Source organism: Nicotiana sylvestris, chromosome 6, assembly GCF_000393655.2.
Source record: "Nicotiana sylvestris chromosome 6, ASM39365v2, whole genome shotgun sequence".
Classification (NCBI taxonomy): domain Eukaryota; kingdom Viridiplantae; phylum Streptophyta; class Magnoliopsida; order Solanales; family Solanaceae; genus Nicotiana; species Nicotiana sylvestris.
This window is the reverse complement of record NC_091062.1, coordinates 251,293-395,471: the sequence shown is the minus strand read 5'-3', so window position 1 is coordinate 395,471 and position 144,179 is coordinate 251,293.

Genomic DNA, 144,179 nt, shown 5'->3' with positions numbered 1-144,179 from the left:
ATGGTTTATTAGGCCTTATTTGATGTCCGGGACAAATATTAGGCGATTCCAGGATGGATCCATCCGTGCCCAAGACGGAAGGCATGGGCTATAGCACACAAAAATTTGGGACTCGCGCGGATTTGCAATTTTATGGCTATAAAATGCCAAAAAATATAATTTGGTCATTTCGAGGCGGTGGAAATGGTTTCTTAGGCCGTATTTGATGTCCGGGACAAATATTAGGTGATTCCAGGATGGATCCATCCGGGCCAAAGCGGAAGGCATGGACTATAGCACACGAAAATATGGGACTCGCGCGGATTTGCAGTTTTATGGCTATAAAATGCCAAAAAATATAATTTGGTCATTTCAGGGCGGTGGCAATGGTTTCTTAGGCCGTATTTGATGTCCTGGACAAATATTAGGCGATTCCAGGACGGATCCATCCGGGCCAAAGCGGAAGGCATGGACTATAGCACACGAAAATATGGGACTCGCGCGGATTTGCAGTTTTATGGCTATAAAATGCCAAAAAATATAATTTGGTTATTTCGAGGCGGTGGAAATGGTTTATTAGGCCGTATTTGATGTCCGGGACAAATATTAGGCGATTCCAGGACGGATCCATCCGGGCCCAAGACGGAAGGCATGGGCTATAGCACACAAAAATTTGGGACTCGCGCGGATTTGCAATTTTATGGCTATAAAATGCCAAAAAATATAATTTGGTCATTTCGGGGCAGTGGCAATGGTTTCTTAGGCCGTATTTGATGTCCGGGATAAATATTAGATGATTCTAGGACGGATCCATCCGGGCGCAAGGCGGAAGGCATGGGCTATAGCACACAAAAATTTGGGACTCGCGCGGATTTGCAGTTTTATGGCTGTAAAATGCCAAAAAATATAATTTGGTCATTTTCGGGCAGTGGCAATGGTTTCTTAGGTCGTATTTGATGTCCGAGATAAATATTAGGAGATTCCAAGACGGATCCATCCGGGCCCAAGGCGGAAGGCATGGCCTATAACAAACAAAAATTTGGGACTCGCGCGGATTTGCAGTTTTATGGCTATAAAATGCCAAAAAATATAATTTGGTCATTTCAGGGCGGTGGCAATGGTTTCTTAGGCCGTATTTGATGTCCGGGACAAATATTAGGCGATTCCAGGACGGATCCATCCGGGCCAAAGCGGAAGGCATGGACTATAGCACACGAAAATATGGGACTCGCGCGGATTTGCAGTTTTATGGCTATAAAATGCCAAAAAAATATAATTTGGTTATTTCGAGGCGGTGGAAATGGTTTCTTAGGCCGTATTTGATGTCCGGGACAAATATTAGGTGATTCCAGGATGGATCCATCCGGGTCCAAGGCGGAAGGCATGGGCTATAGCACACAAACATTTGGGACTTGCGCGGATTTGCAGTTTTATGGCTGTAAAATGCCAAAAAATATAATTTGGTCATATTGGGGCAGTGGCAATGGTTTCTTAGGTTGTATTTGATGTCCGGGATAAATATTAGATGATTCCAGGACGGATCCATCCGGGCCCAAGGCGGAAGGCATGGGCTATAGCACACAAAAATTTGGGACTCGCGCGGATTTGTAGTTTTATGGCTATAAAATGCCAAAAAATATAATTTGGTCATTTCGAGGCGGTGGAAATTGTTTCTTAGGCCGTATTTGATGTCCGAGATAAATATTAGGCAATTCCAAGACGGATCCATCCGGGCCCAAGGCGCAAGGCATGGGCTATAATACACAAAAATTTGGGACTCGCGCGGATTTGTAGTTTTATGGCTATAAAATGCCAAAAAATATAATTTGGTCATTTCGAGGCGGTGGAAATTGTTTCTTAGGCCTTATTTGATGTCCGGGACAAATATTAGGCGATTCAAGGACGGATCCATCCGGGCCCAAGGCGGAAGGCATGGGCTATAGCATACAAAAATTTGGGACTTGCGCGGATTTGCAGTTTTATGGCTGTAAAATGCCAAAAATTTAATTTGGTCATTTTGGGGCAGTGGCAATGGTTTCTGAGGTCGTATTTGATGTCCGGGATAAATATTAGATGATTCCAGGACGGATCCATCCGGGCCCAAGGCGGAAGGAATGGACTATAGCACACAAAAATTTGGGACTCGCGCGGATTTGCAGTTTTATGGCTATAAAATGCCAAAAAATATAATTTGGTCATTTCGAGGCGGTGGAAATTATTTTTTAGGCCGTATTTGATATTTGAGATAAATATTAGGCGATTCCAAGACGGATCCATCCGGGCCCAAGGCGCAAGGCATGGCCTATAGCACACAAATATTTGGGACTCGCGCGGATTTGCAGTTTTATGGCAATAAAATGCCAAAAAATATAATTTGGTCATTTCTAGGCGGTGGAAATTGTTACTTAGGTCGTATTTGATGTCCGGGACAAATATTAGATGATTCCAGGACGGATCCATCCGGGCCCAAGGCGGAAGGCATGGGCTACAAGCACACAAAAATTTGGGACTCGCGCGGATTTGCAGTTTTATGGCTATAAATTGCCAAAAAATATAATTTGGTCATTTCGATGCGGTGGAAGTTATTTCTTAGGCCGTATTTGATGTCCGGGACAAATATTAGGAGATTCCAGGATAGATCAATCCGGGCCCAAGGCGGAAGACATGGGCTATAGCACACAAATATTTGGGACTTGCGCGGATTTGCAGTTTTATGGCTGTAAAATGCCAAAAAATATAATTTGGTCATTTTGGGGTAGTGGCAATGGTTTCTTAGGTCGTATTTGATGTCCGGGATAAATATTAGATGATTCCAGGACGGATCCATCCGGGCCCAAGGCGGAATGCATGGGCTATAGCACACAAATATTTGGGACTCGCGCGGATTTGTAGTTTTATGGCTGTAAAATGCCAAAAAATATAATTTGGTCATTTTCGGGCAGTGGCAATGGTTTCTTAGGTCGTATTTGATGTCCGGGATAAATATTAGATGATTCAAGGACGGATCTATCCGGGCCCAAGGCGGAAGGCATGGGCTATAGCACCTAAAAATTTGGGACTCGCGCGGATTTGCAGTTTTATGGCAATAAAATGCCAAAAAATATAATTTGGTCATTTCTAGGCGGTGGAAATTGTTACTTAGGTCGTATTTGATGTCCGGGACAAATATTAGATGATTCCAGGATGGATCCATCCGGGCCCAAGGCGGAAGGCATGGGCTACAAGCACACAAAAATTTGGGACTCGCGCGGATTTGCAGTTTTATGGCTATAAATTGCCAAAAAATATAATTTGGTCATTTCGATGCGGTGGAAGTTATTTCTTAGGCCGTATTTGATGTCCGGGACAAATATTAGGAGATTCCAAGATAGATCAATCTGGGCCCAAGGCGGAAGGCATGGGCTGCACACAAAAATTTGGGACTTGCGCGGATTTGCAGTTTTATGGCTGTAAAATGCCAAAAAATATAATTTGGTCATTTTGGGGTAGTGGCAATGGTTTCTTAGGTCGTATTTGATGTCCGGGATAATTTATTAGATGATTCCAGGACGGATCCATCCGGGCCCAAGGCGGAATGCATGGGCTATAGCACACAAATATTTGGGACTCGCGCGGATTTGCAGTTTTATGGCTATAAAATGCCAAAAAATATAATTTGGTCATTTTCGGGCAGTGGCAATGGTTTCTTAGGTCGTATTTGATGTCCGGGATAAATATTAGATGATTCAAGGACGGATCTATCCGGGCCCAAGGCGGAAGGCATGGGCTATAGCACCCAAAAATTTGGGACTCGCTCGGATTTGCAGTTTTATGGCTATAAAATGCCAAAAAATATAATTTGGTCATTTCGAGGTGGTGGAAATTGTTTCTTAGGCCGTATTTGATGTCCGAGATAAATATTAGGCGATTCCAAGACGGATCCATCCGGGCCCAAGGCTGAAGGCATGGCCTATAGCACACAAAAATTTGGGACTCGCGCGGATTTGCAGTTTTATGGCTATAAAATGCCAAAAAATATAATTTGGTCATTTCAGGGCGGTGACAATGGTTTCTTAGGCCGTATTTGATGTCCGGGACAAATATTAGGCGATTCCAGGACGGATCCATCCGGGCCAAAGCGGAAGGCATGGACTATAGCACACGAAAATATGGGACTCGCGCGGATTTGCAGTTTTATGGCTATAAAATGCCAAAAAATATAATTTGGTTATTTCGAGGCGGTGGAAATGGTTTATTAGTTCGTATTTGATGTCCGGGACAAATATTAGGCGATTCCAGGACGGATCCATCCGGGCCCAAGACGTAAGGCATGGGCTATAGCACACAAAAATTTGGGACTCGCGCGGATTTGCAATTTTATGGCTATAAAATGCCAAAAAATATAATTTGGTCATTTCGGGGCAGTGGCAATGGTTTCTTAGGCCGTATTTGTCCCGGGATAAATATTAGATGATTCCAGGACGGATCCATCCGGGCGCAAGGCGGAAGGCATGGGCTATAGCACACAAAAATTTGGGACTCGCGCGGATTTGCAGTTTTATGGCTGTAAAATGCCAAAAAATATAATTTGGTCATTTTCGGGCAGTGGCAATGGTTTCTTAGGTCGTATTTGATGTCCGGGATAAATATTAGATGATTCCAGGACGGATCTATCCGGGCCCAAGGCGGAAGGCATGGGCTATAGCACACAAAAATTTGAGACTCGCGCGGATTTGTAGTTTTATGGCTATAAAATGCCAAAAAATATAGTTTTTTTCATTTCAGGGCGGTGGCAATTGTTTCTTAGGCCGTATTTGATGTCCGGGACAAATATTAGGTGATTCCAGGATGGATCCATCCGGGCCCAAGGCGGAAGGCATGGGCTATAGCACACAAACATTTGGGACTCGTGCGGATTTGCAGTTTTATGGCTATAAAATGCCAATAAATATAATTTGGTCATTTCGAGGCGGTGGAAATGCTTTCTTAGGCCGTATTTGATGTCCGGGACAAATATTAGGTGATTCCAGGATGGATCCATCCGGGCCCAAGTCGGAAGGCATGGGCTATAGCACACAAACATTTGGGACTTGCGCGGATTTGCAGTTTTATGGCTGTAAAATGCCAAAAAATATAATTTGGTCATTTTGGGGCAGTGGCAATGGTTTCTTAGGTTGTATTTGATGTCCGAGATAAATATTAGATGATTCCAGGACGGATCCATCCGGGCCCAAGGCGGAAGGCATGGGCTATAGCACACAAAAATTTGGGACTCGCGCGGATTTGTAGTTTTATGGCTATTAAATGCCAAAAAATATAATTTGGTCATTTCGAGGCGGTGGAAATTGTTTCTTAGGCCGTATTTGATGTCCGAGATAAATATTAGGCAATTCCAAGACGGATCCATCCGGGCCCAAGGCGCAAGACATGGGCTATAATACACAAAAATTTGGGACTCGCGCGGATTTGTAGTTTTATGGCTATAAAATGCCAAAAAATATAATTTGGTCATTTCGAGGCGGTGGAAATTGTTTCTTAGGCCTTATTTGATGTCCGGGACAAATATTAGGCGATTCTAGGACGGATCCATCCGGGCCCAAGGCGGAAGGCATGGGCTATAGCACACAAAAATTTGGGACTTGTGCGGATTTGCAGTTTTATGGCTGTAAAATGCCAAAAATTTAATTTGGTCATTTTGGGGCAGTGGCAATGGTTTCTGAGGTCGTATTTGATGTCCGGGATAAATATTAGATGATTCCAGGACGGATCCATCCGGGCCCAAGGCGGAAGGCATGGACTATAGCACACAAAATTTTGGGACTCACGCGGATTTGCAGTTTTATGGCTATAAAATGCCAAAAAATATAATTTGGTCATTTCGAGGTGGTGGAAATTATTTTTTAGGCCGTATTTGATATTTGAGATAAATATTAGGCGATTCCAAGACGGATCCATCCGGGCCCAAGGCGCAAGGCATGGCCTATAGCACACAAATATTTGGGACTCGCGCGGATTTGCAGTTTTATGGCGATAAAATGCCAAAAAATATAATTTGGTCATTTCTAGGCGGTGGAAATTGTTACTTAGGTCGTATTTGATGTCCGGGACAAATATTAGATGATTCCAGGACGGATCCATCCGGGCCCAAGGCGGAAGGCATGGGCTACAGCACATAAAAATTTGGGACTCGCGCGGATTTGCAGTTTTATGGCTATAAATTGCCAAAAAATATAATTTGGTCATTTCGATGCGGTGGAAGTTATTTCTTAGGCCGTATTTGATGTCCGGGACAAATATTAGGAGATTCCAGGATAGATCAATCCGGGCCCAAGGCGGAAGGCATGGGCTATAGCACACAAAAATTTGGGACTTGCGCGGATTTGCAGTTTTATGGCTGTAAAATGCCAAAAAATATAATTTGGTCATTTTGGGGTAGTGGCAATGGTTTCTTAGGTCGTATTTGATGTCCGGGATAAATATTAGATGATTCAAGGACGGATCCATCCGGGCCCAAGGCGGAATGCATGGGCTATAGCACACAAATATTTGGGACTCGCGCGGATTTGGAGTTTTATGGCTGTAAAATGCCAAAAAAATATAATTTAGTCATTTTCGGGCAATGGAAATGGTTTCTTAGGTCGTATTTGATGTCCGGGATAAATATTAGATGATTCAAGGACGGATCTATCCGGGCCCAAGGCGGAAGGCATGGGCTATAGCACCCAAAAATTTGGGACTCGCTCGGATTTGCAGTTTTATGGCTATAAAATGCCAAAAAATATAATTTGGTCATTTCGAGGCGGTGGAAATTAGGCCATATTTGATGTCCGAGATAAATATTAGGCGATTCCAAGACGGATCCATCCGGGCCCAAGGCGGAAGGCATGGCCTATAGCACACAAAAATTTGGGACTCGCGCGGATTTGCAGTTTTATGGCTATAAAATGCCAAAAAATATAATTTGGTCATTTCAGGGCGGTGGCAATGGTTTCTTAGGCCGTATTTGATGTCCGGGACAAATATTAGGCGATTCCAGGATGGATCCATCCGGGCCAAAGCGGAAGGCATGGACTATAGCACACGAAAATATGGGACTCGCGCGGATTTGCAGTTTTATGGCTATAAAATGCCAAAAAATATAATTTGGTTATTTCGAGGCGGTGGAAATGGTTTATTAGGCCGTATTTGATGTCCGGGACAAATATTAGGCGATTCCAGGACGGATCCATCCGGGCCCAAGACGGAAGGCATGGGCTATAGCACACAAAAATTTGGGACTCGCGCGGATTTGCAATTTTATGGCTATAAAATGCCAAAAAATATAATTTGGTCATTTCGGGGCAGTGGCAATGGTTTCTTAGGCCGTATTTGATGTCCGGGATAAATATTAGATGATTTCAGGACGGATCCATCCGGGCGCAAGGCGGAAGGCATGGGCTATAGCACACAAAAATTTGGGACTCGCGCGGATTTGCAGTTTTATGGCTGGAAAATGCCAAAAAATATAATTTGGTCATTTTCGGGAAGTGGCAATGGTTTCTTAGGTCGTATTTGATGTCCGGGATAAATATTAGATGATTCCAGGACGGATCTATCCGGGCCCAAGGCGGAAGGCATGGGCTATAGCACACAAAAATTTGAGACTCGCGCGGATTTGTAGTTTTATGGCTATAAAATGCCAAAAAATATAATTTTTTTCATTTCAGGGAGGTGGCAATTGTTTCTTAGGCCGTATTTGATGTCCGGGACAAATATTAGGTGATTCCAGTATGGATCCATCCGGGCCCAAGGCGGAAGGCATGGGCTATAGCACACAAACATTTGGGACTTGCGCGGATTTGCAATTTTATGGCTATAAAATGCCAAAAAATATAATTTGTTCATTTCGGGGCAGTGGCAATGGTTTCTTAGGCCGTATTTGATGTCCGGGATAAATATTAGATGATTTCAGGACGGATCCATCCGGGCGCAAGGCGGAAGGCATGGGCTATAGCACACAAAAATTTGGGACTCGCGCGGATTTGCAGTTTTATGGCTGTAAAATGCCAAAAAATATAATTTGGTCATTTTCGGGCAGTGGCAATGGTTTCTTAGGTCGTATTTGATGTCCGGGATAAATATTAGATGATTCCAGGACGGATCTATCCGGGCCCAAGGCGGAAGGCATGGGCTATAGCACACCAAAATTTGAGACTCGCGCGGATTTGTAGTTTTATGGCTATAAAATGCCAAAAAATATAATTTTTTTCATTTCAGGGCGGTGGCAATTGTTTCTTAGGCCGTATTTGATGTCCGGGACAAATATTAGGCGATTGCAGGACGGATCCATCCGGGCCCAAGCCGGAAGGCATGGACTATAGCACACAACAATTTGGGACTCGTGCGGATTTGCAGTTTTATGGCTATAAAATGCCAAAAAATATAATTTGGTCATTTCGAGGCGGTGGAAATGGTTTCTTAGGCCGTATTTGATGTCCGGGACAAATATTAGGTGATTCCAGGATGGATCCATCCGGGCCCAAGGCGGAAGGCATGGGCTATAGCACACAAACATTTGGGACTTGCGCGGATTTGCAGTTTTATGGCTGTAAAATGCCAAAAAATATAATTTGGTCATTTTGGGGCAGTGGCAATGGTTTCTTAGGTTGTATTTGATGTCCGGGATAAATATTAGATGATTACAGGACGGATCCATCCAGGCCCAAGGCGGAAGGCATGGGCTATAGCACACAAAAATTTGGGACTCGCGCGGATTTGTAGTTTTATGGCTATAAAATGCCAAAAATATAATTTGGTCATTTCGAGGCGGTGGAAATTGTTTCTTAGGCCGTATTTGATGTCCGAGATAAATATTAGGCAATTCCAAGACGGATCCATCCGGGCCCAAGGCGGAAGGCATGGGCTATAGCACACAAAAATTTGGGACTTGCGCGGATTTGCAGTTTTATGGCTGTAAAATGCCAAAAAATATAATTTGGTCATTTTCGGGCAGTGGCAATGGTTTCTTAGGTCATATTTGATGTCCGGGATAAATATTAGATGATTCCAGGACGGATCTATCCTGGCCCAAGGCGGAAGGCATGGGCTATAGCACACAAAAATTTGAGACTCGCGCGGATTTGTAGTTTTATGGCTATAAATGCCAAAAAATATAATTTTTTTCATTTCAGGGCGGTGGCAATAGTTTCTTAGGCCGTATTTGATGTCCGGGACAAATATTAGGCGATTGCAGGACGGATCCATCCGGGCCCAAGCCGGAAGGCATGGACTATAGCACACAACAATTTGGGACTCGTGCGGATTTGCAGTTTTATGGCTATAAAATGCCAATAAATATAATTTGGTCATTTCGAGGTGGTGGAAATGGTTTCTTAGGCCGTATTTGATGTCCGGGACAAATATTAGGTGATTCCAGGATGGATCCATCCGGGCCCAAGGCGGAAGGCATGGGCTATAGCACACAAACATTTGGGACTTGCGCGGATTTGCAGTTTTATGGCTGTAAAATGCCAAAAAATATAATTTGGTCATTTTGGGGCAGTGGCAATGGTTTCTTAGGTTGTATTTGATGTCCGGGATAAATATTAGATGATTCCAGGACGGATCCATCCGGGCCCAAGGCGGAAGGCATGGGCTATAGCACACAAAAATTTGGGACTCGCGCGGATTTGTAGTTTTATGGCTATAAAATGCCAAAAATATAATTTGGTCATTTCGAGGCGGTGGAAATTGTTTCTTAGGCCGTATTTGATGTCCGAGATAAATATTAGGCAATTCCAAGACGGATCCATCCGGGCCCAAGGCGGAAGGCATGGGCTATAGCACACAAAAATTTGGGACTTTCGCGGATTTGCAGTTTTATGGCTGTAAAATGCCAAAAAATATAATTTGGTCATTTTGGGGTAGTGGCAATGGTTTCTTAGGTCGTATTTGATGTCCGGGATAATTTATTAGATGATTCCAGGACGGATCCATCCGGGCCCAAGGCGGAATGCATGGGCTATAGCACACAAATATTTGGGACTCGTGCGAATTTGCAGTTTTATGGCTGTAAAATGCCAAAAAATATAATTTGGTCATTTTCGGGCAGTGGCAATGGTTTCTTAGGTCGTATTTGATGTCCGGGATAAATATTAGATGATTCAAGGACGGATCTATCCGGGCCCAAGGCGGAAGGCATGGGCTATAGCACACAAAAATTTGGGACTCGCGCGGATTTGAAGTTTTATGGCTATAAAATGCCAAAAAATATAATTTTTTTCATTTCAGGGCGGTGGCAATTGTTTCTTAGGCCGTATTTGATGTCCGGGACAAATATTAGGCGATTCCAGGATGGATCCATCCGGGCCCAAGCCGGAAGGCATGGCCTATAGCACACAACAATTTGGGACTCGCGCGGATTTCCAGTTTTATGGCTATAAAATGCCAAAAATTATAATTTTGTCATTTCGAGGCGGTGGAAATGGTTTCTTAGGCCGTATTTGTTGTCCGGGACAAATATTAGGTGATTCCAGGATGGATCCATCCGGGCCCAAGGCGGAATGCATGGGCTATAGCACACAAAAATTTGGGACTCGCGCGGATTTGCAGTTTTATGGCTGTAAAATGCCAAAAAATATAATTTGGTCATTTCGGGGCAGTGGCAATGGTTTCTTAGGCCGTATTTGATGCCCGGGATAAATATTAGATGATTCCAGGACGGATCCATCCGGGCCCAAGGCGGAAGGCATGGGCTATAGCACACAAAAATTTGGGACTCGCGCGGATTTGCAGTTTTATGGCTATAAAATGCCAAAAAATATAATTTGGTCATTTCGGGGCAGTGGCAATGGTTTCTTAGGCCGTATTTGATGCCCGGGATAAATATTAGATGATTCCAGGACGGATCCATCTGGGCCCAAGGCGGAAGGCATGGGCTATAACACACAAATATTTGGGACTCGCGCGGATTTGCAGTTTTATGGCTGTAAAATGCCAAAAAATATAATTTCGTCATTTTCGGGCAGTGGCGATGGTTTCTTAGGTCGTATTTGATGTCCGGGATAAATATTAGATGATTCCAGGACGGATCTATCCGGGCCCAAGGCGGAAGGCATGGGCTATGGCACACAAACATTTGGGACTTGTGCGGATTAGCAGTTTTATGGCTGTAAAATGCCAAAAAATATAATTTGGTCATTTCGGGGCAGTGGCAATGGTTTCTTAGGCCGTATTTGATGCCCGGGATAAATATTAGATGATTCCAGGACGGATCCATCCGGGCCCAAGGCGGAAGGCATGGGCTATAGCACACAAATATTTGGGACTCGCGCGGATTTGCAGTTTTATGGCTGTAAAATGCCAAAAAATATAATTTGGTCATTTTCGGGCAGTGGCAATGGTTTCTTAGGTCGTATTTGATGTCCGGGATAAATATTAGATGATTCCAGGACGGATCTATCCGGGCCCAAGGCGGAAGGCATGGGCTATAGCACACAAAAATTTGAGACTCGCGCGGATTTGTAGTTTTATGGCTATAAAATGCCAAAAAATATAATTTTTTTCATTTCAGGGCAGTGGCAATTGTTTCTTAGGCCGTATTTGATGTCCGGGACAAATATTAGGTGATTCCAGGATGGATCCATCCGGGCCCAAGGCGGAAGGCATGGGCTATAGCACACAAACATTTGGGACTTGCGCGGATTTGCAGTTTTATGGCTGTAAAATGCCAAAAAATATAATTTGGTCATTTTGGGGAAGTGGCAATGGTTTCTTAGGTTGTATTTGATGTCCGAGATAAATATTAGATGATTCCAGGACGGATCCATCCGGGCCCAAGGCGGAAGGCATGGGCTATAGCACACAAAAATTTGGGACTCGCGCGGATTTGTAGTTTTATGGCTATTAAATGCCAAAAAATATAATTTGGTCATTTCGAGGCGGTGGAAATTGTTTCTTAGGTCGTATTTGATGTCCGAGATAAATATTAGGTAATTCCAAGACGGATCCATCCGGGCCCAAGGCGCAAGACATGGGCTATAATACACAAAAATTTGGGACTCGCGCGGATTTGTAGTTTTATGGCTATAAAATGCCAAAAAATATAATTTGGTCATTTCGAGGCGGTGGAAATTGTTTCTTAGGCCTTATTTGATGTCCGGGACAAATATTAGGCGATTCTAGGATGGATCCATCCGGGCCCAAGGCGGAAGGCATGGGCTATAGCACACAAAAATTTGGGACTTGTGCGGATTTGCAGTTTTATGGCTGTAAAATGCCAAAAATTTAATTTGGTCATTTTGGGGCAGTGGCAATGGTTTCTGAGGTCGTATTTGATGTCCGGGATAAATATTAGATGATTCCAGGACGGATCCATCCGGGCCCAAGGCGGAAGGCATGGACTATAGCACACAAAATTTTGGGACTCACGCGGATTTGCAGTTTTATGGCTATAAAATGCCAAAAAATATAATTTGGTCATTTCGAGGCGGTGGAAATTATTTTTTAGGCCGTATTTGATATTTGAGATAAATATTAGGCGATTCCAAGACGGATCCATCCGGGCCCAAGGCGCAAGGCATGGCCTATAGCACACAAATATTTGGGACTCGCGCGGATTTGCAGTTTTATGGCAATAAAATGCCAAAAAATATAATTTGGTCATTTCTAGGCGGTGGAAATTGTTACTTAGGTCGTATTTGATGTCCGGGACAAATATTAGGCGATTGCAGGACGGATCCATCCGGGCCCAAGCCGGAAGGCATGGACTATAACACACAACAATTTGGGACTCGTGCGGATTTGCAGTTTTATGGCTATAAAATGCCAATAAATATAATTTGGTCATTTCGAGGCGGTGGAAATGGTTTCTTAGGCCGTATTTGATGTCCGGGACAAATATTAGGTGATTCCAGGATGGATCCATCCGGGCCCAAGGCGGAAGGCATGGGCTATAGCACACAAACATTTGGGACTTGCGCGGATTTGCAGTTTTATGGCTGTAAAATGACAAAAAATATAATTTGGTCATTTTGGGGCAGTGGAAATGGTTTCTTAGGTTGTATTTGATGTCCGGGATAAATATTAGATGATTCCAGGACGGATCCATCCGGGCCCAAGGCGGAAGGCATGGGCTATAGCACACAAAAATTTGGGACTCGCGCGGATTTGTAGTTTTATGGCTATAAAATGCCAAAAATATAATTTGGTCATTTCGAGGCGGTGGAAATTGTTTCTTAGGCCGTATTTGATGTCCGAGATAAATATTAGGCAATTCCAAGACGGATCCATCCGGGCCCAAGGCGGAAGGCATGGGCTATAGCACACAAAAATTTGGGACTTGCGCGGATTTGCAGTTTTATGGTTGTAAAATGCCAAAAAATATAATTTGGTCATTTTGGGGTAGTGGCAATGGTTTCTTAGGTCGTATTTGATGTCCGGGATAAATATTAGATGATTCCAGGACGGATCCATCCGGGCCCAAGGCGGAATGCATGGGCTATAGCACACAACAATTTGGGACTCGTGCGGATTTGCAGTTTTATGGCTGTAAAATGCCAATAAATATAATTTGGTCATTTCGAGGTGGTGGAAATGGTTTCTTAGGCCGTATTTGATGTCCGGGACAAATATTAGGTGATTCCAGGATGGATCCATCCGGGCCCAAGGCGGAAGGCATGGGCTATAGCACACAAACATTTGGGACTTGCGCGGATTTGCAGTTTTATGGCTGTAAAATGACAAAAAATATAATTTGGTCATTTTGGGGCAGTGGAAATGGTTTCTTAGGTTGTATTTGATGTCCGGGATAAATATTAGATGATTCCAGGACGGATCCATCCGGGCCCAAGGCGGAAGGCATGGGCTATAGCACACAAAAATTTGGGACTCGCGCGGATTTGTAGTTTTATGGCTATAAAATGCCAAAAATATAATTTGGTCATTTCGAGGCGGTGGAAATTGTTTCTTAGGCCGTATTTGATGTCCGAGATAAATATTAGGCAATTCCAAGACGGATCCATCCGGGCCCAAGGCGGAAGGCATGGGCTATAGCACACAAAAATTTGGGACTTGCGCGGATTTGCAGTTTTATGGTTGTAAAATGCCAAAAAATATAATTTGGTCATTTTGGGGTAGTGGCAATGGTTTCTTAGGTCGTATTTGATGTCCGGGATAAATATTAGATGATTCCAGGACGGATCCATCCGGGCCCAAGGCGGAATGCATGGGCTATAGCACACAACAATTTGGGACTCGTGCGGATTTGCAGTTTTATGGCTATAAAATGCCAATAAATATAATTTGGTCATTTCGAGGCGGTGGAAATGGTTTCTTAGGCCGTATTTGATGTCCGGGACAAATATTAGGTGATTCCAGGATGGATCCATCCGGGCCCAAGGCGGAAGGCATGGGCTATAGCACGCAAACATTTGGGACTTGCGCGGATTTGCAGTTTTATGGCTGTAAAATGACAAAAAATATAATTTGGTCATTTTGGGGCAGTGGAAATGGTTTCTTAGGTTGTATTTGATGTCCGGGATAAATATTAGATGATTCCAGGACGGATCCATCCGGGCCCAAGGCGGAAGGCATGGGCTATAGCACACAAAAATTTGGGACTCGCGCGGATTTGTAGTTTTATGGCTATAAAATGCCAAAAATATAATTTGGTCATTTCGAGGCGGTGGAAATTGTTTCTTAGGCCGTATTTGATGTCCGAGATAAATATTAGGCAATTCCAAGACGGATCCATCCGGGCCCAAGGCGGAAGGCATGGGCTATAGCACACAAAAATTTGGGACTTGCGCGGATTTGCAGTTTTATGGTTGTAAAATGCCAAAAAATATAATTTGGTCATTTTGGGGTAGTGGCAATGGTTTCTTAGGTCGTATTTGATGTCCGGGATAAATATTAGATGATTCCAGGACGGATCCATCCGGGCCCAAGGCGGAATGCATGGGCTATAGCACACAACAATTTGGGACTCGTGCGGATTTGCAGTTTTATGGCTGTAAAATGCCAATAAATATAATTTGGTCATTTCGAGGTGGTGGAAATGGTTTCTTAGGCCGTATTTGATGTCCGGGACAAATATTAGGTGATTCCAGGATGGATCCATCCGGGCCCAAGGCGGAAGGCATGGGCTATAGCACACAAACATTTGGGACTTGCGCGGATTTGCAGTTTTATGGCTGTAAAATGACAAAAAATATAATTTGGTCATTTTGGGGCAGTGGAAATGGTTTCTTAGGTTGTATTTGATGTCCGGGATAAATATTAGATGATTCCAGGACGGATCCATCCGGGCCCAAGGCGGAAGGCATGGGCTATAGCACACAAAAATTTGGGACTCGCGCGGATTTGTAGTTTTATGGCTATAAAATGCCAAAAATATAATTTGGTCATTTCGAGGCGGTGGAAATTGTTTCTTAGGCCGTATTTGATGTCCGAGATAAATATTAGGCAATTCCAAGACGGATCCATCCGGGCCCAAGGCGGAAGGCATGGGCTATAGCACACAAAAATTTGGGACTTGCGCGGATTTGCAGTTTTATGGTTGTAAAATGCCAAAAAATATAATTTGGTCATTTTGGGGTAGTGGCAATGGTTTCTTAGGTCGTATTTGATGTCCGGGATAAATATTAGATGATTCCAGGACGGATCCATCCGGGCCCAAGGCGGAATGCATGGGCTATAGCACACAACAATTTGGGACTCGTGCGGATTTGCAGTTTTATGGCTATAAAATGCCAATAAATATAATTTGGTCATTTCGAGGCGGTGGAAATGGTTTCTTAGGCCGTATTTGATGTCCGGGACAAATATTAGGTGATTCCAGGATGGATCCATCCGGGCCCAAGGCGGAAGGCATGGGCTATAGCACGCAAACATTTGGGACTTGCGCGGATTTGCAGTTTTATGGCTGTAAAATGACAAAAAATATAATTTGGTCATTTTGGGGCAGTGGAAATGGTTTCTTAGGTTGTATTTGATGTCCGGGATAAATATTAGATGATTCCAGGACGGATCCATCCGGGCCCAAGGCGGAAGGCATGGGCTATAGCACACAAAAATTTGGGACTCGCGCGGATTTGTAGTTTTATGGCTATAAAATGCCAAAAATATAATTTGGTCATTTCGAGGCGGTGGAAATTGTTTCTTAGGCCGTATTTGATGTCCGAGATAAATATTAGGCAATTCCAAGACGGATCCATCCGGGCCCAAGGCGGAAGGCATGGGCTATAGCACACAAAAATTTGGGACTTGCGCGGATTTGCAGTTTTATGGTTGTAAAATGCCAAAAAATATAATTTGGTCATTTTGGGGTAGTGGCAATGGTTTCTTAGGTCGTATTTGATGTCCGGGATAAATATTAGATGATTCCAGGACGGATCCATCCGGGCCCAAGGCGGAATGCATGGGCTATAGCACACAACAATTTGGGACTCGTGCGGATTTGCAGTTTTATGGCTGTAAAATGCCAATAAATATAATTTGGTCATTTCGAGGTGGTGGAAATGGTTTCTTAGGCCGTATTTGATGTCCGGGACAAATATTAGGTGATTCCAGGATGGATCCATCCGGGCCCAAGGCGGAAGGCATGGGCTATAGCACACAAACATTTGGGACTTGCGCGGATTTGCAGTTTTATGGCTGTAAAATGACAAAAAATATAATTTGGTCATTTTGGGGCAGTGGAAATGGTTTCTTAGGTTGTATTTGATGTCCGGGATAAATATTAGATGATTCCAGGACGGATCCATCCGGGCCCAAGGCGGAAGGCATGGGCTATAGCACACAAAAATTTGGGACTCGCGCGGATTTGTAGTTTTATGGCTATAAAATGCCAAAAATATAATTTGGTCATTTCGAGGCGGTGGAAATTGTTTCTTAGGCCGTATTTGATGTCCGAGATAAATATTAGGCAATTCCAAGACGGATCCATCCGGGCCCAAGGCGGAAGGCATGGGCTATAGCACACAAAAATTTGGGACTTGCGCGGATTTGCAGTTTTATGGTTGTAAAATGCCAAAAAATATAATTTGGTCATTTTGGGGTAGTGGCAATGGTTTCTTAGGTCGTATTTGATGTCCGGGATAAATATTAGATGATTCCAGGACGGATCCATCCGGGCCCAAGGCGGAATGCATGGGCTATAGCACACAACAATTTGGGACTCGTGCGGATTTGCAGTTTTATGGCTATAAAATGCCAATAAATATAATTTGGTCATTTCGAGGCGGTGGAAATGGTTTCTTAGGCCGTATTTGATGTCCGGGACAAATATTAGGTGATTCCAGGATGGATCCATCCGGGCCCAAGGCGGAAGGCATGGGCTATAGCACGCAAACATTTGGGACTTGCGCGGATTTGCAGTTTTATGGCTGTAAAATGACAAAAAATATAATTTGGTCATTTTGGGGCAGTGGAAATGGTTTCTTAGGTTGTATTTGATGTCCGGGATAAATATTAGATGATTCCAGGACGGATCCATCCGGGCCCAAGGCGGAAGGCATGGGCTATAGCACACAAAAATTTGGGACTCGCGCGGATTTGTAGTTTTATGGCTATAAAATGCCAAAAATATAATTTGGTCATTTCGAGGCGGTGGAAATTGTTTCTTAGGCCGTATTTGATGTCCGAGATAAATATTAGGCAATTCCAAGACGGATCCATCCGGGCCCAAGGCGGAAGGCATGGGCTATAGCACACAAAAATTTGGGACTTGCGCGGATTTGCAGTTTTATGGTTGTAAAATGCCAAAAAATATAATTTGGTCATTTTGGGGTAGTGGCAATGGTTTCTTAGGTCGTATTTGATGTCCGGGATAAATATTAGATGATTCCAGGACGGATCCATCCGGGCCCAAGGCGGAATGCATGGGCTATAGCACACAACAATTTGGGACTCGTGCGGATTTGCAGTTTTATGGCTGTAAAATGCCAATAAATATAATTTGGTCATTTCGAGGTGGTGGAAATGGTTTCTTAGGCCGTATTTGATGTCCGGGACAAATATTAGGTGATTCCAGGATGGATCCATCCGGGCCCAAGGCGGAAGGCATGGGCTATAGCACACAAACATTTGGGACTTGCGCGGATTTGCAGTTTTATGGCTGTAAAATGACAAAAAATATAATTTGGTCATTTTGGGGCAGTGGAAATGGTTTCTTAGGTTGTATTTGATGTCCGGGATAAATATTAGATGATTCCAGGACGGATCCATCCGGGCCCAAGGCGGAAGGCATGGGCTATAGCACACAAAAATTTGGGACTCGCGCGGATTTGTAGTTTTATGGCTATAAAATGCCAAAAATATAATTTGGTCATTTCGAGGCGGTGGAAATTGTTTCTTAGGCCGTATTTGATGTCCGAGATAAATATTAGGCAATTCCAAGACGGATCCATCCGGGCCCAAGGCGGAAGGCATGGGCTATAGCACACAAAAATTTGGGACTTGCGCGGATTTGCAGTTTTATGGTTGTAAAATGCCAAAAAATATAATTTGGTCATTTTGGGGTAGTGGCAATGGTTTCTTAGGTCGTATTTGATGTCCGGGATAAATATTAGATGATTCCAGGACGGATCCATCCGGGCCCAAGGCGGAATGCATGGGCTATAGCACACAACAATTTGGGACTCGTGCGGATTTGCAGTTTTATGGCTGTAAAATGCCAATAAATATAATTTGGTCATTTCGAGGTGGTGGAAATGGTTTCTTAGGCCGTATTTGATGTCCGGGACAAATATTAGGTGATTCCAGGATGGATCCATCCGGGCCCAAGGCGGAAGGCATGGGCTATAGCACACAAACATTTGGGACTTGCGCGGATTTGCAGTTTTATGGCTGTAAAATGACAAAAAATATAATTTGGTCATTTTGGGGCAGTGGAAATGGTTTCTTAGGTTGTATTTGATGTCCGGGATAAATATTAGATGATTCCAGGACGGATCCATCCGGGCCCAAGGCGGAAGGCATGGGCTATAGCACACAAAAATTTGGGACTCGCGCGGATTTGTAGTTTTATGGCTATAAAATGCCAAAAATATAATTTGGTCATTTCGAGGCGGTGGAAATTGTTTCTTAGGCCGTATTTGATGTCCGAGATAAATATTAGGCAATTCCAAGACGGATCCATCCGGGCCCAAGGCGGAAGGCATGGGCTATAGCACACAAAAATTTGGGACTTGCGCGGATTTGCAGTTTTATGGTTGTAAAATGCCAAAAAATATAATTTGGTCATTTTGGGGTAGTGGCAATGGTTTCTTAGGTCGTATTTGATGTCCGGGATAAATATTAGATGATTCCAGGACGGATCCATCCGGGCCCAAGGCGGAATGCATGGGCTATAGCACACAAAAATTTGGGACTCGCGCGGATTTGCATTTGTATGGCTGTAAAATGCCAAAAAATATAATTTGGTCATTTTCGGGCAGTGGAAATGGTTTCTAAGGTCGTATTTGATGTCCGGGACAAATATTAGATGATTCCAGGACGGATCCATCCGGGCCCAAGGCGGAAGGCATGGGCTACAACACACAAAAATTTGGGACTCGCGCGGATTTGCAGTTTTATGGCTGTAAAATGCCAAAAAATATAATTTGGTCATTTCGAGGCGGTGGAAATGGTTTCTTAGGCCGTATTTGTTGTCCGGGACAAATATTAGGTGATTCCAGGATGGATCCATCCGGGCCCAAGGCGGAAGGCATGGGCTATAGCACACAAAAATTTGGGACTTGCGCGGATTTGCAGTTTTATGGCTGTAAAATGCCAAAAAATATAATTTGGTCATTTCGGGGCAGTGGCAATGGTTTCTTAGGCCGTATTTGATGCCCGGGATAAATATTAGATGATTCCAGGACGGATCCATCCGGGCCCAAGGCGGAAGGCTTGGGCTATAGCACACAAAAATTTGGGACTCGCGCGGATTTGCAGTTTTATGGCAATAAAATGCCAAAAAATATAATTTGGTCATTTTGAGGCGGTGGAAATTGTTTCTTAGGCCATATTTGATGTCCGAGATAAATATTAGGCGATTCCAGGACGGATCCATCCTGGCCCAAGCCGGAAGGCATGGACTATAGCACACAACAATTTGGGACTCGCGCGGATTTGCAGTTTTATGGCTATAAAATGCCAAAAAATATAATTTGGTCATTTTGAGGCGGTGGAAATTGTTTCTTAGGCCATATTTGATGTCCGAGATAAATATTAGGCGATTCCAGGACGGATCCATCCGGGCCCAAGGCGCAAGGCATGGGCTATAGCACACAAAAATTTGGGACTCGCGCGGATTTGTAGTTTTATGGCTATAAAATGCCAAAAAATATAATTTTATTCATTTCAGGGCGGTGGCAATTGTTTCTTAGGCCGTATTTGATGTCCGGGACAAATATTAGGCGATTCCAGGTCGGATCCATCCTGGCCCAAGCCGGAAGGCATGGACTATAGCACACAACAATTTGGGACTTGCGCGGATTTGCAGTTTTATGGCTGTAAAATGCCAAAAAATATAATTTGGTCATTTCGGGGCAGTGGCAATGGTTTCTTAGGCCGTATTTGATGCCCGGGATAAATATTAGATGATTCCAGGACGGATCCATCCGGGCCCAAGGCGGAAGGCATGGGCTATAGCACACAAAAATTTGGGACTCGCGCGGATTTGTAGTTTTATGGCTATAAAATGCCAAAAATATAATTTGGTCATTTCGAGGCAGTGGAAATGGTTTCTTAGGTTGTATTTGATGTCCGGGATAAATATTAGATGATTCCAGGACGGATCCATCCGGGCCCAAGGCGGAAGGCATGGGCTATAGCACACAAAAATTTGGGACTCGCGCGGATTTGCAGTTTTATGGCTATAAAATGCCAAAAAATATAATTTGGTCATTTTGAGGCGGTGGAAATTGTTTCTTAGGCCATATTTGATGTCCGAGATAAATATTAGGCGATTCCAGGACGGATCCATCCGGGCCCAAGGCGCAAGGCATGGGCTATAGCACACAAAAATTTGGGACTCGCGCGGATTTGTAGTTTTATGGCTATAAAATGCCAAAAAATATAATTTTATTCATTTCAGGGCGGTGGCAATTGTTTCTTAGGCCGTATTTGATGTCCGGGACAAATATTAGGCGATTCCAGGTCGGATCCATCCTGGCCCAAGCCGGAAGGCATGGACTATAGCACACAACAATTTGGGACTTGCGCGGATTTGCAGTTTTATGGCTGTAAAATGCCAAAAAATATAATTTGGTCATTTCGGGGCAGTGGCAATGGTTTCTTAGGCCGTATTTGATGTCCCGGGATAAATATTAGATGATTCCAGGACGGATCCATCCGGGCCCAAGGCGGAAGGCATGGGCTATAGCACACAAAAATTTGGGACTCGCGCGGATTTGTAGTTTTATGGCTATAAAATGCCAAAAAATATAATTTTATTCATTTCAGGGCGGTGGCAATTGTTTCTTAGGCCGTATTTGATGTCCGGGACAAATATTAGGCGATTCCAGGTCGGATCCATCCTGGCCCAAGCCGGAAGGCATGGACTATAGCACACAACAATTTGGGACTTGCGCGGATTTGCAGTTTTATGGCTGTAAAATGCCAAAAAATATAATTTGTACATTTCGGGGCAGTGGCAATGGTTTCTTAGGCCGTATTTGATGCCCGGGATAAATATTAGATGATTCCAGGACGGATCCATCCGGGCCCAAGGCGGAAGGCATGGGCTATAGCACACAAAAATTTGGGACTCGCGCGGATTTGTAGTTTTATGGCTATAAAATGCCAAAAATATAATTTGGTCATTTCGAGGCAGTGGAAATGGTTTCTTAGGTTGTATTTGATGTCCGGGATAAATATTAGATGATTCCAGGACGGATCCATCCGGGCCCAAGGCGGAAGGCATGGGCTATAGCACACAAAAATTTGGGACTCGCGCGGATTTGCAGTTTTATGGCTATAAAATGCCAAAAAATATAATTTGGTCATTTTGAGGCGGTGGAAATTGTTTCTTAGGCCATATTTGATGTCCGAGATAAATATTAGGCGATTCCAGGACGGATCCATCCGGGCCCAAGGCGCAAGGCATGGGCTATAGCACACAAAAATTTGGGACTCGCGCGGATTTGTAGTTTTATGGCTATAAAATGCCAAAAAATATAATTTTATTCATTTCAGGGCGGTGGCAATTGTTTCTTAGGCCGTATTTGATGTCCGGGACAAATATTAGGCGATTCCAGGTCGGATCCATCCTGGCCCAAGCCGGAAGGCATGGACTATAGCACACAACAATTTGGGACTTGCGCGGATTTGCAGTTTTATGGCTGTAAAATGCCAAAAAATATAATTTGGTCATTTCGGGGCAGTGGCAATGGTTTCTTAGGCCGTATTTGATGTCCCGGGATAAATATTAGATGATTCCAGGACGGATCCATCCGGGCCCAAGGCGGAAGGCATGGGCTATAGCACACAAAAATTTGGGACTCGCGCGGATTTGTAGTTTTATGGCTATAAAATGCCAAAAATATAATTTGGTCATTTCGAGGCGGTGGAAATTGTTTCTTAGGCCGTATTTGATGTCCGAGATAAATATTAGGCAATTCCAAGACGGATCCATCCGGGCCCAAGGCGGAAGGCATGGGCTATAGCACACAAAAATTTGGGACTTGCGCGGATTTGCAGTTTTATGGTTGTAAAATGCCAAAAAATATAATTTGGTCATTTTGGGGTAGTGGCAATGGTTTCTTAGGTCGTATTTGATGTCCGGGATAAATATTAGATGATTCCAGGACGGATCCATCCGGGCCCAAGGCGGAATGCATGGGCTATAGCACACAAATATTTGGGACTCGCGCGGATTTGCATTTGTATGGCTGTAAAATGCCAAAAAATATAATTTGGTCATTTTCGGGCAGTGGAAATGGTTTCTAAGGTCGTATTTGATGTCCGGGACAAATATTAGATGATTCCAGGACGGATCCATCCGGGCCCAAGGCGGAAGGCATGGGCTACAACACACAAAAATTTGGGACTCGCGCGGATTTGCAGTTTTATGGCTGTAAAATGCCAAAAAATATAATTTGGTCATTTCGAGGCGGTGGAAATGGTTTCTTAGGCCGTATTTGTTGTCCGGGACAAATATTAGGTGATTCCAGGATGGATCCATCCGGGCCCAAGGCGGAAGGCATGGGCTATAGCACACAAAAATTTGGGACTTGCGCGGATTTGCAGTTTTATGGCTGTAAAATGCCAAAAAATATAATTTGGTCATTTCGGGGCAGTGGCAATGGTTTCTTAGGCCGTATTTGATGCCCGGGATAAATATTAGATGATTCCAGGACAGATCCATCCGGGCCCAAGGCGGAAGGCATGGGCTATAGCACACAAATATTTGGGACTCGCGCGGATTTGCATTTGTATGGCTGTAAAATGCCAAAAAATATAATTTGGTCATTTTCGGGCAGTGGAAATGGTTTCTAAGGTCGTATTTGATGTCCGGGACAAATATTAGATGATTCCAGGACGGATCCATCCGGGCCCAAGGCGGAAGGCATGGGCTACAACACACAAAAATTTGGGACTCGCGCGGATTTGCAGTTTTATGGCTATAAATTGCCAAAAAATATAATTTGGTCATTTCGAGGCGGTGGAAGTTGTTTCTTAGGCCGTATTTGATGTCCGGAACAAATATTAGGAGATTCCAGGATAGATCAATCCGGGCCCAAGGCGGAAGGCATGGGCTATAGCACACAAAAATTTGGGACTTGCGCGGATTTGCAGTTTTATGGCTGTAAAATGCCAAAAAATATAATTTGGTCATTTCGGGGCAGTGGCAATGGTTTCTTAGGCCGTATTTGATATCCAAGATAAATATTAGACGATTCTGGGACGGATCCATCCGGGCCCAAGGCGGAAGGCATGGGCTATAGCACACAAAAATTTGGGACTTGCGCGGATTTGCAGTTTTATGGCTGTAAAATGCCAAAAAATATAATTTGGTCATTTCGGGGCAGTGGCAATGGTTTCTTAGGCCGTATTTGATGTCCGGGACAAATATTAGGTGAATCCAGGACGGATCCATCCGGGCCCAAGGCGGAAGGCATGGGCTATAAGCACACAAAAATTTGGGACTTGCGCGGATTTGCAGTTTTATGGCTGTAAAATGCCAAAAAATATAATTTGGTCATTTCGGGGCAGTGGCAATGGTTTCTTAGGCCGTATTTGATGTCCGGGATAAATATTAGATGAATCCAGGATGGATCCATCCGGACCCAAGGCGGAAGGCATGGGCTATAGCACACAAAAATTTGGGACTTGCGCGGATTTGCAGTTTTATGGCTGTAAAATGCCAAAAAATATAATTTGGTCATTTCGGGGCAGTGGCAATGGTTTCTTAGGCCGTATTTGATGTCCGGGATAAATATTAGATGATTCCAGGACAGATCCATCCGGGCCCAAGGCGGAAGGCATGGGCTACAACACACAAAAATTTGGGACTCGCGCGGATTTGCAGTTTTATGGCTATATAATGCCAAAATATAATTTGGTCATTTCGAGGCGGTGGAAATTGTTTCTTAGGCCGTATTTGATGTCCGAGATAAATATTAGGCAATTCCAGGACGTATCCATCCGGGCCAAAGGCGGAAGGCATGGGCTATAGCACACAAAAATTTGGGACTCGCGCGAATTTGCAGTTTTATGGCTATAAAATGCCAAAAAATATAATTTGGTCATTTCAGGGCGGTGGAAATTGTTTTTAGGCCGTATTTGATATCCGAGATAAATATTAGGCGATTCTAGGACGGATCCATCCGGGCCCAAGGCAGAAGGCATGGGCTATAGCACACAAAAATTTGGGACTTGCGCGGATTTGCAGTTTTATGGCTGTAAAATGCCAAAAAATATAATTTGGTCATTTCGGGGCAGTGGCAATGGTTTCTTAGGCCGTATTTGATGTCTGGGATAAATATTAGATGAATCCAGGACGGATCCATCCGGACCCAAGGTGGAAGGCATGGGCTATAGCACACAAAAATTTGGGACTGCGCGGATTTGCAGTTTTATGGCTGTAAAATGCCAAAAAATATAATTTGGTCATTTTGAGGCGGTGGAAATTGTTTTTTAGGCCGTATTTGATATCCGAGATAAATATTAGGCGATTCTAGGACGGATCCATCCGGGCCCAAGGCGGAAGGCATGGGCTATAGCACACAAAAATTGGGGACTTGCGCGGATTTGCAGTTTTATGGCTGTAAAATGTCAAAAAATATAATTTGGTCATTTCAGGGTAGTGGCAATGGTTTCTTAGGCCGTATTTGATGTCTTAGATAAATACTAGATGAATCCAGGACGGATTCATCCGGGCCCAAGGCGGAAAGCATGGGCTATAGCACACAAAAATTTGGGACTTGCACGGATTTGCAGTTTTATGGCTGTAAAATGCCAAAAAATATAATTTGGTCATTTCGGGGCAGTGGCAATGGTTTCTTAGGCCGTATTTGATGTCCGGGATAAATATTAGATGATTCCAGGACTGATCCATCCGGGCCCAAGGCGGAAGGCATAGGTTATAGCACACAAAAATTTTGGACTCGCGCGGATTTGCAGTTTGATGGCTATAAAATGCCAAAAAATATAATTTGGTCATTTCGAGGCGGTGGAAATATTTTCTTAGGCCGTATTTGATGTCCGAGATAAATATTAGGTGATTCTAGGACGGTTCCATCCGGGCTCAAGGCGGAAGGCATGGGTTATAGCACACAAAAATTTGGGACTTGCGCGGATTTGCAGTTTTATGGCTGTAAAATGCCAAAAAATATAATTTGGTCATTTCGGGGCAGTGGCAATGGTTTCTTAGGCCGTATTTAATGTCCGGGATAAATATTAGATGAATCCAGGACGGATCCATCCGGGCCCAAGGCGGAAGGCATGGGCTATAGCACACAAAAATTTGGGACTTGACCGGATTTGCAGTTTTATGGCTGTAAAATGCCAAAAAATATAATTTGGTCATTTCGGGGCAGTGGCAATGGTTTTTTAGGCCGTATTTGATGTCCGGGATAAATATTAGATGAATCCAGGACGGATCCATCCGGGCCCAAGGCGGAAGGCTTGGGCTATAGCACACAAAAATTTGGGACTCGCGCGGATTTGCAGTTTTATGGCAATAAAATGCCAAAAAATATAATTTGGTCATTTTGAGGCGGTGGAAATTGTTTCTTAGGCCATATTTGATGTCCGAGATAAATATTAGGCGATTCCAGGACGGATCCATCCTGGCCCAAGGTGCAAGGCATGGGCTATAGCACACAAAAATTTGGGACTCGCGCGGATTTGTAGTTTTATGGCTATAAAATGCCAAAAAATATAATTTTATTCATTTCAGGGCGGTGGCAATTGTTTCTTAGGCCGTATTTGATGTCCGGGACAAATATTAGGCGATTCCAGGACGGATCCATCCTGGCCCAAGCCGGAAGGCATGGACTATAGCACACAACAATTTGGGACTTGCGCGGATTTGCAGTTTTATGGCTATAAAATGCCAAAAAATATAATTTGGTCATTTCGAGGCGGTGGAAATTGTTTCTTAGGCCGTATTTGATGTCCGAGATAAATATTATGCAATTCCAGGACGGATCCATCCGGGCCCAAGGCGCAAGGCATGGGCTATAGCACACAAAAATTTGGGACTTGCGCGGATTTGCAGTTTTATGGCTGTAAAATGCCAAAAAATATAATTTGGTCATTTCGGGGCAGTGGCAATGGTTTCTTAGGCCGTATTTGATGTCCGGGATAAATATTAGATGAATCCAGGACGGATCCATCCGGGCCCAAGGCGGAAGGCATGGGCTATAGCACACAAAAATTTGGGACTCGCGCGAATTTGTAGTTTTATGGCTATAAAATGCCAAAAAATATAATTTGGTCATTTCGAGGCGGTGGAAATGGTTTCTTAGGCCGTATTTGATGTCCGGGACAAATATTAGGTGATTCCAGGATGGATCCATCCGGGCCCAAGGCGGAAGGCATGGGCTATAGCACACAAAAATTTGGGACTCGCGCGGATTTGCAGTTTTATGGTTGTAAAATGCCAAAAAATATAATTTGGTCATTTCGGGGCAGTGGCAATGGTTTCTTAGGCCGTATTTGATGTCCGGGATAAATATTAGATGAATCCAGGACGGATCCATCCGGGCCCAAGGCGGAAGGCATGGGCTATAGCACACAAATATTTGGGACTTGCACGGATTTGCAGTTTTATGGCTGTAAAATGCCAAAAAATATAATTTGGTCATTTCGGGGCAGTGGCAATGGTTTTTTAGGCCGTATTTGATGTCCGGGATAAATATTAGATGAATCTAGGACGGATCCATCTGGGCCCAAGGCGGAAGGCATGGGCTATTGCACACAACAATTTGGGACTCGCGCGGATTTGCAGTTTTATGGCTATAAAATGCCAAAAAATATAATTTGGTCATTTCGACGCGGTGGAAATTGTTTCTTAGGCCGTATTTGATGTCCGGGATAAATATTAGGCAATTCCAGGACGTATCCATCCGGGCCAAAGGCGGAAGGCATGGGCTATAGCACACAAAAATTTGGGACTCGCGCGGATTTGCAGTTTTATGGCTATAAAATGCCAAAAAATATAATTTGGTCATTTCGGGGCAGTGGCAATGGTTTCTTAGGCCGTATTTGATGTCCAAGATAAATATTAGGCGATTCTAGGACGGATCCATCCGGGCCCAAGGCGGAAGGCATGGGCTATAGCACACAAAAATTTGGGACTTGCGCGGATTTGCAGTTTTATGGCTATAAAATGCCAAAAAATATAATTTGGTCATTTCGAGGCGGTGGAAATGGTTTCTTAGGCCGTATTTAATGTCCGGGACAAATATTAGGTGAATCCAGGACGGATCCATCCGGGCCCAAGGCGGAAGGCATGGGCTATAGCACACAAAAATTTGGGACTCGCGCGGATTTGTAGTTTTATGGCTATAAAATGCCAAAAAATATAATTTTATTCATTTCAGGGCGGTGGCAATTGTTTCTTAGGCCGTATTTGATGTCCGGGACAAATATTAGGCGATTTCAGGACGGATCCATCCTGGCCCAAGCCGGAAGGCATGGACTATAGCACACAACAATTTGGGACTCGCGCGGATTTGCAGTTTTATGGCTATAAAATGCCAAAAAATATAATTTGGTCATTTTGAGGCGGTGGAAATTGTTTCTTAGGCCATATTTGATGTCCGAGATAAATATTAGGCGATTCCAGGACGGATCCATCCGGGCCCAAGGCGCAAGGCATGGGCTATAGCACACAAAAATTTGGGACTCGCGCGGATTTGTAGTTTTATGGCTATAAAATGCCAAAAAATATAATTTTATTCATTTCAGGGCGGTGGCAATTGTTTCTTAGGCCGTATTTGATGTCCGGGACAAATATTAGGCGATTCCAGGTCGGATCCATCCTGGCCCAAGCCGGAAGGCATGGACTATAGCACACAACAATTTGGGACTCGCGCGGATTTGCAGTTTTATGGCTATAAAATGCCAAAAAATATAATTTGGTCATTTCGAGGCGGTGGAAATTGTTTCTTAGGCCGTATTTGATGTCCGAGATAAATATTATGCAATTCTAGGACGGATCCATCCGGGCCCAAGGCGCAAGGCATGGGCTATAGCACACAAAAATTTGGGACTTGCAAGGATTTGCAGTTTTATGGCTGTAAAATGCCAAAAAGTATAATTTGGTCATTTCGGGGCAGTGGCAATGGTTTCTTAGGCCGTATTTGATGTCCGAGATAAATATTAGATGAATCCAGGACGGATCCATCCGGGCCCAAGGCGGAAGGCATGGGCTATAACACACAAAAATTTGGGACTCGCGCGAATTTGTAGTTTTATGGCTGTAAAATGCAAAAAAATATAATTTGGTCATTTCGAGGCGGTGGAAATGGTTTCTTAGGCCGTATTTGATGTCCGGGACAAATATTAGGTGATTCCAGGATGGATCCATCCGGGCCCAAGGCGGAAGGCATGGGCTATAGCACACAAAAATTTGGGACTCGCGCGGATTTGCAGTTTTATGGCTGTAAAATGCCAAAAAATATAATTTGGTCATTTCGGGGCGGTGGAAATTGTTTCTTAGGCCGTATTTGATGTCCGGGACAAATATTAGGTGATTCCAGGATGGATCCATCCGGGCCCAAGGCGGAAGGCATGGGCTATAGCACACAAAAATTTGGGACTTGCGCGGATTTGCAGTTTTATGGCTGTAAAATGCCAAAAAATATAATTTGGTCATTTCGGGGCAGTGGCAATGGTTTCTTAGGCCGTATTTGATGTCCGGGATAAATATTAGATGAATCCAGGATGGATCCATCCGGGCCCAAGGCGGAAGGCATGGGCTATAGCACACAAATATTTGGGACTTGCGCGGATTTGCAGTTTTATGGCTGTAAAATGCCAAAAAATATAATTTGGTCATTTCGGGGCAGTGGCAATGGTTTTTTAGGCCGTATTTGATGTCCGGGATAAATATTAGATGAATCTAGGATGGATCCATCTGGGCCCAAGGCGGAAGGCATGGGCTATTGCACACAACAATTTGGGACTCGCGCGGATTTGCAGTTTTATGGCTATAAAATGCCAAAAAATATAATTTGGTCATTTCGACGCGGTGGAAATTGTTTCTTAGGCCGTATTTGATGTCTGGGATAAATATTAGGCAATTCCAGGACGTATCCATCCGGGCCAAAGGCGGAAGGCATGGGCTATAGCACACAAACATTTGGGACTCGCGCGGATTTGCAGTTTTATGGCTATAAAATGCCAAAAAATATAATTTGGTCATTTCGGGGCAGTGGCAATGGTTTCTTAGGCCGTATTTGATGTCCAAGATAAATATTAGGCGATTCTAGGACGGATCCATCCGGGCCCAAGGCGGAAGGCATGGGCTATAGCACACAAAAATTTGGGACTTGCGCGGATTTGCAGTTTTATGGCTATAAAATGCCAAAAAATATAATTTGGTCATTTCGAGGCGGTGGAAATGGTTTCTTAGGCCGTATTTGATGTCCGGGACAAATATTAGGTGAATCCAGGACGGATCCATCCGGGCCCAAGGCGGAAGGCATGGGCTATAGCACACAAAAATTTGGGACTCGCGCGGATTTGCAGTTTTATGGCTATAAAATGCCAAAAAATATAATTTGGTCATTTCGAGGCGGTGGAAATGGTTTCTTAGGCCGTATTTGATGTCCGGGACAAATATTAGGTTATTCCAGGATGGATCCATCCGGGCCCAAGGCGCAAGGTATGGGCTATTGCACACAAAAATTTGGGACTTGCGCGGATTTGCAGTTTTATGGCTGTAAAATGCCAAAAAATATAATTTGGTCATTTTAGGGCAGTGGCAATGGTTTCTTAGGCCGTATTTGATGTCCGGGACAAATATTAGGTGAATCTAGGACGGATCCATCCGGGCCCAAGGCGGAAGGCATGGGCTATAGCACACAACAATTTGGGACTCGCGTGGATTTGCAGTTTTATGGCTATAAAATGCCAAAAAATATAATTTGGTCATTTCGAGGCGGTGGAAATGGTTTCTTAAGCCGTATTTGATGTCCGGGACAAATATTAGGTGATTCCAGGATAGATCCATCCGGGCCCAAGGCGGAAGGCATGGGCTATAGCACACAAAAATTTGGGACTTGCGCGGATTTGCAGTTTTATGGCTGTAAAATGCCAATAAATATAATTTGGTCATTTTAGGGCAGTGGCAATGGTTTCTTAGGTCGTATTTGATGTCCGGGATAAATATTAGATGAATCTAGGACGGATCCATCCGGGCCCAAGGCGGAAGGCATGGGCTATAGCACACAACAATTTGGGACTCGCGCGGATTTGCATTTTGTATGGCTATAAAATGCCAAAAAATATAATTTGGTCATTTCGATGCGGTGGAAATTATTTCTTAGGCCGTATTTGATGTCCGAGATAAATATTAGGCAATTCCAGGACGGATCCATCCGGGCCCAAGGCGCAAGGCATGGGCTATAGCACACAAAAATTTGGGACTTGCGCAGTTTTGCAGTTTTATGGCTGTAAACTGCCAAAAAATATAATTTGGTCATTTCGGGGTAGTGGCAATGGTTTCTTAGGCCGTATTTGATGTCCGAGATAAATATTAGATGAATTCAGGACGGATCCATCCGGGCCCAAGGCGGAAGGCATGGGCTATAGCACACAAAAATTTGGGACTTGCGCGGATTTGCAGTTTTATGGCTGTAAATGCCAAAAAATATAATTTGGTCATTTCGGGGCAGTGGCAATGGTTTTTTAGGCCGTATTTGATGTCCGGGATAAATATTAGATGAATCTAGGACGGATCCATCTGGGCCCAAGGCGGAAGGCATGGGCTATAGCACACAACAATTTGGGACTCGCGCGGATTTGCAGTTTTATGGCTATCAAATGCTAAAAAATATAATTTGGTCATTTCGACGCGGTGGAAATTGTTTCTTAGGCCGTATTTGATGTCCGGGATAAATATTAGGCAATTCCAGGACGTATCCATCCGGGCCAAAGGAGGAAGGCATGGGCTATAGCACACAAAAATTTGGGACTCGTGCGGATTTGCAGTTTTATGGCTATAAAATGCCAAAATATATAATTTGGTCATTTCAGGGCGGTGGAAATTGTTTTTAGGCCGTATTTGATATCCAAGATAAATATTAGACGATTCTGGGACGGATCCATCCGGGCCCAAGGCGGAAGGCATGGGCTATAGCACACAAAAATTTGGGACTTGCGCGGATTTGCAGTTTTATGGCTGTAAAATGCCAAAAAATATAATTTGGTCATTTCGGGGCAGTGGCAATGATTTCTTAGGCCGTATTTGATGTCCGGGAAAAATATTAGGTGAATCTAGGACGGATCCATCCGGGCCCAAGGCGGAAGGCATGGGCTATAGCACACAAAAATTTGGGACTTGCGCGGATTTGCAGTTTTATGGCTGTAAAATGCCAAAAAATATAATTTGGTCATTTCGGGGCAGTGGAAATGGTTTCTTAGGCCGTATTTGATGTCCGGGACAAATATTAGGTGAATCCAGGACGGATCCATCCGGGCCCAAGGCGGAAGGCATGGGCTATAGCACACAAAAATTTGGGACTCGCGCGGATTTGCAGTTTTATGGCTATAAAATGCCAAAATACATAATTTGGTCATTTCAGGGCGGTGGAAATTGTTTTTAGGCCGTATTTGATATCCAAGATAAATATTAGACGATTCTGGGACGGATCCATCCGGGCCCAAGGCGGAAGGCATGGGCTATAGCACACAAAAATTTGGGACTTGCGCGGATTTGCAGTTTTATGGCTGTAAAATGCCAAAAAATATAATTTGGTCATTTCGGGGCAGTGGCAATGATTTCTTAGGCCGTATTTGATGTCCGGGACAAATATTAGGTGAATCTAGGACGGATCCATCCGGGCCCAAGGCGGAAGGCATGGGCTATAGCACACAAAAATTTGGGACTTGCGCGGATTTGCAGTTTTATGGCTGTAAAATGCCAAAAAATATAATTTGGTCATTTCGGGGCAGTGGAAATGGTTTCTTAGGCCGTATTTGATGTCCGGGACAAATATTAGGTGAATCCAGGACGGATCCATCCGGGCCCAAGGCGGAAGGCATGGGCTATAGCACACAAAAATTTGGGACTCGCGCGGATTTGCAGTTTTATGGCTATAAAATGCCAAAATATATAATTTGGTCATTTCAGGGCGGTGGAAATTGTTTTTAGGCCGTATTTGATATCCAAGATAAATATTAGACGATTCTGGGACGGATCCATCCGGGCCCAAGGCGGAAGGCATGGGCTATAGCACACAAAAATTTGGGACTTGCGCGGATTTGCAGTTTTATGGCTGTAAAATGCCAAAAAATATAATTTGGTCATTTCGGGACAGTGGCAATGATTTCTTAGGCCGTATTTGATGTCCGGGAAAAATATTAGGTGAATCTAGGACGGATCCATCCGGGCCCAAGGCGGAAGGCATGGGCTATAGCACACAAAAATTTGGGACTTGCGCGGATTTGCAGTTTTATGGCTGTAAAATGCCAAAAAATATAATTTGGTCATTTCGGGGCAGTGGAAATGGTTTCTTAGGCCGTATTTGATGTCCGGGACAAATATTAGGTGAATCCAGGACGGATCCATCCGGGCCCAAGGCGGAAGGCATGGGCTATAGCACACAAAAATTTGGGACTCGCGCGGATTTGCAGTTTTATGGCTATAAAATGCCAAAATATATAATTTGGTCATTTCAGGGCGGTGGAAATTGTTTTTAGGCCGTATTTGATATCCAAGATAAATATTAGACGATTCTGGGACGGATCCATCCGGGCCCAAGGCGGAAGGCATGGGCTATAGCACACAAAAATTTGGGACTTGCGCGGATTTGCAGTTTTATGGCTGTAAAATGCCAAAAAATATAATTTGGTCATTTCGGGGCAGTGGCAATGATTTCTTAGGCCGTATTTGATGTCCGGGAAAAATATTAGGTGAATCCAGGACGGATCCATCCGGGCCCAAGGCGGAAGGCATGGGCTATAGCACACAAAAATTTGGGACTTGCGCGGATTTGCAGTTTTATGGCTGTAAAATGCCAAAAAATATAATTTGGTCATTTCGGGGCAGTGGCAATGGTTTCTTAGGCCGTATTTGATGTCCGGGACAAATATTAGGTGAATCTAGGACGGATCCATCCGGGCCCAAGGCGGAAGGCATGGGCTATAGCACACAAAAATTTGGGACTTGCGCGGATTTGCAGTTTTATGGCTGTAAAATGCCAAAAAATATAATTTGGTCATTTCGGGGCAGTGGAAATGGTTTCTTAGGCCGTATTTGATGTCCGGGACAAATATTAGGTGAATCCAGGACGGATCCATCCGGGCCCAAGGCGGAAGGCATGGGCTATAGCACACAAAAATTTGGGACTCGCGCGGATTTGCAGTTTTATGGCTATAAAATGCCAAAATATATAATTTGGTCATTTCAGGGCGGTGGAAATTGTTTTTAGGCCGTATTTGATATCCAAGATAAATATTAGACGATTCTGGGACGGATCCATCCGGGCCCAAGGCGGAAGGCATGGGCTATAGCACACAAAAATTTGGGACTTGCGCGGATTTGCAGTTTTATGGCTGTAAAATGCCAAAAAATATAATTTGGTCATTTCGGGGCAGTGGCAATGATTTCTTAGGCCGTATTTGATGTCCGGGAAAAATATTAGGTGAATCCAGGACGGATCCATCCGGGCCCAAGGCGGAAGGCATGGGCTATAGCACACAAAAATTCGGGACTTGCGCTGATTTGCAGTTTTATGGCTGTAAAATGCCAAAAAATATAATTTGGTCATTTCGAGGCGGTGGAAATGGTTTCTTAGGCCGTATTTGATGTCCGGGACAAATATTAGGTGATTCCAGGATGGATCCATCCGGGCTCAAGGCGGAAGGCATGGGCTATAGCACACAAAAATTTGGGACTTGCGCGGATTTGCAGTTTTATGGCTGTAAAATGCCAAAAAATATAATTTGGTCATTTCGGGGCAGTGGTAATAATTTCTTAGGCCGTATTTGATGTCCGGGATAAATATTAGATGAATCCAGGACGGATCCATCCGGGCCCAAGGCGGAAGGCATGGGCTATAGCACACAAAAATTTGGGACTCGCGCGGATTTGCAGTTTTATGGCTGTAAAATGCCAAAAGATATAATGTGGTCATTTCGAGTGGGTGGAAATTGTTTCTTAGGCCGTATTTGATGTCCGGGGCAAATATTAGGCGATTCCACGACGGATCCATCCGGGCCCAAGGCGGAAGGCATGGGCTATAGCACACAAAAATTTGGGACTTGCGCGGATTTGCAGTTTTATGGCTGTAAAATGCCAAAAAATATAATTTGGTCATTTCGGGGCAGTGGAAATGGTTTCTTAGGCCGTATTTGATTTCCGGGACAAATATTAGGTGAATCCAGGATAGATCCATCCGGGCCCAAGGCGGAAGGCATGGGCTATAGCACACAAAAATTTGGGACTCGCGCGGATTTGCAGTTTTATGGCTATAAAATTCCAAAAAATATGATTTGGTCATTTTGAGGCGGTGGAAATGGTTTCTTAGGCCGTATTTGATGTCCGGGACAAATATTAGGTTATTCCAGGATGGATCCATCCGGGCCCAAGGCGGAAGGCATGGGCTATATCACACAAAAATTTGGGACTTGCGCGGATTTGCAGTTTTATGGCTGTAAAATGCCAAAAAATATAATTTGGTCATTTTAGGGCAGTGGCAATGGTTTCTGAGGTCGTATTTGATGTCCGGGATAAATATTAGATGAATCTAGGACGGATCCATCCGGGCCCAAGGCGGAAGGCATGGGCTATAGCACACAACAATTTGGGACTCGCGCGGATTTGCAGTTTTATGGCTATAAAATGCCAAAAAATATAATTTGGTCATTTCGAGGCGGTGGAAATGGTTTCTTAGGCCATATTTGATGTCCGGGACAAATATTAGGTGATTCCAGGATGGATCCATCCGGGCCCAAGGCGGAAGGCATGGGCTATAGCACACAAAAATTTGGGACTTGCGCGGATTTGCAGTTTTATGGCTGTAAAATGCCAAAAAATATAATTTGGTCATTTTGGGGCAGTGGCAATGGTTTCTTAGGTCGTATTTGATGTCCGGGATAAATATTAGATGGATCTAGGATGGATCCATCCGGGCCCAAGGCGGAAGGCATGGGCTATAGCACACAACAATTTGGGACTCGCGCGGATTTGCATTTTTATGGCTATAAAATGCCAAAAAATATAATTTGATCATTTCGACGCGGTGGAAATTATTTCTTAGGCCGTATTTGATGTCCCAGATAAATATTAGGCAATTCCAGGACGTATCCATTCGGGCCCAAAGCGCAGGGCATGGGCTATAGCACACAAAAATTTGGGACTTGCGCGGATTTGCAGTTTTATGGCTGTAAAATGCCAAAAAATATAATTTGGTCATTTCGGGGCAGTGGCAATGGTTTCTTAGGCTGTATTTGATGTCCGGGATAAATATTAGATGAATCCAGGACGGATCCATCCGGGCCCAAGGCGGAAGGCATGAGCTATAGCACACAAAAATTTGGGACTTGCGCGGATTTGCAGTTTTATGGCTGTAAAATGCCAAAAAATATAATTTGGTCATTTCGGGGCAGTGGAAATGGTTTTTTAGGCCGTATTTGATGTCCGGGATAAATATTAGATGAATCTAGGACGGATCCATCTGGGCCCAAGGCGGAAGGCATGGGCTATAGCACACAACAATTTGGGACTCGCGCGGATTTGCAGTTTTATGGCTATCAAATGCCAAAAAATATAATTTGGTCATTTCGACGCGGTGGAAATTGTTTCTTAGGCCGTATTTGATGTCCGGGATAAATATTAGGCAATTCCAGGACGTATCCATCCGGGCCCAAGGCGGAAGGCATGGGCTATAGCACACAAAAATTTGGGACTTGCGCGCATTTGCAGTTTTATGGCTATAAAATGCCAAAAAATATAATTTGTTCATTTTGGGGCAGTGGCAATGGTTTCTTAGGTCGTATTTGATGTCCGGGATAAATATTAGATGAATCTAGGACGGATCCATCCGGGCCCAAGGCGGAAGGCATGGGCTATAGCACACAACAATTTGGGACTCGCGCGGATTTGCAGTTTTATGGCTATAAAATGCCAAAATACATAATTTGGTCATTTCAGGGCGGTGGAAATTGTTTTTAGGCCGTATTTGATATCCAAGATAAATATTAGACGATTCTGGGACGGATCCATCCGGGCCCAAGGCGGAAGGCATGGGCTATAGCACACAACAATTTGGGACTCGCGCGGATTTGCAGTATTATGCCTATAAAATGCCAAAAAATATAATTTGGTCATTTCGAGGCGGTGGAAATGGTTTCTTAGGCCGTATTTGATGTCCGGGACAAATATTAGGTGATTCCAGGATGGATCCATCCGGGCTCAAGGCGGAAGGCATGGGCTATAGCACACAAAAATTTGGGACTTGCGCGGATTTGCAGTTTTATGGCTGTAAAATGCCAAAAAATATAATTTGGTCATTTCGGGGCAGTGGTAATGTTTTCTTAGGCCGTATTTGATGTCCGGGATAAATATTAGATGAATCCAGGATGGATCCATCCGGGCCCAAGGCGGAAGGCATGGGCTATAGCACACAAAAATTCGGGACTTGCGCTGATTTGCAGTTTTATGGCTGTAAAATGCCAAAAAATATAATTTGGTCATTTCGGGGCAGTGGCAATGGTTTTTTAGGCCGTATTTGATGTCCGGGATAAATATTAGATGAATCTAGGACGGATCCATCTGGGCCCAAGGCGGAAGGCATGGGCTATTGCACACAACAATTTGGGACTCGCGCGGATTTGCAGTTTTATGGCTATCAAATGCCAAAAAATATAATTTGGTCATTTCAACGCGGTGGAAATTGTTTCTTAGGCCGTATTTGATGTCCGGGATAAATATTAGGCAATTCCAGGACGTATCCATCCAGGCCAAAGGAGGAAGGCATGGGCTATAGCACACAAAAATTTGGGACTCGCGCGGATTTGCAGTTTTATGGCTATAAAATGCAAAATATATAATTTGGTCATTTCAGGGCGGTGGAAATTGTTTTTAGGCCGTATTTGATATCCAAGATAAATATTAGACGATTCTGGGACGGATCCATCCGGGCCCAAGGCGGAAGGCATGGGCTATAGCACACAAAAATTTGGGACTTGCGCGGATTTGCAGTTTTATGGCTGTAAAATGCCAAAAAATATAATTTGGTCATTTCGGGGCAGTGGCAATGGTTTCTTAGGCCGTATTTGATGTCCGGGATAAATATTAGATGATTCCAGGACGGATCCATCCGGGCCCAAGTCGGAAGGCATGGGCTATAGCACACAACAATTTGGGACTCGCGCGGATTTGCAGTTTTATGGCTATAAAATGCCAAAAAATATAATTTGGTCATTTCGAGGCGGTGGAAATGGTTTCTTAGGCCGTATTTGATGTCCGGGACAAATATTAGGTGATTCCAGGATGGATCCATCCGGGCCCAAGGCGGAAGGCATGGGCTATAGCACACAAAAATTTGGGACTTGCGCGGATTTGCAGTTTTATGGCTGTAAAATGCCAAAAAATATAATTTGGTCATTTTGGGGCAGTGGCAATGGTTTCTTAGGTCGTATTTGATGTCCGGGATAAATATTAGATGAATCTAGGACGGATCCATCCGGGCCCAAGGCGGAAGGCATGGGCTATAGCACACAACAATTTGGGACTCGCGCGGATTTGCAGTTTTATGGCTATAAAATGCCAAAAAATATAATTTGGTCATTTCGAGGCGGTGGAAATGGTTTCTTAGGCCGTATTTGATGTCCGGGACAAATATTAGGTGATTCCAGGATGGATCCATCCGGGCCCAAGGCGGAAGGCATGGGCTATAGCACACAAAAATTTGGGACTCGCGCGGATTTGCAGTTTTATGGCTGTAAAATGCCAAAAAATATAATTTGGTCATTTCGGGGTGGTGGCAATGGTTTCTTAGGTCGTATTTGATGTCCGGGACAAATATTAGGCAATTCCAGGACGGATCCATCCGGGCCCAAGGCGGAAGGCATGGGCTATAGCACACAAATATTTGGGACTCGCGCGGATTTGCAGTTTTATGGCTATAAAATGCCAAAAAATATAATTTGGTCATTTCGACGTGGTGGAAATTGTTTCTTAGGCCGTATTTGATTTTCGGGACAAATATTAGGCGATTCCACGACGGATCCATCCGGGCCCAAGGCGGAAGGCATGGGCTATAGCACACAAAAATTTGGGACTCGCGAGGATTTGCAGTTTTATGGCTGTAAAATGCCAAAAGATATAATGTGGTCATTTCGAGTGGGTGGAAATTGTTTCTTAGGCCGTATTTGATGTCCGGGGCAAATATTAGGCGATTCCACGACGGATCCATCCGGGCCCAAGGCGGAAGGCATGGGCTATAGCACACAAAAATTTGGGACTTGCGCGGATTTGCAGTTTTATGGCTGTAAAATGCCAAAAAATATAATTTGGTCATTTCGGGGCAGTGGAAATGGTTTCTTAGGCCGTATTTGATGTCTGGGACAAATATTAGGTGAATCCAGGATAGATCCATCCGGGCCCAAGGCGGAAGGCATGGGCTATAGCACACAAAAATTTGGGACTCGCGCGGATTTGCAGTTTTATGGCTATAAAATTCCAAAAAATATGATTTGGTCATTTTGAGGCGGTGGAAATGGTTTCTTAGGCCGTATTTGATGTCCGGGACAAATATTAGGTTATTCCAGGATGGATCCATCCGGGCCCAAGGCGGAAGGCATGGGCTATAGCACACAAAAATTTGGGACTTGCGCGGATTTGCAGTTTTATGGCTGTAAAATGCCAAAAAATATAATTTGGTCATTTCGGGGCAGTGGCAATGGTTTCTGAGGTCGTATTTGATGTCCGGGATAAATATTAGATGAATCTAGGACGGATCCATCCGGGCCCAAGGCGGAAGGCATGGGCTATAGCACACAACAATTTGGGACTCGCGCGGATTTGCAGTTTTATGGCTATAAAATGCCAAAAAATATAATTTGGTCATTTCGAGGCGGTGGAAATGGTTTCTTAGGCCATATTTGATGTCCGGGACAAATATTAGGTGATTCCAGGATGGATCCATCCGGGCCCAAGGCGGAAGGCATGGGCTATAGCACACAAAAATTTGGGACTTGCGCGGATTTGCAGTTTTATGGCTGTAAAATGCCAAAAAATATAATTTGGTCATTTTGGGGCAGTGGCAATGGTTTCTTAGGTCGTATTTGATGTCCGGGATAAATATTAGATGGATCTAGGATGGATCCATCCGGGCCCAAGGCGGAAGGCATGGGCTATAGCACACAACAATTTGGGACTCGCGCGGATTTGCATTTTTATGGCTATAAAATGCCAAAAAATATAATTTGATCATTTCGACGCGGTGGAAATTATTTCTTAGGCCGTATTTGATGTCCCAGATAAATATTAGGCAATTCCAGGACGTATCCATTCGGGCCCAAAGCGCAGGGCATGGGCTATAGCACACAAAAATTTGGGACTTGCGCGGATTTGCAGTTTTATGGCTGTAAAATGCCAAAAAATATAATTTGGTCATTTCGGGGCAGTGGCAATGGTTTCTTAGGCTGTATTTGATGTCCGGGATAAATATTAGATGAATCCAGGACGGATCCATCCGGGCCCAAGGCGGAAGGCATGAGCTATAGCACACAAAAATTTGGGACTTGCGCGGATTTGCAGTTTTATGGCTGTAAAATGCCAAAAAATATAATTTGGTCATTTCGGGGCAGTGGAAATGGTTTTTTAGGCCGTATTTGATGTCCGGGATAAATATTAGATGAATCTAGGACGGATCCATCTGGGCCCAAGGCGGAAGGCATGGGCTATAGCACACAACAATTTGGGACTCGCGCGGATTTGCAGTTTTATGGCTATCAAATGCCAAAAAATATAATTTGGTCATTTCGACGCGGTGGAAATTGTTTCTTAGGCCGTATTTGATGTCCGGGATAAATATTAGGCAATTCCAGGACGTATCCATCCGGGCCAAAGGAGGAAGGCATGGGCTATAGCACACAAAAATTTGGGACTCGCGCGGATTTGCAGTTTTATGGCTATAAAATGCTAAAATATATAATTTGGTCATTTCAGGGCGGTGGAAATTGTTTTTAGGCCGTATTTGATATCCAAGATAAATATTAGACAATTCTGGGACGGATCCATCCGGGCCCAAGGCGGAAGGCATGGGCTATAGCACACAAAAATTTGGGACTTGCGCGGATTTGCAGTTTTATGGCTGTAAAATGCCAAAAAATATAATTTGGTCATTTCGGGGCAGTGGCAATGGTTTCTTAGGCCGTATTTGATGTCCGGGACAAATATTAGGTGAATCCAGGACGGATCCATCCGGGCCCAAGGCGGAAGGCATTGGCTATAGCACACAACATTTTGGGACTCGCGCGGATTTGCAGTTTTATGGCTGTAAAATGCCAAAAAATATAATTTGGTCATTTCGGGGCAGTGGCAATGGTTTCTTAGGCCGTATTAGATGTCCGGGATAAATATTAGATGAATCTAGGACGGATCCATCCGGGCCCAAGGCGGAAGGCATGGGCTATAGCACACAAAAATTTGGGACTTGCGCGGATTTGCAGTTTTATGGCTGTAAAATGCCAAAAATATAATTTGGTCATTTCGGGGCAGTGGCAATGGTTTTTTAGGCCGTATTTGATGTCCGGGATAAATATTAGATGAATCTAGGACGGATCCATCTGGGCCCAAGGCGGAAGGCATGGGCTATAGCACACAACAATTTGGGACTCGCACGGATTTGCAGTTTTATGGCTATCAAATGCAAAAAAAATATAATTTGGTCATTTCGACGAGGTGGAAATTGTTTCTTAGGACGTATTTGATGTCCGGGATAAATATTAGGCAATTCCAGGATGTATCCATCCGGGCCAAAGGAGGAAGGCATGGGCTATAACACACAAAAATTTGGGACTCGCGCGGATTTGCAGTTTTATGGCTATAAAATGCCAAAATATATAATTTGGTCATTTCAGGGCGGTGGAAATTGTTTTTAGGCCGTATTTGATATCCAAGATAAATATTAGACGATTCTGGGACGGATCCATCCGGGCCCAAGGCGGAAGGCATGGGCTATAGCACACAAACATTTGGGACTTGCGCGGATTTGCAGTTTTATGGCTGTAAAATGCCAAAAAAAATAATTTGGTCATTTCGGGGCAGTGGCAATGGTTTCTTAGGCCGTATTTGATGTCCGGGACAAATATTAGGTGAATCCAGGACGGATCCATCCGGGCCCAAGGCGGAAGGCATGGGCTATAGCACACAAAAATTTGGGACTCGCGCGGATTTGCAGTTTTATGGCTATAAAATGCCAAAAAATATAATTTGGTCATTTCGGGGCAGTGGCAATGGTTTCTTAGGCCGTATTAGATGTCCGGGATAAATATTAGATGAATCTAGGACGGATCCATCCGGGCCCAAGGCGGAAGGCATGGGCTATAGCACACAAAAATTTGGGACTTGCGCGGATTTGCAGTTTTATGGCTGTAAAATGCCAAAAAATATAATTTGGTCATTTTGGGGCAGTGGCAATGGTTTTTTAGGCCGTATTTGATGTCCGGGATAAATATTAGATGAATCTAGGACGGATCCATCTGGGCCCAAGGCGGAAGGCATGGGCTATAGCACACAACAATTTGGGACTCGCACGGATTTGCAATTTTATGGCTGTAAAATGCCAAAAAATATAATTTGGTCATTTCGGGGCAGTGGCAATGGTTTTTTAGGCCGTTTTTGATGTCCGGGATAAATATTAGATGAATCTAGGACGGATCCATCTGGGCCCAAGGCGGAAGGCATGGGCTATAGCACACAACAATTTGGGACTCGCGCGGATTTGCAGTTTTATGGCTATCAAATGCCAAAAAATATAATTTGGTCATTTCGACGCGGTGGAAATTGTTTCTTAGGCCGTATTTGATGTCCGGGATAAATATTAGGCAATTCCAGGACGTATCCATCCGGGCCAAAGGAGGAAGGCATGGGCTATAGCACACAAAAACTTGGGACTCGCGCGGATTTGCAGTTTTATGGCTATAAAATGCTAAAATATATAATTTGGTCATTTCAGGGTGGTGGAAATTGTTTTTAGGCCGTATTTGATATCCAAGATAAATATTAGACGATTCTGGGACGGATCCATCCGGGCCCAAGGCGGAAGGCATGGGCTATAGCACACAAAAATTTGGGACTTGCGCGGATTTGCAGTTTTATGGCTGTAAAATGCCAAAAAATATAATTTGGTCATTTCGGGGCAGTGGCAATGGTTTCTTAGGCCGTATTTGATGTCCGGGACAAATATTAGGTGAATCCAGGACGGATCCATCCGGGCCCAAGGCGGACGGCATTGGCTATAGCACACAACAATTTGGGACTCGCGGGGATTTGCAGTTTTATGGCTGTAAAATGCCAAAAAATATAATTTGTTCATTTCGGGGCAGTGGCAATGGTTTCTTAGGCCGTATTAGATGTCCGGGATAAATATTAGATGAATCTAGGACGGATCCATCCGGGCCCAAGGCGGAAGGCATGGGCTATAGCACACAAAAATTTGGGACTTGCGCGGATTTGCAGTTTTATGGCTGTAAAATGCCAAAAAATATAATTTGGTCATTTCGGGGCAGTGGCAATGGTTTTTTAGGCCGTATTTGATGTCCGGGATAAATATTAGATGAATCTAGGACGGATCCATCTGGGCCCAAGGCGGAAGGCATGGGCTATAGCACACAACAATTTGGGACTCGCACGGATTTGCAGTTTTATGGCTATCAAATGCCAAAAAATATAATTTGGTCATTTTAGGGCAGTGGCAATGGTTTCTGAGGTCGTATTTGATGTCCGGGATAAATATTAGATGAATCTAGGACGGATCCATCCGGGCCCAAGGCGGAAGGCATGGGCTATAGCACACAACAATTTGGGACTCGCGCGGATTTGCAGTTTTATGGCTATAAAATGCCAAAAAATATAATTTGGTCATTTCGAGGCGGTGGAAATGGTTTCTTAGGCCATATTTGATGTCCGGGACAAATATTAGGTGATTCCAGGATGGATCCATCCGGGCCCAAGGCGGAAGGCATGGGCTATAGCACACAAAAATTTGGGACTTGCGCGGATTTGCAGTTTTATGGCTGTAAAATGCCAAAAAATATAATTTGGTCATTTTGGGGCAGTGGCAATGGTTTCTTAGGTCGTATTTGATGTCCGGGATAAATATTAGATGGATCTAGGATGGATCCATCCGGGCCCAAGGCGGAAGGCATGGGCTATAGCACACAACAATTTGGGACTCGCGCGGATTTGCATTTTTATGGCTATAAAATGCCAAAAAATATAATTTGATCATTTCGACGCGGTGGAAATTATTTCTTAGGCCGTATTTGATGTCCCAGATAAATATTAGGCAATTCCAGGACGTATCCATTCGGGCCCAAAGCGCAGGGCATGGGCTATAGCACACAAAAATTTGGGACTTGCGCGGATTTGCAGTTTTATGGCTGTAAAATGCCAAAAAATATAATTTGGTCATTTCGGGGCAGTGGCAATGGTTTCTTAGGCTGTATTTGATGTCCGGGATAAATATTAGATGAATCCAGGACGGATCCATCCGGGCCCAAGGCGGAAGGCATGAGCTATAGCACACAAAAATTTGGGACTTGCGCGGATTTGCAGTTTTATGGCTGTAAAATGCCAAAAAATATAATTTGGTCATTTCGGGGCAGTGGAAATGGTTTTTTAAGCCGTATTTGATGTCCGGGATAAATATTAGATGAATCTAGGACGGATCCATCTGGGCCCAAGGCGGAAGGCATGGGCTATAGCACACAACAATTTGGGACTCGCGCGGATTTGCAGTTTTATGGCTATCAAATGCCAAAAAATATAATTTGGTCATTTCGACGCGGTGGAAATTGTTTCTTAGGCCGTATTTGATGTCCGGGATAAATATTAGGCAATTCCAGGACGTATCCATCCGGGCCAAAGGAGGAAGGCATGGGCTATAGCACACAAAAATTTGGGACTCGCGCGGATTTGCAGTTTTATGGCTATAAAATGCTAAAATATATAATTTGGTCATTTCAGGGCGGTGGAAATTGTTTTTAGGCCGTATTTGATATCCAAGATAAATATTAGACGATTCTGGGACGGATCCATCCGGGCCCAAGGCGGAAGGCATGGGCTATAGCACACAAAAATTTGGGACTTGCGCGGATTTGCAGTTTTATGGCTGTAAAATGCCAAAAAATATAATTTGGTCATTTCGGGGCAGTGGCAATGGTTTCTTAGGCCGTATTTGATGTCCGGGACAAATATTAGGTGAATCCAGGACGGATCCATCCGGGCCCAAGGCGGAAGGCATTGGCTATAGCACACAACATTTTGGGACTCGCGCGGATTTGCAGTTTTATGGCTGTAAAATGCCAAAAAATATAATTTGGTCATTTCGGGGCAGTGGCAATGGTTTCTTAGGCCGTATTAGATGTCCGGGATAAATATTAGATGAATCTAGGACGGATCCATCCGGGCCCAAGGCGGAAGGCATGGGCTATAGCACACAAAAATTTGGGACTTGCGCGGATTTGCAGTTTTATGGCTGTAAAATGCCAAAAATATAATTTGGTCATTTCGGGGCAGTGGCAATGGTTTTTTAGGCCGTATTTGATGTCCGGGATAAATATTAGATGAATCTAGGACGGATCCATCTGGGCCCAAGGCGGAAGGCATGGGCTATAGCACACAACAATTTGGGACTCGCACGGATTTGCAGTTTTATGGCTGTAAAATGCCAAAAAATATAATTTGGTCATTTCGGGGCAGTGGCAATGGTTTTTTAGGCCGTATTTGATGTCCGAGATAAATATTAGATGAATCTAGGACGGATCCATCTGGGCCCAAGGCGGAAGGCATGGGCTATAGCACACAACAATTTGGGACTCGCGCGGATTTGCAGTTTTATGGCTATCAAATGCCAAAAAATATAATTTGGTCATTTCGAGGCGGTGGAAATTGTTTCTTAGGCCGTATTTGATGTCCGGGATAAATATTAGGCAATTCCAGGACGTATCCATCCGGGCCAAAGGAGGAAGGCATGGGCTATAGCACACAAAAACTTGGGACTCGCGCGGATTTGCAGTTTTATGGCTATAAAATGCTAAAATATATAATTTGGTCATTTCAGGGCGGTGGAAATTGTTTTTAGGCCGTATTTGATATCCAAGATAAATATTAGACGATTCTGGGACGGATCCATCCGGGCCCAAGGCGGAAGGCATGGGCTATAGCACACAAAAATTTGGGACTTGCGCGGATTTGCAGTTTTATGGCTGTAAAATGCCAAAAAATATAATTTGGTCATTTCGGGGCAGTGGCAATGGTTTCTTAGGCCGTATTTGATGTCCGGGACAAATATTAGGTGAATCCAGGACGGATCCATCCGGGCCCAAGGCTGACGGCATTGGCTATAGCACACAACAATTTGGGACTCGCGGGGATTTGCAGTTTCATGGCTGTAAAATGCCAAAAAATATAATTTGGTCATTTCGGGGCAGTGGCAATGGTTTCTTAGGCCGTATTAGATGTCCGGGATAAATATTAGATGAATCTAGGACGGATCCATCCGGGCCCAAGGCGGAAGGCATGGGCTATAGCACACAAAAATTTGGGACTTGCGCGGATTTGCAGTTTTATGGCTGTAAAATGCCAAAAAATATAATTTGGTCATTTCGGGGCAGTGGCAATGGTTTTTTAGGCCGTATTTGATGTCCGGGATAAATATTAGATGAATCTAGGACGGATCCATCTGGGCCCAAGGCGGAAGGCATGGGCTATAGCACACAACAATTTGGGACTCGCACGGATTTGCAGTTTTATGGCTATCAAATGCCAAAAAATATAATTTGGTCATTTCGACGAGGTGGAAATTGTTTCTTAGGCCGTATTTAATGTCTGGGATAAATATTAGGCAATTCCAGGATGTATCCATCCGGGCCAAAGGAGGAAGGCATGGGCTATAGCACACAAAAATTTGGGACTCGCGCGGATTTGCAGTTTTATGGCTATAAAATGCCAAAATATATAATTTGGTCATTTCAGGGCGGTGGAAATTGTTTTTAGGCCGTATTTGATATCCAAGATAAATATTAGACGATTCTGGGATGGATCCATCCGGGCCCAAGGCGGAAGGCATGGGCTATAGCACACAAACATTTGGGACTTGCGCGGATTTGCAGTTTTATGGCTGTAAAATGCCAAAAAATATAATTTGGTCATTTCGGGGCAGTGGCAATGGTTTCTTAGGCCGTATTTGATGTCCGGGACAAATATTAGGTGAATCCAGGACGGATCCATCCGGGCCCAAGGCGGAAGGAATGGGCTATAGCACACAAAAATTTGGGACTCGCGCGGATTTGCAGTTTTATGGCTATAAAATGCCAAAAAATATAATTTGGTCATTTCGAGGCGGTGGAAATGGTTTATTAGGCCGTATTTGATGTCCGGGACAAATATTAGGTTATTCCAGGATGGATCCATCCGGGCCCAAGGCGGAAGGCATGGGCTATAGCACACAAAAATTTGGGACTTGCGCGGATTTGCAGTTTTATGGCTGTAAAATGTCAAAAATATAATTTGGTCATTTTAGGGCAGTGGCAATGGTTTCTTAGGTCGTATTTGATGTCCAGGATAAATATTAGATGAATCTAGGACGGATCCATCCGGGCCCAAGGTGGAAGGCATGGGCTATAGCACACAACAATTTGGGACTCGCGCGGATTTGCAGTTTTATGGCTATAAAATGCCAAAAAATATAATTTGGTCATTTCGAGGCGGTGGAAATGGTTTCTTAGGCCGTATTTGATGTCCGGGACAAATATTAGGTGATTCCAGGATGGATCCATCCGGGCCCAAGGCGGAAGGCATGGGCTATAGCACACAAAAATTTGGGACTCGCGCGGATTTGCAGTTTTATGGCTGTAAAATGCCAAAAAATATAATTTGGTTATTTTGGGGCAGTGGCAATGGTTTCTTAGGTCGTATTTGATGTCCGGGATAAATATTAGATGAATCTAGGACGGATCTATCCGGGCCCAAGGCGGAAGGCATGGGCTATAGCACACAACAATTTGGGACTCGCGCGGATTTGCAGTTTTATGGCTATAAAATGCCAAAAAATATAATTTGGTCATTTCGAGGCGGTGGAAATGGTTTCTTAGGCCGTATTTGATGTCCGTGACAAATATTAGGTGATTCCAGGACGGATCCATCCGGGCCCAAGGCGGAAGGCATGGGCTATAGCACACAAAAATTTGGGACTTGCGCGGATTTGCAGTTTTATGGCTGTAAAATGCCAAAAAATATAATTTGGTCATTTTGGGGCAGTGGCAATGGTTTCTTAGGTCGTATTTGATGTCCGGGATAAATATTAGATGAATCTAGGATGGATCCATCCGGGCCCAAGGCGGAAGGCATGGGCTATAGCACACAACAATTTGGGACTCGCGCGGATTTGCAGTTTTATGGCTATAAAATGCCAAAAAATATAATTTGGTCATTTCGAGGCGGTGGAAATGGTTTCTTAGGCCGTATTTGATGTCCGTGACAAATATTAGGTGATTCCAGGACGGATCCATCCGGGCCCAAGGCGGAAGGCATGGGCTATAGCACACAAAAATTTGGGACTTGCGCGGATTTGCAGTTTTATGGCTGTAAAATGCCAAAAAATATAATTTGGTCATTTTGGGGCAGTGGCAATGGTTTCTTAGGTCGTATTTGATGTCCGGGATAAATATTAGATGATTCCAGGACGTTTCCATCCGGGCCCAAGGCGGAAGGCATCGGCTATAGCACACAAAAATTTGGGACTCGCGCGGATTTGCAGTTTTATGGCTATAAAATGCCAAAAAATATTATTTGGTCATTTCGAGGCAGTGGAAATGGTTTCTTAGGCCGTATTTGATGTCCGGGACAAATATTAGGTGATTCCAGGATGGATCCATCCAGGCCCAAGGCGGAAGGCATGGGCTATAGCACACAAAAATTTGGGACTCGCGCGGATTTGTAGTTTTATGGTTATAAAATGCCAAAAAATATAATTTGGTTATTTCTAGGCGGTGGAAATTGTTTCTTAGGCCGTATTTGATGTCCGAGATAAATATTAGGCAATTCCAGGACGTATCCATCCGGGCCAAAGGCGGAAGGAATGGGCTATAGTACACAAAAATTTGGGACTCGCGCAGATTTGCAGTTTTATGGCTATAAAATGCCAAAATATATAATTTGGTCATTTCAGGGCGGTGGAAATTGTTTTTAGGCCGTATTTGATATCCGAGATAAATATTAGGCGATTCTGAGACGGATCCATCCGGGCCTAAGGCGGAAGGCATGGGCTATAGCATACAAAAATTTGGGACTTGCGCGGATTTGCAGTTATATGGTTGTAAAAAGCCAAAAAATATAATTTGGTCATTTCGGGGCAGTGGCAATGGTTTCTTAGGCCGTATTTGATGTCCGGGATAAATATTAGATGAATCCAGGACGGATCCATCCGGGCCCAAGGCTGAAGGCATGGGCTATAGCACACAACAATTTGGGACTCTCATGGATTTGTAGTTTTATGGCTATAAAATGCCAAAAATTATAATTTGGTCATTTCGAGGCGGTGGAAATGGTTTCTTAGGCCATATTTGATGTCCGTTACAAATATTAGGTTATTCCAGGATGGATCCATCCGGGCCCAAGGCGGAAGGCATGGGCTATAGCACACAACAATTTGGGACTCGCGCGGATTTGCAGTTTTATGGCTATAAAATGCCAAAAAATATAATTTGGTCATTTCGAGGCGGTGGAAATGGTTTCTTAGGCCATATTTGATGTCCGGGACAAATATTAGGTGATTCCAGGATGGATCCATCCGGGCCCAAGGCGGAAGGCATGGGCACACAAAAATTTGGGACTTGCGCGGATTTGCAGTTTTATGGCTGTAAAATGCCAAAAAATATAATTTGGTCATTTTGAAGCAGTGGCAATGGTTTCTTAGGCCGTATTTGATGTCCGGGATAAATATTAGATGATTCCAGGACGGATCCATCCGGGCCCAAGGCGGAAGGCATGGGCTATAGCACACAAAAATTTGGGACTCGCGCGGATTTGCAGTTTTATGGCTATAAAATGCCAAAAAATATAATTTGGTCATTTCGAGGCAGTGGAAATGGTTTCTTAGGCCGTATTTGATGTCCGGGACAAATATTAGGTGATTCCAGGATGGATCCATCCGGGCCCAAGGCGGAAGGCATGGGCTATAGCACACAAAAATTTGGGACTCGCGCGGATTTGTAGTTTTATGGTTATAAAATGCCAAAAAATACAATCTGGTCATTTCGAGGCGGTGGAAATTGTTTCTTAGGCCGTATTTGATGTCCGAGATAAATATTAGGCAATTCCAGGACGTATCCATCCGGGCCAAAGGCGGAAGGAATGGGCTATAGTACACAAAAATTTGGGACTCGCGCAGATTTGCAGTTTTATGGCTATAAAATGCCAAAATATATAATTTGGTCATTTCAGGGCGGTGGAAATTGTTTTTAGGCCGTATTTGATATCCGAGATAAATATTAGGCGATTCTGGGACGGATCCATTCGGGCCTAAGGCGGAAGGCATGGGCTATAGCATACAAAAATTTGGGACTTGCGCGGATTTGCAGTTATATGGTTGTAAAAAGCCAAAAAATATAATTTGGTCATTTCGGGGCAGTGGCAATGGTTTCTTAGGCCGTATTTGATGTCCGGGATAAATATTAGATGAATCCAGGACGGATCCATCCGGGCCAAGGCTGAAGGCATGGGCTATAGCACACAACAATTTGGGACTCTCATGGATTTGTAGTTTTATGGCTATAAAATGCCAAAAATTATAATTTGGTCATTTCGAGGCGGTGGAAATGGTTTCTTAGGCCATATTTGATGTCCGTTACAAATATTAGTTTATTCCAAGATGGATCCATCCGGGCCCAAGGCGGATGGCATGGGCTATAGCACACAACAATTTGGGACTTGCGCGGATTTGCAGTTTTATGGCTGTAAAATGCCAAAAAATATAATTTGGTCATTTCGGGGCAGTGGTAATGTTTTCTTAGGCCGTATTTGATGTCCGGGATAAATATTAGATGAATCCAGGATGGATCCATCCGGGCCCAAGGCGGAAGGCATGGGCTATAGCACACAAAAATTTGGGACTTGCGCTGATTTGCAGTTTTATGGCTGTAAAATGCCAAAAAATATAATTTGGTCATTTCGGGGCAGTGGCAATGGTTTTTTAGGCCGTATTTGATGTCCGGGATAAATATTAGATGAATCTAGGACGGATCCATCTGGGCCCAAGGCGGAAGGCATGGGCTATAGCACACAACAATTTGGGACTCGCGCGGATTTGCAGTTTTATGGCTATCAAATGCCAAAAAATATAATTTGGTCATTTCAACGCGGTGGAAATTGTTTCTTAGGCCGTATTTGACGTCCGGGATAAATATTAGGCAATTCCAGGACGTATCCATCCAGGCCAAAGGAGGAAGGCATGGGCTATAGCACACAAAAATTTGGGACTCGCGCGGATTTGCATTTTTATGGCTATAAAATGCAAAATATATAATTTGGTCATTTCAGGGCGGTGGAAATTGTTTTTAGGCCGTATTTGATATCCAAGATAAATATTAGACGATTCTGGGACGGATCCATCCGGGCCCAAGGCGGAAGGCATGGGCTATAGCACACAAAAATTTGGGACTTGCGCGGATTTGCAGTTTTATGGCTGTAAAATGCCAAAAATATAATTTGGTCATTTCGGGGCAGTGGCAATGGTTTCTTAGGCCGTATTTGATGCCCGGGATAAATATTAGATGATTCCAGGACGGATCCATCCGGGCCCAAGGCGGAAGGCATGGGCTATAGCACACAACAATTTGGGACTCGCGCGGATTTGCAGTTTTATGGCTATAAAATGCCAAAAAATATAATTTGGTCATTTCGAGGCGGTGAAAATGGTTTCTTAGGCCGTATTTGATGTCCGGGACAAATATTAGGTGATTCCAGGATGGATCCATCCGGGCCCAAGGCGGAAGGCATGGGCACACAAAAATTTGGGACTTGCGCGGATTTGCAGTTTTATGGCTATAAAATGCCAAAAAATATAATTTGGTCATTTCGGGGTGGTGGCAATGGTTTCTTAGGTCGTATTTGATGTCCGGGACAAATATTAGGCAATTCCAGGACGGATCCATCCGGGCCCAAGGCGGAAGGCATGGGCTATAGCACACAAATATTTGGGACTCGCGCGGATTTGCAGTTTTATGGCTATAAAATGCCAAAAAATATAATTTGGTCATTTCGACGAGGTGGAAATTGTTTCTTAGGCCGTATTTGATTTTCGGGACAAATATTAGGCGATTCCACGACGGATCCATCCGGGCCCAAGGCGGAAGGCATGGGCTATAGCACACAAAAATTTGGGACTCGCGAGGATTTGCAGTTTTATGGCTGTAAAATGCCAAAAGATATAATGTGGTCATTTCGAGTGGGTGGAAATTGTTTCTTAGGCCGTATTTGATGTCCGGGGCAAATATTAGGCGATTCCACGACGGATCCATCCGGGCCCAAGGCGGAAGGCATGGGCTATAGCACACAAAAATTTGGGACTTGCGCGGATTTGCAGTTTTATGGCTGTAAAATGCCAAAAAATATAATTTGGTCATTTCGGGGCAGTGGAAATGGTTTCTTAGGCCGTATTTGATGTCCGGGACAAATATTAGGTGAATCCAGGATAGATCCATCCGGGCCCAAGGCGGAAGGCATGGGCTATAGCACACAAACATTTGGGACTCGCGCGGATTTGCAGTTTTATGGCTATAAAATTCCAAAATATATAATTTGGTCATTTTGAGGCGGTGGAAATGGTTTCTTAGGCCGTATTTGATGTCCGGGACAAATATTAGGTTATTCCAGGATGGATCCATCCGGGCCCAAGGCGGAAGGCATGGGCTATAGCACACAAAAATTTGGGACTTGCGCGGATTTGCAGTTTTATGGCTGTAAAATGCCAAAAAATAAAATTTGGTCATTTTAGGGCAGTGGCAATGGTTTCTTAGGTCGTATTTGATGTCCGGGATAAATATTAGATGAATCTAGGACGGATCCATCCGGACCCAAGGCGGAAGGCATGGGCTATAGCACACAACAATTTGGGACTCGCGCGGATTTGCAGTTTTATGGCTATAAAATGCCAAAAAATATAATTTGGTCATTTCGAGGCGGTGGAAATGGTTTCTTAGGCCATATTTGATGTCCGGGACAAATATTAGGTGATTCCAGGATGGATCCATCCGGGCCCAAGGCGGAAGGCATGGGCTATAGCACACAAAAATTTGGGACTTGCGCGGATTTGCAGTTTTATGGCTGTAAAATGCCAAAAAATATAATTTGGTCATTTTGGGGCAGTGGCAATGGTTTCTTAGGTCGTATTTGATGTCCGGGATAAATATTAGATGGATCTAGGATGGATCCATCCGGGCCCAAGGCGGAAGGCATGGGCTATAGCACACAACAATTTGGGACTCGCGCGGATTTGCATTTTTATGGCTATAAAATGCCAAAAAATATAATTTGATCATTTCGACGTGGTGGAAATTATTTCTTAGGCCGTATTTGATGTCCCAGATAAATATTAGGCAATTCCAGGACGTATCCATTCGGGCCCAAAGCGCAAGGCATGGGCTATAGCACACAAAAATTTGGGACTTGCGCGGATTTGCAGTTTTATGGCTGTAAAATGCCAAAAAATATAATTTGGTCATTTCGGGGCAGTGGCAATGGTTTCTTAGGCTGTATTTGATGTCCGGGATAAATATTAGATGAATCCAGGACGGATCCATCCGGGCCCAAGGCGGAAGGCATGGGCTATAGCACACAAAAATTTGGGACTTGCGCGGATTTGCAGTTTTATGGCTGTAAAATGCCAAAAAATATAATTTGGTCATTTCGGGGCAGTGGCAATGGTTTTTTAGGCCGTATTTGATGTCCGGGATAAATATTAGATGAATCTAGGACGGATCCATCTGGGCCCAAGGCGGAAGGCATGGGCTATAGCACACAACAATTTGGGACTCGCGCGGATTTGCAGTTTTATGGCTATCAAATGCCAAAAAAAATAATTTGGTAATTTCGACGCGGTGGAAATTGTTTCTTAGGCCGTATTTGATGTCCGGGATAAATATTAGGCAATTCCAGGACGTATCCATCCGGGCCAAAGGAGGAAGGCATGGGCTATAGCACACAAAAATTTGGGACTCGCGCGGATTTGCAGTTTTATGGCTATAAAATGCTAAAATATATAATTTGGTCATTTCAGGGCGGTGGAAATTGTTTTTAGGCCGTATTTGATATCCAAGATAAATATTAGACGATTCTGGGACGGATCCATCCGGGCCCAAGGCGGAAGGCATGGGCTATAGCACACAAAAATTTGGGACTTGCGCGGATTTGCAGTTTTATGGCTGTAAAATGCCAAAAAATATAATTTGGTCATTTCGGGGCAGTGGCAATGGTTTCTTAGGCCGTATTTGATGTCCGGGACAAATATTAGGTGAATCCAGGATGGATCCATCCGGGCCCAAGGCGGAAGGCATTGGCTATAGCACACAACAATTTGGGACTCGCACGGATTTGCAGTTTTATGGCTATCAAATGCCAAAAAATATAATTTGGTCATTTCGACGAGGTGGAAATTGTTTCTTAGGCCGTATTTGATGTCCGGGATAAATATTAGGCAATTCCAGGATGTATCCATCCGGGCCAAAGGAGGAAGGCATGGGCTATAGCACACAAAAATTTGGGACTCGCGCGGATTTGCAGTTTTATGGCTATAAAATGCCAAAATATATAATTTGGTCATTTCAGGGCGGTGGAAATTGTTTTTAGGCCGTATTTGATATCCAAGATAAATATTAGATGATTCTGGGACGGATCCATCCGGGCCCAAGGCGGAAGGCATGGGCTATAGCATACAAACATTTGGGAATTGCGCGGATTTGCAGTTTTATGGCTGTAAAATGCCAAAAAATATAATTTGGTCATTTCGGGGCAGTGGCAATGGTTTCTTAGGCCGTATTTGATGTCCGGGACAAATATTAGGTGAATCCAGGACGGATCCATCCGGGCCCAAGGCGGAAGGCATGGGCTATAGCACACAAAAATTTGGGACTCGCGCGGATTTGCAGTTTTATGGCTATAAAATGCCAAAAAATATAATTTGGTCATTTCGAGGCGGTGGAAATGGTTTATTAGGCCGTATTTGATGTCCGGGACAAATATTAGGTTATTCCAGGATGGATCCATCCGGGCCCAAGGCGGAAGGCATGGGCTATAGCACACAAAAATTTGGGACTTGCGCGGATTTGCAGTTTTATGGCTGTAAAATGCCAAAAATATAATTTGGTCATTTTAGGGCAGTGGCAATGGTTTCTTAGGTCGTATTTGATGTTCGGGATAAATATTAGATGAATCTAGGATGGATCCATCCGGGCCCAAGGTGGAAGGCATGGGCTATAGCACACAACAATTTGGGACTCGCGCGGATTTGCAGTTTTATGGCTATAAAATGCCAAAAAATATAATTTGGTCATTTCGAGGCGGTGGAAATGGTTTCTTAGGCCGTATTTGATGTCCGGGACAAATATTAGGTTATTCCAGGATGGATCCATCCGGGCCCAAGGCGGAAGGCATGGGCTATAGCACACAAAAATTTGGGACTTGCGCGGATTTGCAGTTTTATGGCTGTAAAATGCCAAAAATATAATTTGGTCATTTTAGGGCAGTGGCAATGGTTTCTTAGGTCGTATTTGATGTCCGGGATAAATATTAGATGAATCTAGGACGGATCCATCCGGGCCCAAGGTGGAAGGCATGGGCTATAGCACACAACAATTTGGGACTTGCGCGTATTTGCAGTTTTATGGCTATAAAATGCCAAAAAATATAATTTGGTCATTTCGAGGCGGTGGAAATGGTTTCTTAGGCCATATTTGATGTCCGGGACAAATATTAGGTGATTCCAGGATGGATCCATCCGGGCCCAAGGCGGAAGGCATGGGCACACAAAAATTTGGGACTTGCGCGGATTTGCAGTTTTATGGCTGTAAAATGCCAAAAAATATAATTTGGTCATTTTGAAGCAGTGGCAATGGTTTCTTAGGCCGTATTTGATGTCCGGGATAAATATTAGATGATTCCAGGACGGATCCATCCGGGCCCAAGGCGGAAGGCATGGGCTATAGCACACAAAAATTTGGGACTCGCGCGGATTTGCAGTTTTATGGCTATAAAATGCCAAAAAATATAATTTGGTCATTTCGAGGCAGTGGAAATGGTTTCTTAGGCCGTATTTGATGTCCGGGACAAATATTAGGTGATTCCAGGATGGATCCATCCGGGCCCAAGGCGGAAGGCATGGGCTATAGCACACAAAAATTTGGGACTCGCGCGGATTTGTAGTTTTATGGTTATAAAATGCCAAAAAATATAATTTGGTCATTTCGAGGCGGTGGAAATTGTTTCTTAGGCCGTATTTGATGTCCGAGATAAATATTAGGCAATTCCAGGACGTATCCATCCGGGCCAAAGGCGGAAGGAATGGGCTATAGTACACAAAAATTTGGGACTCGCGCAGATTTGCAGTTTTATGGCTATAAAATGCCAAAATATATAATTTGGTCATTTCAGGGCGGTGGAAATTGTTTTTAGGCCGTATTTGATATCCGAGATAAATATTAGGTGATTCTGGGACGGATCCATCCGGGCCTAAGGCGGAAGGCATGGGCTATAGCATACAAAAATTTGGGACTTGCGCGGATTTGCAGTTATATGGTTGTAAAAAGCCAAAAAATATAATTTGGTCATTTCGGGGCAGTGGCAATGGTTTCTTAGGCCGTATTTGATGTCCGGAATAAATATTATATGAATCCAGGACGGATCCATCCGGGCCCAAGGCTGAAGGCATGGGCTATAGCACACAACAATTTGGGACTCTCATGGATTTGTAGTTTTATGGCTATAAAATGCCAAAAATTATAATTTGGTCATTTCGAGGCGGTGGAAATGGTTTCTTAGGCCATATTTGATGTCCGTTACAAATATTAGGTTATTCCAGGATGGATCCATCCGGGCCCAAGGCGTAAGGCATGGGCTATAGCACACAACAATTTGGGACTCGCGCGGATTTGCAGTTTTATGGCTATAAAATGCCAAAAAATATAATTTGGTCATTTCGAGGCGGTGGAAATTGTTTCTTAGGCTGTATTTGATGTCCGAGATAAATATTAGGCAATTCCAGGACGTATCCATCCGGGCCAAAGGCGGAAGGAATGGGCTATAGTACACAAAAATTTGGGACTCGCGCGGATTTGCAGTTTTATGGCTATAAAATGCCAAAATATATAATTTGGTCATTTCAGGGCGGTGGAAATTGTTTTTAGGCCGTATTTGAAATCCAAGATAAATATTAGACGATTCTGGGACGGATCCATCCGGGCCCAAGGCGGAAGGCATGGGCTATAGCACACAAACATTTGGGACTTGCGCGGATTTGCAGTTTTATGGCTGTAAAATGCCAAAAAATATAATTTGGTCATTTCGGGGCAGTGGCAATGGTTTCTTAGGCCGTATTTGATGTCCGGGACAAATATTAGGTGAATCCAGGACGGATCCATCCGGGCCCAAGGCGGAAGGCATGGGCTATAGCACACAAAAATTTGGGACTCGCGCGGGATTTGCAGTTTTATGGCTATAAAATGCCAAAAAATATAATTTGGTCATTTCGAGGCGGTGGAAATGGTTTATTAGGCCGTATTTGATGTCCGGGACAAATATTAGGTTATTCCAGGATGGATCCATCCGGGCCCAAGGCGGAAGGCATGGGCTATAGCACACAAAAATTTGGGACTTGCGCGGATTTGCAGTTTTATGGCTGTAAAATGCCAAAAATATAATTTGGTCATTTTAGGGCAGTGGCAATGGTTTCTTAGGTCGTATTTGATGTTCGGGATAAATATTAGATGAATCTAGGACGGATCCATCCGGGCCCAAGGTGGAAGGCATGGGCTATAGCACACAACAATTTGGGACTCGCGCGGATTTGCAGTTTTATGGCTATAAAATGCCAAAAAATATAATTTGGTCATTTCGAGTCGGTGGAAATGGTTTCTTAGGCCGTATTTGATGTCCGGGACAAATATTAGGTGATTCCAGGATGGATCCATCCGGGCCCAAGGCGGAAGGCATGGGCTATAGCACACAAAAATTTGGGACTTGCGCGGATTTGCATTTTTATGGCTGTAAAATGCCAAAAAATATAATTTGGTTATTTTGGGGCAGTGGCAATGGTTTCTTAGGTCGTATTTGATGTCCGGGATAAATATTAGATGAATCTAGGACGGATCTATCCGGGCCCAAGGCGGAAGGCATGGGCTATAGCACACAACAATTTGGGACTCGCGCGGATTTGCAGTTTTATGGCTATAAAATGCCAAAAAATATAATTTGGTCATTTCGAGGCGGTGGAAATGGTTTCTTAGGCCGTATTTGATGTCCGTGACAAATATTAGGTGATTCCAGGATGGATCCATCCGGGCCCAAGGCGGAAGGCATGGGCACACAAAAATTTGGGACTTGCGCGGATTTGCAGTTTTATGGCTATAAAATGCCAAAAAATATAATTTGGTCATTTCGAGGCGGTGGAAATGGTTTATTAGGCCGTATTTGATGTCCGGGACAAATATTAGGTTATTCCAGGATGGATCCATCCCGGCCCAAGGCGGAAGGCATGGGCTATAGCACACAAAAATTTGGGACTTGCGCGGATTTGCAGTTTTATGGCTGTAAAATGCCAAAAATATAATTTGGTCATTTTAGGGCAGTGGCAATGGTTTCTTAGGTCGTATTTGATGTCCGGGATAAATATTAGATGAATCTAGGACGGATCCATCCGGGCCCAAGGTGGAAGGCATGGGCTATAGCACACAACAATTTGGGACTTGCGCGGATTTGCAGTTTTATGGCTATAAAATGCCAAAAAATATAATTTGGTCATTTCGAGGCGGTGGAAATGGTTTCTTAGGCCGTATTTGATGTCCGGGACAAATATTAGGTGATTCCAGGATGGATCCATCCGGGCCCAAGGCGGAAGGCATGGGCTATAGCACACAAAAATTTGGGACTTGCGCGGATTTGCAGTTTTATGGCTGTAAAATGCCAAAAAATATAATTTGGTCATTTCGGGGCAGTGGCAATGGTTTCTTAGGCCGTATTTGATGTCCGGGATAAATATTAGATGAATCTAGGACGGATCCATCCGGGCCCAAGGTGGAAGGCATGGGCTATAGCACACAACAATTTGGGACTCGCGCGGATTTGCAGTTTTATGGCTATAAAATGCCAAAAAATATAATTTGGTCATTTCGAGGCGGTGGAAATGGTTTCTTAGGCCATATTTGATGTCCGGGACAAATATTAGGTGATTCCAGGATGGATCCATCCGGGCCCAAGGCGGAAGGCATGGGCACACAAAAATTTGGGACTTGCGCGGATTTGCAGTTTTATGGCTGTAAAATGCCAAAAAATATAATTTGGTCATTTTGGGGCAGTGGCAATGGTTTCTTAGGTCGTATTTGATGTCCGGGATAAATATTAGATGAATCTAGGACGGATCTATCCGGGCCCAAGGCGGAAGGAATGGGCTATAGCACACAACAATTTGGGACTCGCGCGGATTTGCAGTTTTATGGCTATAAAATGCCAAAAAATATAATTTGGTCATTTCGAGGCGGTGGAAATGGTTTCTTAGGCCGTATTTGATGTCCGTGACAAATATTAGGTGATTCCAGGATGGATCCATCCGGGCCCAAGGCGGAAGGCATGGGCTATAGCACACAAAAATTTGGGACTTGCGCGGATTTGCAGTTTTATGGCTGTAAAATGCCAAAAAATATAATTTGGTCATTTCGGGGCAGTGGCAATGGTTTCTTAGGCCGTATTTGATGTCCGGGATAGATATTAGATGAATCCAGAACGGATCCATCTGGGCCCAAGGCGGAAGGCATGGGTTATAGCACACAAAAATTTAGGACTCGCGCGGATTTGCAGTTTTATGGCAATAAAATGCCAAAAAATATAATTTGGTCATTTCGAGGCGGTGGAAATTGTTTCTTAGGCCGTATTTGATGTCCGAGATAAATATTAGGCAATTCCAGGACGGATCCATCCGGGCCCAAGGCGGAAGGCATGGGCTATAGCACACAAAAATTTGGGACTTGCGCGGATTTGCAGTTTTATGGCTGTAAATTGCCAAAAAATATAATTTGGTCATTTTGGGGCAGTGGCAATAGTTTCTTAGGTCGTATTTGATGTCAGGGATAAATATTAGATGATTCCAGGATGGATCCATCCGGGCCCAAGGCGGAAGGCATGGGCTATAGCACACAAAAATTTGGGACTCACGCGGATTTGCAGTTTTATGGCTATAAAATGCCAAAAAATATAATTTGGTCATTTCGAGGCGGTGGAAATTCTTTCTTAGGTCGTATTTGATGTCCGGGATAAATATTAGATGAATCTAGGACGGATCCATCCGGGCCCAAGGCGGAAGGCATTGGCTATAGCACACAACAATTTGGGACTCGCGCGGATTTGCAGTTTTATGGCTATAAAATGCCAAAAAATAATTTGGTCATTTCGAGGCGGTGGAAATTGTTTCTTAGGCCGTATTTGATGTCCGAGATAAATATTAGGCAATTCCAGGACGGATCCATCCGGGCCCAAGGCGCAAGGCGTGGGCTATAGTACACAAATATTTTGGACTCGCACGGATTTGTAGTTTTATGGCTATAAAATGCCAAAAAATATAATTTGGTCATTTTGAGGCGGTGGAAATTGTTTTTTAGGCCGTATTTGATATCCGAGATAAATATTAGGCAATTCTAGGACGGATCCATCCGGGCCCAAGGCGGAAGGCATGGGCTATAGCACACAAAAATTTGGGACTTGCGCGGATTTGCAGTTTTATGGCTGTAAAATGCCAAAAAATATAATTTGGTCATTTTGGGGTAGTGGCAATGGTTTCTTAGGCCGTATTTGATGTCCGGGATAAATATTAGATGAATCCAGGAGGGATCTATCCGGGCCCAAGGCGGAAGGCATGGGCTATAGCACACAACAATTTGGGACTCTCATGGATTTGTAGTTTTATGGCTATAAAATGCCAAAAATTATAATTTGGTCATTTCGCTGCGGTGGAAATGGTTTCTTAGGCCGCATTTGATGTCCGGGACAAATATTAGGTGATTCCAGGATGGATCCATCCGGGCCCAAGGCGGAAGGCATGGGCTATAGCACACAAAAATTTGGGACTCGCGCGGATTTGTAGTTTTATGGCTATAAAATGCCAAAAAATATAATTTGGTCATTTCGAGGCGGTGGAAATGGTTTCTTAGGCCGTATTTGATGTCCGGGACAAATATTAGGTGATTCCAGGATGGATCCATCCGGGCCCAAGGCGGAAGGCATGGGCTATAGCACACAAAAATTTGGGACTTGCGCGGATTTGCATTTTTATGGCTGTAAAATGCCAAAAAATATAATTTGGTTATTTTGGGGCAGTGGCAATGGTTTCTTAGGTCGTATTTGATGTCCGGGATAAATATTAGATGAATCCAGGACGGATCTATCCGGGCCCAAGGCGGAAGGCATTGGCTATAGCACACAACAATTTGGGACTCGCGCGGATTTGCAGTTTTATGGCTATAAAATGCCAAAAAATAATTTGGTCATTTCGAGGCGGTGGAAATTGTTTCTTAGGCCGTATTTGATGTCCGAGATAAATATTAGGCAATTCCAGGACGGATCCATCCGGGCCCAAGGCGCAAGGCGTGGGCTATAGTACACAAATATTTTGGACTCGCGCGGATTTGTAGTTTTATGGCTATAAAATGCCAAAAAATATAATTTGGTCATTTTGGGGCAGTGGCAATGGTTTCTTAGGTCGTATTTGATGTCTGGGATAAATATTAGATGAATCCAGGACGGATCCATCCGGGCCCAAGGCGGAAGGCATGGGCTATAGCACACAAAAATTTGGGACTCGTGCGGATTTGCAGTTTTATGGCTATAAAATGCCAAAAAATATAATTTGGTCATTTCGACGCGGTGGAAATTGTTTCTTAGGCCGTATTTGATGTCCGAGATAAATATTAGGCGATTCCAGGACGGATCCATCCGGGCCCAAGGCGCAAGGCATGGGCTATAGCACACAAAAATTTGGGACTCGCGCGGATTTGTAGTTTTATGGCTATAAAATGCCAAAAAATATAATTTTTTTCATTTCAGGGCGGTGGAAATTGTTTTTTAGGCCGTATTTGATGTCCGGGACAAATATTAGGCGATTCCAGGACGGATCCATCCGGGCCCAAGCCGGAAGGCATGGACTATAGCACACAACAATTTGGGACTTCGCGGATTTGCAGTTTTATGGCTATAAAATGCCAAAAAATATAATTTGGTCATTTCGAGGCGGTGGAAATGGTTTCTTAGGCCGTATTTGATGTCCGGGACAAATATTAGGTGATTCCAGGATGGATCCATCCGGGCCCAAGGCGGAAGGCATGGGCTATAGCACACAAAAATTTGGGACTCGCGCGGATTTGCAGTTTTATGGCTGTAAAATGCCAAAAAATATAATTTGGTCATTTCAGGGCAGTGGCAATGGGATCTTAGGCCGTATTTGATGTCCGGGATAAATATTAGATGAATCCAGGACGGATCCATCCGGGCCCAAGGCGGAAGGCATGGGCTATAGCACACAAAAATTTGGGACTTGCGCGGATTTGCAGTTTTATGGCTGTAAAATGCCAAAAAATATAATTTGGTCATTTCGAGGCGGTGGAAATTGTTTCTTAGGCCGTATTTGATGTCCGAGATAAATATTAGATGATTCCAGGACGGATCCATCCGGGCCCAAGGCGGAAGGCATGGGCTATAACACACAAAAATTTGCGACTCGCGCGGATTTGCAGTTTTATGGCTATAAAATGCCAAAAAATATAATTTGGTCATTTCGCGGCAGTTGAAGTTGTTTCTTAGGCCGTATTTGATGTCCGAGATAAATATTAGGCAATTCCAGGACGGATCCATCCGGGCCCAAGGCGGAAGGCATGGGCTATAGCACACAAAAATTTGGGACTCGCGCGGATTTGTAGTTTTATGGCTGTAAAATGCCAAAAAATATAATTTGGTCATTTTGAGGCGGTGGAAATTGTTTTTAGGCCGTATTTGATATTCGAGATAAATATTAGGCGATTCTAGGACGGATCCATCCGGGCCCAAGGCGGAAGGCATGGGCTATAGCACACAAAAATTTGGGACTTGCGCGGATTTGCAGTTTTATGGCTGTAAAATGCCAAAAAATATAATTTGGTCATTTTGGGGCAGTGGCAATGGTTTCTTAGGTCGTATTTGATGTCCGGGATAAATATTAGATGAATCCAGGACGGATCTATCCGGGCCCAAGGCGGAAGGCATAGGCTATAGCACACAAAAATTTGGGACTCGCGCGGATTTGCAGTTTTATGGCTATAAAATGCCAAAAAATATAATTTTTTTCATTTCAGGGCGGTGGAAATTGTTTTTTAGGCCGTATTTGATGTCCGGGACAAATATTAGGCGATTCCAGGACGGATCCATCCGGGCCCAAGCCGGAAGGCATGGACTATAGCACACAACAATTTGGGACTTGCGCGGATTTGCAGTTTTATGGCTGTAAAATGCCAAAAAATATAATTTGGTCATTTCGGGGCAGTGGCAATGGTTTCTTAGGCCGTATTTGATGTCCGGGATAAATATTAGATGAATCCAGGACGGATCCATCCGGGCCCAAGGCGGAAGGCATGAGCTATAGCACACAAAAATTTGGGACTTGCGCGGATTTGCAGTTTTATGGCTGTAAAATGCCAAAAAATATAATTTGGTCATTTCGGGGCAGTGGCAATGGTTTCTTAGGCCGTATTTGATGTCCGGGATAGATATTAGATGAATCCAGAACGGATCCATCTGGGCCCAAGGCGGAAGGCATGGGTTATAGCACACAAAAATTTAGGACTCGCGCGGATTTGCAGTTTTATGGCAATAAAATGCCAAAAAATATAATTTGGTCATTTCGAGGCGGTGGAAATTGTTTCTTAGGCCGTATTTGATGTCCGAGATAAATATTAGGCGATTCCAGGACGGATCCATCCGGGCCCAAGGCGCAAGGCATGGGCTATAGCACACAAAAATTTGGGACTCGCGCGGATTTGTAGTTTTATGGCTATAAAATGCCAAAAAATATAATTTTTTTCATTTCAGGGCGGTGGAAATTGTTTTTTAGGCCGTATTTGATGTCCGGGACAAATATTAGGCGATTCCAGGACGGATCCATCCGGGCCCAAGCCGGAAGGCATGGACTATAGCACACAACAATTTGGGACTTCGCGGATTTGCAGTTTTATGGCTATAAAATGCCAAAAAATATAATTTGGTCATTTCGAGGCGGTGGAAATGGTTTCTTATGCCGTATTTGATGTCCGGGACAAATATTAGGTGATTCCAGGATGGATCCATCCGGGCCCAAGGCGGAAGGCATGGGCTATAGCACACAAAAATTTGGGACTCGCGCGGATTTGCAGTTTTATGGCTATAAAATGCCAAAAAATATAATTTGGTCATTTCGACGCGGTGGAAATTGTTTCTTAGGCCGTATTTGATGTCCGAGATAAATATTAGGCGATTCCAGGACGGATCCATCCGGGCCCAAGGCGCAAGGCATGGGCTATAGCACACAAAAATTTGGGACTCGCGCGGATTTGTAGTTTTATGGCTATAAAATGCCAAAAAATATAATTTTTTTCATTTCAGGGCGGTGGAAATTGTTTTTTAGGCCGTATTTGATGTCCGGGACAAATATTAGGCGATTCCAGGACGGATCCATCCGGGCCCAAGCCGGAAGGCATGGACTATAGCACACAACAATTTGGGACTTCGCGGATTTGCAGTTTTATGTCTATAAAATGCCAAAAAATATAATTTGGTCATTTCGAGGCGGTGGAAATGGTTTCTTAGGCCGTATTTGATGTCCGGGACAAATATTAGGTGATTCTAGGATGGATCCATCCGGGCCCAAGGCGGAAGGCATGGGCTATAGCACACAAAAATTTGGGACTCGCGCGGATTTGCAGTTTTATGGCTGTAAAATGCCAAAAAATATAATTTGGTCATTTCAGGGCAGTGGCAATGGGATCTTAGGCCGTATTTGATGTCCGGGATAAATATTAGATGAATCCAGGACGGATCCATCCGGGCCCAAGGCGGAAGGCATGGGCTATAGCACACAAAAATTTGGGACTTGCGCGGATTTGCAGTTTTATGGCTGTAAAATGCCAAAAAATATAATTTGGTCATTTCGAGGCGGTGGAAATTGTTTCTTAGGCCGTATTTGATGTCCGAGATAAATATTAGATGATTCCAGGACGGATCCATCCGGGCCCAAGGCGGAAGGCATGGGCTATAACACACAAAAATTTGCGACTCGCGCGGATTTGCAGTTTTATGGCTATAAAATGCCAAAAAATATAATTTGGTCATTTCGCGGCAGTTGAAGTTGTTTCTTAGGCCGTATTTGATGTCCGAGATAAATATTAGGCAATTCCAGGACGGATCCATCCGGGCCCAAGGCGGAAGGCATGGGCTATAGCACACAAAAATTTGGGACTCGCGCGGATTTGTAATTTTATGGCTGTAAAATGCCAAAAAATATAATTTGGTCATTTTGAGGCGGTGGAAATTGTTTTTAGGCCGTATTTGATATTCGAGATAAATATTAGGCGATTCTAGGACGGATCCATCCGGGCCCAAGGCGGAAGGCATGGGCTATAGCACACAAAAATTTGGGACTTGCGCGGATTTGCAGTTTTATGGCTGTAAAATGCCAAAAAATATAATTTGGTCATTTTGGGGCAGTGGCAATGGTTTCTTAGGTCGTATTTGATGTCCGGGATAAATATTAGATGAATCCAGGACGGATCTATCCGGGCCCAAGGCGGAAGGCATAGGCTATAGCACACAAAAATTTGGGACTCGCGCGGATTTGCAGTTTTATGGCTATAAAATGCCAAAAAATATAATTTTTTTCATTTCAGGGCGGTGGAAATTGTTTTTTAGGCCGTATTTGATGTCCGGGACAAATATTAGGCGATTCCAGGACGGATCCATCCGGGCCCAAGCCGGAAGGCATGGACTATAGCACACAACAATTTGGGACTTGCGCGGATTTGCAGTTTTATGGCTGTAAAATGCCAAAAAATATAATTTGGTCATTTCGGGGCAGTGGCAATGGTTTCTTAGGCCGTATTTGATGTCCGGGATAAATATTAGATGAATCCAGGACGGATCCATCCGGGCCCAAGGCGGAAGGCATGAGCTATAGCACACAAAAATTTGGGACTTGCGCGGATTTGCAGTTTTATGGCTGTAAAATGCCAAAAAATATAATTTGGTCATTTCGGGGCAGTGGCAATGGTTTCTTAGGCCGTATTTGATGTCCGGGATAGATATTAGATGAATCCAGAACGGATCCATCTGGGCCCAAGGCGGAAGGCATGGGTTATAGCACACAAAAATTTAGGACTCGCGCGGATTTGCAGTTTTATGGCAATAAAATGCCAAAAAATATAATTTGGTCATTTCGAGGCGGTGGAAATTGTTTCTTAGGCCGTATTTGATGTCCGAGATAAATATTAGGCGATTCCAGGACGGATCCATCCGGGCCCAAGGCGCAAGGCATGGGCTATAGCACACAAAAATTTGGGACTCGCGCGGATTTGTAGTTTTATGGCTATAAAATGCCAAAAAATATAATTTTTTTCATTTCAGGGCGGTGGAAATTGTTTTTTAGGCCGTATTTGATGTCCGGGACAAATATTAGGCGATTCCAGGACGGATCCATCCGGGCCCAAGCCGGAAGGCATGGACTATAGCACACAACAATTTGGGACTTCGCGGATTTGCAGTTTTATGTCTATAAAATGCCAAAAAATATAATTTGGTCATTTCGAGGCGGTGGAAATGGTTTCTTAGGCCGTATTTGATGTCCGGGACAAATATTAGGTGATTCTAGGATGGATCCATCCGGGCCCAAGGCGGAAGGCATGGGCTATAGCACACAAAAATTTGGGACTCGCGCGGATTTGCAGTTTTATGGCTGTAAAATGCCAAAAAATATAATTTGGTCATTTCAGGGCAGTGGCAATGGGATCTTAGGCCGTATTTGATGTCCGGGATAAATATTAGATGAATCCAGGACGGATCCATCCGGGCCCAAGGCGGAAGGCATGGGCTATAGCACACAAAAATTTGGGACTTGCGCGGATTTGCAGTTTTATGGCTGTAAAATGCCAAAAAATATAATTTGGTCATTTCGAGGCGGTGGAAATTGTTTCTTAGGCCGTATTTGATGTCCGAGATAAATATTAGATGATTCCAGGACGGATCCATCCGGGCCCAAGGCGGAAGGCATGGGCTATAACACACAAAAATTTGCGACTCGCGCGGATTTGCAGTTTTATGGCTATAAAATGCCAAAAAATATAATTTGGTCATTTCGCGGCAGTTGAAGTTGTTTCTTAGGCCGTATTTGATGTCCGAGATAAATATTAGGCAATTCCAGGACGGATCCATCCGGGCCCAAGGCGGAAGGCATGGGCTATAGCACACAAAAATTTGGGACTCGCGCGGATTTGTAATTTTATGGCTGTAAAATGCCAAAAAATATAATTTGGTCATTTTGAGGCGGTGGAAATTGTTTTTAGGCCGTATTTGATATTCGAGATAAATATTAGGCGATTCTAGGACGGATCCATCCGGGCCCAAGGCGGAAGGCATGGGCTATAGCACACAAAAATTTGGGACTTGCGCGGATTTGCAGTTTTATGGCTGTAAAATGCCAAAAAATATAATTTGGTCATTTTGGGGCAGTGGCAATGGTTTCTTAGGTCGTATTTGATGTCCGGGATAAATATTAGATGAATCCAGGACGGATCTATCCGGGCCCAAGGCGGAAGGCATAGGCTATAGCACACAAAAATTTGGGACTCGCGCGGATTTGCAGTTTTATGGCTATAAAATGCCAAAAAATATAATTTTTTTCATTTCAGGGCGGTGGAAATTGTTTTTTAGGCCGTATTTGATGTCCGGGACAAATATTAGGCGATTCCAGGACGGATCCATCCGGGCCCAAGCCGGAAGGCATGGACTATAGCACACAACAATTTGGGACTTGCGCGGATTTGCAGTTTTATGGCTGTAAAATGCCAAAAAATATAATTTGGTCATTTCGGGGCAGTGGCAATGGTTTCTTAGGCCGTATTTGATGTCCGGGATAAATATTAGATGAATCCAGGACGGATCCATCCGGGCCCAAGGCGGAAGGCATGAGCTATAGCACACAAAAATTTGGGACTTGCGCGGATTTGCAGTTTTATGGCTGTAAAATGCCAAAAAATATAATTTGGTCATTTCGGGGCAGTGGCAATGGTTTCTTAGGCCGTATTTGATGTCCGGGATAGATATTAGATGAATCCAGAACGGATCCATCTGGGCCCAAGGCGGAAGGCATGGGTTATAGCACACAAAAATTTAGGACTCGCGCGGATTTGCAGTTTTATGGCAATAAAATGCCAAAAAATATAATTTGGTCATTTCGAGGCGGTGGAAATTGTTTCTTAGGCCGTATTTGATGTCCGAGATAAATATTAGGCGATTCCAGGACGGATCCATCCGGGCCCAAGGCGCAAGGCATGGGCTATAGCACACAAAAATTTGGGACTCGCGCGGATTTGTAGTTTTATGGCTATAAAATGCCAAAAAATATAATTTTTTTCATTTCAGGGCGGTGGAAATTGTTTTTTAGGCCGTATTTGATGTCCGGGACAAATATTAGGCGATTACAGGACGGATCCATCCGGGCCCAAGCCAGAAGGCATGGACTATAGCACACAACAATTTGGGACTTCGCGGATTTGCAGTTTTATGGCTATAAAATGCCAAAAAATATAATTTGGTCATTTCGAGGCGGTGGAAATGGTTTCTTATGCCGTATTTGATGTCCGGGACAAATATTAGGTGATTCCAGGATGGATCCATCCGGGCCCAAGGCGGAAGGCATGGGCTATAGCACACAAAAATTTGGGACTCGCGCGGATTTGCAGTTTTATGGCTGTAAAATGCCAAAAAATATAATTTGGTCATTTCGGGGCAGTGGCAATGGGATCTTAGGCCGTATTTGATGTCCGGGATAAATATTAGATGAATCCAGGACGGATCCATCCGGGCCCAAGGCGGAAGGCATGGGCTATAGCACACAAAAATTTGGGACTTGCGCGGATTTGCAGTTTTATGGCTGTAAAATGCCAAAAAATATAATTTGGTCATTTCGAGGCGGTGGAAATTGTTTCTTAGGCCGTATTTGATGTCCGAGATAAATATTAGATGATTCCAGGACGGATCCATCCGGGCCCAAGGCGGAAGGCATGGGCTATAACACACAAAAATTTGCGACTCGCGCGGATTTGCAGTTTTATGGCTATAAAATGCCAAAAAATATAATTTGGTCATTTCGCGGCAGTTGAAGTTGTTTCTTAGGCCGTATTTGATGTCCGAGATAAATATTAGGCAATTCCAGGACGGATCCATCCGGGCCCAAGGCGGAAGGCATGGGCTATAGCACACAAAAATTTGGGACTCGCGCGGATTTGTAGTTTTATGGCTGTAAAATGCCAAAAAATATAATTTGGTCATTTTGAGGCGGTGGAAATTGTTTTTTAGGCCGTATTTGATATCCGAGATAAATATTAGGCGATTCTAGGACGGATCCATCCGGGCCCAAGGCGGAAGGCATGGGCTATAGCACACAAAAATTTGGGACTTGCGCGGATTTGCAGTTTTATGGCTGTAAAATGCCAAAAAATATAATTTGGTCATTTTGGGGCAGTGGCAATGGTTTCTTAGGTCGTATTTGATGTCCAGGATAAATATTAGATGAATCCAGGACGGATCTATCCGGGCCCAAGGCGGAAGGCATGGGCTATAGCACACAAAAATTTGGGACTCGCGCGGTTTTGCAGTTTTATGGCTATAAAATGCCAAAAAATATAATTTGGTCATTTCGACGCGGTGGAAATTGTTTCTTAGGCCGTATTTGATGTCCGAGATAAATATTAGGCGATTCCAGGACGGATCCATCCGGGCCCAAGGCGCAAGGCATGGGCTATAGCACACAAAAATTTGGGACTCGCGCGGATTTGTAGTTTTATGGCTATAAAATGCCAAAAATATAATTTTTTTCATTTCAGGGCGGTGGAAATTGTTTTTTAGGCCGTATTTTATGTCCGGGACAAATATTAGGCGATTCCAGGACGGATCCATCCGGGCCCAAGCCGGAAGGCATGGACTATAGCACACAACAATTTGGGACTTCGCGGATTTGCCGTTTTATGGCTATAAAATGCCAAAAAATATAATTTGGTCATTTCGAGGCGGTGGAAATGGTTTCTTAGGCCGTATTTGATGTCCGAGACAAATATTAGGTGATTCCAGGATGGATCCATCCGGGCCCAAGGCGGAAGGCATGGGCTATAGCACACAAAAATTTGGGACTCGCGCGGATTTGCAGTTTTATGGCTGTAAAATGCCAAAAAATATAATTTGGTCATTTCGGGGCAGTGGCAATGGGATCTTAGGCCGTATTTGATGTCCGGGATAAATATTAGATGAATCCAGGATGGATCCATCCGGGCCCAAGGCGGAAGGCATGGGCTATAGCACACAAAAATTTGGGACTTGCGCGGATTTGCAGTTTTATGGCTATAAAATGCCAAAAAATATAATTTGGTCATTTCGAGGCGGTGGAAATTGTTTCTTAGGCCGTATTTGATGTCCGAGATAAATATTAGATGATTCCAGGACGGATCCATCCGGGCCCAAGGCGGAAGGCATGGGCTATAACACACAAAAATTTGCGACTCGCGCGGATTTGCAGTTTTATGGCTATAAAATGCCAAAAAATATAATTTGGTCATTTCGCGGCAGTTGAAGTTGTTTCTTAGGCCGTATTTGATGTCCGAGATAAATATTAGGCAATTCCAGGACGGATCCATCCGGGCCCAAGGCGGAAGGCATGGGCTATAGCACACAAAAATTTGGGACTCGCGCGAATTTGTAGTTTTATGGCTGTAAAATGCCAAAAAATATAATTTGGTCATTTTGAGGCGGTGGAAATTGTTTTTTAGGCCGTATTTGATATCCGAGATAAATATTAGGCGATTCTAGGACGGATCCATCCGGGCCCAAGGCGGAAGGCATGGGCTATAGCACACAAAAATTTGGGACTTGCGCGGATTTGCAGTTTTATGGCTGTAAAATGCCAAAAAATATAATTTGGTCATTTTGGGGCAGTGGCAATGGTTTCTTAGGTCGTATTTGATGTCCGGGATAAATATTAGATGAATCCAGGACGGATCTATCCGGGCCCAAGGCGGAAGGCATGGGCTATAGCACACAAAAATTTGGGACTCGCGCGGATTTGCAGTTTTATGGCTATAAAATGCCAAAAAATATAATTTGGTCATTTCGACGCGGTGGAAATTGTTTCTTAGGCCGTATTTGATGTCCGAGATAAATATTAGGCGATTCCAGGACGGATCCATCCGGGCCCAAGGCGCAAGGCATGGGCTATAGCACACAAAAATTTGTGACTCGCGCGGATTTGTAGTTTTATGGCTATAAAATGCCAAAAAATATAATTTTTTTCATTTCAGGGCGGTGGAAATTGTTATTAGGCCGTATTTGATGTCCGGGATAAATATTAGATGAATCCAGGACGGATCCATCCGGGCCCAAGGCGGAAGGCATGGGCTATAGCACACAAAAATTTGGGACTTGCGCGGATTTGCAGTTTTATGGCTGTAAAATGCCAAAAAATATAATTTGGTCATTTCGAGGCGGTGGAAATTGTTTCTTAGGCCGTATTTGATGTCCGAGATAAATATTAGGTGATTCCAGGATGGATCCATCCGGGCCCAAGGCGGAAGGCATGGGCTATAGCACACAAAAATTTGGGACTTGCGCGGATTTGCAGTTTTATGGCTGTAAAATGCCAAAAAATATAATTTGGTCATTTCGGGGCAGTGGCAATGGTTTCTTAGGCCGCATTTGATGTCCGGGATAAATATTAGATGAATCCAGGACGGATCCATCCGGGCCCAAGGCGGAAGGCATGGGCTATAGCACACAAAAATTTGGGACTCGCGCGAATTTGTAGTTTTATGGCTGTAAAAAGCCAAAAAATATAATTTGGTCATTTTGAGGCGGTGGAAATTGTTTTTTAGGCCGTATTTGATATCCGAGATAAATATTAGGCGATTCTAGGACGGATCCATCCGGGCCCAAGGCGGAAGGCATGGGCTATAGCACACAAAAATTTGGGACTTGCGCGGATTTGCAGTTTTATGGCTGTAAAATGCCAAAAAATATAATTTGGTCATTTTGGGGCAGTGGCAATGGTTTCTTAGGTCGTATTTGATGTCCGGGATAAATATTAGATGAATCCAGGACGGATCTATCCGGGCCCAAGGCGGAAGGCATGGGCTATAGCACACAAAAATTTTAGACTCGCGCGGATTTGCAGTTTTATGGCTATAAAATGCAAAAAAATATAATTTGGTCATTTCGACGCGGTGGAAATTGTTTCTTAGGCCGTATTTGATGTCCGAGATAAATATTAGGCGATTCCAGGACGGATCCATCCGGGCCCAAGGCGCAAGGCATGGGCTATAGCACATAAAAATTTGTGACTCGCGCGGATTTGTAGTTTTATGGCTATAAAATGCCAAAAAATATAATTTTTTTCATTTCAGGGCGGTGGAAATTGTTATTAGGCCGTATTTGATGTCCGGGATAAATATTAGATGAATCCAGGACGGATCCATCCGGGCCCAAGGCGGAAGGCATGGGCTATAGCACACAAAAATTTGGGACTTGCGCGGATTTGCAGTTTTATGGCTGTAAAATGCCAAAAAATATAATTTGGTCATTTCGAGGCGGTGGAAATGGTTTCTTAGGCCGTATTTGATGTCCGGGACAAATATTAGGTGATTCCAGGATGGATCCATCCGGGCCCAAGGCGGAAGGCATGGGCTATAGCACACAAAAATTTGGGACTTGCGCGGATTTGCAGTTTTATGGCTGTAAAATGCCAAAAAATATAATTTGGTCATTTCGGGGCAGTGGCAATGGTTTCTTAGGCCGTATTTGATGTCCGGGATAAATATTAGATGAATCCAGGACGGATCCATCCGGGCCCAAGGCGGAAGGCATGGGCTATAGCACACAAAAATTTGGGACTTGCGCGGATTTGCAGTTTTATGGCTGTAAAATGCCAAAAAATATAATTTGGTCATTTCGAGGCGGTGGAAATTGTTTCTTAGGCCGTATTTGATGTCCGAGATAAATATTAGATGATTCCAGGACGGATCCATCCGGGCCCAAGGCGGAAGGCATGGGCTATAACACACAAAAATTTGCGACTCGCGCGGATTTGAAGTTTTATGGCTATAAAATGCCAAAAAATATAATTTGGTCATTTCGAGGCAGTTGAAGTTGTTTCTTAGGCCGTATTTGATGTCCGAGATAAATATTAGGCAATTCCAGGACGGATCCATCCGGGCCCAAGGCGGAAGGCATGGGCTATAGCACACAAAAATTTGGGACTCGCGCGGATTTGTAGTTTTATGGCTGTAAAATGCCAAAAAATATAATTTGGTCATTTTGAGGCGGTGGAAATTGTTTTTAGGCCGTATTTGATATCCGAGATAAATATTAGGCGATTCTAGGACGGATCCATCCGGGCCCAAGGCGGAAGGCATGGGCTATAGCACACAAAAATTTGGGACTTGCGCGGATTTGCAGTTTTATGGCTGTAAAATGCCAAAAAATATAATTTGGTCATTTTGGGGCAGTGGCAATGGTTTCTTAGGCCGTATTTGATGTCCGGGATAAATATTAGATGAATCCAGGACGGATCTATCCGGGCCCAAGGCGGAAGGCATGGGCTATAGCACACAAAAATTTGGGACTCGCGCGGATTTGCAGTTTTATGGCTATAAAATGCCAAAAAATATAATTTGGTCATTTCGACGCGGTGGAAATTGTTTCTTAGGCCGTATTTGATGTCCGAGATAAATATTAGGCGATTCCAGGACGGATCCATCCGGGCCCAAGGCGCAAGGCATGGGCTATAGCACACAAAAATTTGGGACTCGCGCGGATTTGTAGTTTTATGGCTATAAAATGCCAAAAAATATAATTTTTTTCATTTCAGGGCGGTGGAAATTGTTTTTTAGGCCGTATTTGATGTCCGGGACAAATATTAGGCGATTCCAGGACGGATCCATCCGGGCCCAAGCCGGAAGGCATGGACTATAGCACACAACAATTTGGGACTTCGCGGATTTGCAGTTTTATGGCTATAAAATGCCAAAAAATATAATTTGGTCATTTCGAGGCGGTGGAAATGGTTTCTTAGGCCGTATTTGATGTCCGGGACAAATATTAGGTGATTCCAGGATGGATCCATCCGGGCCCAAGGCGGAAGGCATGGGCTATAGCACACAAAAATTTGGGACTCGCGCGGATTTGCAGTTTTATGGCTATAAAATGCCAAAAAATATAATTTGGTCATTTCGACGCGGTGGAAATTGTTTCTTAGGCCGTATTTGATGTCCGAGATAAATATTAGGCAATTCCAGGACGTATCCATCCGGGCCAAAGGCGGAAGGCATGGGCTATAGCACACAAAAATTTGGGACTCGCGCGGATTTGCAGTTTTATGGCTATCAAATGCCAAAAAATATAATTTGGTCATTTCGACGCGGTGGAAATTGTTTCTTAGGCCGTATTTGATGTCCGGGATAAATATTATGCAATTCCAAGACGTATCCATCCGGGCCAAAGGAGGAAGGCATGGGCTATAGCACACAAAAATTTGGGACTCGTGCGGATTTGCAGTTTTATGGCTATAAAATGCCAAAATATATAATTTGGTCATTTCAGGGCGGTGGAAATTGTTTTTAGGCCGTATTTGATATCCAAGATAAATATTAGACGATTCTGGGACGGATCCATCCGGGCCCAAGGCGGAAGGCATGAGCTATAGCACACAAAAATTTGGGACTCGCGCGGATTTGCAGTTTTATGGCTGTAAAATGCCAAAAAATATAATTTGGTCATTTCGGGGCAGTGGCAATGGGATCTTAGGCCGTATTTGATGTCCGGGATAAATATTAGATGAATCCAGGACGGATCCATCCGGGCCCAAGGCGGAAGGCATGGGCTATAGCACACAAAAATTTGGGACTTGCGCGGATTTGCAGTTTTATGGCTGTAAAATGCCAAAAAATATAATTTGGTCATTTCGAGGCGGTGGAAATTGTTTCTTAGGCCGTATTTGATGTCCGAGATAAATATTAGATGATTCCAGGATGGATCCATCCGGGCCCAAGGCGGAAGGCATGGGCTATAACACACAAAAATTTGCGACTCGCGAGGATTTGCAGTTTTATGGCTATAAAATGCCAAAAAATATAATTTGGTCATTTCGAGGCAGTTGAAGTTGTTTCTTAGGCCGTATTTGATGTCCGAGATAAATATTAGGCAATTCCAGGACGGATCCATCCGGGCCCAAGGCGGAAGGCATGGGCTATAGCACACAAAAATTTGGGACTCGCGCGGATTTGTAGTTTTATGGCTGTAAAATGCCAAAAAATATAATTTGGTCATTTTGAGGCGGTGGAAATTGTTTTTTAGGCCGTATTTGATATCCGAGATAAATATTAGGCGATTCTAGGACGGATCCATCCGGGCCCAAGGCGGAAGGCATGGGCTATAGCACACAAAAATTTGGGACTTGCGCGGATTTGCAGTTTTATGGCTGTAAAATGCCAAAAAATATAATTTGGTCATTTTGGGGCAGTGGCAATGGTTTCTTAGGCCGTATTTGATGTTCCGGGATAAATATTAGATGAATCCAGGACGGATCTATCCGGGCCCAAGGCGGAAGGCATGGGCTATAGCACACAAAAATTTGGGACTCGCGCGGATTTGCAGTTTTATGGCTATAAAATGCCAAAAAATATAATTTGGTCATTTCGACGCGGTGGAAATTGTTTCTTAGGCCGTATTTGATGTCCGAGATAAATATTAGGCGATTCCAGGACGGATCCATCCGGGCCCAAGGCGCAAGGCATGGGCTATAGCACACAAAAATTTGGGACTCGCGCGGATTTGTAGTTTTATGGCTATAAAATGCCAAAAAATATAATTTTTTTCATTTCAGGGCGGTGGAAATTGTTTTTTAGGCCGTATTTGATGTCCGGGACAAATATTAGGCGATTCCAGGACGGATCCATCAGGGCCCAAGCCGGAAGGCATGGACTATAGTACACAACAATTTGGGACTTCGCGGATTTGCAGTTTTATGGCTATAAAATGCCAAAAAATATAATTTGGTCATTTCGAGGCGGTGGAAATGGTTTCTTAGGCCGTATTTGATGTCCGGGACAAATTTTAGGTGATTCCAGGATGGATCCATCCGGGCCCAAGGCGGAAGGCATGGGCTATAGCACACAAAAATTTGGGACTCGCGCGGATTTGCAGTTTTATGGCTATAAAATGCCCTAAAATATAATTTGGTCATTTCGACGCGGTGGAAATTATTTCTTAGGCCGTATTTGATGTCCGAGATAAATATTAGGCAATTCCAGGACGGATCCATCCGGGCCAAAGGCGGAAGGCATGGGCTATAGCACACAAAAATTTGGGACTCGCGCGGATTTGCAGTTTTATGGCTATCAAATGCCAAAAAATATAATTTGGTCATTTCGACGCGGTGGAAATTGTTTCTTAGGACGTATTTGATGTCCGGGATAAATATTATGCAATTCCAAGACGTATCCATCCGGGCCAAAGGAGGAAGGCATGGGCTATAGCACACAAAAATTTGGGACTCGTGCGGATTTGCAGTTTTATGGCTATAAAATGCCAAAATATATAATTTGGTCATTTCAGGGCGGTGGAAATTGTTTTTAGGCCGTATTTGATATCCAAGATAAATATTAGACGATTCTAGGACGGATCCATCCGGGCCCAAGGCGGAAGGCATGAGCTATAGCACACAAAAATTTGGGACTCGCGCGGATTTGCAGTTTTATGGCTGTAAAATGCCAAAAAATATAATTTGGTCATTTCGGGGCAGTGGCAATGGGATCTTAGGCCGTATTTGATGTCCGGGATAAATATTAGATGAATCCAGGACGGATCCATCCGGGCCCAAGGCGGAAGGCATGGGCTATAGCACACAAAAATTTGGGACTTGCGCGGATTTGCAGTTTTATGGCTGTAAAATGCCAAAAAATATAATTTGGTCATTTCGAGGCGGTGGAAATTGTTTCTTAGGCCGTATTTGATGTCCGAGATAAATATTAGATGATTCCAGGACGGATCCATCCGGGCCCAAGGCGGAAGGCATGGGCTATAACACACAAAAATTTGCGACTCGCGCGGATTTGCAGTTTTATGGCTATAAAATGCCAAAAAATATAATTTGGTCATTTCGAGGCAGTTGAAGTTGTTTCTTAGGCCGTATTTGATGTCCGAGATAAATATTAGGCAATTCCAGGATGGATCCATCCGGGCCCAAGGCGGAAGGCATGGGCTATAGCACACAAAAATTTGGGACTCGCGCGGATTTGTAGTTTTATGGCTGTAAAATGCCAAAAAATATAATTTGGTCATTTTGAGGCGGTGGAAATTGTTTTTTAGGCCGTATTTGATATCCGAGATAAATATTAGGCGATTCTAGGACGGATCCATCCGGGCCCAAGGCGGAAGGCATGGGCTATAGCACACAAAAATTTGGGACTTGCGCGGATTTGCAGTTTTATGGCTGTAAAATGCCAAAAAATATAATTTGGTCATTTTGGGGCAGTGGCAATGGTTTCTTAGGCCGTATTTGATGTCCGGGATAAATATTAGATGAATCCAGGACGGATCTATCCGGGCCCAAGGCGGAAGGCATGGGCTATAGCACACAAAAATTTGGGACTCGCGCGGATTTGCAGTTTTATGGCTATAAAATGCCAAAAAATATAATTTGGTCATTTCGACGCGGTGGAAATTGTTTCTTAGGCCGTATTTGATGTCCGAGATAAATATTAGGCGATTCCAGGACGGATCCATCCGGGCCCAAGGCGCAAGGCATGGGCTATAGCACACAAAAATTTGGGACTCGCGCGGATTTGTAGTTTTATGGCTATAAAATGCCAAAAAATATAATTTTTTTCATTTCAGGGCGGTGGAAATTGTTTTTTAGGCCGTATTTGATGTCCAGGACAAATAATAGGCGATTCCAGGACGGATCCATCCGGGCCCAAGCCGGAAGGCATGGACTATAGCACACAACAATTTGGGACTTCGCGGATTTGCAGTTTTATGGCTATAAAATGCCAAAAAATATAATTTGGTCATTTCGAGGCGGTGGAAATGGTTTCTTAGGCCGTATTTGATGTCCGGGACAAATATTAGGTGATTCCAGGATGGATCCATCCGGGCCCAAGGCGGAAGGCATGGGCTATAGCACACAAAAATTTGGGACTCGCGCGGATTTGTAGTTTTATGGCTGTAAAATGCCAAAAAATATAATTTGGTCATTTTGAGGCGGTGGAAATTGTTTTTTAGGCCGTATTTGATATCCGAGATAAATATTAGGCGATTCTAGGACGGATCCATCCGGGCCCAAGGCGGAAGGCATGGGCTATAGCACACAAAAATTTGGGACTTGCGCGGATTTGCAGTTTTATGGCTGTAAAATGCCAAAAAATATAATTTGGTCATTTCGGGGCAGTGGCAATGGTTTCTTAGGCCGTATTTGATGTCCGGGATAAATATTATATGATTCCAGGACGGATCCATCCGGGCCCAAGGCGGAAGGCATGGGCTATAGCACACAAAAATTTGGGACTTGCGCGGATTTGCAGTTTTATGGCTGTAAAATGCCAAAAAATATAATTTGGTCATTTCGAGGCGGTGGAAATTGTTTCTTAGGCCGTATTTGATGTCCGAGATAAATATTAGGCAATTCCAGGACGGATCCATCCGGGCCCAAGGCGGAAGGCATGGGCTATAGCACACAAAAATTTGGGACTCGCGCAGATTTGTAGTTTTATGGCTGTAAAATGCCAAAAAATATAATTTGGTCATTTTGAGGCAGTGGAAATTGTTTTTTAGGCCGTATTTGATATCCGAGATAAATATTAGGCGATTCTAGGACGGATCCATCCGGGCCCAAGGCGGAAGGCATGGGCTATAGCACACAAAAATTTGGGACTTGCGCGGATTTGCAGTTTTATGGCTGTAAAATGCCAAAAAATATAATTTGGTCATTTTGGGGCAGTGGCAATGGTTTCTTAGGTCGTATTTGATGTCCGGGATAAATATTAGATGAATCCAGGACGGATCTATCCGGGCCCAAGGCGGAAGGCATGGGCTATAGCACACAAAAATTTGGGACTCGCGCGGATTTGCAGTTTTATGGCTATAAAATGCCAAAAAATATAATTTGGTCATTTCGACGCGGTGGAAATTGTTTCTTAGGCCGTATTTGATGTCCGAGATAAATATTAGGCGATTCCAGGACGGATCCATCCGGGCCCAAGGCGCAAGGCATGGGCTATAGCACACAAAAATTTGGGACTCGCGCGGATTTGTAGTTTTATGGCTATAAAATGCCAAAAAATATAATTTTTTTCATTTCAGGGCGGTGGAAATTGTTTTTTAGGCCGTATTTGATGTCCGGGACAAATAATAGGCGATTCCAGGACGGATCCATCCGGGCCCAAGCCGGAAGGCATGGACTATAGCACACAACAATTTGGGACTTCGCGGATTTGCAGTTTTATGGCTATAAAATGCCAAAAAATATAATTTGGTCATTTCGAGGCGGTGGAAATGGTTTCTTAGGCCGTATTTGATGTCCGAGACAAATATTAGGTGATTCCAGGATGGATCCATCCGGGCCCAAGGCGGAAGGCATGGGCTATAGCACACAAAAATTTGGGACTCGCGCGGATTTGCAGTTTTATGGCTGTAAAATGCCAAAAAATATAATTTGGTCATTTCGGGGCAGTGGCAATGGTTTCTTAGGCCGTATTTGATGTCCGGGATAAATATTATATGATTCCAGGACGGATCCATCCGGGCCCAAGGCGGAAGGCATGGGCTATAGCACACAAAAATTTGGGACTTGCGCGGATTTGCAGTTTTATGGCTGTAAAATGCCAAAAAATATAATTTGGTCATTTCGAGGCGGCGGAAATTGTTTCTTAGGCCGTATTTGATGTCCGAGATAAATATTAGGCAATTTCAGGACGGATCCATCCGGGCCCAAGGCGGAAGGCATGGGCTATAGCACACAAAAATTTGGGACTTGCGCGGATTTGCAGTTTTATGGCTGTAAAATGCCAAAAAATATAATTTGGTCATTTTGGGGCAGTGGCAATGGTTTCTTAGGCCGTATTTGATGTCCGGGATAAATATTAGATGAATCCAGGACGGATCTATCCGGGCCCAAGGCGGAAGGCATGGGCTATAGCACACAAAAATTTGGGACTCGCGCGGATTTGCAGTTTTATGGCTATAAAATGCCAAAAAATATAATTTGGTCATTTCGACGCGGTGGAAATTGTTTCTTAGGCCGTATTTGATGTCCGAGATAAATATTAGGCAATTCCAGGACGTATCCATCCGGGCCAAAGGCGGAAGGCATGGGCTATAGCACACAAAAATTTGGGACTCGCGCGGATTTGCGGTTTTATGGCTATCAAATGCCAAAAAATATAATTTGGTCATTTCGACGCGGTGGAAATTGTTTCTTAGGCCGTATTTGATGTCCGGGATAAATATTATGCAATTCCAAGACGTATCCATCCGGGCCAAAGGAGGAAGGCATGGGCTAGAGCACACAAAAATTTGGGACTCGTGCGGATTTGCAGTTTTATGGCTATAAAATGCCAAAATATATAATTTGGTCATTTCAGGGCGGTGGAAATTGTTTTTAGGCCGTATTTGATATCCAAGATAAATATTAGACGATTCTGGGACGGATCCATCCGTGCCCAAGCCGGAAGGCATGGACTATAGCACACAACAATTTGGGACTTCGCGGATTTGCAGTTTTATGGCTATAAAATGCCAAAAAATATAATTTGGTCATTTCGAGGCAGTGGAAATGGTTTCTTAGGCCGTATTTGATGTCCGGGACAAATATTAGGTGATTCCAGGATGGATCCATCCGGGCCCAAGGCGGAAGGCATGGGCTATAGCACACAAAAATTTGGGACTCGCGCGGATTAGCAGTTTTATGGCTGTAAAATGCCAAAAAATATAATTTGGTCATTTCGGGGCAGTGGCAATGGGATCTTAGGCCGTATTTGATGTCCGGGATAAATATTAGATGAATCCAGGACGGATCCATCCGGCCCAAGGCGGAAGGCATGGGCTATAGCACACAAAAATTTGGGACTTGCGCGGATTTGCAGTTTTATGGCTGTAAAATGCCAAAAAATATAATTTGGTCATTTCGAGGCGGTGGAAATTGTTTCTTAGGCCGTATTTGATGTCCGAGATAAATATTAGGCAATTCCAGGACGGATCCATCCGGGCCCAAGGCGGAAGGCATGGGCTATAGCACACAAAAATTTGGGACTCGCGCAGATTTGTAGTTTTATGGCTGTAAAATGCCAAAAAATATAATTTGGTCATTTTGAGGCGGTGGAAATTGTTTTTTAGGCCGTATTTGATATCCGAGATAAATATTAGGCGATTCTAGGACGGATCCATCCGGTCCCAAGGCGGAAGGCATGGGCTATAGCACACAAAAATTTGGGACTTGCGCGGATTTGCAGTTTTATGGCTGTAAAATGCCAAAAAATATAATTTGGTCATTTTGGGGCAGTGGCAATGGTTTCTTAGGCCGTATTTGATGTCCGGGATAAATATTAGATGAATCCAGGACGGATCTATCCGGGCCCAAGGCGGAAGGCATGGGCTATAGCACACAAAAATTTGGGACTCGCGCGGATTTGCAGTTTTATGGCTATAAAATGCCAAAAAATATAATTTGGTCATTTCGACGCGGTGGAAATTGTTTCTTAGGCCGTATTTGATGTCCGAGATAAATATTAGGCGATTCCAGGACGGATCCATCCGGGCCCAAGGCGCAAGGCATGGGCTATAGCACACAAAAATTTGGGACTCGCGCGGATTTGTAGTTTTATGGCTATAAAATGCCAAAAAATATAATTTTTTTCATTTCAGGGCGGTGGAAATTGTTTTTTAGGCCGTATTTGATGTCCAGGACAAATAATAGGCGATTCCAGGACGGATCCATCCGGGCCCAAGCCGGAAGGCATGGACTATAGCACACAACAATTTGGGACTTCGCGGATTTGCAGTTTTATGGCTATAAAATGCCAAAAAATATAATTTGGTCATTTCGAGGCGGTGGAAATGGTTTCTTAGGCCGTATTTGATGTCCGGGACAAATATTAGGTGATTCCAGGATGGATCCATCCGGGCCCAAGGCGGAAGGCATGGGCTATAGCACACAAAAATTTGGGACTCGCGCGGATTTGCAGTTTTATGGCTGTAAAATGCCAAAAAATATAATTTGGTCATTTCGGGGCGAGTGGCAATGGTTTCTTAGGCCGTATTTGATGTCCGGGATAAATATTATATGATTCCAGGACGGATCCATCCGGGCCCAAGGCGGAAGGCATGGGCTATAGCACACAAAAATTTGGGACTTGCGCGGATTTGCAGTTTTATGGCTGTAAAATGCCAAAAAATATAATTTGGTCATTTCGAGGCGGTGGAAATTGTTTCTTAGGCCGTATTTGATGTCCGAGATAAATATTAGGCAATTCCAGGACGGATCCATCCGGGCCCAAGGCGGAAGGCATGGGCTATAGCACACAAAAATTTGGGACTCGCGCAGATTTGTAGTTTTATGGCTGTAAAATGCCAAAAAATATAATTTGGTCATTTTGAGGCAGTGGAAATTGTTTTTTAGGCCGTATTTGATATCCGAGATAAATATTAGGCGATTCTAGGACGGATCCATCCGGGCCCAAGGCGGAAGGCATGGGCTATAGCACACAAAAATTTGGGACTTGCGCGGATTTGCAGTTTTATGGCTGTAAAATGCCAAAAAATATAATTTGGTCATTTTGGGGCAGTGGCAATGGTTTCTTAGGCCGTATTTGATGTCCGGGATAAATATTAGATGAATCCAGGACGGATCTATCCGGGCCCAAGGCGGAAGGCATGGGCTATAGCACACAAAAATTTGGGACTCGCGCGGATTTGCAGTTTTATGGCTATAAAATGCCAAAAAATATAATTTGGTCATTTCGACGCGGTGGAAATTGTTTCTTAGGCCGTATTTGATGTCCGAGATAAATATTAGGCGATTCCAGGACGGATCCATCCGGGCCCAAGGCGCAAGGCATGGGCTATAGCACACAAAAATTTGGGACTCGCGCGGATTTGTAGTTTTATGGCTATAAAATGCCAAAAAATATAATTTTTTTCATTTCAGGGCGGTGGAAATTGTTTTTTAGGCCGTATTTGATGTCCGGGACAAATAATAGGCGATTCCAGGACGGATCCATCCGGGCCCAAGCCGGAAGGCATGGACTATAGCACACAACAATTTGGGACTTCGCGGATTTGCAGTTTTATGGCTATAAAATGCCAAAAAATATAATTTGGTCATTTCGAGGCGGTGGAAATGGTTTCTTAGGCCGTATTTGATGTCCGAGACAAATATTAGGTGATTCCAGGATGGATCCATCCGGGCCCAAGGCGGAAGGCATGGGCTATAGCACACAAAAATTTGGGACTCGCGCGGATTTGCAGTTTTATGGCTGTAAAATGCCAAAAAATATAATTTGGTCATTTCGGGGCAGTGGCAATGGTTTCTTAGGCCGTATTTGATGTCCGGGATAAATATTATATGATTCCAGGACGGATCCATCCGGGCCCAAGGCGGAAGGCATGGGCTATAGCACACAAAAATTTGGGACTTGCGCGGATTTGCAGTTTTATGGCTGTAAAATGCCAAAAAATATAATTTGGTCATTTCGAGGCGGCGGAAATTGTTTCTTAGGCCGTATTTGATGTCCGAGATAAATATTAGGCAATTTCAGGACGGATCCATCCGGGCCCAAGGCGGAAGGCATGGGCTATAGCACACAAAAATTTGGGACTTGCGCGGATTTGCAGTTTTATGGCTGTAAAATGCCAAAAAATATAATTTGGTCATTTTGGGGCAGTGGCAATGGTTTCTTAGGCCGTATTTGATGTCCGGGATAAATATTAGATGAATCCAGGACGGATCTATCCGGGCCCAAGGCGGAAGGCATGGGCTATAGCACACAAAAATTTGGGACTCGCGCGGATTTGCAGTTTTATGGCTATAAAATGCCAAAAAATATAATTTGGTAATTTCGACGCGGTGGAAATTGTTTCTTAGGCCGTATTTGATGTCCGAGATAAATATTAGGCAATTCCAGGACGTATCCATCCGGGCCAAAGGCGGAAGGCATGGGCTATAGCACACAAAAATTTGGGACTCGCGCGGATTTGCGGTTTTATGGCTATCAAATGCCAAAAAATATAATTTGGTCATTTCGACGCGGTGGAAATTGTTTCTTAGGCCGTATTTGATGTCCGGGATAAATATTATGCAATTCCAAGACGTATCCATCCGGGCCAAAGGAGGAAGGCATGGGCTAGAGCACACAAAAATTTGGGACTCGTGCGGATTTGCAGTTTTATGGCTATAAAATGCCAAAATATATAATTTGGTCATTTCAGGGCGGTGGAAATTGTTTTTAGGCCGTATTTGATATCCAAGATAAATATTAGACGATTCTGGGACGGATCCATCCGTGCCCAAGCCGGAAGGCATGGACTATAGCACACAACAATTTGGGACTTCGCGGATTTGCAGTTTTATGGCTATAAAATGCCAAAAAATATAATTTGGTCATTTCGAGGCAGTGGAAATGGTTTCTTAGGCCGTATTTGATGTCCGGGACAAATATTAGGTGATTCCAGGATGGATCCATCCGGGCCCAAGGCGGAAGGCATGGGCTATAGCACACAAAAATTTGGGACTCGCGCGGATTAGCAGTTTTATGGCTGTAAAATGCCAAAAAATATAATTTGGTCATTTCGGGGCAGTGGCAATGGGATCTTAGGCCGTATTTGATGTCCGGGATAAATATTAGATGAATCCAGGACGGATCCATCCGGCCCAAGGCGGAAGGCATGGGCTATAGCACACAAAAATTTGGGACTTGCGCGGATTTGCAGTTTTATGGCTGTAAAATGCCAAAAAATATAATTTGGTCATTTCGAGGCGGTGGAAATTGTTTCTTAGGCCGTATTTGATGTCCGAGATAAATATTAGGCAATTCCAGGACGGATCCATCCGGGCCCAAGGCGGAAGGCATGGGCTATAGCACACAAAAATTTGGGACTCGCGCAGATTTGTAGTTTTATGGCTGTAAAATGCCAAAAAATATAATTTGGTCATTTTGAGGCGGTGGAAATTGTTTTTTAGGCCGTATTTGATATCCGAGATAAATATTAGGCGATTCTAGGACGGATCCATCCGGTCCCAAGGCGGAAGGCATGGGCTATAGCACACAAAAATTTGGGACTTGCGCGGATTTGCAGTTTTATGGCTGTAAAATGCCAAAAAATATAATTTGGTCATTTTGGGGCAGTGGCAATGGTTTCTTAGGCCGTATTTGATGTCCGGGATAAATATTAGATGAATCCAGGACGGATCTATCCGGGCCCAAGGCGGAAGGCATGGGCTATAGCACACAAAAATTTGGGACTCGCGCGGATTTGCAGTTTTATGGCTATAAAATGCCAAAAAATATAATTTGGTCATTTCGACGCGGTGGAAATTGTTTCTTAGGCCGTATTTGATGTCCGAGATAAATATTAGGCGATTCCAGGACGGATCCATCCGGGCCCAAGGCGCAAGGCATGGGCTATAGCACACAAAAATTTGGGACTCGCGCGGATTTGTAGTTTTATGGCTATAAAATGCCAAAAAATATAATTTTTTTCATTTCAGGGCGGTGGAAATTGTTTTTTAGGCCGTATTTGATGTCCGGGACAAATAATAGGCGATTCCAGGACGGATCCATCCGGGCCCAAGCCGGAAGGCATGGACTATAGCACACAACAATTTGGGACTTCGCGGATTTGCAGTTTTATGGCTATAAAATGCCAAAAAATATAATTTGGTCATTTCGAGGCGGTGGAAATGGTTTCTTAGGCCGTATTTGATGTCCGAGACAAATATTAGGTGATTCCAGGATGGATCCATCCGGGCCCAAGGCGGAAGGCATGGGCTATAGCACACAAAAATTTGGGACTCGCGCGGATTTGCAGTTTTATGGCTGTAAAATGCCAAAAAATATAATTTGGTCATTTCGGGGCAGTGGCAATGGTTTCTTAGGCCGTATTTGATGTCCGGGATAAATATTATATGATTCCAGGACGGATCCATCCGGGCCCAAGGCGGAAGGCATGGGCTATAGCACACAAAAATTTGGGACTTGCGCGGATTTGCAGTTTTATGGCTGTAAAATGCCAAAAAATATAATTTGGTCATTTCGAGGCGGCGGAAATTGTTTCTTAGGCCGTATTTGATGTCCGAGATAAATATTAGGCAATTCCAGGACGGATCCATCCGGGCCCAAGGCGGAAGGCATGGGCTATAGCACACAAAAATTTGGGACTTGCGCGGATTTGCAGTTTTATGGCTGTAAAATGCCAAAAAATATAATTTGGTCATTTTGGGGCAGTGGCAATGGTTTCTTAGGCCGTATTTGATGTCCGGGATAAATATTAGATGAATCCAGGACGGATCTATCCGGGCCCAAGGCGGAAGGCATGGGCTATAGCACACAAAAATTTGGGACTCGCGCGGATTTGCAGTTTTATGGCTATAAAATGCCAAAAAATATAATTTGGTCATTTCGACGCGGTGGAAATTGTTTCTTAGGCCGTATTTGATGTCCGAGATAAATATTAGGCAATTCCAGGACGTATCCATCCGGGCCAAAGGCGGAAGGCATGGGCTATAGCACACAAAAATTTGGGACTCGTGCGGATTTGCAGTTTTATGGCTATCAAATGCCAAAAAATATAATTTGGTCATTTCGACGCGGTGGAAATTGTTTCTTAGGCCGTATTTGATGTCCGAGATAAATATTATGCAATTCCAAGAAGTATCCATCCGGGCCAAAGGAGGAAGGCATGGGCTATAGCACACAAAAATTTGGGACTCGTGCGGATTTGCAGTTTTATGGCTATAAAATGCCAAAATATATAATTTGGTCATTTCAGGGCGGTGGAAATTGTTTTTAGGCCGTATTTGATATCCAAGATAAATATTAGACGATTCTGGGACGGATCCATCCGGGCCCAAGCCGGAAGGCATGGACTATAGCACACAACAATTTGGGACTTCGCGGATTTGCAGTTTTATGGCTATAAAATGCCAAAAAATATAATTTGGTCATTTCGAGGCAGTGGAAATGGTTTCTTAGGCCGTATTTGATGTCCGGGACAAATATTAGGTGATTCCAGGATGGATCCATCCGGGCCCAAGGCGGAAGGCATGGGCTATAGCACACAAAAATTTGGGACTCGCGCGGATTAGCAGTTTTATGGCTGTAAAATGCCAAAAAATATAATTTGGTCATTTCGGGGCAGTGGCAATGGGATCTTAGGCCGTATTTGATGTCCGGGATAAATATTAGATGAATCCAGGACGGATCCATCCGGCCCAAGGCGGAAGGCATGGGCTATAGCACACAAAAATTTGGGACTTGCGCGGATTTGCAGTTTTATGGCTGTAAAATGCCAAAAAATATAATTTGGTCATTTCGAGGCGGTGGAAATTGTTTCTTAGGCCGTATTTGATGTCCGAGATAAATATTAGGCAATTCCAGGACGGATCCATCCGGGCCCAAGGCGGAAGGCATGGGCTATAGCACACAAAAATTTGGGACTCGCGCAGATTTGTAGTTTTATGGCTGTAAAATGCCAAAAAATATAATTTGGTCATTTTGAGGCGGTGGAAATTGTTTTTTAGGCCGTATTTGATATCCGAGATAAATATTAGGCGATTCTAGGACGGATCCATCCGGTCCCAAGGCGGAAGGCATGGGCTATAGCACACAAAAATTTGGGACTTGCGCGGATTTGCAGTTTTATGGCTATAAAATGCCAAAAAATATAATTTGGTCATTTTGGGGCCGTATTTGATGTCCGGGATAAATATTAGATGAATCCAGGACGGATCTATCCGGGCCCAAGGCGGAAGGCATGGGCTATAGCACACAAAAATTTGGGACTCGCGCGGATTTGCAGTTTTATGGCTATAAAATGCCAAAAAATATAATTTGGTCATTTCGACGCGGTGGAAATTGTTTCTTAGGCCGTATTTGATGTCCGAGATAAATATTAGGCAATTCCAGGACGGATCCATCCGGGCCCAAGGCGGAAGGCATGGGCTATAGCACACAAATATTTGGGACTCGCGCGGATTTGTAGTTTTATGGCTATAAAATGCCAAAAAATATAATTTTTTTCATTTCAGGGCGGTGGAAATTGTTTTTTAGGCCGTATTTGATTGCCGGGACAAATATTAGGTGATTCCAGGATGGATCCATCCGGGCCCAAGGCGGAAGGCATGGGCTATAGCACACAAAAATTTGGGACTCGCGCGGATTTGCAGTTTTATGGCTGTAAAATGCCAAAAAATATAATTTGGTCATTTCGGGGCAGTGGCAATGGTTTCTTAGGCCGTATTTGATGTCCGGGATAAATATTATATGATTCCAGGACGGATCCATCCGGGCCCAAGGCGGAAGGCATGGGCTATAGCACACAAAAATTTGGGACTTGCGCGGATTTGCAGTTTTATGGCTGTAAAATGCCAAAAAATATAATTTGGTCATTTCGAGGCGGCGGAAATTGTTTCTTAGGCCGTATTTGATGTCCGAGATAAATATTAGGCAATTCCAGGACGGATCCATCCGGGCCCAAGGCGGAAGGCATGGGCTATAGCACACAAAAATTTGGGACTTGCGCGGATTTGCAGTTTTATGGCTGTAAAATGCCAAAAAATATAATTTGGTCATTTTGGGGCAGTGGCAATGGTTTCTTAGGCCGTATTTGATGTCCGGGATAAATATTAGATGAATCCAGGACGGATCTATCCGGGCCCAAGGCGGAAGGCATGGGCTATAGCACACAAAAATTTGGGACTCGCGCGGATTTGCAGTTTTATGGCTATAAAATGCCAAAAAATATAATTTGGTCATTTCGACGCGGTGGAAATTGTTTCTTAGGCCGTATTTGATGTCCGAGATAAATATTAGGCAATTCCAGGACGTATCCATCCGGGCCAAAGGCGGAAGGCATGGGCTATAGCACACAAAAATTTGGGACTCGCGCGGATTTGCAGTTTTATGGCTATCAAATGCCAAAAAATATAATTTGGTCATTTCGACGCGGTGGAAATTGTTTCTTAGGCCGTATTTGATGTCCGGGATAAATATTATGCAATTCCAAGACGTATCCATCCGGGCCAAAGGAGGAAGGCATGGGCTATAGCACACAAAAATTTGGGACTCGTGCGGATTTGCAGTTTTATGGCTATAAAATGCCAAAATATATAATTTGGTCATTTCAGGGCGGTGGAAATTGTTTTTAGGCCGTATTTGATATCCAAGATAAATATTAGACGATTCTGGGACGGATCCATCCGGGCCCAAGCCGGAAGGCATGGACTATAGCACACAACAATTTGGGACTTCGCGGATTTGCAGTTTTATGGCTATAAAATGCCAAAAAATATAATTTGGTCATTTCGAGGCAGTGGAAATGGTTTCTTAGGCCGTATTTGATGTCCGGGACAAATATTAGGTGATTCCAGGATGGATCCATCCGGGCCCAAGGCAGAAGGCATGGGCTATAGCACACAAAAATTTGGGACTCGCGCGGATTAGCAGTTTTATGGCTGTAAAATGCCAAAAAATATAATTTGGTCATTTCGGGGCAGTGGCAATGGGATCTTAGGCCGTATTTGATGTCCGGGATAAATATTAGATGAATCCAGGACGGATCCATCCGGCCCAAGGCGGAAGGCATGGGCTATAGCACACAAAAATTTGGGACTTGCGCGGATTTGCAGTTTTATGGCTGTAAAATGCCAAAAAATATAATTTGGTCATTTCGAGGCGGTGGAAATTGTTTCTTAGGCCGTATTTGATGTCCGAGATAAATATTAGGCAATTCCAGGACGGATCCATCCGGGCCCAAGGCGGAAGGCATGGGCTATAGCACACAAAAATTTGGGACTCGCGCAGATTTGTAGTTTTATGGCTGTAAAATGCCAAAAAATATAATTTGGTCATTTTGAGGCGGTGGAAATTGTTTTTTAGGCCGTATTTGATATCCGAGATAAATATTAGGCGATTCTAGGACGGATCCATCCGGTCCCAAGGCGGAAGGCATGGGCTATAGCACACAAAAATTTGGGACTTGCGCGGATTTGCAGTTTTATGGCTGTAAAATGCCAAAAAATATAATTTGGTCATTTTGGGGCAGTGGCAATGGTTTCTTAGGCCGTATTTGATGTCCGGGATAAATATTAGATGAATCCAGGACGGATCTATCCGGGCCCAAGGCGGAAGGCATGGGCTATAGCACACAAAAATTTGGGACTCGCGCGGATTTGCAGTTTTATGGCTATAAAATGCCAAAAAATATAATTTGGTCATTTCGACGCGGTGGAAATTGTTTCTTAGGCCGTATTTGATGTCCGAGATAAATATTAGGCGATTCCAGGACGGATCCATCCGGGCCCAAGGCGCAAGGCATGGGCTATAGCACACAAAAATTTGGGACTCGCGCGGATTTGTAGTTTTATGGCTATAAAATGCCAAAAAATATAATTTTTTTCATTTCAGGGCGGTGGAAATTGTTTTTTATGCCGTATTTGATGTCCGGGACAAATAATAGGCGATTCCAGGACGGATCCATCCGGGCCCAAGCCGGAAGGCATGGACTATAGCACACAACAATTTGGGACTTCGCGGATTTGCAGTTTTATGGCTATAAAATGCCAAAAAATATAATTTGGTCATTTCGAGGCGGTGGAAATGGTTTCTTAGGCCGTATTTGATGTCCGGGACAAATATTAGGTGATTCCAGGATGGATCCATCCGGGCCCAAGGCGGAAGGCATGGGCTATAGCACACAAAAATTTGGGACTCGCGCGGATTTGCAGTTTTATGGCTGTAAAATGCCAAAAAATATAATTTGGTCATTTCGGGGCAGTGGCAATGGTTTCTTAGGCCGTATTTGATGTCCGGGATAAATATTATATGATTCCAGGACGGATCCATCCGGGCCCAAGGCGGAAGGCATGGGCTATAGCACACAAAAATTTGGGACTTGCGCGGATTTGCAGTTTTATGGCTGTAAAATGCCAAAAAATATAATTTGGTCATTTCGAGGCGGCGGAAATTGTTTCTTAGGCCGTATTTGATGTCCGAGATAAATATTAGGCAATTCCAGGACGGATCCATCCGGGCCCAAGGCGGAAGGCATGGGCTATAGCACACAAAAATTTGGGACTTGCGCGGATTTGCAGTTTTATGGCTGTAAAATGCCAAAAAATATAATTTGGTCATTTTGGGGCAGTGGCAATGGTTTCTTAGGCCGTATTTGATGTCCGGGATAAATATTAGATGAATCCAGGACGGATCTATCCGGGCCCAAGGCGGAAAGCATGGGCTATAGCACACAAAAATTTGGGACTCGCGCGGATTTGCAGTTTTATGGCTATAAAATGCCAAAAAATATAATTTGATCATTTCGACGCGGTGGAAATTGTTTCTTAGGCCGTATTTGATGTCCGAGATAAATATTAGGCAATTCCAGGACGTATCCATCCGGGCCAAAGGCGGAAGGCATGGGCTATAGCACACAAAAATTTGGGACTCGCGCGGATTTGCAGTTTTATGGCTATCAAATGCCAAAAAATATAATTTGGTCATTTCGACGCGGTGGAAATTGTTTCTTAGGCCGTATTTGATGTCCGGGATAAATATTATGCAATTCCAAGACGTATCCATCCGGGCCAAAGGAGGAAGGCATGGGCTATAGCACACAAAAATTTGGGACTCGTGCGGATTTGCAGTTTTATGGCTATAAAATGCCAAAATATATAATTTGGTCATTTCAGGGCGGTGGAAATTGTTTTTAGGCCGTATTTGATATCCAAGATAAATATTAGACGATTCTGGGACGGATCCATCCGGGCCCAAGCCGGAAGGCATGGACTATAGCACACAACAATTTGGGACTTCGCGGATTTGCAGTTTTATGGCTATAAAATGCCAAAAAATATAATTTGGTCATTTCGAGGCAGTGGAAATGGTTTCTTAGGCCGTATTTGATGTCCGGGACAAATATTAGGCAATTCCAGGACGGATCCATCCGGGCCCAAGGCGGAAGGCATGGGCTATAGCACACAAAAATTTGGGACTTGCGCGGATTTGCAGTTTTATGGCTGTAAAATGCCAAAAAATATAATTTGGTCATTTTGGGGCAGTGGCAATGGTTTCTTAGGCCGTATTTGATGTCCGGGATAAATATTAGATGAATCCAGGACGGATCTATCCGGGCCCAAGGCGGAAAGCATGGGCTATAGCACACAAAAATTTGGGACTCGCGCGGATTTGCAGTTTTATGGCTATAAAATGCCAAAAAATATAATTTGATCATTTCGACGCGGTGGAAATTGTTTCTTAGGCCGTATTTGATGTCCGAGATAAATATTAGGCAATTCCAGGACGTATCCATCCGGGCCAAAGGCGGAAGGCATGGGCTATAGCACACAAAAATTTGGGACTCGCGCGGATTTGCAGTTTTATGGCTATCAAATGCCAAAAAATATAATTTGGTCATTTCGACGCGGTGGAAATTGTTTCTTAGGCCGTATTTGATGTCCGGGATAAATATTATGCAATTCCAAGACGTATCCATCCGGGCCAAAGGAGGAAGGCATGGGCTATAGCACACAAAAATTTGGGACTCGTGCGGATTTGCAGTTTTATGGCTATAAAATGCCAAAATATATAATTTGGTCATTTCAGGGCGGTGGAAATTGTTTTTAGGCCGTATTTGATATCCAAGATAAATATTAGACGATTCTGGGACGGATCCATCCGGGCCCAAGCCGGAAGGCATGGACTATAGCACACAACAATTTGGGACTTCGCGGATTTGCAGTTTTATGGCTATAAAATGCCAAAAAATATAATTTGGTCATTTCGAGGCAGTGGAAATGGTTTCTTAGGCCGTATTTGATGTCCGGGACAAATATTAGGTGATTCCAGGATGGATCCATCCGGGCCCAAGGCGGAAGGCATGGGCTATAGCACACAAAAATTTGGGACTCGCGCGGATTAGCAGTTTTATGGCTGTAAAATGCCAAAAAATATAATTTGGTCATTTCGGGGCAGTGGCAATGGGATCTTAGGCCGTATTTGATGTCCGGGATAAATATTAGATGAATCCAGGACGGATCCATCCGGCCCAAGGCGGAAGGCATGGGCTATAGCACACAAAAATTTGGGACTTGCGCGGATTTGCAGTTTTATGGCTGTAAAATGCCAAAAAATATAATTTGGTCATTTCGAGGCGGTGGAAATTGTTTCTTAGGCCGTATTTGATGTCCGAGATAAATATTAGATGATTCCAGGACGGATCCATCCGGGCCCAAGGCGGAAGGCATGGGCTATAGCACACAAAACTTTGGGACTCGCGTGGATTTGTAGTTTTATGGCTGTAAAATGCCAAAAAATATAATTTGGTCATTTTGAGGCGGTGGAAATTGTTTTTTAGGCCGTATTTGATATCCGAGATAAATATTAGGCGATTCTAGGACGGATCCATCCGGGCCCAAGGAGGAAGGAATGGGCTATAGCACACAAAAATTTGGGACTTGCGCGGATTTGCAGTTTTATGGCTGTAAAATGCCAAAAAATATAATTTGGTCATTTTGGGGCAGTGGCAATGGTTTCATAGGCCGTATTTGATGTCCGGGATAAATATTAGATGAATCCAGGACGGATCTATCCGGGCCCAAGGCGGAAGGCATGGGCTATAGCACACAAAAATTTGGGACTCGCGCGGATTTGCAGTTTTATGGCTATAAAATGCCAAAAAATATAATTTGGTCATTTCGACGCGGTGGAAATTGTTTCTTAGGCCGTATTTGATGTTCGAGATAAATATTAGGCAATTACAGGACGTATCCATCCGGGCCAAGGCGGAAGGCATGGGCTATAGCACACAAAAATTTGGGACTCGCGCGGATTTGCAGTTTTATGGCTATAAAATGCCAAAAAATATAATTTGGTCATTTCAGGGCGGTGGAAATTGTTTTTTAGGCTGTATTTGATATCCAAGATAAATATTAGGCGATTCTAGGATGGATCCATCCGGGCCCAAGGCGGAAGGCATGGGCTATAGCACACAAAAATTTGGGACTTGCGCGAATTTGCAGTTTTATGGCTGTAAAATGCCAAAAAATATAATTTGGTCATTTCGGGGCAGTGGCAATGGTTTCTTAGGCCGTATATTATGTCCGGGATAAATATTAGATGAATCCAGGACGGATCCATCCGGGCCCAAGGCGGAAGGCATGAGCTATAGCACACAAAAATTTGGGACTTGCGCGGATTTGCAGTTTTATGGCTGTAAAATGCCAAAAAATATAATTTGGTCATTTCGGGGCAGTGGCAATGGTTTCTTAGGCCGTATTTGATGTCCGGGATAAATATTAGATGATTCCAGGACAGATCCATCTGGGCCCAAGGCGGAAGGCATGGGTTATAGCACACAAAAATTTGGGACTCGCGCGGATTTGCAGTTTTATGGCTGTAAAATGCCAAAAAATATAATTTGGTCATTTCGGGGCAGTGGCAATGGGATCTTAGGCCGTATTTGATGTCCGGGATAAATATTAGATGAATCCAGGACGGATCCATCCGGCCCAAGGCGGAAGGCATGGGCTATAGCACACAAAAATTTGGGACTTGCGCGGATTTGCAGTTTTATGGCTGTAAAATGCCAAAAAATATAATTTGGTCATTTCGAGGCGGTGGAAATTGTTTCTTAGGCCGTATTTGATGTCCGAGATAAATATTAGATGAATCCAGGACGGATCCATCCGGGCCCAAGGCGGAAGGCATGAGCTATAGCACACAAAAATTTGGGACTTGCGCGGATTTGCAGTTTTATGGCTGTAAAATGCCAAAAAATATAATTTGGTCATTTCGGGGCAGTGGCAATGGTTTCTTAGGCCGTATTTGATGTCCGGGACAAATATTAGGTGATTCCACGACGGATCCATCCGGGCCCAAGGCGGAAGGCATGGGCTATAACACACAAAAATTTGGGACTCGCGCGGATTTGCAGTTTTATGGCTGTAAAATGCCAAAAAATATAATTTGGTCATTTCGGGGCAGTGGCAATGGGATCTTAGGCCGTATTTGATGTCCGGGATAAATATTAGATGAATCCAGGACGGATCCATCCGGCCCAAGGCGGAAGGCATGGGCTATAGCACACAAAAATTTGGGACTTGCGCGGATTTGCAGTTTTATGGCTGTAAAATGCCAAAAAATATAATTTGGTCATTTCGAGGCGGTGGAAATTGTTTCTTAGGCCGTATTTGATGTCCGAGATAAATATTAGATGATTCCAGGACGGATCCATCCGGGCCCAAGGCGGAAGGCATGGGCTATAACACATAAAAATTTGCGACTCGCGCGGATTTGCAGTTTTATGGCTATAATATGCCAAAAAATATAATTTGGTCATTTCGAGGCAGTTGAAGTTGTTTCTTAGGCCGTATTTGATGTCCGAGATAAATATTAGGCAATTCCAGGACGGATCAATCCGGGCCCAAGGCGGAAGGCATGGGCTATAGCACACAAAACTTTGGGACTCGCGTGGATTTGTAGTTTTATGGCTGTAAAATGCCAAAAAATATAATTTGGTCATTTTGAGGCGGTGGAAATTGTTTTTAGGCCGTATTTGATATCCGAGATAAATATTAGGCGATTCTAGGACGGATCCATCCGGGCCCAAGGAGGAAGGAATGGGCTATAGCACACAAAAATTTGGGACTTGCGCGGATTTGCAGTTTTATGGCTGTAAAATGCCAAAAAATATAATTTGGTCATTCTGGGGCAGTGGCAATGGTTTCATAGGCCGTATTTGATGTCCGGGATAAATATTAGATGAATCCAGGACGGATCTATCCGGGCCCAAGGCGGAAGGCATGGGCTATAGCACACAAAAATTTGGGACTCGCGCGGATTTGCAGTTTTATGGCTATAAAATGCCAAAAAATATAATTTGGTCATTTCGACGCGGTGGAAATTGTTTCTTAGGCCGTATTTGATGTCCGAGATAAATATTAGGCAATTCCAGGACGTATCCATCCGGGCCAAAGGCGGAAGGCATGGGCTATAGCACACAAAAATTTGGGACTCGCGCGGATTTGCAGTTTTATGGCTATAAAATGCCAAAAAATATAATTTGGTCATTTCAGGGCGGTGGAAATTGTTTTTTAGGCTGTATTTGATATCCAAGATAAATATTAGGCGATTCTAGGATGGATCCATCCGGGCCCAAGGCGGAAGGCATGGGCTATAGCACACAAAAATTTGGGACTTGCGCGGATTTGCAGTTTTATGGCTGTAAAATGCCAAAAAATATAATTTGGTCATTTCGGGGCAGTGGCAATGGTTTCTTAGGCCGTATTTGATGTCCGGGATAAATATTAGATGAATCCAGGACGGATCCATCCGGGCCCAAGGCGGAAGGCATGAGCTATAGCACACAAAAATTTGGGACTTGCGCGGATTTGCAGTTTTATGGCTGTAAAATGCCAAAAAATATAATTTGGTCATTTCGGGGCAGTGGCAATGGTTTCTTAGGCCGTATTTGATGTCCGTGATAGATATTAGATGAATCCAGAATGGATCCATCTGGGCCCAAGGCGGAAGGCATGGGTTATAGCACACAAAAATTTAGGACTCGCGCGGATTTGCAATTTTATGGCAATAAAATGCCAAAAAATATAATTTGTTCATTTCTAGGCGGGGGAAATTGTTTCTTAGGTCGTATTTGATGTCCGATATAAATATTAGGTGATTCCAGGACGGATCCATCCGGGCCCAAGGCGCAAGGTATGGGCTATAGCACACAAAAATTTGGGACTCGCCCGGATTTGTAGTTTTATGGCTATAAAATGCCAAAAAATATAATTTTTTTCATTTCAGGGCGGTGGCAATTGTTTCTTAGGCCGTATTTGATGTCCGGGACAAATATTAGGCGATTCCAGGACGGATCCATCCGGGCCCAAGCCGGAAGGCATGGACTATAGCACACAACAATTTGGGACTCACGCGGATTTGCAGTTTTATGGCTATAAAATGCCAAAAAATATAATTTGGTCATTTCGAGGCGGTGGAAATGGTTTCTTAGGCCGTATTTGATGTCCGGGACAAATATTAGGTGATTCCAGGATGGATCCATCCGGGCCCAAGGTGGAAGGCATGAGCTATAGCACACAAAAATTTGGGACTCGCGCGGATTTGCAGTTTTATGGCTGTAAAATGCCAAAAAATATAATTTGGTCATTTCGGGGCAGTGGCAATGGGATCTTAGGCCGTATTTGATGTCCGGGATAAATATTAGATGAATCCAGGACGGATCCATCCGGGCCCAAGGCGGAAGGCATGGGCTATAGCACACAAAAATTTGGGACTTGCGCGGATTTGCAGTTTTATGGCTGTAAAATGCCAAAAAATATAATTTGGTCATTTCGAGGCGGTGGAAATTGTTTCTTAGGCCGTATTTGATGTCCGAGATAAATATTAGGCAATTCCAGGACGGATCCATCCGGGCCCAAGGCGGAAGGCATGAGCTATAACACACAAAAAGTTGCGACTCGCGCGGATTTGCAGTTTTATGGCTATAAAATGCCAAAAAATATAATTTAGTCATTTCGAGGCGGTTGAAGTTGTTTCTTAGGCCGTATTTGATGTCCGAGATAAATATTAGGCAATTCCAGGACGGATCCATCCGGGCCCAAGGCGGAAGGCATGGGCTATAGCACACAAATATTTGGGACTCGCGCGGATTTGTAGTTTTATGGCTGTAAAATGCCAAAAAATATAATGTGGTCATTTCGAGTGGGTGCAAATTGTTTCTTATGCCGTATTTGATGTCCGGGACAAATATTAGGTGATTCCAGGACGGATCCATCCGGGCCCAAGGCGGAAGGCATGGGCTATAGCACACAAAAATTTGGGACTTGCGCGGATTTGCAGTTTTATGGCTGTAAAATGCCAAAAAATATAATTTGGTCATTTTGGGGCAGTGGCAATGGTTTCTTAGGCCGTATTTGATGTCCGGGATAAATATTAGATGAATCCAGGACGGATCTATCCCGGACAAAGGCGGAAGGCATGGGCTAAGCACACAAAAATTTGGGACTCGCGCGGATTTGCAGTTTTATGGCTATAAAATGCCAAAAAATATAAATTTTGGTCATTTCGACGCGGTGGAAATTTTTTCTTAGGCCGTATTCGATGTCCGAGATAAATATTAGGCAATTCCAGGACGTATCCATCCGGGCCAAAGGCGGAAGGCATGGGCTATAGCACACTAAAATTTGGGACTCGCGCGGATTTGCAGTTTTATGGTTATAAAATGCCAAAAAATATAATTTGGTCATTTCAGGGCGGTGGAAATTGTTTTTTAGGCTGTATTTGATATCCAAGATAAATATTAGGCGATTCTAGGACGGATCCATCCGGGCCCAAGGCGAAAGGCATGGGCTATAGCACACAAAAATTTGGGACTTGCGCGGATTTGCAGTTTTATGGCTGTAAAATGCCAAAAAATATAATTTGGTCATTTCGGGGCAGTGGCAATGGTTTCTTAGGCCGTATTTGATGTCCGGGATAAATATTAGATGAATCCAGGACGGATCCATCCGGGCCCAAGGCGAAAGGCATGAGCTATAGCACACAAAAATTTGGGACTTGCGCGGATTTGCAGTTTTATGGCTGTAAAATGCCAAAAAATATAATTTGGTCATTTCGGGGCAGAGGCAATGGTTTCTTAGGCCGTATTTGATGTCCGGGATAGATATTAGATGAATCCAGAACGGATCCATCTGGGCCCAAGGCGGAAGGCATGGGTTATAGCACACAAAAATTTAGGACCCGCGCGGATTTGCAGTTTTATGGCAATAAAATGCCAAAAAATATAATTTGGTCATTTCGAGGCGGTGGAAATTGTTTCTTAGGCCGTATTTGATGTCCGAGATAAATATTAGGCGATTCCAGGACGGATCCATCCGGGCCCAAGGCGCAAGGTATGGGCTATAGCACACAAAAATTTGGGACTCGCGCGGATTTGTAGTTTTATGGCTATAAAATGCCAAAAAATATAATTTTTTTCATTTCAGGGCGGTGGCAATTGTTTCTTAGGCCGTATTTGATGTCCGGGACAAATATTAGGCGATTCCAGGACGGATCCATCCGGGCCCAAGCCGGAAGGCATGGACTATAGCACACAACAATTTGGGACTCGCGCGGATTTGTAGTTTTATGGCTATAAAATGCCAAAAAATATAATTTGGTCATTTCGAGGCGGTGGAAATGGTTTCTTAGGCCGTATTTGATGTCCGGGAAAAATATTAGGTTATTCCAGGATGGATCCATCCGGGCCCAAGGCGGAAGGCATGGGCTATAGCACACAAAAATTTGGGACTCGCGCGGATTTGACGTTTTATGGCTGTAAAATGCCAAAAAATATAATTTGGTCATTTCGGGGAAGTGGCAATGGGATCTTAGGCCGTATTTGATATCCGGGATAAATATTAGATGAATCCAGGACGGATCCATCCGGGCCCAAGGCGGAAGGCATGGGCTATAGCACACAAAAATTTGGGACTTGCGCGGATTTGCAGTTTTATGGCTGTAAAATGCCAAAAAATATAATTTGGTCATTTCAAGGCGGTGGAAATTGTTTCTTAGGCCGTATTTGATGTCCGAGATAAATATTAGATGATTCCAGGACGGATCCATCCGGGCCCAAGGCGGAAGGCATGGGCTATAACACACAAAAATTTGCGACTCGCGCGGATTTGCAGTTTTATGGCTATAAAATGCCAAAAAATATAATTTGGTCATTTCGAGGCAGTTGAAGTTGTTTCTTAGGCCGTATTTGATGTCCGAGATAAATATTAGGCAATTCCAGGACGGATCCATCCGGGCCCAAGGCGGAAGGCATGGGCTATAGCACACAAAAATTTGGGACTCGCGCAGATTTGTAGTTTTATGGCTGTAAAATGCCAAAAAATATAATTTGGTCATTTCTAGGCGGTGTAAATTGTTTCTTAGGTCGTATTTGATGTCCGGGATAAATATTAGATGATTCCAGGACGGATCCATCCGGGCCCAAGGCGGAAGGCATGGGCTATAGCACACAAAAATTTGGGACTTGCGTGGATTTGCAGTTTTATGGCTGTAAAATGCCAAAAAATATAATTTGGTCATTTCGAGGCGGTGGAAATTGTTTCTTAGGCCGTATTTGATGTCCGAGATAAATATTAGATGATTCCAGGACGGATCCATCCGGGCCCAAGGCGGAAGGCATGGGCTATAACACACAAAAATTTGCGACTCGCGCGGATTTGCAGTTTATGGCTATAAAATGCCAAAAAATATAATTTGGTCATTTCGGGGTGGTGGCAATGGTTTCTTAGGTCGTATTTGATGTCCGGGACAAATATTAGGCAATTCCAGGACGGATCCATCCGGGCCCAAGGCGGAAGGCATGGGCTATAGCACACAAATATTTGGGACTCGCGCGGATTTGCAGTTTTATGGCTGTAAAATGCCAAAAAATATAATTTGGTCATTTCGGGGCTGTGGAAATGGTTTCTTAGGCCGTATTTGATGTCCGAGACAAATATTAGGCGATTCCAGGACAGATCCATCCGGGCCCAAGGCAGAAGGCATGGACTATAGCACACAAAAATTTGGGACTCGCGCGGATTTGCAGTTTTATGGCTGTAAAATGCCAAAAAATATAATTTGGTCATTTCGGGGCTGTGGAAATGGTTTCTTAGGCCGTATTTGATGTCCGAGACAAATATTAGGCGATTCCAGGACAGATCCATCCGGGCCCAAGGCAGAAGGCATGGGCATTTGGGACTTGCGCGGATTTGCAGTTTTATGGCTGTAAAATGCCAAAAAATATAATTTGTTCATTTCGGGGCAGAGGCAATGGTTTCTTAGGCCGTATTTGATGTCCGGGATAAATATTAGATGAATCCCGGACGGATCCATCCGGGCCCAAGGCGGAAGGCATGGGCTATAGCACACAAAAATTTGGGACTCGCGCGGATTTGCAGTTTTATGGCTGTAAAATGCCAAAAGATATAATGTGTTCATTTCGAGTCGGTGGAAATTTTTTCTTAGGTCATATTTGATGTCCAGGATAAATATTAGATGATTCCAGGACGGATCCATCCGGGCCCAAGGCGGAAGGCATGGGCTATAGCACACAAAAATTTGGGACTCGCGCGGATTTGTAGTTTTATGGCTATAAAATGCCAAAAAATATAATTTGGTCATTTCAAGGCGGTGGAAGTTGTTTCTTAGGCCATATTTGATTTCCGAGATAAATATTAGGCAATTCCAGGACGGATCCATCCGGGCCAAAGGCGCAAGGCATGGGCATTTGGGACTTGCGCGGATTTGCAGTTTTATGGCTGTAAAATGCCAAAAAATATAATTTGGTCATTTCGGGGCAGAGGCAATGGTTTCTTAGGCCGTATTTGATGTCCGGGATAAATATTAGATGAATCCCGGACGGATCCATCCGGGCCCAAGGCGGAAGGCATGGGCTATAGCACACAAAAATTTGGGACTCGCGCGGATTTGTAGTTTTATGGCTATAAAATGCCAAAAAATATAATTTGGTCATTTCGAGGCGGTGGAAGTTGTTTCTTAGGCCGTATTTGATTTCCGAGATATATATTAGGCAATTCCAGGACGGATCCATCCCGGCCAAAGGCGCAAGGCATGGGCTATAGCACACAAAAATTTGGGACTTGCGCGGATTTGCAGTTTTATGGCTGTAAAATGCCAAAAAATATAATTTGGTCATTTTGGGGCAGTGACAATGGTTTCTTAGGTCGTATTTGACGTCCGGGATAAATATTAGATGATTCCAAGACGGATCCATCCGGGTCCAAGGCGGAAGGCATGGGCTATAGCACACAAAAATTTGGGACTCGCGCGGATTTGCAGTTTTATGGCTATAAAATGCCAAAAAATATAATTTGGTCATTTCGAGGCAGTGGCAATGGTTTCTTAGGTCGTATTTGATGTCCGGGATAAATATTAGATGATTCCAAGACGGATGCATCCGGGCCCAAGGCGGAAGGCATGGGCTATAGCACACAAAAATTTGGGACTTGCGCGGATTTGCAGTTTTATGGCTGTAAATTGCCAAAAAATATAATTTGGTCATTTTGGGGCAGTGGCAATAGTTTCTTAGGTCGTATTTGATGTCAGGGATAAATATTAGATGATTCCAGGATGGATCCATCCGGGCCCAAGGCGGAAGGCATGGGCTATAGCACACAAAAATTTGGGACTCACGCGGATTTGCAGTTTTATGGCTATAAAATGCCAAAAAAATTAATTTGGTCATTTCGAGGCAGTGGAAATTGATTCTTAGGTCGTATTTGATGTCCGAGATAAATATTAGGCGATTCCAGGACGGATCCATCCGGGCCCAAGGCGGAAGGCATGGGCTATAGCACCCAATAATTTGGGACTCGCGCGGATTTGCAGTTTTATGGCTGTAAAATGCCAAAAAATATAATTTGGTCATTTCGAGGTAGTGGAAATTGTTTCTTAGGCCGTATTTGATGTCCGAGATAAATATTAGGCGATTCCAGGACGGATCCATCCGGGCCCAAGGCGCAAGGCATGGGCTATAGCACACAAAAATTTGGGACTCGCGCGGATTTGTAGTTTTATGACTATAAAATGCCAAAAAATATAATTTTTTTCATTTCAGGGCGGTGGAAATGGTTTCTTAGGCCGTATTTGATGTCCGAGATAAATATTAGGCGATTCCAGGACGGATCCTTCCGGGCCCAAGGCGCAAGGCATGGGCTATAGCACACAAAAAATTGGGACTCGCGCGGATTTGTAGTTTTATGGCTGTAAAATGCCAAAAAATATAATTTTTTTCATTTCAGGGCGGTGGTAATTGTTTCTTAGGCCGTATTTGCTGTCCGGGACAAATATTAGGCGATTCCAGGACGGATCCATCCGGGCCCAAGGCGGAAGGCATGGACTATAGCACACAAAAATTTGGGACTCGCGCGGATTTGCAGTTTTATGGCTGTAAAAGGCCAAAAGATATAATGTGGTCATTTCGAGTGGGTGGAAATTGTTTTTTATGCCGTATTTGATGTCCGGGAAAAATATTAGGCAATTCCACGACGGATCCATCCGGGCCCAAGGCGGAAGGCATGGGCTATAGCACACAAAAATTTGGGACTCGCGCGGATTTGTAGTTTTATGGCTATAAAATGCCAAAAAATATAATTTGGTCATTTCGAGGCGGTGGAAGTTGTTTCTTAGGCCGTATTTGATTTCCGAGATATATATTAGGCAATTCCAGGACGGATCCATCCCGGCCAAAGGCGCAAGGCATGGGCATTTGGGACTTGCGCGGATTTGCAGTTTTATGGCTGTAAAATGCCAAAAAATATAATTTGGTCATTTCGGGGCAGAGGCAATGGTTTATTAGGCCGTATTTGATGTCCGGGATAAATATTAGATGAATCCCGGACGGATCCATCCGGGCCCAAGGCGGAAGGCATGGGCTATAGCACACAAAAATTTGGGACTCGCGCGGATTTGCAGTTTTATGGCAATAAAATGCCAAAAAATATAATTTGGTCATTTCGATGCGGTGGAAATTGTTTCTTAGGCCGTATTTGATGTCCGAGATAAATATTAGGCGATTCCAGGATGGATCCATCCGGGCCCAAGGCGGAAGGCATGGGCTATAGCACACAAAAATTTGGGACTTGCGCGGATTTGCAGTTTTATGGCTGTAAAATGCCAAAAAATATAATTTGGTCATTTTGGGGCAGTGACAATGGTTTCTTAGGTCGTATTTGACGTCCGGGATAAATATTAGATGATTCCAAGATGGATCCATCCGGGTCCAAGGCGGAAGGCATGGGCTATAGCACACAAAAATTTGGGACTCGCGCGGATTTGCAGTTTTATGGCTATAAAATGCCAAAAAATATAATTTGGTCATTTCGAGGCAGTGGCAATGGTTTCTTAGGTCGTATTTGATGTCCGGGATAAATATTAGATGATTCCAAGACGGATGCATCCGGGCCCAAGGCGGAAGGCATGGGCTATAGCACACAAAAATTTGGGACTTGCGCGGATTTGCAGTTTTATGGCTGTAAATTGCCAAAAAATATAATTTGGTCATTTTGGGGCAGTGGCAATAGTTTCTTAGGTCGTATTTGATGTCAGGGATAAATATTAGATGATTCCAGGATGGATCCATCCGGGCCCAAGGCGGAAGGCATGGGCTATAGCACACAAAAATTTGGGACTCACGCGGATTTGCAGTTTTATGGCTATAAAATGCCAAAAAAATTAATTTGTTCATTTCGAGGCAGTGGAAATTGATTCTTAGGTCGTATTTGATGTCCGAGATAAATATTAGGCGATTCCAGGACGGATCCATCCGGGCCCAAGGCGGAAGGCATGGGCTATAGCACCCAATAATTTGGGACTCGCGCGGATTTGCAGTTTTATGGCTGTAAAATGCCAAAAAATATAATTTGGTCATTTCGAGGTAGTGGAAATTGTTTCTTAGGCCGTATTTGATGTTCGAGATTAATATTAGGCGATTCCAGGACGGATCCATCCGGGCCCAAGGTGCAAGGCATGGGCTATAGCACACAAAAATTTGGGACTCGCGCGGATTTGTAGTTTTATGACTATAAAATGCCAAAAAATATAATTTTTTTCATTTCAGGGCGGTGGAAATGGTTTCTTAGGCCGTATTTGATGTCCGAGATAAATATTAGGCGATTCCAGGACGGATCCTTCCGGGCCCAAGGCGCAAGGCATGGGCTATAGCACACAAAAAATTGGGACTCGCGCGGATTTGTAGTTTTATGGCTGTAAAATGCCAAAAAATATAATTTTTTTCATTTCAGGGCGGTGGTAATTGTTTCTTAGGCCGTATTTGCTGTCCGGGACAAATATTAGGCGATTCCAGGACGGATCCATCCGGGCCCAAGGCGGAAGGCATGGACTATAGCACACAAAAATTTGGGACTCGCGCGGATTTGTAGTTTTATGGCTATAAAATGCCAAAAAATATAATTTTTTTCATTTCAGGGCGGTGGCAATTGTTTCTTAGGCCGTATTTGATGTCCAGGACAAATATTAGGCGATTCCAGGATGGATCCATCCGGGCCAAAGCCGCAAGGCATGGGCTATAGCACACAAATATTTGGGACTCACGCGGATTTGCAGTTTTATGGCTATAAAATGCCAAAAAATATAATTTGGTCATTTCGAGGCAGTGGCAATGGTTTCTTAGGCCGTATTTGATGTTCGGGATAAATATTAGATGATTCCAGGACGGATCCACCCGGGCCCAAGGCGGAAGGCATGGGCTATAGCACACAAAAATTTGGGACTCACGCGGATTTGAAGTTTTATGGCTATAAAATTCCAAAAAATATAATTTGGTAATTTCGAGGCGGTGGAAATTGTTTCTTAGGCCGTATTTGATGTCCAAGATACATATTAGGCGATTCCAGGACGGATCCATCCGGGCCCAAGGCGCAAGGCATGGGCTATAGCACACAAAAATTTGGGACTTGCGCGGATTTGCAGTTTTATGGCTGTAAAATGCCAAAAAATATAATTTGGTCATTTTGGGGCAATGGCAATGGTTTCTTAGGCCGTATTTGATGTCCGGGATAAATATTAGATGAATCCAGGACGGATCCATCCGGGCCCAAGGCGGAAGGCATGGGCTATAGCACACAAAAATTTGGGACTTGCGCGGATTTGCAGTTTTATGGCTGTAAAATGCCAAAAAATATAATTTGGTCATTTTGGGGCAGTGGCAATGGTTTCTTAGGTCGTATTTGATGTCCGGGATAAATATTAGATGATTACAGGACGGATCCATCCGGGCCCAAGACGGAAGGCATGGGCTATAGCACACAAAAATTTGGGACTCGCGCGGATCTGCAGTTTTTTGGCTATAAAATGCCAAAAAATATAATTTGGTCATTTCGAGGCGGTGGAAATGATTTCTTTGGCCGTATTTGATGTCCGGGACAAATATTAGGCGATTCCAGGATGGATCCATCCGGGCCCAAGGCGGAAGGCATGGGCTATAGCACACAAAAATTTGGGACTTGCGCGGATTTGCAGTTTTGTGGCTGTAAAATGCCAAAAAATATAATTTGGTCATTTTGGGGCAGTGGCAATGGTTTCTTAGGTCGTATTTGATGTCCGGGATAAATATTAGATGAATCCAGGACGGATCCATCCGGGCCCAAGACGGAAGGCATGGGCTATAGCACACAAAAATTTGGGACTCACGCGGATTTACAGTTTTATGGCTATAAAATGCCAAAAAATATAATTTGGTCATTTCGAGGCAGTGGCAATGGTTTCTTAGGCCGTATTTGATGTTCGGGATAAATATTAGATGATTCCAGGACGGATCCACCCGGGCCCAAGGCGGAAGGCATGGGCTATAGCACACAAAAATTTGGGACTCACGCGGATTTGCAGTTTTATGGCTATAAAATTCCAAAAAAATATAAGTTGGTCATTTCGAGGCGGTGGAAATTGTTTCTTAGGCCGTATTTGATGTCCAAGATAAATATTAGGCGATTCCAGGATGGATCCATCCGGGCCCAAGGCGCAAGGCATGGGCTGTAGCACACAAAAATTTGGGACTCGCGCGGATTTGTAGTTTTATGGCTATAAAATGCCAAAAAATATAATTTTTTTCATTTCAGGGCGGTGGCAATTGTTTCTTAGGCCGTATTTGATGTCCGGGACAAATATTAGGCGATTCCAGGACGGATCCATCCGGGCCCAAGCCGGAAGGCATGGACTATAGCACACAACAATTTGGGACTCACGCGGATTTGCAGTTTTATGGCTATAAAATGCCAAAAATATAATTTGGTCATTTCGAGGCGGTGGAAATGGTTTCTTAGGCCGTATTTGATGTCCGGGACAAATATTAGGCGATTCCAGGATAGATCCATCCGGGCTCAAGGCGGAAGGCATGGGCTATAGCACAAAAAAATTTGGGACTCACGCGGATTTGCAGTTTTATGGCTATAAAATTCCAAAAAAATATAATTTGGTCATTTCGAGACGGTGGCAATGGTTTCTTAGGCCGTATTTGATGTTCGGGACAAATATTAGGCGATTCCAGGACGGATCCATCCGGGCCCAAGCCGGAAGGCATGGACTATAGCACACAACAATTTGGGACTCACGCGGATTTGCAGTTTTATGGCTATAAAATGTCAAAAATATAATTTGGTCATTTCGAGGCGGTGGAAATGGTTTCTTAGGCCGTATTTGATGTCCGGGATAAATATTATATGATTCCAGGACGGATCCATCCGGGCCCAAGGCGGAAGGCATGGGCTATAGCACACAAAAATTTGGGACTTGCGCGGATTTGCAGTTTTATGGCTGTAAAATGCCAAAAAATATAATTTGGTCATTTTGGGGCAGTGGCAATGGTTTCTTAGGTCGTATTTGATGTTCGGGATAAATATTAGATGAATCCAGGACGGATCCATCCGGGCCCAAGACGGAAGGCATGGGCTATAGCACACAAAAATTTGGGACTCACGCGGATTTGGAGTTTTATGGCTATAAAATGCCAAAAAATATAATTTGGTCATTTCGAGGTAGTGGCAATGGTTTCTTAGGCCGTATTTGATATTCGGGATAAATATTAGATGATTCCAGGACGGATCCACCCGGGCCCAAGGCGGAAGGCATGGGCTATAGCACACAAAAATTTGGGACTCACGCGGATTTGCAGTTTTATGGCTATAAAATTCCAAAAAAATATAATTTGGTCATTTCGAGGCGGTGGAAATTGTTTCTTAGGCCGTATTTGATGTCCGAGATAAATATTAGGCGATTCCAGGATGGATCCATCCGGGCCCAAGGCGCAAGGCATGGGCTGTAGCACACAAAAATTTGGGACTCGCGCGGATTTGTAGTTTTATGGCTATAAAATGCCAAAAAATATAATTTTTTTCATTTCAGGGCGGTGGCAATTGTTTCTTAGTCCGTATTTGATGTCCGGGATAAATATTAGGCGATTCCAGGACGGATCCATCCGGGCCCAAGCCGGAAGGCATGGACTATAGCACACAACAATTTGGGACTCACGCGGATTTGCAATTTTATGGCTATAAAATGTCAAAAATATAATTTGGTCATTTCGAGGCGGTGGAAATGGTTTCTTAGGCCGTATTTGATGTCCGGGAAAAATATTAGGCAATTCCAGGATAGATCCATCCGGGCCCAAGGCGGAAGGCATGGGCTATAGCACACAAAAATTTGGGACTTGCGCGGATTTGCAGTTTTATGGCTGTAAAATGCCAAAAAATATAATTTGGTCATTTTGGGGCAGTGGCAATGGTTTCTTAGGTCGTATTTGATGTTCGGGATAAATTTTAGACGATTCTAGGACGGATCCATCCGGGCCCAAGACGGAAGGCATGGGCTATAGCACACAACAATTTGGGACTCACGTGGATTTGCAGTTTTATGGCTATAAAATGCCAAAAAATATAATTTGGTCATTTCGAGGCAGTGGCAATGGTTTCTTAGGTCGTATTTGATGTCCGGGATAAATATTAGATGATTCCAAGACGGATGCATCCGGGCCCAAGGCGGAAGGCATGGGCTATAGCACACAAAAATTTGGGACTTGCGCGGATTTGCAGTTTTATGGCTGTAAATTGCCAAAAAATATAATTTGGTCATTTTGGGGCAGTGGCAATAGTTTCTTAGGTCGTATTTGATGTCAGGGATAAATATTAGATGATTCCAGGATGGATCCATCCGGGCCCAAGGCGGAAGGCATGGGCTATAGCACACAAAAATTTGGGACTCACGCGGATTTGCAGTTTTATGGCTATAAAATGCCAAAAAAATTAATTTGGTCATTTCGAGGCAGTGGAAATTGATTCTTAGGTCGTATTTGATGTCCGAGATAAATATTAGGCGATTCCAGGACGGATCCATCCGGGCCCAAGGCGGAAGGCATGGGCTATAGCACCCAATAATTTGGGACTCGCGCGGATTTGCAGTTTTATGGCTGTAAAATGCCAAAAAATATAATTTGGTCATTTCGAGGTAGTGGAAATTGTTTCTTAGGCCGTATTTGATGTCCGAGATAAATATTAGGCGATTCCAGGACGGATCCATCCGGGCCCAAGGCGCAAGGCATGGGCTATAGCACACAAAAATTTGGGACTCGCGCGGATTTGTAGTTTTATGACTATAAAATGCCAAAAAATATAATTTTTTTCATTTCAGGGCGGTGGAAATGGTTTCTTAGGCCGTATTTGATGTCCGAGATAAATATTAGGCGATTCCAGGACGGATCCTTCCGGGCCCAAGGCGCAAGGCATGGGCTATAGCACACAAAAAATTGGGACTCGCGCGGATTTGTAGTTTTATGGCTGTAAAATGCCAAAAAATATAATTTTTTTCATTTCAGGGCGGTGGTAATTGTTTCTTAGGCCGTATTTGCTGTCCGGGACAAATATTAGGCGATTCCAGGACGGATCCATCCGGGCCCAAGGCGGAAGGCATGGACTATAGCACACAAAAATTTGGGACTCGCGCGGATTTGTAGTTTTATGGCTATAAAATGCCAAAAAAATATAATTTTTTTCATTTCAGGGCGGTGGCAATTGTTTCTTAGGCCGTATTTGATGTCCAGGACAAATATTAGGCGATTCCAGGATGGATCCATCCGGGCCAAAGCCGCAAGGCATGGGCTATAGCACACAAATATTTGGGACTCACGCGGATTTGCAGTTTTATGGCTATAAAATGCCAAAAAATATAATTTGGTCATTTCGAGGCAGTGGCAATGGTTTCTTAGGCCGTATTTGATGTTCGGGATAAATATTAGATGATTCCAGGACGGATCCACCCGGTCCCAGGCGGAAGGCATGGGCTATAGCACACAAAAATTTGGGACTCACGCGGATTTGAAGTTTTATGGCTATAAAATTCCAAAAAATATAATTTGGTAATTTCGAGGCGGTGGAAATTGTTTCTTAGGCCGTATTTGATGTCCAAGATACATATTAGGCGATTCCAGGACGGATCCATCCGGGCCCAAGGCGCAAGGCATGGGCTATAGCACACAAAAATTTGGGACTTGCGCGGATTTGCAGTTTTATGGCTGTAAAATGCCAAAAAATATAATTTGGTCATTTTGGGGCAATGGCAATGGTTTCTTAGGCCGTATTTGATGTCCGGGATAAATATTAGATGAATCCAGGACGGATCCATCCGGGCCCAAGGCGGAAGGCATGGGCTATAGCACACAAAAATTTGGGACTTGCGCGGATTTGCAGTTTTATGGCTGTAAAATGCCAAAAAATATAATTTGGTCATTTTGGGGCAGTGGCAATGGTTTCTTAGGTCGTATTTGATGTCCGGGATAAATATTAGATGATTACAGGACGGATCCATCCGGGCCCAAGACGGAAGGCATGGGCTATAGCACACAAAAATTTGGGACTCGCGCGGATCTGCAGTTTTTTGGCTATAAAATGCCAAAAAATATAATTTGGTCATTTCGAGGCGGTGGAAATGATTTCTTTGGCCGTATTTGATGTCCGGGACAAATATTAGGCGATTCCAGGATGGATCCATCCGGGCCCAAGGCGGAAGGCATGGGCTATAGCACACAAAAATTTGGGACTTGCGCGGATTTGCAGTTTTGTGGCTGTAAAATGCCAAAAAATATAATTTGGTCATTTTGGGGCAGTGGCAATGGTTTCTTAGGTCGTATTTGATGTCCGGGATAAATATTAGATGATTCCAGGACGGATCCATCCGGGCCCAAGACGGAAGGCATGGGCTATAGCACACAAAAATTTGGGACTCACGCGGATTTGCAGTTTTATGGCTATAAAATGCCAAAAAATATAATTTGGTCATTTCGAGGCAGTGGCAATGGTTTCTTAGGCCGTATTTGATGTTCGGGATAAATATTAGATGATTCCAGGACGGATCCACCCGGGCCCAAGGCGGAAGGCATGGGCTATAGCACACAAAAATTTGGGATTCACGCGGATTTGCAGTTTTATGGCTATAAAATTCCAAAAAAATATAAGTTGGTCATTTCGAGGCGGTGGAAATTGTTTCTTAGGCCGTATTTGATGTCCAAGATAAATATTAGGCGATTCCAGGATGGATCCATCCGGGCCCAAGGCGCAAGGCATGGGCTGTAGCACACAAAAATTTGGGACTCGCGCGGATTTGTAGTTTTATGGCTATAAAATGCCAAAAAATATAATTTTTTTCATTTCAGGGCGGTGGCAATTGTTTCTTAGGCCGTATTTGATGTCCGGGACAAATATTAGGCGATTCCAGGACGGATCCATCCGGGCCCAAGCCGGAAGGCATGGACTATAGCACACAACAATTTGGGACTCACGCGGATTTGCAGTTTTATGGCTATAAAATGCCAAAAATATAATTTGGTCATTTCGAGGAGGTGGAAATGGTTTCTTAGGCCGTATTTGATGTCCGGGACAAATATTAGGCGATTCCAGGATAGATCCATCCGGGCTCAAGGCGGAAGGCATGGGCTATAGCACAAAAAAATTTGGGACTCACGCGGATTTGCAGTTTTATGGCTATAAAATTCCAAAAAAATATAATTTGGTCATTTCGAGACGGTGGCAATGGTTTCTTAGGCCGTATTTGATGTTCGGGACAAATATTAGGCGATTCCAGGACGGATCCATCCGGGCCCAAGCCGGAAGGCATGGACTATAGCACACAACAATTTGGGACTCACGCGGATTTGCAGTTTTATGGCTATAAAATGTCAAAAATATAATTTGGTCATTTCGAGGCGGTGGAAATGGTTTCTTAGGCCGTATTTGATGTCCGGGATAAATATTATATGATTCCAGGACGGATCCATCCGGGCCCAAGGCGGAAGGCATGGGCTATAGCACACAAAAATTTGGGACTTGCGCGGATTTGCAGTTTTATGGCTGTAAAATGCCAAAAAATATAATTTGGTCATTTTGGGGCAGTGGCAATGGTTTCTTAGGTCGTATTTGATGTTCGGGATAAATATTAGATGAATCCAGGACGGATCCATCCGGGCCCAAGACGGAAGGCATGGGCTATAGCACACAAAAATTTGGGACTCACGCGGATTTGGAGTTTTATGGCTATAAAATGCCAAAAAATATAATTTGGTCATTTCGAGGTAGTGGCAATGGTTTCTTAGGCCGTATTTGATGTTCGGGATAAATATTAGATGATTCCAGGACGGATCCACCCGGGCCCAAGGCGGAAGGCATGGGCTATAGCACACAAAAATTTGGGACTCACGCGGATTTGCAGTTTTATGGCTATAAAATTCCAAAAAAATATAATTTGGTCATTTCGAGGCGGTGGAAATTGTTTCTTAGGCCGTATTTGATGTCCGAGATAAATATTAGGCGATTCCAGGATGGATCCATCCGGGCCCAAGGCGCAAGGCATGGGCTGTAGCACACAAAAATTTGGGACTCGCGCGGATTTGTAGTTTTATGGCTATAAAATGCCAAAAAATATAATTTTTTTCATTTCAGGGCGGTGGCAATTGTTTCTTAGGCCGTATTTGATGTCCGGGACAAATATTAGGCGATTCCAGGACGGATCCATCCGGGCCCAAGCCGGAAGGCATGGACTATAGCACACAACAATTTGGGACTCACGCGGATTTGCAATTTTATGGCTATAAAATGTCAAAAATATAATTTGGTCATTTCGAGGCGGTGGAAATGGTTTCTTAGGCCGTATTTGATGTCCGGGAAAAATATTAGGCAATTCCAGGATAGATCCATCCGGGCCCAAGGCGGAAGGCATGGGCTATAGCACACAAAAATTTGGGACTTGCGCGGATTTGCAGTTTTATGGCTGTAAAATGCCAAAAAATATAATTTGGTCATTTTGGGGCAGTGGCAATGGTTTCTTAGGTCGTATTTGATGTCCGGGATAAATATTAGACGATTCTAGGACGGATCCATCCGGGCCCAAGACGGAAGGCATGGGCTATAGCACACAAAAATTTGGGACTCACGCGGATTTGCAGTTTTATGGCTATAAAATGCCAAAAAATATAATTTGGTCATTTCGAGGCGGTAGAAATTGTTTTTTAGGCCGTATTTGATATCCGAGATAAATATTAGGCGATTCCAGGACGGATCCATCCGGGCCCAAGGCCGTAGGCATGGGCTATAGCACACAAAAATTTGGGACTTGCGCGGATTTGCAGTTTTATGTCTGTAAAATGCCAAAAAATATAATTTGGTCATTTTGGGGCAATGACAATGGTTTCTTAGGCCGTATTTGATGTCCGGGATAAATATTAGATGAATCCAGGACGGATCCATCCGGGCCCAAGTTGGAAGGCATGGGCTATAGCACACAAAAATTTGGGACTCGCGCGGATTTGCAGTTTTATGGCTATAAAATGTCAAAAATATAATTTGGTCATTTCGAGGCGGTGGAAATGGTTTCTTAGGCCGTATTTGATGTCCGGGACAAATATTAGGCAATTCCAGGATAGATCCATCCGGGCCCAAGGCGGAAGGCATGGGCTTATAGCACACAAAAATTTGGGACTTGCGCGGATTTGCAATTTTATGGCTGTAAAATGCCAAAAAATATAATTTGGTCATTTTGGGGCAGTGGCAATGGTTTCTTAGGTCGTATTTGATGTTCGGAATAAATATTAGATGATTCCAGGACGGATCCATCCGGGCCCAAGACGGAAGGCATGGGCTATAGCACACAAAAATTTGGGACTCACGCGGATTTGCAGTTTTATGGCTATAAAATGCCAAAAAATATAATTTGGTCATTTCGAGGCAGTGGCAATGGTTTCTTAGGCCGTATTTGATGTTCGGGATAAATATTAGATGATTCCAGGACGGATCCACCCGGGCCCAAGGCGGAAGGCATGGGCTATAGCACACAAAAATTTGGGACTCACGCGGATTTGCAGTTTTATGGCTATAAAATTCCAAAAAAATATAATTTGGTCATTTCGAGGCGGTGGAAATTGTTTCTTAGGCCGTATTTGATGTCCAAGATAAATATTAGGCGATTCCAGGATGGATCCATCCGGGCCCAAGGCGCAAGGCATGGGCTGTAGCACACAAAAATTTGGGACTCGCGCGGATTTGTAGTTTTATGGCTATAAAATGCCAAAAAATATAATTTTTTTCATTTCAGGGCGGTGGCAATTGTTTCTTAGGCCGTATTTGATGTCCGGGACAAATATTAGGCGATTCCAGGACGGATCCATCCGGGCCCAAGCCGGAAGGCATGGACTATAGCACACAACAATTTGGGACTCACGCGGATTTGCAGTTTTATGGCTATAAAATGCCAAAAATATAATTTGGTCATTTCGAGGCGGTGGAAATGGTTTCTTAGGCCGTATTTGATGTCCGGAACAAATATTAGGCTATTCCAGGATAGATCCATCCGGGCCCAAGGCGGAAGGCATGGGCTATAGCACACAAAAATTTGGGACTTGCGCGGATTTGCAGTTTTATGGTTGTAAAATGCCAAAAAATATAATTTGGTCATTTTGGGGTAGTGGCAATGGTTTCTTAGGTCGTATTTGATGTCCGGGATAAATATTAGATGATTCCAGGACGGATCCATCCGGGCCCAAGGCGGAAGGCATGGGCTATAGCACACAAAAATTTGGGACTCGCGCGGATTTAGAGTTTTATGGCTATAAAATGCCAAAAAATATAATTTGGTCATTTCGAGGCGGTGGAAATGGTTTCTTAGGCCGTATTTAATGTCCGGGACAAATATTAGGCAATTCCAGGATAGATCCATCTGGGCCCAAGGCGGAAGGCATGGGCTATAGCACACAAAAATTTGGGACTTGCGCGGATTTGCAGTTTTATGGCTGTAAAATGCCAAAAAATATAATTTGGTCATTTTAGGGCAGTGGCAATGGTTTCTTAGGTCGTATTTGATGTTCGGGATAAATATTAGATGATTCCAGGACGGATCCATCCGGGCCCAAGACGGAAGGCATGGGCTATAGCACACAAAAATTTGGGACTCACGCGGATTTGGAGTTTTATGGCTATAAAATGCCAAAAAATATAACTTGGTCATTTCGAGGCAGTGGCAATGGTTTCTTAGGCCGTATTTGATGTTCGGGATAAATATTAGATGATTCCAGGATGGATCCACCCGGGCCGAAGGCGGAAGGCATGGGCTATAGCACACAAAAATTTTGGACTCACGCGGATTTGCAGTTTTATGGCTATAAAATTCCAAAAAATATAATTTGGTCATTTCGAGGCGGTGGAAATTGTTTCTTAGGCCGTATTTGATGTCCGAGATAAATATTAGGCGATTCCAGGACGGATACATCCGGGCCCAAGCCGGAAGGCATGGACTATAGCACACAACAATTTGGGACTCACGCGGATTTGCAGTTTTATGGCTATAAAATGCCAAAAATATAATTTGATCATTTCGAGGCGGTGGAAATGGTTTCTTAGGCCGTATTTGATGTCCGGGACAAATATTAGGCGATTCCAGGATAGATCCATCCGGGCCCAAGGCGGAAGGCATGGGCTATAGCACACAAAAATTTGGGACTCGCGCGGATTTGCAGTTTTATGGCTATAAAATGCGAAAAGATATAATTTGGTCATTTCGAGGCAGTGGAAATTGTTTCTTAGGCCGTATTTGATATCCGAGATAAATATTAGGCTATTCCAGGACGGATCCATCCGGGCCCAAGGCGCAAGGCATGGGCTATAGCACACAAAAATTTGGGACTCGTGCGGATTTGTAGTTTTGTGGCTATAAAATGCCAAAAAATATAATTTTTTTCATTTCAGGGCGGTGGAAATGGTTTCTTAGGCCGTATTTGATGTCCGAGATAAATATTAGGCGATTCCAGGACGGATCCTTCCGGGCCCAAGGCGGAAGGCATGGGCTATAGCACACAAAAATTTGAGACTCGCGCGGATTTGTAGTTTTATGGCTATAAAATGCCAAAATATATTTTTTTCATTTCAGGGCTCTGGCAATTGTTTCTTAGGCCGTATTTGATGTCCGGGACAAATATTAGGTGATTCCAGGACGGATCCATCCGGGCCCAAGGCGGAAGGCATCGACTATAGCACACAAAAATTTGGGACTCGCGCGGATTTGCAATTTTATGGCTATAAAATGCCAAAAAATATAATTTGGTCATTTCGAGGCAGTGGAAATGGTTTCTTAGGCCGTATTTGATGTCCGGGACAAATATTAGGTGATTCCAGGATGGATCTATCCGGGCCCAAGGCGGAAGGCATGGGCTATAGAACATAAAAATTTGGGACTTGCGCGGATTTGCAGTTTTATGGCTGTAAAATGCCAAAAAATATAATTTGGTCATTTCGGGGAAGTGGCAATGGTTTCTTAGGTCGTATTTGAGGTTCGGGATAAATATTAGATGATTCCAGGACGGATCCATCCGGGCCCAAGATGGAAGGCATGGGCTATAGCACACAAAAATTTGGGACTCACGCGGATTTGCAGTTTTATGGCTATAAAATTCCAAAAAAATATAATTTGGTCATTTCGAGACGGTGGCAATGGTTTCTTAGGCCGTATTTGATGTTCGGGACAAATATTAGGCGATTCCAGGACGGATCCATCCGGGCCCAAGCCGGAAGGCATGGACTATAGCACACAACAATTTGGGACTCACGCGGATTTGCAGTTTTATGGCTATAAAATCTCAAAAATATAATTTGGTCATTTCGAGGCGGTGGAAATGGTTTCTTAGGCCGTATTTAATATCCGGGACAAATATTAGGCAATTCCAGGATAGATCCATCCGGGCCCAAGGCGGAAGGCATGGGCTATAGCACACAAAAATTTGGGACTTGCGCGGATTTGCAGTTTTATTGCTGTAAAATGCCAAAAAATATAATTTGGTCATTTTGGGGCAGTGGCAATGGTTTCTTAGGTCGTATTTGATGTTCGGGATAAATATTAGATGATTCCAGGACGGATCCATCCGGGCCCAAGACGGAAGGCATGGGCTATAGCACACAAAAATTTGGGACTCACGCGGATTTGGAGTTTTATGGCTATAAAATGCCAAAAAATATAATTTGGTCATTTCGAGGCAGTGGCAATGGTTTCTTAGGCCGTATTTGATGTTCGGGATAAATATTAGATGATTCCAGGACGGATCCACCCGGGCCCAAGGCGGAAGGCATGGGCTATAGCACACAAAAATTTGGGACTCACGCGGATTTGCAGTTTTATGGCTATAAAATTCCAAAAAATATAATTTGGTCATTTCGAGGCGGTGGAAATTGTTTCTTAGGCCGTATTTGATGTCCGAGATAAATATTAGGAGATTCCAGGATGGATCCATCCGGGCCCAAGGCGCAAGGCATGGGCTGTAGCACACAAAAATTTGGGACTCACGCGGATTTGCAGTTTTATGGCTATAAAATTCCAAAAAAATATAATTTGGTCATTTCGAGGCGGTGGAAATTGTTTCTTAGGCCGTATTTGTTGTCCGGGACAAATATTAGACTATTCCAGGACGGATACATCCGGGCCCAAGCCGGAAGGCATGGACTATAGCACACAACAATTTGGGACTCACGCGGATTTGCAGTTTTATGGCTATAAAATGCCAAAAATATAATTTGGTCATTTCGAGGCGGTGGAAATGGTTTCTTAGGCCGTATTTGATGTCCGGGACAAATATTAGGCGATTCCAGGATAGATCCATCCGGGCCCAAGGCGGAAGGCATGGGCTATAGCACACAAAAATTTGGGACTGGCGCGGATTTGCAGTTTTATGGCTATAAAATGCGAAAAGATATAATTTGGTCATTTCGAGGCAGTGGAAATTGTTTCTTAGGCCGTATTTGATGTCCGAGATAAATATTAGGCTATTCCAGGACGGATCCATCCGGGCCCAAGGCGCAAGGCATGGGCTATAGCACACAAAAATTTGGGACTTGCGCGAATTTGCAGTTTTATGGCTGTAAAATGCCAAAAAATATAATTTGGTCATTTCGAGTAGGTGGAAATTGTTTCTTAGGCCGTATTTGATGTCCGGGACAAATATTAGGCGATTCCACGACGGATCCATCCGGGCCCAAGGCGGAAGGCATGGGCTATAGCACACAAAAATTTGGGACTCGCGCGGATTTGTAGTTTTATGGCTATAAAATGCCAAAATATAATTTGTTTCATTTCAGGGCTCTGGCAATTGTTTCTTAGGCCGTATTTGATGTCCGGGACAAATATTAGGTGATTCCAGGACGGATCCATCCGGGCCCAAGGCGGAAGGCATCAACTATAGCACACAAAAATTTGGGACTCCGAGATAAATATTAGGCGATTCCAGGACGGATCCTTCCGGGCCCAAGGCGCAAGGCATGGGCTATAGCACACAAAAATTTGGGACTTGCGCGGATTTGCAGTTTTATGGATGTAAAATGCCAAAAAATATAATTTGGTCATTTCGAGTGGGTGGAAATTGTTTCTTAGGCCGTATTTGATGTCCGGGACAAATATTAGGCGATTCCACGACGGATCCATCCGGGCCCAAGGCGGAAGGCATGGGCTATAGCACACAAAAATTTGGGACTCGCGCGGATTTGTAGTTTTATGGCTATAAAATGCCAAAATATAATTTTTTTCATTTCAGGGCTCTGGCAATTGTTTCTTAGGCCGTATTTGATGTCCGGGACAAATATTAGGTGATTCCAGGACGGATCCATCCGGGCCCAAGGCGGAAGGCATCGACTATAGCACACAAAAATTTGGGACTCGCGCGGATTTGCAATTTTATAGCTATAAAATGCCAAAAAATATAATTTGGTCATTTCGAGGCAGTGGAAATGGTTTCTTAGGCCGTCTTTGATGTCCGGGACAAATATTAGGTGATTCCAGGATGGATCTATCCGGGCCCAAGGCGGAAGGCATGGGCTATAGATCACAAAAATTTGGGACTTGCGCGGATTTGCAGTTTTATGGCTGTAAAATGCCAAAAAATATAATTTGGTTATTTTGGGGCAGTGGCAATGGTTTCTTAGGTCGTATTTGATGTTCGGGATTAATATTAGATGATTCCAGGACGGATCCATCCGGGCCCAAGACGGAAGGCATGGGCTATAGCACACAAAAATTTGGGACTCGCGCGGATTTGCAGTTTTATGGCTATAAAATGCCAAAAAATATAATTTGGTCATTTCGAGGCAGTGGCAATGGTTTCTTAGGCCGTATTTGATGTTCGGGATAAATATTAGATGATTCCAGGACGGATCCACCCGGGCCCAAGGCGGAAGGCATGGGCTATAGCACACAAAAATTTGGGACTCACGCGGATTTGCAGTTTTATGGCTATAAAATTCCAAAAAATATAATTTGGTCATTTCGAGGCGGTGGAAATTGTTTCTTAGGCCGTATTTGATGTCCAAGATAAATATTAGGCGATTCCAGGATGGATCCATCCGGGCCCAAGGCGCAAGAAATGGGCTATAGCACACAAAAATTTGGGACTCACGCGGATTTGCAGTTTTATGGCTATAAAATGCCAAAAAATATAATTTGGTCATTTCGAGGCAGTGGCAATGGTTTCTTAGGCCGTATTTGATGTTCGGGATAAATATTAGATGATGCCAGGATGGATCCATCCGGGCCCAAGGCGGAAGGCATGGGCTATAGCACACAAAAATTTGGGACTTGCGCGGATTTGCAGTTTTATGGCTGTAAAATGTCAAAAAATATAATTTGGTCATTTTGGAGAAGTGGCAATGGTTTTTTAGGTCGTATTTGATGCCCGGGATAAAAATTAGATGATTCCAGGACGGATCCATCCGGGCCCAAGGCGGAAGAAATGGGCTATAGCACACAAAAATTTGGGACTCACGCGGATTTGCAGTTTTATGGCTATAAAATGCCAAAAAATATAATTTGGTTATTTCGAGGCGGTGGAAATTGTTTTTAGGCCGTATTTGATATCTGAGATAAATATTAGGCGATTTCAGGACGGATCCATCCGGGCCCAAGGCGGAAGGCATGGGCTATAGCACACAAAAATTTGGGACTTGCGCGGATTTGCAGTTTTATGGCTGTAAAATGCCAAAAAATATAATTTGGTCATTTCGGGGCAGTGGCAATGGTTTCTTAGGCCGTATTTGACGTCCGGGACAAATATTAGATGAATCCAGGACGGATCCATCCGGGCCCAAGGCGGAAGGCATGGGCTATGGCACACAAATATTTGGGACTCGCGCGGATTTGCAGTTTTATGGCTATAAAATGCCAAAAAAAATAATTTGGTCATTTCGGGGCTGTGGCAATGGTTTCTTAGGCCGTATTTAATGTCCGAGATAAATATTAGGCGATCCAGGACGGATCCATCCGGGCCCAAGCGGAAGGCATGGGCTATAGCACACAAAAATTTGGGACTTGCGCGGATTTGCAGTTTTGTGGCTGTAAAATGCCAAAAAATATAATTTGGTCATTTTGAGGCAGTGGCAATGGTTTCTTAGGTCGTATTTGATGTCCGGGATAAATATTATATGATTCCAGGACGGATCAATCCGGGCCCAAGGCGGAAGGCATGGGCTATAGCACACAAACATTTGGGACTCGCGCGGATTTGCAATTTTATGGCTATAAAATGCCAAAAAATATAATTTGGTCATTTCGGGGCTGTGGCAATGGTTTCTTAGGCCGTATTTGATGTTCGGGATAAATATTAGATGATTCCAGGACGGATCCACCCTGGCCCAAGGCGGAAGGCATGGGCTATAGCACACAAAAATTTGGGACTCACGCGGATTTGCAGTTTTATGGCTATAAAAATCCAAAAAAATATAATTTGGTCATTTCGAGGCGGTGGAAATTATTTCTTACGCCGTATTTGATGTCCGAGATAAATATTAGGCGATTCCAGGATGGATCCATCTGGGCCCAAGGCGCAAGGCATGGGCTGTAGCACACAAAAATTTGGGACTCGCGCGGATTTGTAGTTTTATGGCTATAAAATGCCAAGAAATTGTTTCTTAGGCCGTATTTGATGTCCAAGATAAATATTAGGCGATTCCAGGATGGATCCATCCGGGCCCAAGGCGCAAGGCATGGGCTGTAGCACACAAAAATTTGGGACTCGCGCGGATTTGTAGTTTTATGGCTATAAAATGCCAAAAAATATAATTTTTTTCATTTCAGGGCGGTGGCAATTGTTTCTTATGCCGTATTTGATGTCCGGCATAAATATTAGGCGATTTCAGGACGGATCCATCCGGGCCCAAGGCGGAAGGCATGGGCTATAACACACAAAAATTTGGGACTTGCGCGGATTTGCAGTTTTATGGCTGTAAAATGCCAAAAAATATAATTTGGTCATTTTGGGGCAGTGGCAATGGTTTCTTAGGTCGTATTTGATGTTCGGGATAAATATTAGACGATTCCAGGACGGATCCATCCGGGCCCAAGACGGAAGGCATGGGCTATAGCACACAAAAATTTGGGACTCACGCGGATTTGCAGTTTTATGGCTATAAAATGCCAAAAAATATAATTTGTCATTTCGAGGCGGTGGAAATTGTTTTTTAGGCCGTATTTGATATTCGAGATAAATATTAGGCGATTCCAGGACGGATCCATCCGGGCACAAGGCGGAAGGCATGGGCTATAGCACATAAAAATTTGGGACTTGCGCGAATTTGCAGTTTTATGTCTGTAAAATGCCAAAAAATATAATTTGGTCATTTCGGGGCAATGACAATGGTTTCTTAGGCCGTATTTGATATCCGGAATAAATATTAGATGAATCCAGGACGGATCCATCCGGGTCCAAGTTGGAAGGCATAAGCTATGGCACACAAAAATTTGGGACTCGCGCGGATTTGCAGTTTTATGGCTATAAAATGTCAAAAATATAATTTGGTCATTTCGAGGCGGTGGAAATGGTTTCTTAGGCCGTATTTGATGTCCGGGACAAATATTAGGCAATTCCAAGATAGATCCATCCGGGCCCAAGGCGGAAGACATGGGCTATAGTACACAAAAATTTGGGACTTGCGCGGATTTGCAGTTTTATGGCTGTATAATGCCAAAAAATATAATTTGGTCATTTTGGGGCAGTGGCAATGGTTTCTTAGGTCGTATTTGATGTTCGGGATAAATATTAGATGATTCCAGGACGGATCCATCCGGGCCCAAGACGGAAGGCATGGGCTATAGCACACAAAAATTTGGGACTCACGCGGATTTGTAGTTTTATGGCTATAAAATGCCAAAAAATATAATTTGGTCATTTCGAGGCAGTGGCAATGGTTTCTTAGGCCGTATTTGATGTTCGGGATAAATATTAGATGATTCCAGGACGGATCCACCCGGGCCCAAGGCGGAAGGCATGGGCTATAGCACACAAAAATTTGGGACTCACGCGGATTTGCAGTTTTATGGCTATAAAATTCCAAAAAATATAATTTGGTCATTTCGAGGCGGTGGAAATTGTTTCTTAGGCCGTATTTGATGTCCAAGATAAATATTAGGCGATTCCAGGATGGATCCATCCGGGCCCAAGGCGCAAGGCATGGGCTGTAGCACACAAAAATTTGGGACTCGCGCGGATTTGTAGTTTTATGGCTATAAAATGCCAAAAAATATAATTTTTTTCATTTCAGGGCGGTGGCAATTGTTTCTTAGGCCGTATTTGATGTCCGGGACAAATATTAGGCGATTCCAGGACGGATCCATCCGGGCCCAAGCCGGAAGGCATGGACTATAGCACACAACAATTTGGGACTCACGCGGATTTGCAGTTTTATGGCTATAAAATGCCAAAAATATAATTTGGTCATTTCGAGGCGGTGGAAATGGTTTCTTAGGCCGTATTTGATGTCCGGAACAAATATTAGGCTATTCCAGGATAGATCCATCCGGGCCCAAGGCGGAAGGCATGGGCTATAGCACACAAAAATTTGGGACTTGCGCGGATTTGCAGTTTTATGGTTGTAAAATGCCAAAAAATATAATTTGGTCATTTTGGGGCAGTGGCAATGGTTTCTTAGGTCGTATTTGATGTCCGGGATAAATATTAGATGATTCCAGGACGGATCCATCCGGGCCCAAGGCGGAAGGCATGGGCTATAGCACACAAAAATTTGGGACTCGCGCGGATTTAGAGTTTTATGGCTATAAAATGCCAAAAAATATAATTTGGTCATTTCGAGGCGGTGGAAATTGTTTCTTTGGCCGTATTTGATGTCCGGGACAAATATTAGGTGATTCCAGGATGGATCCATCCGGGCCCAAGGCGGAAGGCATGGGCTATAGCACACAAAAATTTGGGACTTGCGCGGATTTGCAGTTTTATGGCTGTAAAATGCCAAAAAATATAATTTGGTCATTTCGAGGCGGTGGAAATTGTTTCTTAGGCCGTATTTGATGTCCGAGATAAATATTAGGCAATTCCAGGACGGATCCATCCGGGCCCAAGGCGGAAGGCATGGGCTATAGCACACAAAAATTTGGGACTTGCGCGGATTTCCAGTTTTATGGCTGTAAAATGTCAAAAAATATAATTTGGTCATTTTGGAGAAGTGGCAATGGTTTTTTAGGTCGTATTTGATGCCCGGGATAAATATTAGATGATTCCAGGATGGATCCATCCGGGCCCAAGGCGGAAGGCATGGGCTATAGCACACAAAAATTTGGGACTCACGCGGATTTGCAGTTTTATGGCTATAAAATGCCAAAAAATATAATTTGGTTATTTCGAGGCGGTGGAAATTGTTTTTAGGCCGTATTTGATATCCGAGATAAATATTAGGCGATTTCAGGACGGATCCATCCGGGCCCAAGGCGGAAGGCATGGGCTATAGCACACAAAAATTTGGGACTTGCGCGGATTTGCAGTTTTATGGCTGTAAAATGCCAAAAAATATAATTTGTTCATTTCGGGGCAGTGGCAATGGTTTCTTAGGCCGTATTTGACGTCCGGGACAAATATTAGATGAATCCAGGACGGATCCATCCGGGCCCAAGGCGGAAGGCATGGGCTATAGCAAACAAAAAATTGGGACTCGCGCGGATTTGCAGTTTTATGGCTATAAAATGCCAAAAAAAATAATTTGGTCATTTGGAGGCGGTGGAAATTGTTTCTTAGGCCGTATTTAATGTCCGAGATAAATATTAGGCGATCCAGGACGGATCCATCCGGGCCCAAGCGGAAGGCATGGGCTATAGCACACAAAAATTTGGGACTTGCGCGGATTTGCAGTTTTATGGCTGTAAAATGCCAAAAAATATAATTTGGTCATTTCGGGGCAGTGACAATGGTTTATTAGGCCGTATTTGATGTTTGGGATAAATATTAGATGATTTCAGGACGGATCCACCCGTGCCCAAGGCGGAAGGCATGGGCTATAGCACACAAATATTTGGGACTCACGAGGATTTGCAGTTTTATGGCTATAAAATGCAAAAAAATATAATTTGTTCATTTCGAGGCGGTGGAAATTGTTTCTTAGGCCGTATTTGATGTCCGAGATAAATATTAGGCGATTACAGGATGGATCCATCCGGGCCCAAGGCGCAAGGCATGGGCTATAGCACACAAAAATTTGGGACTCGCGCAGATTTGTAGTTTTATGGCTATAAAATGCCAAAAATATAATTTTTTTCATTTCAGGGCGGTGGCAATTGTTTCTTAGGTCGTATTTGATGTCCGGGACAAATATTAGGCGATTCCAGGACGGATCCATCCGGGCCCAAGCCGGAAGGCATGGACTATAGCACACAACAATTTGGGACTCACGCGGATTTGCAGTTTTATGGCTATAAAATGCCAAAAATATAATTTGGTCATTTCGAGTCGGTGGAAATGGTTTCTTAGGCCGTATTTGATGTCCGGGACAAATATTAGGCGATTCCAGGATAGATCCATCCGGGCCCAAGGCGGAAGGCATGGGCTATAGCACACAAAAATTTGGGACTTGCGCGGATTTGCAGTTTTATGGCTGTAAAATGCCAAAAAATATAATTTGGTCATTTTGGGGCAGTGGCAATGGTTTCTTAGGTCGTATTTGATGTCCGGGATAAATATTAGATGATTCCAGGACGGATCCATCCGGGCCCAAGGCGGAAGGCATGGGCTATAGCACACAAAAATTTGGGACTCACGCGGATTTGCAGTTTTATGGCTATAAAATGCCAAAAAATATAATTTGGTCATTTCGAGGCGGTGGAAATTATTTTTTAGGCCGTATTTGATATCCGAGATAAATATTAGGCGATTCCAGGACGGATCCATCCGGGCCCAAGGCGGAAGGCATGGGCTATAGCACATAAAAATTTGGGACTTGCGCGGATTTGCAGTTTTATGTTTGTAAAATGCCAAGAAATATAATTTGGTCATTTCGGGGCAGTGGCAATGGTTTCTTAGGCCGTATTTGATGTCCGGGATAAATATTAGATGAATCCAGGACGGATCCATCCGGGCCCAAGGCGGAAGGCATGGGCTATAGCACACAAAAATTTGGGACTCGCGCGGATTTGCAGTTTTATGGCTATAAAATGCCAAAAAATATAATTTGGTCATTTTGGGGCAGTGGCAATGGTTTCTTAGGTCGTATTTGATGTCCGGGATAAATATTAGTATGATTCCAGGACGGATCCATCCGGGCCCAAGGCGGAAGGCATGGGCTATAGCACACAAAAATTTGGGACTTGCGCGGATTTGCAGTTTTATGGCTGTAAAATGCCAAAAAATATAATTTGGTCATTTCGGGGCAGTGGCAATGGTTTCTTAGGCCGTATTTGATGTCCGAGATAAATATTAGATGAATCCAGGACGGATCCATCCGGGCCCAAGGCGGAAGGCATGGGTTATAGCACACAAAAATTTGGGACTCGCGCGGATTTGCAGTTTTATGTCTTTAAAATGCCAAAAAATATAATTTGGTCATTTCGGGGCGTGGCAATGGTTTCTTAGGCCGTATTTGATGTCCGCGATAAATATTATATGAATCCAGGATGGATCTATCCGGGCCCAAGGCGGAAGGCATGGGCTATAGCACACAAAAATTTGGGACTCGCGCGGATTTGCAGTTTTATGGCTATAAAATGCCAAAAAATATAATTTGGTCATTTCGAGGCGGTGGAAATTGTTTCTTAGGCCGTATTTGATGTCCGAGATAAATATTAGGCAATTCCAGGACGGATCCATCCGGGCCCAAGGCGCAAGGCATGGGCTATAGCACCCAAAAATTTGTGACTCGCGCGGATTTGTAGTTTTATGGCTATAAAATGCCAAAAAATATAATTTTTTTCATTTCAGGGCGGTGGCAATTGTTTCTTATGCCGTATTTGATGTCCGGGATAAATATTAGGCGATTTCAGGACGGATCCATCCGGGCCCAAGGCGGAAGGCATGGGCTATAGCACACAAATATTTGGGACTTGCGCGGATTTGCAGTTTTATGGCTGTAAAATGCCAAAAAATATAATTTGGTCATTTCGGGGCAGTAGCAATGGTTTCTTAGGCCGTATTTGACGTCCGGGACAAATATTAGATGAATCCAGGACGGATCCATCCGGGCCCAAGGCGGAAGGCATGGGCTATAGCACACAAAAATTTGGGACTCGCGCGGATTTGCAGTTTTATGGCTATAAAATGCCAAAAAAAATAATTTGGTCATTTCGAGGCGGTGGAAATTGTTTCTTAGGCCGTATTTTATGTCCGAGATAAATATTAGGTGATCCAGGACGGATCCATCCGGGCCCAAGGCGGAAGGCATTGGCTCTAGCACACAAAAATTTGGGACTTGCGCGGATTTCCAGTTTTATGGCTGTAAAATGCCAAAAAATATAATTTGGTCATTTCGGGGCAGTGACAATGGTTTATTAGGCTGTATTTGATGTTTGGGATAAATATTAGATGATTTCAGGACGGATCCACTCGTGCCCAAGGCGGAAGGCATGGGCTATAGCACACAAATATTTGGGACTCACGAGGATTTGCAGTTTTATGGCTATAAAATGCAAAAAAATATAATTTGTTCATTTCGAGGCGGTGGAAATTGTTTCTTAGGCCGTATTTGATGTCCGAGATAAATATTAGGCGCTTCCAGGATGGATCCATCCGGGCCCAAGGCGCAAGGCATGGGCTATAGCACACAAAAATTTGGGACTCGCGCGGATTTGCAGTTTTATGGCTATAAAATGCCAAAAATATAATTTGGTTATTTCGAGGCGGTGGAAATTGTTTCTTAGGCCGTATTTGATCTCCGGGACAAATATTAGATGATTCCAGGACGGATCCATCCGGGCCCAAGGCGGAAGGAATGGACTATTGCACACGAAAATATGGGACTCGCGCAGATTTGCAGTTTTATGGCTATAAAATGCCAAAAAATATAATTTGGTCATTTTGGGGCAGTGGCAATGGTTTCTTAGGTCGTATTTGATGTCCGGGATAAATATTAGATGATTCCAGGACGGATCCATCCGGGCCCAAGGCGGAAGGCATGGGCTATAGCACACAAAAATTTGGGACTCGCGCGGATTTGCAGTTTTATGGCTATAAAATGCCAAAAAATATAATTTGGTCATTTCGAGGCGGTGGAAATTGTTTTTTAGGCCGTATTTGATATCCGAGATAAATATTAGGCGATTCCAGGACGGATCCATCCGGGCCCAAGGCGGAAGGCATGGGCTATAGCACACAAAAATTTGGGACTTGCGCGGATTTGCAGTTTTATGGCTGTAAAATGCCAAAAAATATAATTTGGTCATTTCGGGGCAGTGGCAATGGTTTCTTAGGCCGTATTTGATGTCCGGGATAAATATTAGATGAATCCAGGACGCATCCATCCGGGCCCAAGGCGGAAGGCATGGGCTATAGCACACAAAAATTTTGGACTCGCGCGGATTTGCAGTTTTATGGCTATTAAATGCCAAAAAATATAATTTGGTCATTTTGGGGCGGTGGAAATTGTTTCTTAGGCCGTATTTGATGTCCGAGATAAATATTAGGCGCTTCCAGGATGGATCCATCCGGGCCCAAGGCGCAAGGCATGGGCTATAGCACACAAAAATTTGGGACTCGCGCGGATTTGCAGTTTTATGTCTATAAAATGCCAAAAATATAATTTGGTTATTTCGAGGCGGTGGAAATTGTTTCTTAGGCCGTATTTGATCTCCGGGACAAATATTAGATGATTCCAGGACGGATCCATCCGGGCCCAAGGCGGAAGGAATGGACTATTGCACACGAAAATATGGGACTCGCGCAGATTTGCAGTTTTATGGCTATAAAATGCCAAAAAATATAATTTGGTCATTTTGGGGCAGTGGCAATGGTTTCTTAGGTCGTATTTGATGTCCGGGATAAATATTAGATGATTCCAGGACGGATCCATCCGGGCCCAAGGCGGAAGGCATGGGCTATAGCACACAAATATTTGGGACTCACGCGGATTTGCAGTTTTATGGCTATAAAATGCCAAAAAATATAATTTGGTCATTTTGAGGCAGTGGCAATGGTTTCTTAGGCCGTATTTGACGTCCGGGACAAATATTAGATGAATCCAGGACGGATCCATCCGGGCCCAAGGCGGAAGGCATGGGCTATAGCACACAAAAATTTGGGACTCGCGCGGATTTGCAGTTTTATGGCTATAAAATGCCAAAAAAAATAATTTGGTCATTTCGAGGCGGTGGAAATTGTTTCTTAGGCCGTATTTTATGTCCGAGATAAATATTAGGTGATCCAGGACGGATCCATCCGGGCCCAAGGCGGAAGGCATTGGCTCTAGCACACAAAAATTTGGGACTTGCGCGGATTTCCAGTTTTATGGCTGTAAAATGCCAAAAAATATAATTTGGTCATTTCGGGGCAGTGACAATGGTTTATTAGGCTGTATTTGATGTTTGGGATAAATATTAGATGATTTCAGGACGGATCCACTCGTGCCCAAGGCGGAAGGCATGGGCTATAGCACACAAATATTTGGGACTCACGAGGATTTGCAGTTTTATGGCTATAAAATGCAAAAAAAATATAATTTGTTCATTTCGAGGCGGTGGAAATTGTTTCTTAGGCCGTATTTGATGTCCGAGATAAATATTAGGCGCTTCCAGGATGGATCCATCCGGGCCCAAGGCGCAAGGCATGGGCTATAGCACACAAAAATTTGGGACTCGCGCGGATTTGCAGTTTTATGGCTATAAAATGCCAAAAATATAATTTGGTTATTTCGAGGCGGTGGAAATTGTTTCTTAGGCCGTATTTGATCTCCGGGACAAATATTAGATGATTCCAGGACGGATCCATCCGGGCCCAAGGCGGAAGGAATGGACTATTGCACACGAAAATATGGGACTCGCGCAGATTTGCAGTTTTATGGCTATAAAATGCCAAAAAATATAATTTGGTCATTTTGGGGCAGTGGCAATGGTTTCTTAGGTCGTATTTGATGTCCGGGATAAATATTAGATGATTCCAGGACGGATCCATCCGGGCCCAAGGCGGAAGGCATGGGCTATAGCACACAAAAATTTGGGACTCGCGCGGATTTGCAGTTTTATGGCTATAAAATGCCAAAAAATATAATTTGGTCATTTCGAGGCGGTGGAAATTGTTTTTTAGGCCGTATTTGATATCCGAGATAAATATTAGGCGATTCCAGGACGGATCCATCCGGGCCCAAGGCGGAAGGCATGGGCTATAGCACACAAAAATTTGGGACTTGCGCGGATTTGCAGTTTTATGGCTGTAAAATGCCAAAAAATATAATTTGGTCATTTCGGGGCAGTGGCAATGGTTTCTTAGGCCGTATTTGATGTCCGGGATAAATATTAGATGAATCCAGGACGCATCCATCCGGGCCCAAGGCGGAAGGCATGGGCTATAGCACACAAAAATTTTGGACTCGCGCGGATTTGCAGTTTTATGGCTATTAAATGCCAAAAAATATAATTTGGTCATTTTGGGGCGGTGGAAATTGTTTCTTAGGCCGTATTTGATGTCCGAGATAAATATTAGGCAATTCCGGGACGGATCCATCCGGGCCCAAGGCGCAAGGCATGGGCTATAGCACACAAAAATTTGGGACTCGCGCGGATTTGTAGTTTTATGGCTTTAAAATGATAAAAAATATAATTTTTTTCATTTCAGGGCGGTGGCAATTGTTTCTTAGGCCGTATTTGATACCCGGGACAAATATTAGGCGATTCCAGGACGGATCCATCCGGGCCCAAGGCGGAAGCCATGGACTATAGCACACAACAATTTGGGACTCACGCGGATTTGCAGTTTTATGGCTATAAAATGCCAAAAATATAATTTGGTCATTTCGAGGCGGTGGAAATGGTTTCTTAGGCCGTATTTGATGTCCGGGACAAATATTAGGCGATTCCAGGATAGATCCATCCGGGCCCAAGGCGAAAGGCATGGGCTATAGCACACAAAAATTTGGGACTTGCGCGGATTTGCAGTTTTATGGCTGTAAAATGCCAAAAAATATAATTTGGTCATTTTGGGGCTGTGGAAATGGTTTCTTAGGTCGTATTTGATGTCCGGTATAAATATTAGATGATTCCAGGATAGATCCATCCGGGCCCAAGGCGGAAGGCATGAGCTATAGCACACAAAAATTTGGGACTCACGCGGATTTGCAGTTTTATGGCTATAAAATGACAAAAAATATAATTTGGTCATTTAAGGCAGTGACAATGGTTTCTTAGGTCGTATTTGATGTCCGGGATAAATATTAGATGATTCCAGGACGGATCCATCCGGGCCCAAGGCGGAAGGCATGGACTATAGCACACGAAAATATGGGACTCGCGCGGATTTGAAAGTTTATGGCTATAAAATGCCAAAAAATATAATTTGGTCATTTGGAGATGGTGGCAATGGTTTCTTAGGCCGTATTTGATGTCCGCGATAAATATTATATGAATCCAGGACGGATCTATCCGGGCCCAAGGCGGAAGGCATGGGCTATAGCACACAAAAATTTGGGACTCGCGCGGATTTGCAGTTTTATGTCTATAAAATGCCAAAAAATATAATTTGGTCATTTCGAGGTGGTGGAAATTGTTTCTTAGGCCGTATTTGATGTCCGAGATAAATATTAGGCAATTCCAGGACGGATCCATCCGGGCCCAAGGCGCAAGGCATGGGCTATAGCACACAAAAATTTGTGACTCGCGCGGATTTGTAGTTTTATGGCTATAAAATGCCAAAAAATATAATTTTTTTCATTTCAGGGCGGTGGCAATTGTTTCTTATGCCGTATTTGATGTCCGGGACAAATATTAGGCGATTCCAGGACGGATCCATCCGGGCCCAAGGCGGAAGCCATGGACTATAGCACACAAAAATTTTGGACTTGCGCGGATTTGTAGTTTTATGGCTATAAAATGCCAAAAAATATAATTTGGTCATTTCGAGGCAGTGGAAATGGTTTCATAGGCCGTATTTGATGTCCGGGACAAATATTAGGTGATTCCAGGATGGATCCATCCGGGCCCAAGGCGGAAGGCATGGGCTATAGCACACAAAAATTTGGGACTTGCACGGATTTGCAGTTTTATGGCTGTAAAATGCCAAAAAATATAATTTGGTCATTTTAAGGCAGTGGCAATGGTTTCTTAGGTCGTATTTGATGTCCGGAATAAATATTAGATGATTCCAGGATGGATCCATCCGGGCCCAAGGCGGAAGGCATGGGCTATAGCACACAAAAATTTGGGACTTGCGCGGATTTGCAGTTTTATGGCTGTAAAATGTCAAAAAATATAATTTGGTCATTTTGGAGCCGTGGCAATGGTTTTTTAGGTCGTATTTGATGCCCGGGATAAATATTAGATGATTCCAGGACGGATCCATCCGGGCCCAAGGCGGAAGGCATGAGCTATAGCACACAAATATTTGGGACTCACGCGGATTTGCAGTTTTATGGCTATAAAATGCCAAAAAATATAATTTGGTCATTTTGAGGCGGTGGAAATTGTTTCTTAGGCCGTATTTAATGTCCGAGATAAATATTAGGCAATTCCAGGACGGATCCATCCGGGCCCAAGGCGCAAGGCATGGGCTATAGCACACAAAAATTTGGGACTCGCGCGGATTTGTAGTTTTATGGCTATAAAATGCCAAAAATATAATTTTTTTCATTTCAGGGCGGTGGCAATTGTTTCTTAGGTCGTATTTGATGTCCGGGACAAATATTAGGCGATTCCAGGACGGATCCATCCGGGCCCAAGCCGGAAGGCATGGACTATATAGCACACAATAATTTGGGACTCACGCGGATTTGCAGTTTTATGGCTATAAAATGCCAAAAATATAATTTGGTCATTTCGAGGCTGTGGAAATGGTTTCTTAGGCCGTATTTGAGGTCCGAGACAAATATTAGGCGATTCCAGGATAGATCCATCCGGCCCCAAGGCGGAAGGCATGGGCTATAGCACACAAAAATTTGGGACTCACGCGGATTTGCAGTTTTATGGCTATAAAATGCCAAAAAATATAATTTGGTCATTTCGAGGCGGTGGAAATTGTTTTTTAGGCCGTATTTGATGTCCGGGATAAATATTAGATGATTCCAGGACGGATCCATCCGGGCCCAAGGCGGAAGGCATGGGCTATAGCACACAAAAATTTGGGACTTGCGCGGATTTGCAGTTTTATGGTTGTAAAATGCCAAAAAATATAATTTGGTCATTTTGGGGTAGTGGCAATGGTTTCTTAGGCCGTATTTTATGTCCGGGACAAATATTAGATGAATCCAGGATGGATGCATCCGGGCCCAAGGTGGAAGGCATGGGCTATAGCACACAACAATTTCGGACTCACGCAGATTTGCAGTTTTATGGCTATAAAATGCTAAAAATATAATTTGCTCATTTCGAGGCGGTGGAAATGGTTTCTTAGGCCGTATTTTATGTCCGGGACAAATATTAGATGAATCCAGGATGGATGCATCCGGGCCCAAGGTGGAAGGCATGGGCTATAGCACACAACAATTTCGGACTCACGCGGATTTGCAGTTTTATGGCTATAAAATGCTAAAAATATAATTTGCTCATTTCGAGATGGTGGAAATGGTTTCTTAGGCCGTATTTGATGTCCGGGACAAATATTAGGCGATTCCAGGACGGATCCATCCGGGCCCAAGGCGGAAGGCATGGGCTATAGCACACAAAAATTTGGGACTTGCGCGAATTTGCAGTTTTATGGCTGTAAAATGCCAAAAAATATAATTTGGTCATTTCGGGGCAGTGGCAATGGTTTCTTAGGCCGTATTTGATGTCCGGGATAAATATTAGATGATTCCAGGACGGATCCATCCGGGCCCAAGGCGGAAGGCATGGGCTATAGCACACAAAAATTTGGGACTTGCGCGAATTTGCAGTTTTATGGCTGTAAAATGCCAAAAAATATAATTTGGTCATTTCGGGGCAGTGGCAATGGTTTCTTAGGCCGTATTTGATGTCCGGGATAAATATTAGATGATTCCAGGACGGATCCATCCGGGCCCAAGGCGGAAGGCATGGGCTATAGCACACAAAAATTTGGGACTCGCGCGGATTTGCAGTTTTATGGCTGTAAAATGCCAAAAAATATAATGTGGTCATTTAGGGTGGGTGGAAATTGTTTCTTAGGCCGTATTTGATGTCCGGGACAAATATTAGGCGATTCCACGACGGATCCATCCGGGCCCAAGGCGCAAGGCATGGGCTATAGCACACAAAAATTTGGGACTCGCGCGGTTTTGTAGTTTTATGGCTATAAAATGTTAAAAAATATAATTTTTTTCATTTCAGGGCGGTGGCAATTGTTTCTTAGGCCGTATTTGATGTCCGGGACAAATATTAGGCGATTCCAGGATGGATCCATCCGGGCCCAAGGCGGAAGCCATGGACTATAGCACACAAAAATTTTGGACTTGCGCGGATTTGCAGTTTTATGGCTATAAAATGCCAAAAAATATAATTTGGTCATTTCGAGGCAGTGGAAATGGTTTCATAGGCCGTATTTGATGTCCGGGACAAATATTAGGTGATTCCAGGATGGATCCATCCGGGCCCAAGGCGGAAGGCATGGGCTATAGCACACAAAAATTTGGGACTTGCACGGATTTGCAGTTTTATGGCTGTAAAATGCCAAAAAATATAATTTGGTCATTTCGGGGCAGTGGCAATGGTTTCTTAGGCCGTATTTGACGTCCGGGACAAATATTAGATGAATCCAGGACGGATCCATCCGGGCCCAAGGCGGAAGGCATGGGCTATAGCACACAAAAATTTGGGACTCGCGCGGATTTGCAGTTTTATGGCTATAAAATGCCAAAAAAAATAATTTGGTCATTTCGAGGCGGTGGAAATTGTTTCTTAGGCCGTATTTTATGTCCGAGATAAATATTAGGCGATTCCAGGACGGATCCATCCGGGCCCAAGGCGGAAGGCATGGGCTATAGCACTCAAAAATTTGGGACTCGCGCGGATTTGCAGTTTTATGGCTATAAAATGCCAAAAAATATAATTTGGTCATTTCGAGGCGGTGGAAATTGTTTCTTAGGCCGTATTTTATGTCCGATATAAATATTAGGCGATTCCATGACGGATCCATTCGGGCCCAAGGCGCAAGGCATGGGCTATAGCACACAAAAATTTGGGACTCGCGCGGTTTTGTAGTTTTATGGCTATAAAATGCCAAAAAATATAATTTTTTTCATTTTAGGGCGGTGGCAATTGTTTCTTAGGCCGTATTTGATTTCCGGGACAAATATTAGGCGATTCTAGGACGGATCCATCCGGGCCCAAGGCGGAAGGCATGGGCTATAGAACACAAAAATTTGGGACTTGCGCGGATTTGCAGTTTTATGGCTGTAAAATGCCAAAAAATATAATTTGGTCATTTCGAGGCGGTGGAAATTGTTTCTTAGGCCGTATTTGATGTTCGGGACAAATATTAGATGATTCCAGGACGGATCCATCCGGGCCCAAGGCGGAAGGCATGGACTATAGCACACGAAAATATGGGACTCGCGCGGATTTGCAGCTTTATGGCTATAAAATGCCAAAAAATATAATTTGGTCATTTCGAGATGGTGGCAATGGTTTATTAGGCCGTATTTGATGTCCGCGATAAATATTAGATGAATCCAGGACGGATCCATCCGGGCCCAAGGCGGAAGGCATGGGCTATAGCACACAAAAATTTGGGACTCGCGCGGATTTGCAGTTTTATGGCTATAAAATGCCAAAAAATATAATTTGGTCATTTCGAGGCGGTGGAAATTGTTTCTTAGGCCGTATTTGATGTCCGGGACAAATATTAGGCGATTCCAGGATGGATCCATCCGGGCCCAAGGCGGATAGCATGGACTATAGCACACAAAAATTTGGGACTCGCGCGGATTTGCAGTTTTATGGCTATAAAATGCCAAAAAATATAATTTGGTCATTTCGAGGCGGTGGAAATTGTTTCTTAGGCCGTATTTGATGTCCGGGACAAATATTAGGCGATTCCAGGACGGATCCATCCGGGCCCAAGGCGGAAGGCATGGACTTTAGCACACGAAAATATGGGACTCGCGCGGATTTGCAGTTTTATGGCTATAAAATGCCAAAAAATATAATTTGGTCATTTCGAGATGGTGGCAATGGTTTCTTAGGCCGTATTTGATGTCCGCGATAAATATTAGATGAATCCAGGATAGATCCATCCGGGCCCAAGGCGGAAGGCATGGGCTATAGCACACAAAAATTTGGGACTCGCGCGAATTTGCAGTTTTATGGCTATAAAATGCCAAAAAATATAATTTGGTCATTTCGAGGCGGTGGAAATTGTTTCTTAGGCCGTATTTGATGTCCGGGATAAATATTAGGCAATTCCAGGATGGATCCATCCGGGCCCAAGGCGCAAGGCATGGGCTATAGCACACAAAAATTTGGGACTCGCGCGGATTTGTAGTTTTATGGCTATAAAATGCCAAAAAATATAATTTTTTTCATTTCAGGGCGGTGGCAATTGTTTCTTAGGCCGTATTTGATGTCCGGGACAAATATTAGGCGATTCCAGGACGGATCCATCCGGGCCCAAGGCGGAAGCCATGGACTATAGCACACAAAAAATTTGGACTTGCGCGGATTTGCAGTTTTATGGCTATAAAATGCCAAAAATATAATTTGGTCATTTCGAGGCTGTGGAAATGGTTTCTTAGGCCGTATTTGAGGTCCGAGACAAATATTAGGCGATTCCAGGATAGATCCATCCGGCCCCAAGGTGGAAGGCATGGGCTATAGCACACAAAAATTTGGGACTCACGCGGATTTGCAGTTTTATGGCTATAAAATGCCAAAAAATATAATTTGGTCATTTCGAGGCGGTGGAAATTGTTTTTTAGGCCGTATTTGATATCCGAGATAAATATTAGGCGATTCCAGGACGGATCCATCCGGGCCCAAGGCGGAAGGCATGGGCTATAGCACACAAAAATTTGGGACTTGCGCGGATTTGCAGTTTTATGGTTGTAAAATGCCAAAAAATATAATTTGGTCATTTTGGGGTAGTGGCAATGGTTTCTTAGGCCGTATTTTATGTCCGGGACAAATATTAGATGAATCCAGGATGGATGCATCCGGGCCCAAGGTGGAAGGCATGGGCTATAGCACACAACAATTTCGGACTCACGCAGATTTGCAGTTTTATGGCTATAAAATGCTAAAAATATAATTTGCTCATTTCGAGGCGGTGGAAATGGTTTCTTAGGCCGTATTTTATGTCCGGGACAAATATTAGATGAATCCAGGATGGATGCATCCGGGCCCAAGGTGGAAGGCATGGGCTATAGCACACAACAATTTCGGACTCACGCGGATTTGCAGTTTTATGGCTATAAAATGCTAAAAATATAATTTGCTCATTTCGAGGCGGTGGAAATGGTTTCTTAGGCCGTATTTGATGTCCGGGACAAATATTAGGCGATTACAGGACGGATCCATCCGGGCCCAAGGCGGAAGGCATGGGCTATAGCACACAAAAATTTGGGACTTGCGCGAATTTGCAGTTTTATGGCTGTAAAATGCCAAAAAATATAATTTGGTCATTTCGGGGCAGTGGCAATGGTTTCTTAGGCCGTATTTGATGTCCGGGATAAATATTAGATGATTCCAGGACGGATCCATCCGGGCCCAAGGCGGAAGGCATGGGCTATAGCACACAAAAATTTGGGACTTGCGCGAATTTGCAGTTTTATGGCTGTAAAATGCCAAAAAATATAATTTGGTCATTTCGGGGCAGTGGCAATGGTTTCTTAGGCCGTATTTGATGTCCGGGATAAATATTAGATGATTCCAGGACGGATCCATCCGGGCCCAAGGCGGAAGGCATGGGCTATAGCACACAAAAATTTGGGACTCGCGCGGATTTGCAGTTTTATGGCTGTAAAATGCCAAAAAATATAATGTGGTCATTTAGGGTGGGTGGAAATTGTTTCTTAGGCCGTATTTGATGTCCGGGACAAATATTAGGCGATTCCACGACGGATCCATCCGGGCCCAAGGCGAAAGGCATGGGCTATAGCACACAAAATTTGGGACTCGCGCGGATTTGCAGTTTTATGGCTGTAAAATGCCAAAAAATATAATGTGGTCATTTCGAGTGGGTGGAAATTGTTTCTTAGGCCGTATTTGATGTCCGGGACAAATATTAGGCGATTCCAGGATGGATCCATCCGGGCCCAAGGCGGAAGCCATGGACTATAGCACACAAAAATTTTGGACTTGCGCGGATTTGCAGTTTTATGGCTATAAAATGCCAAAAAATATAATTTGGTCATTTCGAGGCAGTGGAAATGGTTTCATAGGCCGTATTTGATGTCCGGGACAAATATTAGGTGATTCCAGGATGGATCCATCCGGGCCCAAGGCGGAAGGCATGGGCTATAGCACACAAAAATTTGGGACTTGCACGGATTTGCAGTTTTATGGCTGTAAAATGCCAAAAAATATAATTTGGTCATTTCGGGGCAGTGGCAATGGTTTCTTAGGCCGTATTTGACGTCCGGGACAAATATTAGATGAATCCAGGACGGATCCATCCGGGCCCAAGGCGGAAGGCATGGGCTATAGCACACAAAAATTTGGGACTCGCGCGGATTTGCAGTTTTATGGCTATAAAATGCCAAAAAAAATAATTTGGTCATTTCGAGGCGGTGGAAATTGTTTCTTAGGCCGTATTTTATGTCCGAGATAAATATTAGGCGATTCCAGGACGGATCCATCCGGGCCCAAGGCGGAAGGCATGGGCTATAGCACTCAAAAATTTGGGACTCGCGCGGATTTGCAGTTTTATGGCTATAAAATGCCAAAAAATATAATTTGGTCATTTCGAGGCGGTGGAAATTGTTTCTTAGGCCGTATTTTATGTCCGATATAAATATTAGGCGATTCCATGACGGATCCATTCGGGCCCAAGGCGCAAGGCATGGGCTATAGCACACAAAAATTTGGGACTCGCGCGGTTTTGTAGTTTTATGGCTATAAAATGCCAAAAAATATAATTTTTTTCATTTTAGGGCGGTGGCAATTGTTTCTTAGGCCGTATTTGATTTCCGGGACAAATATTAGGCGATTCTAGGACGGATCCATCCGGGCCCAAGGCGGAAGGCATGGGCTATAGAACACAAAAATTTGGGACTTGCGCGGATTTGCAGTTTTATGGCTGTAAAATGCCAAAAAATATAATTTGGTCATTTCGAGGCGGTGGAAATTGTTTCTTAGGCCGTATTTGATGTTCGGGACAAATATTAGATGATTCCAGGACGGATCCATCCGGGCCCAAGGCGGAAGGCATGGACTATAGCACACGAAAATATGGGACTCGCGCGGATTTGCAGCTTTATGGCTATAAAATGCCAAAAAATATAATTTGGTCATTTCGAGATGGTGGCAATGGTTTATTAGGCCGTATTTGATGTCCGCGATAAATATTAGATGAATCCAGGACGGATCCATCCGGGCCCAAGGCGGAAGGCATGGGCTATAGCACACAAAAATTTGGGACTCGCGCGGATTTGCAGTTTTATGGCTATAAAATGCCAAAAAATATAATTTGGTCATTTCGAGGCGGTGGAAATTGTTTCTTAGGCCGTATTTGATGTCCGGGACAAATATTAGGCGATTCCAGGATGGATCCATCCGGGCCCAAGGCGGATAGCATGGACTATAGCACACAAAAATTTGGGACTCGCGCGGATTTGCAGTTTTATGGCTATAAAATGCCAAAAAATATAATTTGGTCATTTCGAGGCGGTGGAAATTGTTTCTTAGGCCGTATTTGATGTCCGGGACAAATATTAGGCGATTCCAGGACGGATCCATCCGGGCCCAAGGCGGAAGGCATGGACTTTAGCACACGAAAATATGGGACTCGCGCGGATTTGCAGTTTTATGGCTATAAAATGCCAAAAAATATAATTTGGTCATTTCGAGATGGTGGCAATGGTTTCTTAGGCCGTATTTGATGTCCGCGATAAATATTAGATGAATCCAGGATAGATCCATCCGGGCCCAAGGCGGAAGGCATGGGCTATAGCACACAAAAATTTGGGACTCGCGCGAATTTGCAGTTTTATGGCTATAAAATGCCAAAAAATATAATTTGGTCATTTCGAGGCGGTGGAAATTGTTTCTTAGGCCGTATTTGATGTCCGGGATAAATATTAGGCAATTCCAGGATGGATCCATCCGGGCCCAAGGCGCAAGGCATGGGCTATAGCACACAAAAATTTGGGACTCGCGCGGATTTGTAGTTTTATGGCTATAAAATGCCAAAAAATATAATTTTTTTCATTTCAGGGCGGTGGCAATTGTTTCTTAGGCCGTATTTGATGTCCGGGACAAATATTAGGCGATTCCAGGACGGATCCATCCGGGCCCAAGGCGGAAGCCATGGACTATAGCACACAAAAAATTTGGACTTGCGCGGATTTGCAGTTTTATGGCTATAAAATGCCAAAAAATATAATTTTGTCATTTCGAGATGGTGGCAATGGTTTCTTAGGCCGTATTTGATGTTCGCGATAAATATTAGATGAATCCAGGACGGATCCATCCGGGCCCAAGGCGGAAGGCATGGGCAATAGCACACAAATATTTGGGACTCGCGCGGATTTGTAGTTTTATGGCTGTAAAATGCCAAAAGATATAATGTGGTCATTTCGAGTCGGTGGAAATTGTTTCTTATGCCGTATTTGATGTCCGGGACAAATATTAGGCGATTCCACGACGGATACATCCAGGCCCAAGGCGGAAGGCATGGGCTATAGCACACAAAAATTTGGGACTCGCGCGGATTTGCAGTTTTATGGCTATAAAATGCCAAAAAATATAATTTGGTCATTTCGAGGCGGTGGAAATTGTTTCTTAGGCCGTATTTGATGTCCGGGACAAATATTAGGCGATTCCAGGATGGATCCATCCGGGCCCAAGGCGGATAGCATGGACTATAGCACACAAAAATTTGGGACTCGCGCGGATTTGCAGTTTTATGGCTATAAAATGCCAAAAAATATAATTTGGTCATTTCAGGGCGGTGGCAATTGTTTCTTAGGCCATATTTGATGTCCGGGACAAATATTAGGCGATTCCAGGATAGATCAATCCGGGCCCAAGGCGGAAGGCATGGGCTATAGCACACAAAAATTTGGGACTTGCGCGGATTTGCAGTTTTATGGCTGCAAAATGCCAAAAAATATAATTTGGTCATTTCGAGGCGGTGGAAATTGTTTCTTAGGCCGTATTTGATGTCCGGGACAAATATTAGATGATTCCAGGATGGATCCATCCGGGCCCAAGGCGGAAGGCATGGACTATAGCACACGAAAATATGGGACTCGCACGGATTTGCAGTTTTATGGCTATAAAATGCCAAAAAATATAATTTGGTCATTTCAAGATGGTGGAAATGGTTTCTTAGGCCGTATTTGATGTCCGGGACAAATATTAGGCGATTCCAGGACGGATCTATCCGGGCCCAAGGCGGAAGGCATGGACTTTAGCACACGAAAATATGGGACTCGCGCGGATTTGCAGTTTTATGGCTATAAAATGCCAAAAAATATAATTGGTTATTTCGAGATGGTGGAAATGGTTTCTTAAGCCGTATTTGATGTCCGGGACAAATATTAGGCGATTCCAAGACGGATCAATCCGGGCCCAAGGCGGAAGGCATGGGCTATAGCACACTAAAATTTGGGACTCGCGCGAATTTGCAATTTTATGGCTATAAAATGCCAAAAAATATAATTTGGTCATTTTGGGGCAGTGGAAATGGTTTCTTAGGCCGTATTTGATGTCTGGTATAAATATTCGATGATTCCAGGATGGATCCATCCGGGCCCAAGGCGGAAAGCATGGCTATAGCACACAAAATTTTTTTGACTCGCGTGTATTTGCAGTTTTATGGCTATAAAATGCCAAAAAATATAATTTGGTCATTTCAAGGCGGTGGAAATTGTTTCTTAGGCCGTATTTGATGTCCGAGATAAATATTATACAATTCCAGAATGGATCCATCCGGGCCCAAGGCGCAAGGCATGGGCTATAGCACACAAAAATTTGGGACTTACGCGGTTTTGTAGTTTTATGGCTATAAAATGCCAAAAAATATAATTTTTTTCATTTCAGGGCGGTGGCAATTGTTTCTTAGGCCATATTTGATGTCCGGGACAAATATTAGGCGATTCCAGGACGGATCCATCCGGGCCCAAGGCGGAAGGCATGGACTATAGCACACAAAAATTTGGGACTCGCGCGGATTTGCAGTTTTATGGCTATAAAATGCCAAGAAAAAAGGTTTTGGTCATTTCGAGGCAGTGGAAATGATTTCTTAGGCCGTATTTGATGTCCGGGACAAATATTAGGCGATTTCAGGATGGATCCATCCGGGCCCAAGGCGGAAGGCATGGGTTATAACACACAAAAATTTGGGACTCGCGCGAATTTGCAGTTTTATGGCTGTAAAATGCCAAAAAATATAATGTGGTCATTTCGGGTGGGTGGAAATTTTTTTTATGCCTTATTTGATGTCCGGGACAAATATTAGGCGATTCCACGACGGATCCATCCGGGCCCAAGGCGGAAGGCATGGGCTATAGCACACAAAATTTTGGGACTCGCGCGGATTTGCAGTTTTATGGCTGTAAAATGCCAAAAAATATAATGTGGTCATTTCGAGTGGGTGGAAATTGTTCCTTATGCCGTATTTGATGTCCGGGACAAATATTAGGTGATTCCACGATGGATCCATCCGGGCCCAAGGCGGAAGGCATAGGTTATAGCACACAAATATTTGGAACTCGCGCGGTTTTATAGTTTTATGGCTATAAAATGCCAAAAAATATAATTTTTTTCATTTCAGGGCGGTGGCAATTGTTTCTTAGGCCGTATTTTATGTCCGAGATAAATATTAGGCGATTCCAGGACGGATCCATCCGGGCCCAAGGCGCAAGGCATGGGCTATAGCACACAAAAATTTGGGACTCACGCGGATTTGCAGTTTTATGGTTATAAAATCCCAAAAAATATAATTTTTTTCATTTCAGGGCGGTGGCAATTGTTTCTTAGGCCGTATTTGATGTCCGGGACAAATATTAGGCGATTCTAGGACGGATCCATCCGGGCCCAAGGCGGAAGGCATGGGCTATAGCACACAAAAATTTGGGACTCACGCGGATTTGCAGTTTTATGGCTGTAAAATGCCAAAAAATATAATTTGGTCATTTCGAGGCGGTGGAAATTGTTTCTTAGGCCGTATTTGATGTCCGGGACAAATATTAGATGATTCCAGGACGGATCCATCCGGGCCCAAGGCGGAAGGCATGGACTATAGCACACGAAAATATGGGACTCGCGCGGATTTGACAATTTTATGGCTATAAAATGCCAAAAAATATAATTTGGTCATTTCGGGGCAGTGGAAATGGTTTCTTAGGCCGTATTTGATGTCCGGGATAAATATTCGATGATTCCAGGACGGATCCATCCGGGCCCAAGGCGGAAGGCATGGCTATAGCACACAAAAATTTGGGACTCGCGCGTATTTGCAGTTTTATGGCTATAAAATGCCAAAAAATATAATTTGGTCATTTCGAGGCGGTTGAAATTGTTTCTTAAGCCGTATTTGATGTCCGAGATAAATATTAGGCAATTCCAGAATGGATCCATCCGGGCCCAAGGCGCAAGGCATGGGCTATAGCACACAAAAATTTGGGACTCGCGCGGATTTGTAGTTTTATGGTTATAAAATCCCAAAAAATATAATTTTTTTCATTTCAGGGCGGTGGCAATTGTTTCTTAGGCCGTATTTGATGTCCGGGACAAATATTAGGCGATTCTAGGACGGATCCATCCGGGCCCAAGGCGGAAGGCATGGGCTATAGCACACAAAAATTTGGGACTCGCGCGGATTTGCAGTTTTATGGCTGTAAAATGCCAAAAAATATAATTTGGTCATTTCGAGGCGGTGGAAATTGTTTCTTAGGCCGTATTTGATGTCCGGGACAAATATTAGATGATTCCAGGACGGATCCATCCGGGCCCAAGGCGGA